This window comes from Tursiops truncatus, chromosome 19 (assembly GCF_011762595.2).
Source record: "Tursiops truncatus isolate mTurTru1 chromosome 19, mTurTru1.mat.Y, whole genome shotgun sequence".
NCBI lineage: Eukaryota > Metazoa > Chordata > Mammalia > Artiodactyla > Delphinidae > Tursiops > Tursiops truncatus.
Genome location: NC_047052.1, coordinates 48,202,184 through 48,306,776, shown reverse-complemented (window position 1 = coordinate 48,306,776; position 104,593 = coordinate 48,202,184). Strand labels below are relative to the sequence as shown.

At 46.4% G+C, this 104,593-nt stretch overlaps 2 protein-coding genes across 12 annotated transcripts; one reads left to right on the top strand and one right to left on the bottom strand.

The window, feature by feature from the left end:
• Positions 1 to 10,167: 10,167 nt before the first annotated feature.
• IGSF23 (immunoglobulin superfamily member 23) lies at positions 10,168 to 24,225 on the bottom strand. Its single transcript, XM_019932996.3, is given in 4 exon segments — positions 10,168 to 11,951; positions 13,918 to 14,187; positions 18,062 to 18,403; positions 24,159 to 24,225. Coding segments are annotated over 4 exon segments (1,104 nt in total). The 3' UTR covers positions 10,168 to 11,526.
• On the top strand, positions 14,686 to 101,975 carry ZNF180 (zinc finger protein 180). Of its 11 annotated transcripts, XM_073795941.1 has the most exons (9): positions 14,687 to 17,878; positions 28,793 to 28,935; positions 29,348 to 32,884; positions 67,985 to 68,020; positions 68,522 to 68,642; positions 78,475 to 78,564; positions 91,083 to 91,157; positions 95,829 to 95,955; positions 97,097 to 101,975. In XM_073795941.1, exons 4-9 carry the CDS (start codon positions 68,016 to 68,018, stop codon positions 98,839 to 98,841), a joined length of 2,163 nt encoding a protein of 720 aa, XP_073652042.1. In that variant the 5' UTR covers positions 14,687 to 17,878; positions 28,793 to 28,935; positions 29,348 to 32,884; positions 67,985 to 68,015; the 3' UTR covers positions 98,842 to 101,975. The 11 variants fall into 11 exon arrangements, with proteins under 11 accessions (XP_073652048.1, XP_073652042.1, XP_073652046.1 ...); XM_073795945.1 differs by lacking the exons at positions 28,793 to 28,935; positions 29,348 to 32,884 and adding an exon at positions 67,553 to 67,614 and having other exon boundaries at positions 68,525 to 68,642; XM_073795942.1 differs by lacking the exons at positions 28,793 to 28,935; positions 29,348 to 32,884 and adding an exon at positions 67,553 to 67,614.
• Positions 101,976 to 104,593: the final 2,618 nt, after the last annotated feature.

Below are 104,593 nucleotides of genomic sequence, written 5' to 3'. Positions count from 1 at the left end.
AAATGAAAGAGAAGAAGTTACAACAGACACTGCAGAAACACAAAGCATCCTAAGAGACTACTACAAGCAACTCTATGCCAATAAAATGGACAACCTGGAAGAAATGGACAAATTCTTAGAAAGGTATAACCTTCCAAGACCGAACCAGGAAGAAGCAGAAAATATGAACAGACCAATCACAAATAATGAAATTGAAACTGTGATTAATTTCCGCACCCAAAAGAATCACCTGGAAGCTTGTATAATCAAGCAAATATGAATATATTTCTTTAGTCTTCCCTCCCACATAGAAAAAAAATAAATAGTAGCATTGTTCTGCCTCCTCCAGCTTTTTACCTGCTTTCATGTCTTTCTACACAAGGACATAGCAAGCTGCCTCATTCATTTATTCATTCATTGGTTTATTTGTTCATTCATTCACAGCTGTACAGCGTTCCATTGCATGAACACGCCATAAACTTTGAACCTGTCCTCAGTGGATGGGCCTTTCAGGTGTTTCCAACTCTTTGCATTTGCAAACATCCTGCCCGGAGTAACTGTGTCCACGCCATTTCCCATGCGTGTGACTGTATCAGTTCCATAGGTTCCTAGAAGCTGATTTGCTGGGTCAGAGGGCATGTGCACTTGTGGTTTTGGAGGATGTTGACAAATTGTCATCCCCTACTCTTGCCAGCCAGTGTTTCCTACCCATGGATGCACACGGTAGTGAACTGAAGCTTTTAAAATTTCAGATGTGGGGACTTCCCTGGTGGCGCAGTGGTTAAGAATCTGCCTGCCAATGCAGGGGACGTGGGTTCGATCCCTGGGCTGGGAGGATCCCACGTGCCGCGGAGCAGCTAAGCCCGGGCGACACAGCTACTGAGCCTGCGCTCTAGGGCCTGCGTGCCGCAACTACGGAAGCCCATGCTCTGCAAGAGAAGCCACCGCGGTGAGAAGCCCGTGCACCACAACGAAGAGTAGACCGCGCTCGCCGCAACTAGAGAAAGCCCGCGCTCAGCAACGAAGACCCAATACAGCCAAAAATAAAAAATAAAATTTCAGATGTGAAGTTTTGCCCCAAAGGATTTGATGTAGGAACCTGGAGGCTGGCTGGGAGGGTGGGAAGGGAAAGAGAGGGAGGGAGGGAGGGAGGGAGGGTGGGCAGGAGGCAGAATGGGGCGGGGAGAAAGGCAGCGGTGGGGGGGGGAGGGGGGGACAGAGATGGAGGCTGGGGACAGTGGGGTAGGGGTTGGGGCTCCTGAGTGTGACTCCCTTGGTTCCAATTCCATCTTCACCGACTAATAGCTGGTGATGCTAAGCAACCTATATTGATTCTCTTGCCTCCTTTTTCTCATCTGGAAAATAGGGGATCATAAAAACCTGTGGTGATGGTTAAATAGGTTACTTAGAAATAAGTTCTGTGGCTACAAAGGTTATTTATTTTGCTCTCGACAAATGGTAGCTGTTATTACTGGCGTCCCGGGGCTTGGGAGACCACCCTGTATTACCTCGCCGTGCACCCTGGTTAGGAACGACTGCCATGGGCAGCAGAGAGTCATCGAGTTTTATGCAGGGCGAGGACCTCGTGACAGAAGAATCTCATGTTCCTCACGTGGAAAACAGCGATGACAAGCCCTGTTGTCCTGCCCTCTTTGCGGTGTGGGACAGGGGATGGGGTGGTGGGGTTGGAGAGGGCAGAACTTCCATCTTCTATACTCTGAGGCTAGGCAGGAAAAAGCCGGCAAAGAAACCCCCAAATAAAACCACCTTCCTGTCCTCCCCCAAGAGCTACCAGAGCAGGCACGTCCCCCCTCTCACCTCCCACCAGCCCCCCGAGCCTCACATCCATTTGGGATGTACTGGTGCCTCTCAGTGGTTGTTCCCCTCCATTCTCCCCTTCCAGTTCAGCAGTTCTCTCACTGCCCATGGAAGGAAATGAGAGCTGCCTGCCCCCTCCCAGCCTACTTCTACCCACTGATGACTCATCAGAGCCACACCCTGTGAGGCAGAGTCCAGGTTCTAGAGCCTGGTTTACTAGTTCCTGCATGACCTGGCCCCTGATGGAAGTCTCTTCCTCTCCCCCTTTAAACGTCAGCCAGCCGGAAACCCTTGTAATCCTTCTAAACAAACAATGTTTGCTCACCTTCAGGCCAGAACACTTTCCCTCTGTTCTTCACTAGCTAATGGCTCCCACTTCAGGTCACAGGTGAGCCATCCCCTCTTCCAGGAAGCCTTCCCACACTCCCCAGCCTGGGCAATCCCTCCTCAAGTCTCCCCGAGCCCACTGAGCTCTGCTGTCCCAGGCCTGCCCACTCTGAGTTGTCACTTTAGGGATACATCTGTCACCCACTGGGCTGTACGTTCCACGGAGGCAGAACCCAGGGCTGTGCAACTCACAGCTAGGCAGTGACAGTTCGACTTGCTCATCTGTAAAATGGAGCTAATAATAGCATCTACTTTCCAGAGTTTGGGGAAATAAATGGAAATGATGCATTAAAGCCCTTTAGTACAATGTCTGATAAATATCACCTTCGTATATGGCTGTTCTTGTTGTTAATTATCTTAATGTTTTCTCCAGTACAGCTGACCCCTCCCACAGAATGACCTCTTGGACCCCCAGTCTGGACCAGAAGCCTTCTCAGGGCTCCCATGTCCCAGCCCTGACTACTCCGGGTTGTCACTATCTGGGGATGATTCTGTCTCCCCTCACTGCACTGTGAACCCTGGGAGGGCAGGGGTGTGGCTGTGATGGTCCCCTCTGGGTCCCCAGTACTGCCCAGCACAGGACTCCACACAGACCAGTTGCTGGAGGAAGGCGTGTTGAACGAATGAATGAATGACTTTAGTGATTGTTTGATCTCTGATTGTTATATGTCCTTTATTCCTCTTTCCTGCTCTAGTATATACCATTATGTTTTCTGTAAATACTGGAATTTAGAGAAAACTTACTCATTAGCTTGTGTGTGTGTGTGTGTGTGTGTGTGTGTGTGTGTGTTTATAAGAGAGCGATATGAAGATAGAGATAGAGAGATAGAGTGAGCCTGAGAGAGCTTGAGGAAGAGCCTTTGAGTATGTTTGAAAGAGGAAACTGCTTTTGACTATGCTGTGGGTGGGTGGGAAGGGGTGTGGAGGGCTGAGGACGTGGGCGAGGAATGGGCTGGATTTTGGAGATGAAATCTGTAAACCGTGAAGGCAGAGACCAAGTCTGTCTTGTTCTTGGCAGTGCTGCCGGCATCTAGCATGAGCCTGCCACGTAGAAGTTGCTCAATACATATTTTTTGAATGAATGAACGAGGCATTCATTCAATGTTAAAATAGCCTAGGAATCTTGCTGTACCTCTGAAGCACAGTATACTTTGAGCAGGCCTAAAATTCTTTAGATCCCTAGCAGGGAGTAGAGAGATCGTGACACCTGGCTGATGAGCCGGGGAAGCAAATATGGGGGTGCTGACACCACCCTCTTGTCCAAGTTCTCAGCACACATCAACAATTGATGCAGGTACTCCTTCCTGGGGAGCATACCAGCAATCAGTAATCTATACAGGGGCTGCCCTGGTGGCGCAGTGGTTGAGAGTCCGCCTGCCGATGCAGGGGACGCGGGTTCGTGCCCCGGTCCGGGAAGATCCCACATGCCGCGGAGCGGCTGGACCCGTGAGCCATGGCCGCTGAGCCTGCGCATCCGGAGCCTGTGCTCCGCAATGGGAGAGGCCACAACAGTGAGGCCCGCGTACCGCAAAAAAAAAAAAAAAAAAAAAAAAAAAAATCTATACAGGCACTTTTTCCTGGGGAGAATGGGTAGTTTCCCAGAATTCTTAATACCGATCATTGAGGACCCACTGCCAGTCTATCAAAAATGGTAGTTGAGAGGAAATGTTTTTGTTACCACTGGCAAAATGGATGTGAAAAGTAAGAGTTGGGGAGAGAAATTACGGCCAGAGGTTACAGCTAGAAATCCCTTGTGCATCTGGCTTTGTTTATTCACCTTGCCTTAGATCCTGGAGGCCTTGGCTCGCCCCATGAGGACAGAAGAGAGCTAGGTTAGTGCTTTACTCGACGCCGCAGAACTTTTGGGGCTCAAAAAGTATTTAACTTTCTTTCTTCTATTCATTCATTTATTCATTTAGCAAGTGTTTAGTGAGTGCCCATCATGGACTGGCGTTATTGTAGGTTCAGAGGATAAGACGTTGAGCAAAGGGAGATACAGTTCCTGCCCTTTGGGACTCAATCTTGATTGGGGAGACATACTGTCAAAATATCACCCAAATACTTATAAATTGGCAATTTTTTTTTTTTTTTTTGGCCGCACCACATGGCATGCGGGATCTTAGTTCCCTGACCAGGGATCAAACCTGCACCCCCTGCAGTGGAAGGGCAGAGTCTTAATCACTGGGCCACCAGGGAAGTCCCTACATTGGCAACTTTTGATGACTATTGAGGAGAAGTTTCCTGGGTGTGTGCAGCTAGGGTGGGGGGTGAAATCCAGGCAGGTGGTGACTGAGTTGGGATTTTTAAATGACTAGGAATTAACTGGGTAACGAGAGGAGAGTAAAGTATTCCAGGCAGAGGAAACAGCATGTGCAAATGACCTGGGGCAGGAGAGAACTGCATTAAGTACCAAAGAGTGAGGGAGACTGGCTAGCTGTTCCCTAAACTCATTTCCTCTTATTTCTAGGAACTCAGAAGCTCAGAAGCTCTCGTATTACTGTGGTCACATGACGCAGAGCAGGGCCAAGACACAGGCTAGAAGGAGCGTGGGTCCTTGAATGACTGCATGGGGAGGAGTCTCCCCAGTGACCTGCACTGGCCTACGACATGAGTGAGTAATACACTTTTACTGGGTCAAACCACTGACATTTTGGAGCTATTTTTTACAGCAGTTAGCCAACCCTGACTAAAGTCAGTGCAGCTGGAGAGGGGGAGCATGGAGCAAGGCGAGACTGGAGATGTGAGCAGGTAATAAACCAGGCAGGGCCTCGTGGGGTCACATGGCCAAGTTCTTACTGCTGGAATGTGAGCAGACGTGATGTGAGAAACTTCTGGGTCACGCCTTCAGAGGAAGGCAGTGAGATTGTCTCCATCATTGCCACTCCCTGCTGGCTGGAATGGGGACTTGGTGGTGCACCATCTTAACTGTGTAACGCTCTAAGGATGGCAAGACCACAGGGTAAAGAAGCCTGGCTCCCTAGATGACCTCACCAAGCACAACCTCTGTACCATTCCTGGACTGCTTCCGCTGGGACTGTTACATAAGAGAGAAACCAACTTCTGTCTTGTTTAGGCCTCTGTGATTTTGGGTCCCTACCAAGCTTATATTCCATTAAGATGGGGGAATACCTGGGAGAGGGCCAGGTGGAGAGGATGCGCTTTGAGTTTGGGACACATCTTGGAGATCATCTTGTCTCATCAGCATCCTCTCCTCCCTGAGTCTCCCCTAATCTGAAGACAGTTCAGCTTTCTCTCCGCCCTCTCCTTCTACCCCACGTCAGGACTATTCTTCCTTCTCTGCTTCTGCCTGTGGTCAGTGAGCACATCATGGCAGATCTGGCTGCCTGGGAGGGAGAGAATGCCTGCGCAGAGAAGGAAAGTTCCAGTTTTTCTTTTATCTGGATACAAAACATGTGATGTCTACACAGTCACAGAATAATGAGAACAGCTGTGGGATTCTCAGTTCTTTCATGTTTCCGATAGCTGCATCCCTACCCCCCTGCCCCCACTGTGGGACGTTGGCATATTATTTTCCTCGTTACTCACGCTTTCACTGTGGCCCAATTCATTCAAGACTGTATGTGGTCACAGGCTCCCTCCTGGCCATTCAACCTTTGTTTTTCCAAGTGGCATTTAAATTTTTGACTTTATGGCTTAAATTTCAGCGTTAGATATATCCATTAGGAGTCAACTGGGTTGTAAGGAACAATGGCGCTAAAACAAGAGTGGCTTCAGCAAATAGACGTTTGTTTCTTCTTTCATGTAATAGGAATTCCAGAGGTATTTAAGACAGGGCTGGCTGGATGGCTTCACAGAATCTCCAGGCATCCATTTTTCAGTGGCGTGTTGGTAAATCAGCTCTCTGAAAAAAAAAATCCAATTTGTAGTATTTTCCAATTTCCTCGGTGTAAACACCACCACCACAATTGATTTCAGGCTACCAATGTGTCATCATTGACTGTGGAGTTAGGAAGAGGTGTACACAGTGAGCTCTCGTGAGCTGGCACAAGCTGGGTTCAGCTCACCCCTCACTTGCCACCTGTCCTCCTCCACATGAGACGGTCGCCTCATGATCCAATATGTCTGCTGGGTTCCAGCCATCACATTCCCATTCCTGCCAATAGGAAAGGATGCTCCCTCACCTTAAGGACATGTTCTGCACGTCACACATAATACTTCTCACAGTTTACTGCCAATGTAGTTTTTCTTTCCCCTTGGACATCGTGTGCCCAGTTAAAATTGAGGATTCCGTTATTATGGAGGGAGGAGAGTGTGGGTCTCTGAGGGTAATCTTTACCATAGTTGCCAACGAGATTGGGCTATTCTGCTGCAGCCAGATGATCATTTACCCTCCATGTCGGGTTAGGGAAGGGGCTTCAGGATGCCCGACCCTGTTTTTCTGACACACAGAGAGAATGAGAGGTGTGTGAGTCAGGTTATTCCTGTTAAACTCCAGTGTGGGGGAGTGTTTGGGACTCAAATCGATGCTTTCATTTCTGAGCCTTTGAGTTTTCCTAGTGGTGTGGTTTTAGCCTCATTCATTCATTCATTCATTCAACAAACACTCACTGAGCACATACTGTGTAACAGATACAGGTCTGGCTACCACGGAGCTGACAGTCTAATAGATGAGATAAATGTTAAATAATCACACCAATAAATATTTAATGACACAACGTGCTAAGTACTAGAAAGCAGAACAGTGCTATGGGCAAATTCAACCAGGGGACTGAATTTATAACAGGGGTGGTCAGGAGATCTCTTTGAGAAAATGTGCACAGTTTATTTTTAGTGGGGGAGGGACATCATAATGATTCTCAGCTATTCCAAAGGGCAAGGGGAATTGCTGCAGCCTTGACCAGAGGGCAGCTGGACTCTAGCTGGTGGCCAAGTGGTGGCTACAGTGTCATCTCTGAGACCCAGATAGACTAGAAGCCGCAGGAACCAGCTCCCTTCGTCACCCCCCAGGCAGGAAATGACTAACCTCTCCTTTACAGTGGAGGGAAATGGGAGGAGGGAGGTGGTAGGGCAGGATGCCTCAGGTGGGAAAGGAGCTGGTTCCATATAAGGGGCTTCTGAGCAAATCTGGACCCTTGGATAGACCAGGGCAAGGACCCCAGAACTACCACAGAGTCAGTAATGTACACATATAGATGCTGGGGGATTTGTTATTTTTTTTTAACAATTAGGAGTTTGAGTTGCACTGTCTGGTATAATAGCCACTAGCCACAGGTGGGTATATAAATTAAAATTAAAATTGATTAAAAGTAAAGAAAATAAAAATTCAGTTCCTCAGTTACACTATCTCCATTTCTAGGGCTCAATAGCCACTTTTGTTGAATAATATTGTAGTGGACATTGCAGATAGAGACACTTCCATCACCATAGAGAGTTCTCTTGGACAGCGCTGGTCTAAGGCACAGGCTTTGGAATTGGGCAGACTTGAGTTGGCATCACATGTGGCTGTGTGACCTTGGGCAAGTCACTTGCCCTCTCTGTGCCTCATTTTTATCTTATGTACATGAGCACAAAGACACCTCCCTGACATAGGACGTGAGGGGGCCCATGAGAGAATGGGAATGGGGCTCCAGCTCTAGGGAGGGAGCAACGGGGCAGTGGAATGACTGGAAACAGGGATTTCAGAGCCAGGGAGCCTGGCTTGGAGACCAGCCCCACCATGGTATGACCCTGGGGCAAGTCACTTAGTCTCTCTGAGACTCACCTTCTTTGTCTGTAAAGTGGGGGTAGTTCTCCTTTCCTCAGTGGGTGCAGTGAGGATGATACAACATATGAATCACATAAGGAACCTAGTGTAGTGGCTGGCACGTGGACAGCCCTCAACAGACAAGATTTGAACTCAGGTCTGCTACTATTATTGCTAATCGTAATGATATTGTAGGTGCCTTTATGTTGACATGGTAGTGTGTCGCAGAGCACTGAATGTTCCTCAAATGTTATACATATCTGCACATGAGTTTCATTCATACTCGTTTCAAGCAGGTGAGTCTCAGAGTGGGTAAGTGACTTCCGTAGGGTCAGTGAGTACCCTCTGCCTGCCACCTGTCAGGATTCTCCAGTGAAAGAAAGTGTTTGATCTCATTTACAAATGTACCATGGATTTCTGGGGGTTGAGACCACTTTCCCCCACTTCTCTGCATTTGGAAGGTTTTTTCTCTTTGAAAAGGAGCAAAAATAAGCTTCATGTGTAGAAGAATATTTTGGGGTGTCTGCCCAGCTTACAAGGCAAAACCTCCCCACTTTTTACTGAGCACTGAGCCCTCACAAATGGGGATGATCCCCTGGACCTCTGATTGTACAAAACACCTCTGCTCCCCACTGCAGCCACAGTGCTGGGACCAAGGTTGACAACTGTCCCAAAGTAAGGAAATCAGATACCTTTTCCAGAGGTGTCAGAGATAAGGCAAAGGGATGCTGGCTAAGTTGGGCAGTTTCTTTGAACAGGGGTGTTGTGGATTTGCAAGCTATGGGATGGTGCCTTTCTCCACATGGATGGAGAAACATCGACGGCCCATCTACGGAGCGAGACAGAGAACTGTGAATTCCATGTTCCTGGAGAAGAGGATTACAAGGGCTGAGGGGTGGGAGGCTGGGAGAGGCAGCAAGCAACTATCCTGGTTCCAGTAGCTTTCCTGCTTTCTGACCATGGTGTCCTGCCATTTTTGGTAGATTGCAAGAACGGCCACAGATTCTTCCCCTCCCATCAAAAAGTGAGGTCATTTCCCCACCTATTGAATCTGAGCTGGTCGTGTGACTTGCTTTGGGCAATAGAATGTGACAGAAGTGATAATTTGCCGGTTCTTAACCTTGGCCCTAAGAGGCATTGCATCTTCTGCCCTCACTCTTGGAATCCTGCCTCTGTCATTAGCATGCTTGTGTCTGCTTGCTAGAGAATGAGAGATGACATGGAAGAGTCAGTTACATGGCTAGTTACCACAGCTGAGGCTGTCCCAGTCCGGACAGCCCCTAGGTAACCTGCCAACCAACCGTAGATGCATAAGTGAGCCCAGCAGAGACCAGAAGAGCTGCCCAGCTGTGCCCAGCCCACGTTGATAACCCATAGAATTGTAGCTAAATAAATCGCTGTTGTTTCAAGCCACTACGTTTTGGCAGGTAGTTTGTTACACAGCAAGTGCTGACTGATACACCCTTGGATTCCTGGAACTCTTCCTGGACCCGTATATTAAATCTTCCCTGTGTTTTTTTCTTGAGCTATTTCAGTGAGTTTCTTTTGGTTGCAGCACAAGAGTTTTAAGAAGCCTCGACTGATTGTTTATGTGCTCCAAGGGATTTGGTGAGATGGGGAGATGGAGTGTTGGCAGCTGGCAAGAGGAGACAAAAGCAGTCCCTGGGGCTCTCAACAAGATGAGAACATCCCACAGAAAAATGACCAGAAAACCTGGAGGGAGGAGGTCTCAAATGGAGCTCCCAGGGCCTTCATCTTGTCCCCAGCCCCAGGATTCTCCCCTCCCCACACTCCTTCTTGGTATCACCTGTTGGACTGATAGGTGCCCACACTTCAGATGCTCATTTGTACTCCTTTGTTTTTTCTTTGCCACCCCACATATCCTGTCTTCTAATAGCAAAGAGTAGGGGTTTTTTTTGTTTTATTTTTGGCCATGCCATGCAGCTTGTGTGATCTTAGTTCCCCAACCAGGGATCCAACCTGGGCCCTCAGCAGTGAGAGCACAGAGTACTAACCACTGGACCGCTAGTGAGTTCCTGGTAATGCTTGTATTATTAAAAATGGTAGTATAACTTCTGCCCTCTCCTGTAGCTGTGTTTACGAGATTTCATGTTTTTGTGATTTATCTAAATTTGTTCCATTACTATGTAGTATTTCACTGTGGAACCTATTGTATGAAAATACAATGAATTTGACTGGAAAACAATTTGGGAGCAGTGATAAAAGCTGAAGATATACATATTCTATAACTGTGAAGTTCCACTACTAATTATATACTGAACAGAAATATACACAGGTGTTCCACAAAATTTATCTTTTGAAACTGGACATTGTAAAATAGCTGTTAGTATTTTTGAGTACCACATAAAAATTCATGATTAAGATCTGCTTGGAATAGCTCCTTTTGTCTAGATTCATTTATTTGTTTTTTAAATTTTTATTCAATTTATTTAAACTGAAAAAAAAAACCCAAAGCGGTTCAGCCATTTCTTCTTTGTCAGCCACACCTACAGCGAAGAGAGAGAGATAAATATTAATAATAACAAAAACAATAATAATAATACATGTGGCTGACATTCATTGAAGGCTCCCCACGTGCCAGGCATTGTTTAGAGTTCTTTACTCCCACCATCTTATGTAATCCACACACCTATCCTTTGAGGCAGGTATTATGTTACCGTTATCCTTGTTTTACTGATGGGCCACAGAGCAGTTAAACGAGTCACCCAAAGTCGTCCCACAGGCGAGCACATGGCAGAGCTGGGATGAACCGAAGGGACCTGGCTTCAGGGTCCATGGCCTTCACTGTAAACCGCGGGGATCTCTCTTGGCCCTTGATGGGTATCGTAGACGTGTGTGTAGGGTGCCTCCCAGCCCAGACCCCTCTTTTCTGAAGATTGCCCCTCTCCACTGGGGCAAGCCATGCTTGTCCTCATGACCTCATCTCCAAGGTCACAGCTGATTGGACAAGGCTGGTTCCTTCTGGATGATGTCAGCATTGGTCTGCCATAATAGGTATTGGCCAAGATGGCGGGGAGGACAGGAAGCGACCCCTCCTGCCGCTCATGGAGGGAGGGATTGCAGGGGGTCTGGGTGAGGATTTTTCACACCAGCCCGATTTCTCGCCTTTCCCCTCTAAGCACATGACTTTGGAGTCAGACCTGGGTTTGATTCAGGGTCAGCTCTTTGTCAGCGGCATGTCTTTTGGGAAAGCTGATGGATTTCTCTGAGGTTTAGTTCTACTCATGTGGGAAATGAGGACAAGAACAGCACCCATCCTGAGAGCCGTGACTTGAGGGCTCCTGGCACTTACTGAGGGCCCAGGAAATGAGAGCCACAGGGACGAAGACGATGTGGGTGCTTCAGCAGCAGCCTGGCCCTCCCCGACCCCTAGAAGGTTCCACACGGCACTCATGGACAGGAGACCTGGCCCCAGTCCCTCCCAGCGGGTCCACAGGGCCTTTCCAAACCATTTCAGCATTCAGATTTCTCTTCCTTAGTATGTCAGCTGCGAAGACTTGTATCGTTAATGACGGAACAGAGGCAGCGTCGGTTAGGGGCTAGAACTGAGTGAGGCAGTATTCTGGGTTCGAATCCTTCTTCAACTGTGCGGTCTGGGGCACAGTTCTCTCTCAGCCTTAGTTTCCTCTTCGACAAAAACGAAGGGATGAAGAAGCTCTGCCTTTGCCCTCATTGTGGCAAAGACACACCTCCAGAACCCTCTCCTGTCTCTTTGCTCGCCTGGGGCCACTTTGGGAACTGACGAGTTGGATGGGCATGTCAGGGGTCAATGTCATCCTCTCCGAATGAGCTTTAAGCTTCTTGGGATGGGGCAGTTGGCTTGGCTTCAGTCTTGCTGCGGAATGAGCTCTGCACCTTGTGGGGGCTGACTGGATGGGAAGGAGGGAAGGCAGGTACCTTAGCTTCCAGATTATGGTGAAGACCGCGCTTCCGACCAGTACCACAGGTGCGGCCGCAGTGAGGGCAAAGGCAGAGCTTCCTGACAGGGAGAGGGTAGGGTTCGGCTTGATGGGCACAGGGTCTGTGGGATCCACGACGGCTTCTGGGAACCAAGAAGGGGAGAGACTGGAGGAGACACCCTCCCTGCATACCCCCCACTCCCACCATTCCACCTCCTCCCCGTCCTCCGGGTCTCCACCCCAGCTTCATCCCCGCTCTCCTGTCCCAGTCCCTCCCCGACCCATCTTCCCACCACACAGAAGCCAGAGGGGTCTTTTTAAAGTTCACACTTGACCCTATTCCTCCCCTGCTCAGAACCTTGCCGTGGCTCCCCAGGACTTCGCCTTGGCCTTCAAGGCCCTGCCACCTGGCCAGTCTCATCTCTCTCCACCCCCTACCTTTATAACCAAGCCCTGTTGGAGTCTACTCAATTTTCTAAGCTCACTCCCCTCTCTCTCCTACTTCCAGGCCTTTGTCTATGCCCCTGGAATGCCATTTATGCCATTTTCTCTCCCTTGGCCTGGACAATTCCTATGTATCCTAGTATCAGCTCAGATGCCCCCTCTTCCAGGAAGCCCGCCCTGATCCCCTTGCTGGGTCAGGCACCTCCTTGGGTCTCACAGCCCTCTGAGCTCCCCCACCCCAGCCCTGCCCACTCTGGTCATTACTGTTTGTGGACAGGTCTGTCCCTTACTAGACTGGGAGTCCTGTGAGGGCAGGGCCAGGACTGTCTCTGTCACCAGATGCCCTCAGCACTGCCCGGCATGGGCCAGTCACAACAGATGCTCAATATACATTTCCTGAACAGCTGATGAGTGAGCAAACGGGGTCTTGGAAGTATTGTCATTCTCAATGAATGTGTCAGGGTCAACAGGTGCTCCAAGATTTACATTTTTTACCCTTTTTTTCTCCCAGGAAATCACCTCAGAACCAAATCCTGAAGCTCCCACTGAACCCTGGCTGGGGAGAGAGACAGGTCTCAGGAACGTAGCCAAGCCAGGCTTTCCATTATCCCTGCCCTTTCCACGCTCCGGACCTTTGCTCATGTGATCCCCGCGGCCTACATGCCTCCCTGCTTCTCCACTGGCAGCTTCTCTGTATCTTTCCAGCTCACTCCACGAACAGAAATACTAAAAATAATATGCACGGTAACTGCTGCTATTCTTAGAGCACCTGCTAACTGGTGTTCTGCTAGCCCCACACATACACCATTTCAGTTCCTTATAGCAATCTGGCGGAGGTCTACACGATCACTCTGATTATACACAGGAGGAAACTGAGGCTCAGAGAAGGGACGTCACTTGTCGTAAGTCACCCAGCCAGGAAGGCACAGGGACAGGAATTGAACCCCGTTTTGACGGGCTCCCAAACCCGTTTTCTAATCCCAGTTAACTGACTGTTCTTGTTACTGCCTCCTGAGCCTCCGTAACAGGCACAAAATTAATAATAATATGGATAATACTAATCATGACAATGATACTAGTTCATGTTTATTGATCACTCACTAGTGTTGCATAGTGCTAGGCACTCTTATTTTAAGCTGTTCACCGGCTTATCTCATCGAATGCTCACAGCCACACTTTGGGGTGGGCACTATTATTTTCCCAATTTTATAGATGAGGAAACTGAGGCACAGAGAAGTCAAGGCACTGGTCCAAAATCACACAGCCAGGAAGTGGTGGAGCCAAAATTCAAATTCCAAAGCCCAGGCTTGGAACCACTCATTATATCATCACCTTAATTTTTTCTCCGGCATGTGCTGAGACTCAGAGGCGAAGAGGCTTCCCAGATTGACACAGCCAGCAGGTGGTTGGAGCCGGGACCCAGGCAGCTGGCTCCAGATCCTGCCCTGAGCTTTCATGAGAGTTCATGTCTTTGGCCTGCAGCCTCTCATCTGTAAAATGGGCTAGTAATCCCCAACTCTGCCAGGAGGATGAAAGAATGAGATACCATCTTGGCTATAAAGGGTATCAGAGGGGGCTGAGCATAGAATGTGGCTCAGTGGAATCAGGAAAGCTGGCCACTGACCAGCAAGGGTACAGGGTCCGGGGTGAGGGTGGGGTACTCACGTGGCAGCATGATAGTCACAGGCTGGGAGACATACATTCCCTGGCTATCCTCGGCCAAGCGTACGTAGGTGCCCAGATCCTCCAAGGACAACCTCTGGATAATCAGCCTCTCCCCGATCCCACGAGGATGCCCACTGAAGGTCCGTCATAGCACAGGTTCAGGTTCGATGGAAGCCACCCACTGCAGGATCACTGAGTAGTTGAGTTCACTCCGGAGGATACCTTGTGTATTCCCCGGGAATGTCAGCGGCAGCACCCCATCAGAGTAGGCTGTGCAAACAGGGAGCAAGATCACATGGGTGGAGACCACTCAGAGAGGCTGAGCACTTCTTCTGTTCACCACAGAGGCATTCATTCATTCATTCATCCACTCATTCATTCACCAGCGGATGTGTTTGGAGTGCCTGGTCTGTGCCCAGACGCTGGATGCAGCAGAGCTGTTGATACCCTCACCCTCAGCCCTTTCAACTGCCAACACTGTATCTGTTGCTTCAGGGCTTTTGCTAGCTGCCAGAGCCTGCTCTGACCATGGAGGCCACAGGCCAGAGTGCTGGAGGGTGGGCACACCGGGGGGCAGCCTTCCACAGCGACTGACGCGGGCTGGTATATAAATACCCCAGCTCCCCTGCCCTCAGCTGGGCCAGGATAAAAGCCAAGGAGCTAGGAGGAGCTGTTGGGTTCTGGACCATTTTGCAGGCAGAGCCCATAGGACTTGCCGATGGATTGGATGCGGGTGGGAGAGAGTGAGGGGTCAAGGGGACCTCCAAGGCTTGGGGCCTCAGCCACTGGCTGCTGGGAGGGCTCCTTACAGAGAACATATATAATCCTCACCATAGTTCTCTTTTCGTGTTTTTTTTTTTCTTTTTTTCTCAGGTGAAGGACTCTGAGGTCTGGGGGTGCTTAGGGCCAGGCCTCATGGTCAGAGAGAGAGGCATAGCTGGGATTTGAATCTGATGTCGTGATGAGTGCTGGGAACCACCACACGGAGATGATTTCCAACTTCCGTGCAACATGAAAAGGGAAAAAAACTTCAGTCCAACCAGAGAGCTCACAGAAGGCTTCCTGGAGGAGGTGGTGCCTGAGCTAAGCCTTGCAGGAGGACAAAGAGCCCACCAGGTGTGGAAACAAGAATCAATATGTAACAGCCACCTAGACTGGGCTCTTACTACGAGCCAAGCACCATTCTAAACACGTGTTGACGATAGCTTGTTATCTTACTGGCTTGTTATATTGCGAATGAGACCCATGCTTGGGTGAAGTCATTTAGTAGGGTGTAACCAGCATTTAAAACATGAAATGAAATATAATAGAAAATATCAGAATGCATTACTCATAGCAATAATTGTTATGACACTTGTCTTTCAGTGACTGGTGGTGTGTGGATATACGGACATACTGGGTCATGATATGAAATGCAATTCTTACTGTGGGTCATGATTTTAAAAGCTCAGAAGCCACTGGATTTACTCATTTAATCCTCACAACAACGCTATGAGGTAGGTCTTATTGTTATCCCCCTTTTAATGGGAAAACGAAAGCTCAAAGAGGTCAAGTCCCCTGAAAAACTCATGGCGAACATTTGCTTACTCTGTGCCAGGCACTGTTCTAGGCGTTTGGCGTGAACAACTCATTTGTTGTTCACAGCACTCCTACGAGGGAGGGTCTACAGTGACTCCATTTACAGAGGAGGACGCTGAAACACACAAATGGGAAGTCACTTTGCAAAGGCACGTGGCTAGTAAGCGAAGAAGCAGGGATTTGAATGCAGGCGGTTCCGGTTTCAGAGCCTGCACGAGCACCAGGCAGAGAACGGCACAGGCACAGGTGTGGAGGTGGGCTTTTAGAAGACCTGGCCTTCAAACCACAGATATGTAGACTGATGGACCTCAGCAGCCCTTACATGTCCTGGTGGAGGTAAAAAAAAAACCCTGTGCAGAAGCGCGGTTCCTAGCCGCCTCTCTCCACCTTTGCTTGTACCTGAGAGGTGTCGCAGGGCTAGAGAGGCAGCGTGGAAGGAGATGAGCTCCTGGATCACAGAGAGGGGTGCGAATCCTAGCTTGGCCCTTTGCTTCGACGTGACCACAGGCTGTGGATGTCACCTCTCCAAGCCTCAGTCTCCCCACTTGTGCAAGGGGGGTGGCGCTTAGAGCATCTTGTTTCTCGTGCTGTTGTGGAATCCCCCAGCGTTTGGTCCATAGGGAGGGCTCAGTAAATTGGAGCCACTCACTCATGCTTCCCGTGCTTACGCCGGCTGGTCTCTCTGCACGAGCACTTTCCCCAACTCTTCCCCTGGCACGCTCCCACCCGGGCTTCAGGTCCCAGCTCAGATATCCCCGCCTTTGGCATCTCCCTCCATCTTTTCTGCCCTTCTTCCTTTAGTCACAGAATCCTACATTTTATCTAGGTATATGGTTGCCCAGGATAAAGCCTACGTTTTCAGCTTCTCTTATAGCTAAGTATGACCATGTGACTGGTTCCCAGCCAATGGGATGTGAGCAACCTCTGTGTTGGGCCATAAGAGGAAGGCATCCTCCCTCCCCTTCTCCTCTGCTGTTACGTTGGCTGGAATGCAAACGTGATGGGAGCTCTCTTGGGTCCCCCAGACAGGATAGAACCTAGTGAGGACAGAACAATTAGAAGGAGCCTGGGTCCCGCCACCCTGAAGCCACCGCATCATCCCTACACTGTTCATGCCAGACAACTACGTGAGAGAGATAAATTTCTATCTTATTCAAGACACTGTTGTTTTGGGTCTTTCTTAGCACACCAGAATCTGAACCCTAACTATTATAGGACTGAACTGTGCTCCTACCCTCCCCGCCCCCACCACTCCAAATTCATATGAAGTGCTAACGCCCAGTACCTCAGAATGGGACTGTATTTGGTGATAGGGCCTTTAATGGGGCGGTGCGGGTGGGCCCTAATACAATCTGACTGATGTCCTTATAAGAAGAGAGACTAGGACACACAGGGAGACACCAGGGGTGCACACAAAGAAGGAAGGTCACGTGAGGACACAGTGAGAAGGCAGCCATCTGCAAGCCAAGGAGAGAGGCCTCAGAAGAAACCACCCCTGCCCACACCTTGATCTTGGACTTCCAGCCTCCAGAACTGTGAGAAATAGATTTCTGTTATTTAAGCCTCCCAGCATGTGGTATTTTGGAGCGGCAGCCCTAGTAGATTAATACGTCTCTAAACTACCTTCTAAGGACAATGGCTCTGGTTAACCTCGGGGCTTGTTTTTTCTGGTTCAGGTGTGAAAGTGCAAGTCCAGAGCTGAATAGCTCATAAGAACAGAGGTGAGGGCTTCCCTGGTGGCACAGTGGTTGAGAGTCCGCCTGCCGATGCAGGGGACGCGGGTTCGTGCCCCGGTCCGGGAGGATCCCACATGCCGCGGAGCGGCTGGGCCCGTGAGCCATGGCCGCTGAGCCTGCGCGTCCGGAGCCTGTGCTCCGCAACGGGAGAGGCCCGCGTCCTGCAAAAAAACCCCGAAAAAGCAAACAAAAAAACCAGAGGTGAGTTCTGAAGGCTACCACCAGAGACCCTTGGCCTTCCCCAAGTGATAATGAACAAATATTTAATGAATATCTGTTGGAAAGTGTGATAGATGACAAAGAAATAGCCAGGAAACTTTGCAACTTTTCTCACCAAGAGGCGGAGCCTATTTCCCTCCCGTTGGAGCAAAGCTGGTCATGTGACTCGCTTTGGCCAATAAAAACGTGGCAGAAGCGATGGCATGCGCGTTCTGAGCCGGGGCCTCGGGAGGCCTTGAAGCTTCTCCTCTTGTTTCTCATACTTTGCTGAGTGAACAAGCCTAGGCTCTCCTGCTGGAGGATGAGAAGCCTCGTGGCCCAATTACCCCCACTGCCCCAGCTGCCAGCCAGGCCACTGCCAGACATGGGAAGGAGGCCATCCTGGACCAGTGCCTACGCAATCCCTTCCCCCAACTGGCTGCAGAAACGTAAGTGAGCCCGACTAAAATTAGCTGAGACCAAAAGAACTGTTCAGCAGAATCCTGAGCTGAAAATACAGTTGCTATTTTAAGTTCTGGGGTGGTTTGTTAGGGAGGATTGGTGACAGAATGGGTCCCGATGGGCACTGCTGACTGAGAACTGGGTGCCTCCCGCCATGGGGCCCCGCTCACCATGGACCTGTATCTGCGCCATCACACTCCTGCGTCCCCTGCTGCTTTCCAGCACCACGGTGTAGCTGCCTGCATCTTGAGTTGTCACATTTCTGACGACCAGGCTGCCTTGGGTATCCAGCGTCTCCCGGCCACTGTGGCCGGGCCCTGGGAGGCCCTCAGGGGAGAAGATCATGGCTTCTGGCTGGGCCTCATGCCCTCGGAACCAAGAAGTGGACAGAACCCCATCGAGGCTTCTGGGGACTGGCAGGTGGGCATCGGCTCCTTCAGTCAAGGGGTCCAGAGACCCAGAAGAGGGCAGCTCCGAGGAGGCAGAGCAGGTGAAGAATGCCAGCAGGCTGCCTTGGAGGGGGTGGGAGGGAGAAGAGAGAGCAGGAAGCCATGGGATCAAAGGCAGGATGGTGTCCCAGCAAGTAACCCTTCCTGTGCTGGTGAGAATGAGGGCCATCAGAGTTGATGACGACAACGGTGATAATAATAATAAAGAAGTAAAAAGGAACATTCCTTAAGAACCTCCTGCAAGCCAGACACTGTCTAAAATGCTGAACATATATTATCTTACTTATTCCTGCATCGGCCCCACAAGGCACTTATTATGCTGGATGTCACGCAGATTCGCCCTCCATCTTGCTCTGCTCTGCTCCGCAAAAGGCTGACTTCCCTGAGCTGCATCTCTGGGGATCTCTCGCCTTTTGTTTCTGGTTGGCTTCTGCCAATGGGAGCATTGGTGGAAGACAGGAGGGCTGAAGGGAGTGACCTTGAGGTAACTGGTCCCACAGCTCCCTCCCTGCTGCGTCAGCACTGGTTCAGTAGGTCCCTCTATTAGAGATCCTATTGGGTGACCCTGTCCATACACCACTCTTTTGGGGTTTGGGGGCTGCTGTTCCTTTTACAGCTTCTAGCCCAGGGGAGGTAATAGCTTCCTGCTGTTGCTAGCCCCTGGGTGCTGCAAAATCCCATGTCAGTTTACCTATACCCTGCCTAGTCCCCCTATTAAACTCTCCTCATTACTCCTTTTGAGTGGACCATCTGTGTCTTGCCTCACCTCTGACTGATACAGCTATTATACCCCTATCAGAGATGAGGAAATGGAGGTTCAGAGAATTTAAGATGTTCTTTCAGAATTTCATAAGTGATAAACATTTGAGTTGTGATCCATGCCCAGGCAGCTGAAATTCGTAGCCACTAAACGATACTGTCCAGTGTATCCCCCATCCCTGTTTCTCTCATTTCCCCTAATTTTCCATATTGCATAGAGCATGGAGGCAAACCCTTGGAGTCTGGCTCCAGACCCTATGCACTTGCCCACCCCATTCTTCTGCCTCTCACTAGAATGATGACTATTGCAGTAAGAACATGAACTCCAGTCATAAAAGGCTGAAAATTTTGACATAATAATAAAAAGAAACTTTTGCAAAGTTAACAAAAAAAACAACCCACAAAGTCAAAAGGACAATGACATACTACGAAAAATAATCTGCAACTGATACCACAGATGAAGAGCCCATTTCACTACCATATATAGAGCTCCTAGGTATCGATAAGAAAAGTATTGGGCTTCCCTGGTGGCGCAGTGGTTGAGAGTCCGCCTGCCGATGCAGGGGACGTGGGTTCGTGCCCCGGTCCGGGAAGATGCTAGATGCCGCGGAGCAGCTGGGCCCGTGAGCCATGGCCACTGAGCCTGCGCGTCCGGAGCCTGTGCTCCGCAACGGGAGAGGCCACACCAGTGAGAGGCCCGCGTACTGCAAAAAAAAAAAAAATATAGTGGTTATCTGTATGTGGGAGGTGGGGGCGAGGGAAGGTACATGGGGAACTGGGTGGGTGGGGAAGGACAGAGACTTCACTCAAGGCCTTCTTATATATCATTGCGACTTGAACCATGGGAATGTATAACCCATTCAAAAATTAAGTAAAATCTGAATAAATGAAATAAGAGAGTATAAACTAGGCTCTTAATTGTTTTGCACACACAAATGCACACACCCCAGATGGCGGGCTCCAGAACTGGATTGCCGGCACGCACGTCCCAGAACTGACTAGCTCTGGTGACTTTGGGAAAGTTAGTTAACCTCTCTGAGCCTCAGTTTCCTTATCTATAAAATGAGAATAATAATGTCTCTAATGATTTTCAGTGGGGACGATCCCCCCCACCCCAGTCCACCCCCCTGCCAGGGGACACTGACAATGTCTGGAAATCTTTTTGGTTGTCACGACTTGGGAGGGTGTGCTGTTGGCATCTGGTGGGTAGAGGCCACGGATACTGCTAAACATCCTGCAGTGCACAGGACGGGCCCGCACAACAAGGCATCATCGGGTCCAAAATGTCAGTAGTGCCGATGTTCAGAAGCCCCGATCTAGTGCTTGGAAAGTGCTTAGACTAGTGCACTAACAAAGTGACTGCCAGATCAATGCTGGACATTCATTATAATTTTCATCATTATTGTCATTCTTGCCTCCACACTTGCAAGTACCATAAATGTGCCTTTTAAGATAAAAAACACATGATAAGTTGTTACATTTTAAGGATCAGAAATACCCACTTACAGAACAAATGTGAAACCTCAGGTCTCTTCTGGCATCATCAGGTACAAACGTGATGTGCCCAGGGAGGGTGTGTGTGTGTGTGTATGTGTGTGTGTGTGTGTGTGTGGTCCCTCTCAACAACTCAGAAGTTGGCACTGTTTTCCAGGCAGGGAAACTGAGGCACAGCAAGCAGGAGTCTCAGAGCCAAGGTCATCAGTGTAGAGTTAGGAGTCATCTCACCACAGGGTCTTCTGGCAGGCTCACTGCCCACCTCCCACCTCCACTGATTTTTCTCTCTGAGTCGGCAGCTGGTGTGACCTTTCTACTCCCCCTGCTCATAAACCTTCCATGGCTCCCCAGTGCCCTCAGGACATAGTGCAGACTCCTTCACCTGTCACTCTTGCTACATCTCTGCGCTCCGTTTTCCACTCTTCCCTCATCCTCTGCATCAGTCCGACTGAACGCCGTGCAGTTGCTCTAGCCTCCAGGCCCCTGCCTGTGCTGTTCTCCCTACCTAGAATGCTGTTCCGCACCAACTCTTTATCAAGCTGTGATTCAAGTTTTGGCTCAGGCATCCCGCCTTCTGAAATCTTCCCTGACCCTCAGGTGCGCTTGGTAATAGATACTATTATACAGTGTTTGGGCAGGGACCTTAATTGACTTGATGGGGCAATGGAAGCTCTTGTCAAAGTGACAGGAATAAAGTGTTATACCCAAGAAGCTGCTCAAGGTTTTGCTTTTCTATCTTGATAGAAAAATTTGTTGTCTTACGGTTTTATGAAACAAAGAGCACAGGGATGCAATTTGCATAGCTGACGTCATATCTTTCCGAGGTCCTATTTCGATTTTGACGGCTTTGAAAGGTCCTCCCCTGACCACCACCTTCCTAGCTTCAGACCTGAGCCCTTTCCTCTGCGTCTCCCTCCCCCAACCCATTCCTGCCCCACCCATTCTGGGTCATCACTGTCTGGGGACGGGTCTGTCTTCTCTCTGGACTGTGAGCCCCAGGAGGGCAGGGCTGCTGTGTCCCCAGCTGTGTCCCCAGCACAGGCTGGGCCCTGAGTAGGCATTAGGGGTGTTTGTTGAATACATGATGGAAGGGGAAGATCCCAGGTCACGCAGTCCGTGTTCTGTTATCAAGTTCTGACCCTGACACCGCTGCAGGTGCCTGGTGATTCAGGGAGTGTCCTCAAGGCATCTTAAGAAGAAAACCCCACATCTTAGCAATCCTTACTCCAGCTGATGTAAAATCATGGTTTCATTCATAGACTCCGAGGCCGCTGGACCTGGGTTCATAACCCTGACTCGGCTGCTCTTTCTTCAGGGTCCTGAGCCTCAGTTTTCCCACTCATCAAGGAGGGTGGTTGACGGTAACCAACTGAGTGCCTGAGATTCAATGAGATTATGAATTTTCAGGGCTCAGGACAGTCTAACTTAGGTATTTAATACATATAATACCTAAATATCATATATACCTTATATATAAGATTTATATACTATAATAATATATATATAATACCTATAAAAATATATAAATATACTATAATAATACCATATATATACCTATAAATACTATACTATAAACTATATATACAATATATACCATAATAATACCTTATATATAATACCTATAATATATATATATATGGAATTTCAGAGCTGGAACCATAGAGATGGTTCCAGAACTCTTACTTGCCAGGAGCGTGGCTATTTTATTTCATCTCTAATCTTCCATCAAATGAGAAAAAGTCTCTATTCAATTTTTCCCCGTTTGAGCCCAGGACACTCCCTGAATCACTATAAATATATATATAAGTATATATATATATATATATAAGTATAAATATACTTATATATATAAGTATACTTATATATTTAAGTATACTTATATATATATACTTATATATATTATACTTATATATATATATATATAATATATAAGTATATATATATATATATAATATATATATATATATATATTATACTTATATATATAAGTATAAATATAAATATAAGTATAAATACACCACAATGTCACACTTGACCCTCCCGTTGTCTCAAAATCTCCCCAGAGGTTCCAGAGGCTGAGAATAAACTAACAGATGCTAAGAGCTCCCCGTTCCCAACTCAGGTCTAGCTAACAGGGGTTACCCGTCACCAGTTCTGCCTGCACCAGCTGCTCTGCCGCCGCCAGGCCTTGGGAAGGGAGGCCGAGAGCTCATGGAGAGGAGGGGATGGCACGGAGTGAGGCTTCCTGGGGGAGAGCTGAGGATGAACTGGGGGTGCCCCCTGGGGCTGGGGGCTTTCCTCCACCTCCTGCCGAGTCAGGGAGGCCCCAAGGAAACCTCTTGGAGAGCTGGAGATGTGTGCTCTGGAGTCTGTGGGAACTTAGACCTCAAAGTCTCCAGGTGAGGGATGGAGGGGGAGTGGGCTGGGTGGAAATGGCCCACGCCTCCAGCGTTTGGTGGGATAACAAAGATGTTCACGAGTTTTCCTTGAGCCAGTGTGGATGCCTCTGAAGGGAGCCGGCTGGAGGCTGTCCTGGCAAAGAGCCCCATGGGAGACGACCTGCTGGGTGGATTCCCCACCCAGAAAGATCTAACCATCATGCCTGAGCCACACAGAAGGCCATGTCCCCACCTTACAACTACAGCAGCCAAGTTGAAACTTTCCTGCCCCTTCCTTGCTTTCCTCTCCCCTGCGCATGGCCTGTGGGGGCGGGGTGGGCACAGGCCTCAGCTCTGTGTGGGGAGAAAGGACCCACAGAGAGAAATAGGAACGAGGCCCACCGCTTGCCACCATGTCTCCGCTGCAGTCTGACCCACGCCAGAGCTGGAGAGGAGGTGAAGCCTTAAACTGTGGGTGGGGTTTTGAAATGACACAGAACTGGACTTTTTAAGACCTGGAAAAACAGGCAATTCATTTATTCTCTGAGAGGCAGATGTGTGTGGTCTCTGGAAAGTGTGGTCTTGGTGGCCAGACCATCTGGGTTCGAGTCCTCCTTCTGTTACTTTCAGTCTGTGTGGCCTGGGGAGGACCCATAACCTCTCTGTGTCTAAGTTTCACTCTATGAAATGGGGATCAGATAGCTCTTGCCTCCTGGGGTTAAGAATTAAATGTTACTATAAGAAAGCCACTTAGAACAGGCTGACATGTAGAAGTACTCAGTCACAATGACCTCTTTATATTATGATGGTTATTTTATTATTGTTGTTCTTATTATTTTAAAATTATTATTAGATGTGAACAGCTAGGGTGAGGCACGGTGCTCTGGTGGAAAGGGACTGGGATGGGGTCCTGAATTCTGATTTTGCCTTTGTCAGTCACGTGCTCTTGAGCGAATGACCCCACCCCTATTTGAGCCTCACTTTCCTCCTTTGTAGAAGGGATCAATTGCACGGCCTCTTGGGGATTTCAAGAGCTCCTGTGCGTCGGGCACCCGTGCTGCATGGGCTTTAAACTGACCAGAGTCAGAGCTCAGAGTGGGGGCGTCTCTGATTTGAATAAAGGCTCTCCCCGGGGATATCCCCTCTTTGTCTCCAACCCGTGGGTGCAGCCCCTGTCTCTCACGCACCTGTTAGAAGCATCCTTCTCCAGGCGGGGCTGTGGCCGGAGCCGGCGGCGCCCAGAGGACACCTCATACCGTTTTCCGTCCTGCGGTGGCTCAGGGGAAGTCGCCCTGTCGGGAGTGGGGTCCCCTAGAGCGCACAGTCAAGTACGCAGCCTTGGCCCCGCCCCCGCACTGGCCCCGCCCATTCCCGGCCCAACCTCCGCCTCCCCAGGTCTCGGGCTCCAGCTGTGGGCTGGGAAGTCACCGCCAGGTGTGCACTCTTCTCTAGCACTGGGTTGGTGGCAGTGTGGGTGGGGAGCAGGCTGGGGCGGGGTCCCTGGAGAAGGGGCTCCTCTCTCTGCCTCCTCCTCCCAGCCCCTCCAGGCCGGGAGAATGGTGAAGATGGAGAGTGGGGCAGAAGTGTCCTGCCCCTGTAACCCCACATCAGAGGCAACGACCGGCCAAAGGTCATCAGGTAGGCGGTGTCTGGGCCTCATGCTGGCCTCCTGGCTTTGCTCCAGACTTGGTGACTATTGGCTCCGAGCCTCTGTAAAATGGGGGTGTTAATAACAGTGCCTACCCCAGGGGCAGAGGGGCCCACGGACATCAGGGGCCCAGCAGAGTGTCTGGAATATCGTAGATGCCCAATGAATGGCCGTAGCTATTACGATAATGCTAATTATTATTAATATTGGTATCTAGGATGTCCTGGAGTCATGATCAGAAGCCCCTTCTCAGAGCCTCGCTCATACTGTATCCTGAATTTTGGATTCTGGAAGGATAAGACACAAAAGCTTCTTTCTCTCATCCTTTTTACCGTCCAGGCCCATTCTTTCCTTCTTAAGTTAATAATAATATTGTCCAAATACTAGCTAATATTTACTGAACACCTGTTGTGCACAGGCCCTAGCTATTGCGTCTTAACAGCTGTTGTCTGAATCCTCATTGTAACCTTGAGGGGTTGGTATGAGCATCCTCATTTTCCAGCAGTGCACAGAGGCTAAGTAATTCACCTAATGTCACAGAGCTATTCACAATGACTTTTGTCAGTTCTTGGAGCGGGTCACCTCAGGGCCTTAGCATTGCTACTCCCTCTTGGAGACTTTCACAGATCATCTCATGGCTGACTGCATCTCATTATTCCCGTCTCAAATCAAATATCAACTCTCCACAAAGGCCTTCCCTAATACCTACTGCAAATCAGGCCCCTAGCTTCTTGCTAGCAAGACACACTGCTTTCTTTTCTTTTCAATATTTACTGCTATCTGAAATGACTTATTTCTTTGTCCGCTTGTTTATTATTTGTCTCTTATCCCCCACATCCACCTCCCTAGCTAGAATGTCAGATCCGGGAGGGTAGGGATTTTGTTTGGCTCATGACGGTTTTCTCAGGGTCTAGAACGGTACCGGGCACATCATGAGTGCCCAATTAATTTCCTTTAGCAAATGCATGAAAAAATGAGGGAGTGAGTGAGTACAATGAGAGTGTTGGAATTTGAATTCAGATCTGACTCAGAAGTTCATGCTTTTCTCTCCTAGACATGTCCAGGTTCTACCTCACCCTGGGGCAAAGTCTCCCCCGTGAGTCTCTAAAAGTAGTCATTATCAAGTGACGTGGTTATGTCTGTATTAATATTAGCCATACTGCCTCTTCTATGATTTTTCTGAAGGCCTCTGCTGGACCAACTAGCCAGGCCAGGGGACCACTGATGGGTAATAAACAAGTATTTGCAACATGATTAATAACCATTTTTGGATGAGGACCCTGTGGTTTCTGCTCCACCAGTACTCACTCTCTTTTATCCGGGTAACAGCACCTGAAGCTTGTTTTTTTTTTTTTTTGCGGTACGCGGGCCTCTCACTGTTGCGGCCTCTCCCGTTGCGGAGCAACAGGCTCTGGACGCGCAGGCTCAGCGGCCATGGCTCACGGGCCCAGCCGCTCCGCGGCACGTGGGATCTTCCCGGACCGGGACACGAACCCGTGTCCCCTGCATCGGCAGGCGGACTCTCAACCACTGCGCCACCAGGGAAGCCCTCAACTCAGTTTTTAAACAGTAACATTCACAAAATTTTATACTTATATGCCAATTACATTAATGCAGATGAAAATAAAAACATAATGATGAAAATAAAACGTGTCCACATAACTGTGTAAATTTTTCGTGTGTCACAAAAAGAACACGAGCCCGTTTGTTGCATAACCATGTGAAGATACTTAACACTACTGAACTGTACCTTAAAAATGGTTAAGATGAAAAAAAAAAAAAAAGGTTAAGATGGTAAATTTTGTATCATGAGGGTTTTTTTAAATCACAATTAAATTTTTTTAAATTGTTTTTTAAAAAACAGAAGAAGGCCAGGAACAGTCATGTACGTAGCTTGCCTTTACAGTCTAAAATAAACCCTTGCTTATATTCCAAGAAATAGCTAAATTATGTAGAAATCAAACAAACCATCATCAAGTCCATAGTTAACTTGGGGAAGGGATTGACTGCTTAAGTAGGAAGAAAGAATGCAAATGGCAGATGGAATATCTAATAAGTCACTTCTCTTTCATTAGGGTCAAATAGTTTAGTCTAGGGCTTCCCTGGTGGCGCAGTGGTTGAGAGTCCGCCTGCCGATGCAGGGGACACGGGTTCGTGCCCCGGTCCGGGAAGATCCCTCATGCCGCGGAGCGGCTGGGCCCGTGAGCCATGGCCGCTGAGCCTGCGCGTCCGGAGCCTGTGCTCCGCAACGGGAGAGGCCACAAGTGAGAGGCCCGCGTACCACAAAAAAAAAAAAAAAAAAAAAGCTTAGTCTACCGTCACTAGTGATGTCATGTGAGTACTATGTAGCTCCTAATATGATGTGATAAGAAGGGTACTTCACCTCTATGGTATTTCTTGCCCCGCCTCCGCCCCAACAAACCCATAACTCCAGTCTGAGAAAAACTCAGACAAACCCAAATTGAGGGACATGCTACAAAATATCTGACCAGTATTCCTCAAAACTATGACAGCCGTGAAAAACAAGGTAAGACTAAGAAACTGTCACAAAGGAGATTCAGGAGTCATGAAAATGACATGTGATATGGTATCTTGAGTGCATCCTGAAACAGTAGAAGGATGTTAGTGGAAATATTGGTGAAATTAGAATAAAGTCGAGAGTTTAATTTAAAAAATACACGAGTCCCACTTGGAGGAAATAATCATGGCATGACAATTGCTAACATTTACAGAGAACTCAACTCTGAGTGGGGCACTGCTCTAAACACTTTACAAATATTAGTTCATTCATCCTTTCAACAGCCCTCTGAGGGGTGTGCTACCATTTTCCTATTACAAAGGAGGAAACAGAGGCACAGAGAGGGTAAGTGTCTTACCCAAGGCTACACAGCTGGTGGATGGCTGGGTAGATCCAGCTGCCAGATTCTGGAGTCTGTGATCTTAAACATTATACACAACAATCTTTTAAAGTCATCTGCGGGGACTTCCCTGATGGTCCAGTGGCTAAGAATCTGCCTTCCAATGCAGGGGACTAGGGTTCAATCCCTGGTCGGGGAACTAAGATCCCACATGCCATGGGGCAACTAAACCTGTGTACCACAACTAGAGAGCCCTGTGTGTCGCAAGGAAAGATCCTGTGTGCCGCAAATAAGACCCGATGCAGCCAAAAATAAATAATAAACAAAGAAATAAATATTAAAAGAAATAAAGTCATTTGGGAAACTAACACATTGTAAATCAACTATACTCCAATAAAATTTAAAAAAATAAAGTCACTTGGGCCTTCTAACAGCCTTATTATTGTTTTCATCTTTTCATCTGAGAAAACAGAGACACATGGATGAGGTTGAATAAATTGTTCAAGGTCACACAGACGTAAGTCACATTCACCCCAAGCCAGCCTCGCTTCCTTCCTCCCATCCTCAGGACAATGAGGCACAAGGTCAGATCCTGTTTGCTTGGCTCCTTGAGTCCTTGTAGCACCGTTTATTTCTCCTGCTCCGTGTGTGTGTGAGTATGTGTGTGTGTGATGGTGTGTTGGAGGGGAGCAGTAAAGCATCATTTTATTAATAACATGACAAATAGCCAATGCTGGGCAGTTCTGGACAGAATTGTAAAAAAAGCAGCTTGAGACCCAAAAGAACTCCCTGTCCCACCAGGGGCTAAGTTTGAGTGGGGAAAGCCTTATCCCGCATGTTTCGCATTTCCATGGAAGGATGTCCTGTCATCTGTCAGAGGCATCCACAGCCCCTTCCAGGGGTTTTGGAAATATCTGCTTACATTTTGGTCATCACACGCCTGAGGGTGAAACAGTACTGACATTTATTGGGGTAAAGATCCTGCAGTAATAGGTGGGACTGTCCCATACCACACAGACTTGTCTCACCTGAAAAGCCAACAGCACACCAGTTAGAAAGGTGGAGTTAGAGTAAGGCTCCCGGCTTTTGTCCCCACCTTCCTGTTATTATGAGACTGATGAGTCTGGGAGAGGAAACTAAGCTTGCGTGGCTCTGTTTTTGGTCCTGTTTTGTGTCCCTCTCTGTTTCTGGATCTGTATATTTTGGTCTGTTGCCTCCTGCCAGGTGATAAAGAGCCTATCGGAGGTAAGTTTATAAGGAAGAGAAACTAGTGGTGCCCCCACAGCTGACCTATGAGCCTCCTCTTTCATTTCAGTTAAAGAAATTTTAGCTGGACCCTTAATTGCTTGGAATAAGGACTACATTTCCCAGCTTCCCTTGCAGCAAGTGTGGCCATGTGACCAGATTCTGGCCGATGAGATGTGAGCAGAGGTGCAGTTTTTAGGTCATGCCCTTAAAGTAAGAGGGCCTCCCTTTCTCGTTTTCCCTTTCTTCTGGCTAGAGTGGGGACATAGTGCGTTGGCATCCTGGGCCAAGGGGACAAGTGCAACAAGATGGAGGAGCCCAGGCTCCTTGGCACCTTCACAGAGCAGAGCTGCCCACCAGCTTGGGCTGTTGCAGGAGAGAGAAATACATCTCTGTGTAATTTAAGCTATCGTTATTTTGAATCTGTCACACGCAGCTAAATTTTAAGCTGTTCAGTTTGGGGGGCAGCAGAAAGGAGGAGGAGGTGATGGCAAACCCATTGGGTCACAGGACTCGGCCATGTTCCCTGCTATTGCTTATCGTTCAGGTAATAAATCCATCATGTTATCCTCTCTCTTGCTTACTCCTGCATCTCTTTCTCTCTCTCAATTGTTTCTGCCTGCAGGCGAGGACAGGGGGTGATATTCACTGAGATCTTAAATCTCCACCTGGTTGCTGGTAGAAAAATACGTGCGAAGAAACCAGACGTCATCTGGACCTTCTTCTGCAAAGCAGGCCCTACCTACGCAGGGGAAAGGCCAGAAGTGGATTTCCCCGTGGATGTAGGAAGCTGAAGAGAAAATGTCCCAGGGGTTTTGGGTTGTGGATCCGTTTGCTCACCGTGGGAGCCTTCCCCCTTCTGACGTGCCTTCCAGTACCACAGCTAAAACTACACTTCCTCACTCCCCTTGAAGCCATATTTCTGTCAATCTGACATACTTGCATGAGATTTGGAAAGTGAAAGTGAAATGGCGGTTCTGCTTATGATGCTTCCGCCATGAATTTTGGCAAGCACAGTCACGGACGGGCTGCTCTTTTTTTTCTGAGGTACCACAAGTGACTGGCTTTGTGCGTTTTGAGAGGCTCTCATCTCTGTGAATCCAGCAAATGTGATGTGGTTCTGGAGCTGACAATTCCAGTACAGGCCTACTCGTTTTATTGCACTTCATAGATATTACGTTTTTCACAAATTGAAGGTTGACAGCCCTGTGTTGAGCAAGTCTATTGGTGTCATTTTCCAACAGCATTTGCACACTTCGTGTCTCTTGTGTCACATTTTGGTAATTCTCACAATATCTCAAACTTTCTCGTTATTATATTTGTTATGGAGATCTGTGATCGGTGATCTTTGATGTTGCTACTACAACTGGCTGAAGGCTCAGATGATGGTTAGCACTTTTTAGCAATAATGTATTTTTAAATTAAGGTTTTTTCCTTTTTTTTAGACATAATGCTATTGCACACTTAATAGACTCCAGTATAGTGTAAACATAACTTCTGTATGCACTGGGAAACCAAGAAATTCCTGTGACTTGCTTTAGTGTGATATTCCCTTTATTACAATGGTCTGGAACTGAACGTGTAATATCTGCATGCCTGTAGTAACAGCTTTTTGATTCCCCACCTTTCTGTGATGGTGGAGGCAGCAGCTCCCGCGGTGGGTCAGTTCTGCAGTTTCAGTTCTGCGGTTGTGGGGTCTGATAGAGTCAGCTTCCTTTACCTTTTCCATCAGAGGGCACCCAGCTGTCTTTCTCTGGCATGGGTCTGTCCCTTTCAGCCAATTTAAATTAATCCAATCTTAAGTCAAATAATATGCACAAGAACGTCACAGCACCAGATCTATCCTCCCAATATATATAAAACACAAGTGAAATAGCATCTCCTAAGTGAAAGCAATTTTTCTTACCTTGCTGTTTTCAGTCACAGCCATATAGCAATAGGAGGTAAAACATTAATTTAAATGACACAACACTATTTGTTTAAATAAAAGGACCTGGCAGAGTTATGGGTGTTCTTTTTAGCTCCATGAGGGTGGAGAAAGAGAGAAGTGACAATGAAAACTGGTCTTTGCACTTTTCAGGAAAAGGGAGTATCAATGTAGATATTATTACCAGGGGCAACAGATTATTATTAAGACAACCAGTCCAGATTTGGGAGGTATTAGCAACTAAATTGTATCACCCCAAACTCATACGTTGGAGTCCTAAACCCCCAAGTAACTGTATTGGAGACAGTTCTTTAAAGAGGTAATTAAGCTTAATGAGGTTATAAGGGTGGAGCCCTAATCCAATAGGCCCAGTGATCTCATAAGAAGAGGAAAAGACACCAGGGATGCGAGTGCACACAGGGAAAAGGTCATCTGAGGACACAGCAAGATGTCACCCATCTGCAAGCCAAAAAGAGAGGCCTCAGGAGAAGCCAACTCTGCTAACACCTTGACTTTGGACTACCAGAACAATGAGTTCTCTTAGTTTAAGCCACCTAGCCTGTAGTAGTTTATTAAGGCAGCCCTAGCAAACTAATACAGCAGGTTAATGAGGGCTTTCAAAGGATGCAGCAAACATCAATTTTTGAAGTCTGGGTTTCTTATAAGACTCCTTTATTCGAAATACATTTACAAGGAGAATTTCATGAGGCAAAAAGTCTCTGCTTTCCATAAGCTGCAGAAGAGGGAATATTTTCTCCTTCTTGTTGCTGAGATTTTTGTTACCAGTTAGAACAGCCTAGAGTTTCAAGGCAGTCTTGCAATCCTCCCCCCCCCCCGCCCCCCGCCTTTTTTTTAGTGTTAAGAGAAGAAACAGCTTCAATATGGTCAAAACTTACAATGTAAAAGGAAATGGGAATAATATGATCATTAACAAATAGAACACGAGGCTTGCAACGTTTTGCATCCATCAAAATGAAGAAACGAAGTAGGAGAGAAAAGTAAAAATTTTAGTTTGAGCCGTTCCAGGATGGCTGTGAACCCAGGCCAGTCTTTTGGACTCAATAACCTGTCACTTTGAGCTGTAACCCATTTGGATGTTAATGGTGACATTCCGCTATCCCAAATCTTGGGGAAAAAAGCACAATCGCCTCACTTCTCAGAGAGTTGCATTTGAAAAATCTCTTGTCTTCTTGCAAACTTAAGAAGTCCACAATGGTGACAATTCCAGTCTTCAAGTCTTACTTGGGTCGCGGGTGGGGCCCTTCCCCTTAATGTTCATCTCACATTTTAAAACCTTTTAATAGACATTCCTTCTTGCCGCTCCTCACCCCATCTCATGGTTAATTGAGCCAGGACTATGCCCAGGTGAGAAAATCAGCCTCCAAATTATCAGTTTAGATGCTTTTGGTTGCAAAAAATGGATAACCCAACTCAAAATGATATGAAAATCTGACATGTATTATCCTATGTAGCAGGAATTCCAACGAGGGCAGTTCTAGGTTGGTTAACACAGTGGCTCGGTGATAACACCAAAGACCCAGGCTCTGCATCTCCCTTCCCCGCCCTCAGCAGGTCGAACTCTGAGGCAGAATCCCTTCACAGTCCAAGATGGATACCACATGGGCCAACAACAGCTTCCAAAGGCAGAATAAAAGATCACCTGTTGCTGGTTCTCTTTAAGATACAATAAAATCTTTCCCACCGGCCCCCAGGAGACATCCTCTCATTTGGTATTGGCCAGAACCAGGTCACATGTCTGTTGCTGGGAGTAGGAGCATCATGATTGGCTCAGCTTTTGACCAATCAGGACTTGTCTTTTCCGGCGAGCTCCTGTCCTTAATTCACCGCCGAGGGCAGGGAGGAAGGTGGTCGTTTTTCAGCTCTGGGGTTCTTCCAGCAAGGAACACAGGGAGGAATGGTTGCTGCGGGGAGGTACCCCACCAACCTCCACCAGTCTCCCACACTTGCTACATTTGAGAAGAGCATCCTCCTCTCCAAGCCCAGTTTACAGCCCTCCCTTCCCCCAGTTCCAGCCTCAGGCTCTTCTCTCTGCGTTTCCTCACACTTAAAAGCAGCGCTCTAGAGAGGTCCACCTGGCGGGGACCTGAGGCTTCCAGCCAACAGCCATGGGAATGAGCCATCTAGAAAGCGGATCTTCTAACCTTTAGTTCACTGCAGCTTCGGCCCTCATCTTGACCGAAACCTCACGAGAGACTCTGAGCCAGAACTACCCAGGTAAGCCGCTCCCAAATTCCTGACGCACAGAAACTGTGCGCTTAATAACTGTTGTTGTTGTTTTTAAGCCATGAATTTTTGGAGTAATTTGTTACACAGCAATAGATACACTCCTTCACAGGGACACCAGGTGGGTTCATAGGATTCAACGAAGCAGTATCTAAGTACATGTGCTTGGCCTCAGTTTAAACGCTACCTATTACTATTTTTATTTTTACTGCAGTTTATCAAACTTCCCCCAATGGTTTAAAACCAATCTCTTTTACGTGTAACGTTAAGCTGACCTGAGCCTTGTACCAGTCCTTGGGGAATGGGTATCATTACAGTCTGAAGCAGCACTGAACAATGGAAATGTAATGCAAGCCACAGATGTATTTTGAAGATTTCTAGGCGTTTCATTAAAAAAAGCAGAAAGACAGGATAATTATTTTCACCTGTTTGCCACTACCTACATAAAATTGGTTTCAGGTTGTCGTCATTCTGGTGGATTTGAATTTATCAGTAATTGTAACTGAAACTAGATGTAGTTAATATAAGCTTTAAGAACCATGGAAAATTATAACTTGAAACTTGGCTATTATGAATTATCAGCTAAAGAAAAACTAGATGAGAATATGGTATTCTTATACATTTAGAGAGTTGCTCATTTAGTGTTTCTTACAAAAAATGGGTTGTCATGACACATTAATAAAAGTGAATGGTGGGGCTTCCCTGGTGGCGCAGTGGTTGAGAGTCCGCCTGCCGATGCAGGGGACACGGGTTCGTGCCCCGGTCCGGGAAGATTCCACGTGCCGCGGAGCGGCTGGGCCCGTGAGCCATGGCCGCTGAGCCTGCGCGTCCGGAGCCTGTGCTCCGCAACGGGAGAGGCCACAACAGTGAGAGGCCCGCGTACCGCAAAAAAAAAAAAAAAAAAGTGAATGGGCACCATACGCATAGAGATTTCTATCATGTGAATCAATGCTAGAAAACAGTAACAACAACAAAGTTGGATGCTTCTTCCTTAAATTATTTTCTATTGTCCAGAGGAAAACAGTGGCATTCTTAGCATGGTATTTGAAGTCCTTCATATTCTGACCTCTACCAACATTTGCATTCTGACTCCCTCCCATTCCCTCCATATACTCTGTGCCAGAGCATCTGGAGGCGTATATTCCATATATGGCTCCATCTAAAATAACCCAATTATTTGAGAGTTGGTAAAATCCAACTCTTTTTTTAAAAAAATTATTTTCTTGAAGTATAGCTGATTTACAATGTTGTGTTCATTTCTGCTCTACAGCAAAGTGATTCAGTTATACGTATATACATTCTTTTTCATATTCTTTTCCATTAGGGTTGATCACAGGATATTGAATATAGTTTCCTGTGCTATACAGTAGGACCTTGTTGTTTATCCATTCTATACGTAATAGTTTGCATCTGCTAATCCCAAACTCCTGATACTTGGCTCCCCCAGCCCCCTGCCCCTTGGCAACCACAAGTCTGTTCTCTGTGTCTGTGAGTCTGTTTCTGTTTTGTAGATCAGTTCATTTGTGTGGTATTTTAGATTCTACATATAAGTGATGTCATATGGTATTTCTCTTTCTGCCTTACTTCACTTAGTGTGATCATCTCTAGGTCCACATGTGTTACTGCAATATCCAACTCTTCTTCAGGGGCCACGTCAGCTTCCTCCACGGTCTCTCTGGTAACCGTTCACCACTCTCTGTGCTCCCAAAGCACTGGACTCATACCTCCTTCATAGTGCCCATCACGTTTAGTTGAGGGAACTCTGCAGCTACACTCTGTGCTGTCTGAGTGCAAGGATGCTGCTGTGTTCTGTGTATCCCCAAGCAATGGCCCGTAGGCAGCACTGAACACATGTTTAATTGATTGGTACAGCACTGCGCACTCTATGTCAGCGCTGAACACGCGTTTAATTGATTGGTACAGCACTGCACGCTCTATGGCAGGGAGGTACTCTTCACTCCTGTGTGTTATAAGAATCGTCAGCAGAGCTCTGTGAACATACAGGTACCAGGGCTCCATACCGGAGCCACTAAGTCAGTATCTCACAGGGGTGGGTCTGGGTTTGTGCATCTGGGGCAGAAGCTCCACACAGATTCTAACGTGTGAACAATGGAGTTTGTAAAGAGATAGATCAATATAGACTAGAACTGCCAGGGAAAATTTGTGGAGGATGGGGCATGCACCAAACTTTGAAGTTTTGGGGAAAGATATACCAGGTCAATTAAAAATAAAAGACAAAAGTACAGACATGAAAGTCAAGATGACAGTAAGGAGACCAGATTTTTTTTTATTTTATTTTTTTTGCGGTACGCGGGCCTCTCACTGTTGTGGCCTCTCCCGTTGCGGAGCACAGGCTCCGGACGCGCAGGTTCAGCGGCCATGGCTCACGGGCCCAGCCGCTGGGTGGCATGTGGGATCTTCCCGGACCGGGGCACGAACCCGTGTCCCCTGCATCGGCAGGCAGACTCTCAACCACTGTGCCACCAGGGAGGCCCAGGAGACCAGATTTTTGAATAGATGGTTTGTGTGAGAGTGATACCTGCTAATTGTGGATGAGCGTGGTAGGGACAGATCGTGGGGGACTTTGAAAATCTGTGCAGACTCCAGCAGTCAACAGAGGCTGACATCTTAGAGGCGGCGCATTGTTGAATCTTGTCATGGAAGCACGTTTTCAGAAAGAGGGTAACTTGTTTATGAAAAAGGATGAGGAAGCCCTCATCCATAAAAAAATATTTCTCTGAAACCTTTCTTGAGAAATTTATGAATTAAAGAATCATAAAATTTTAGAACTAAAAGTACGCATTTATCCCTTGCCTTTGAGTAGAATTCCACAGAAAACAAATTCCTCTTTGATAAAAAGAAATGGTTCCATGGTTAAATGAATTTAGGTGTTAAAAAAAAAAGCAAAAAGAAGCAGGTAGAATTAATTTTAATAGTATATTTTATTTAACCCAGTATATCCAGAATGTTGTCATTTCAGCATGTATTCAATAGAATAAATTACTAATGAGATGCTTTACATTCTTTTCTTCATACAAAGTCTTGCAAATCCAGTGTGTATTTTACACTTATAGCGCATCTCAAAGCAGACCACTAGCCACATGTGGACTGCTGGTAGTGGACAGCTCTGGGTTCTGAAGTATGCACCATAAAGCAGGATCAGAGAGGTTTGGAGTCTAGCTCAAGGACACACAGCAGGGCCCAGCTCAACTTTCTTCTCAGCCCCTGGTTTTCCCTGGGAGTGGGGCCCAACCCACAGCAGATTCTAAGCCAATTGCTCTCAAGTTCTAGAGAACTCTAGAGCATTGGAGAATCACCTGGGGAGCTTGTTAACATTGTTAAAATGAGGATCCCATCCCCACCCCAGATGTACAGCGTCAGAACCTCCAGGGGTGGAAGCCAGGGATCTGCATTAATCAACTCCCTGTGTTTCCGATGCACATCTGCAGGGCACACCTGGAGGACCACTGCTCCCAGACACTTTGAAATCATTTGGGGAGCTTATCAGAATTCCAGTGCCCAGGCGGCACCCCAGGTCAACCTAATCTCTAAAGGTGGACCAGAATATCGATTTACTTTAAAAAATCTACTTTATTGAGGTATAATTTACATCCACTAAGATGCACCTGTTTAGGGTTTCCCTGGTGGCGCAGTGGTTGAGAGTCCGCCTGCTCATGCAGGGGACACGGGTTCATGCCCCGGTCTGGGAGGATCCCACATGCCGCGGAGCGGCTGGGCCCCTGAACCATGGCAGCTGAGCCTGCGCGTCCGGAGCCTGTGCTCCGCGACGGGAGAGGCCACAGCAGTGAGAGGCCCGTGTACCGCAAAAAAAAAAAAAAAAAAGATGCACCTATTTAAAGTGTAACTTTGTGGGGGCAGGGATAAATTAGAAGTTTGAGATTAACATATACACATTACTATATATAAAATAGATAACCAACAAGGACTTGCTATATAGCACAGGGACCTCTACTCAATATCTTGTAATAATCTATAAGGGAAAAGAATCTGAAAAATAATATATATATATATATATACATATACATATATGTATATATATATATATCTGAATCACTTTGCTGTACACCTGAAACTAACACAACATTGTAAATCAGGTATACCTCAATTTTTAAAAAAGTGTATGGTTTCTCTGGTGGCTCAGTGGTTGGGAATCCACCTGCCAATGCAGGGGACAGGGGTTTGAGCCCTGGCCCGGGAAGATCCCACGTGCCGCGGAGCAACTAAGCCCGTGCGCCACAACTACTGAGCCTGAGCTCTAGAGCCCGCAAGCCACAACTACTGAAGCCTGCGCGCCTAGAACCTGTGCTCTGCAACAAGAGAGGCCACGAAAATGAAAAAGAAGCCTGCGCACCACAATGAAGAGTAGCCCCCGTTCACCACAACTAGAGAAAGCCCACGCTCAGCAACGAAGACCCACCCAACACAGCCAAAAATAAATAAATAAATAAATTTATTTTTAAAAATAAATAAACAATCCGCCTGCCAATGCAGGAGACACGGGTTTGAGCCCTGGTCCGGGAAGATCCCACATGCCACAGAGCAGCTAAGCCCGTGCACCACAACTTCTGAGCCCACGCTCTAGAGCCCGCAAGCCACAACTACTGAGCCCATGTGCCACAACTACTGAAGCCCGTGCGCCTAGAGCCCGTGCTCTGCAAGAAGAGAAGCCACTGCAATGAGAAGCCCGCGCACCGCAACGAAGAGTAGCCCCTGCTCGCCCCAACTAGAGAAAAGCCCATGTGCACCAATGAAGACCCAATGCAGCCAAAATTAAGTAATTTTTTTTTCAAAATTAAGTAATTTTTTAAGTGTAAATTTTGGTATATTTAACCCATGTAACCACCACTACAGTCAAGATACAGAACATTTTCGTGACCCCAAAGATTCCTTTGTGCCCCTTTTGCAGTTAATCCCTCTACCTCAGGCAACCACTGATTGGCCTTTTTTTTTTTTTCCAGAAAAAAAGGTTACATTTGTCTTAGCATTTCTTATCAGTGGAATCGAATACATTCTGAGCAGTCATTTCACTCAGCATAATGTTTTTGAAATTCAACTATGTGGTTGCCTGTCCCAGTATTTCATTCCTTTTTATTGCTGGGTACAGTTGACCCTTGAATAACATGGGTTTGAACTGCCTGGGTCCACTTATATGCAGATTTTTTTCAATAAATATACGAGAATATATGTGTAGAACATCCTGTGCAAGACTTGTTTTGACTTGTTTACATAGGCATAAGGTGAATATATTTATATATTTAATATACAAATATATATTATAAAATTAATGTGTTTTTGTACTGTTTTTATGACTTTCGAAGAATTACGTTACAGTATGCCCTCCTCCCTCCGTCCCTCCCTCCCCCTCATAATTGGGAAACTGTGTGTCAGGTAAGTGATTTTTAAAAAAATGTGTCAATGTTTCCAGTACTGTATTATGAATATGACTGTAATATTTGTATGCCGTTAAAATTTATTGACTTGGCTACCAGGAAGCAACAGTATCAATTAGGCTAGGCTACCATAAAGCAATCCTATTGCTGCTGCTTCCTTATCAATGCATGATTTGTTATGCCTGTAAGTAAACACGAATGCCTTTTTTCACATTATCTTTTCGTTTTTGATGTTGTGTCAGTAAAACGTCTAACATCTACAGTGTTTTGTATACTGTATCGATATAGGTACTGACAGATGGTTCATCTTGTAAACAGTGGTATCGATAAATATAGTACAGTATTGTAAATGTATTTTCTCTACCTTATGATTTTCTTAATATTTTCTTTTCTCTAGCTTAGTTTATTGTAAGAATGCAGTATATTAATATAGTACATATAACATATAGAATATGTGTTTATCAACTGTCTGTGTTATCAGTAAGGCTTCTGGTCAGTGGTAGGCTATTAGTAGTTAAGTTTTTGGGGAGCCGAAACTTATACGTGGATTTTCGACTGCACAGGGGGTCCGTGCCCCTAATCCCCACATTGTTCAAGGGGCAACCATATTCCATTGTGTGGATGTACCACAGCTCTCTTATACACTCATCAGTATTTGAAAGTCTCCTCCAGTGTTTCTGATGGGTGAACAAGGTTGAGAAGTCTTGCTCTGAGCTTGGGGCTTTTAATCTATAAACCCACAATCCTATAAATTTATGGTCTCCTAAATATGATGCTGACGTCTTCAACCGCTGAGTGTGAGAAAGACAGGGATGGGTGATGGGATGAAGCCTGTGCTTCCAAAAGGTAACTCTCCCAGCCATGTACCTGCCTTGTGGTTTGGGGATACCCGTGAGAAGGCTACACCCATGTCTTTGCCCCTGCTGTTCCCTGTGTCTGAAACACCCTTCCCATTTTCTCCAAGTATCCAAAGGATGCCTAGTGGTTTCTGCTCTCAGCCCACAATTCCTCCTTCCCAGAGAGCTGGTCAGAACCCTAACAAATATGGCCAAGGGACTAGTTAGTTCTGATAGTTCAGGATGTGCTGTCTGGGTCAGGGCACCCTCTGCTCTTCTCCCGGAGGCTCTGAGACCCCTCCAGCTGGTCTGCCTATCCCCCCAGCTCCAGCCCATCATCCACTTGCTACCATGTTCTTCCTGTTGCTTGGCTATGACCCTGTCATTTGGGCTATAACAGGAACTGTTACTTTCCACTCCATCCGCTCCGCCTTACCATGCTGTTCTCTGGAAGCTGATACGGGGGGGGGGGGGGGCGGGGAATTTACCCCCTCAATCTAGTTCTACCCCCTCTTCCCACCCCATGAGGTTGTGGACCAGGGTGCCACTGCCTTGCATAATTCCGTTGGATGTACTCCTTGTGAATGGTGCCTCCTGGTGGTAGAGGTGTGTATTTTGAATGACAGCGGTAGGATGGGTGTTTGTCCAGTGGTGGGGGGGCTGGGTCTTCTATCTCTGGGGGTTGCAGGAGACCAAGGCCCCACCCCATTTACAGCTCTTGAGAGTCACAGGTAAGCACTCGCTGTGGTTGCCTCATGGGAAGACTGGATTATCGATTAGTGTCAGCTCCCATCTTGTCAGGAAGGGACCTTGCCCTGGGTGGAGCAGGGATGGTTTCCTCTTTTGATAAGAAAGGACGGAGCTGGCTTCTAACAGGAGATCAACAGCCCCTTGGCCTTGTGCCTGCTTCCCGGGCCACCACCTGCCCCCGGTGAGCTACATCCACTGGCCCACTGTTGATAGTTTCTTTTTGGTGGAATCAGTTCTCCGAAGGCCTGTCAGGAAATTCCTCAGTTTAGAAGGCCTTGGACTGAAGATGCAGGATGCCTTCCATCTCTGTGGAAGGATAAGATTTTGGAAGAGATTCCCCTGATATCCACGACCCTTTCTTCCTTAGTAATACAAGCCTTGATTTTTAAATGGATACATTAGAACAGCAAAAATTACACTATGTTCCCCTACGTTTTGGCCAGTAGATACAAGTATAGAAGTGTTGTGTGGGACTTCTAGGGATTGGCCTTAAAGAGAATGTTTCTAAGCCTTTTTTCCTTTGTATTACTGACTGGAATGTGGATGTCATGGCTGGAGCTCCAGCAGCCATCTTGGATCACAAGTTATATACTGAAGATGACAGAGCAATAATATGAAAGGAGCCTGGGTGCTCATGATTATGAAGCTGCCACATTAGCCCTGCATGCCCTACCTCCAGACTCTGTGTATGTAAAAGTTAATTAAACTTCCAACTTGTTTATGTCGTATGATTTTAGGTTTTTCTGTTACCTGCAGCTGAACCTAGTCTTGACAAAATACTCTCATGGAGGAGAAATTCAGGGTACATCCTGTCAAGGCAGGTGTATCTCTTGAAATTCTTTTGGGTCCACATGGCAGGAACCCAACTGGAAGTAGTTTAAGGAAAAAGGGGAAATTTGTTGTAAGGGAACTCCAAGGTAGGACACCCAGAAACAGGCTCAAACTCCTGCAGGGATTTTTTTTCTCTCTCTTTCATGTCTGCCTCTCTCCGTACCGTGGATTCATTCTTCTCTCTTCTTACAGCCTGGCTTTCTCCATGGAGGCAAGAACATAGCTGCTCATAGCCGTAAGCTCTCTTGCATTTTTGGCTGCCCACAGGGAGACAAATTCTCTCAAGCTCCCCCGGTTGTGAATCCCAAGTGGGCACAGATGCAGCCCCTCATTTCAGCAGGGCCAGTGGTGTGCTGGAGGGGTGCTGACTTGAAGGCTCAGACCACTGGGAGGGTCTGAGCTTCCCCACATCGCAGCCTCCCAAGCCACGCCCACTTCCACCTCCAGTATCTGTCTTCCCACCCCCCCACCCCTGTTCCTTTTTACTGATGTCCTTTGTCCTGATTGTGCCAACTGGAACAATCACGAAGCCACTGAAATCTGGGGTTGCTAGACAGATTGAACAATGGGAGGAAATGTTGGTGACATAATATGGACTGGAATAAAAGCATGTTAAAATTGCTTACTCCTGAAACTCCTGAGCTCAGCTTCTCAGTAAGATTCAATGATCTGAGTTGAATTAAGGGTAGAGGACGAAGCCTGTGGGTGACATAGCCCAGAGGTTAAGGGCATAGCTTCGGAGCCAGCCTTCCTGGGTACCAGTCCTGCTTTCACCACTAGCCAGCTGTGAGCCATCGGGCAAGCTATTGTTCATTCTACCCACAGCTTCCCTATCTAAAATGGGAATAATAATAGAATCTACCTTGGAGGGTTGTTAGGAATAACAGTCCAAGGCCAGTGCCTGCTGGGCGGTGAGTGGCTCAGTGTGGGAAGCTTCTGGGGCACAGCAATGAAAGTATCAACACTTACGCAGCCTAACACCATACACAAAAATAAACTCAATGGATTAAAGATCTAAATGTAAGGTCGGGTACTATAAGACTCTTAGAAGAAGACATAGAACAGTCTCTGACATAAATCGCAACAAGATCTTTTTGGATCCACCTCCTAGAGTAATGAAAATAAAAACAAAAATAAATGGGATTAATTAAGCTTAAAAGCTTTTGCACAGCAAAGGAAACCATAAACAAAACGAAAAGACAACTCACAGAATGGGAGAAAATATTTGCAAACGAATTGACTGACAAGGGATTAATTTCCAAAATATACAAACAGCTCATGCAGCTCAATATCGAGAAAACAACCCAATCAAAAAATGGGCAGAAGACCTAAACAGACATTTCTCCAAAGAAGGTGGCCAAGAGGCACATGAAAAGCTGCTCAACATCACTAATCATTAGAGAAATGCAAATCAAAACCACAGTGAGGTATCACCTCACACCAGTCAGAATGGGCATCATCAGAAAATCTACAAACAGCAAATACTGGAGAGGATGTGGAGAAAAGGGAACCCTCTTGCACTGTTGGTGGGAATGTAAATTAGTACAACCATTATGGAGAACAGTATGAAGGTTCCTTAAAAAATTAAAAATAGAGCTACCTATGATCCAGCAATCCCACTCCTAGACTGTAAAAGACAAAAACTCTAATTCGAAAAGATACATGCACCCCAATGTCCATTGCAGCACTATTTACAATAGCCAGGACATGGAAGCAACCTAAATGTCCATCAACAAAGGAATGGATAAAGAAGATGTGGTACATATATACAATGGAATACTACTCAGCCATAAAAAATAACGAAATAATGCCATTTGCAGCAACATGGATGACCTAGAGATTGTCATACTGAGTGAAGTAAGTCAGAGAAAGACAAATATCGTAGGACATCGTTTATATGTGGAATCTAAAAAAAGGGTACAAATGAACTTATTTACAAAACAAATAGAGTCACAGATGTAAAAAACGAACTTATGGTTACCAAGGGGGAAGGGGGGAGGGATAAATTGGAAGATTGGCATTGATATATGCACACTACTATATATAAAATAGGTAACTAATAAGAACCTACTGTATAGCACAGGGAACTCTACTCTGTAATGATATATATGGGAAAAGAATCTAAAATAGTGTGGATGTATGAATACGTATAACTGGTTCACTTTGCTGTACAGCAGAAACTAACACAACATTGTAAATCAACTATACTCAACAAAACAAAACAAAACACGTATGCAACATCGCATCTGTCTGCTGGGTTCGTATCCCAGTCTTTCCACTTGCTGGTTGGTGGCTGGGGCTTTGAGTAAAGCCCGTCTCTGTGTCTCCACAGAGTGCATTGTAAGGAGTGAACGAGACAGGATGCGGTGCAGTTGGGACAAGAGTTAATGTTTGCCAGATGTTAATTATCAGGGTTGTTATTGCCTCCACCCCTTCCACTGGCTGCTGGAGCCTGCTCCCACCAGCTTCCTTGAACTGTTAAACATTCAGGAATGCCAGCTCCTTGTTCAGCCATTAGTAGCTTGAAATTGGCCATGGTGGGAATATACACACCATGGAAATTGACAAGCAGGACAAATCAGGGCATTTACTCTTCTTTTCAGAGAACTAGTTTACTAGCACACACCATTGCCCCCTGCTCCACGTTTCCCGAAAATCCTTCTCTTGCCCACCTCCTTGCTGAGACCCAGAACAATGCATTCAGCTGTCTCCTGCAAGTTGCCATGTACAGACCCACTGGCCCCTCAAGCCCCGTGTGGGAACTCGACGTTGTCACCTCCACTCTGCCCTGCCCCCAGCACCTCCGTGGTTACCCTCAGCCCTCCCACACCTTGCAGTCATCCCCGGCTCCTGTATCACACACCCCCATCCAATCGGTCATCAAATCCTGTTAACTCTACCTCCAGAATATCTCCCGAATCTCCCACTGCTTTCCCCGTGCACCGCCCTCTTCCCCAGGCATCCACTGGTCAGCTTTCTGTCACTATAGGTTAGTTTACATTTTCTCATCTTTTAGGTAAATGGAATCACATACCGGGTACTCTGTTTCCACCTGGCTTTTTTAACTCAGCCTAACTATTTTGAGATTTATCCATGTTACTGGGTTATCAACAGCTTATTCCTGTTCATGGCTGCGTAGTAGTCCGTTGTACAGATTTCCCATCATCTGTTTTATCCACTCCCCTGTTGATGGACCCCTGGGTCATTCCAGTTTCAAGAAACGAGGAATACTGTGGTCTGAGCCCTGTCCCCTGTGGTCTGGGTCATCGCAGTCTCCCTGGTCTCCCTGCCGTCTTTCCCCCACGTGTAGCCACAGGGATTCCATTAAAGCAGAAATTGTGTCTTTGCTCTACTCTGTCTCAAGCAGAGTAAAAGCCAGAGTCCTCCCCTCACCCACATATTCACCCCACCGCTCACTGTTAGCTCTCTGCCCTCATCTCCCACTCTCCCTGCCCCGCCGCCCCACTCATTATCCCCCGGCTGCCCCCTCTCCTAGCTGTTTGTTCCTTCACCGTGCCCTGTCACGCTCCAACTCCGGCTGGACCCCTGTCCTCTGCCTGGGCTCCTCCCTCCATCTGGATGCTCCTCCCCCAGATCTGCATGCAGCTCCTCCTCTCACCTCCACTGGGTTCCTGCTCCAGCATCTCCTCCCTGGAGGGCACCCCCTCCCAAGCTCCCAGCACTTCTTATCTCCCTTCTCTGCTTTCTTTTCTCCACAGCAGTGATCACCGACTCACCTACCCTATCATTTACTTATTTGCAGTGTTCATTGGCTGCCTCCCTCCCCGCCATGTCACCTCCCCAAGGGCAGAGACTTTGCCTTGTTCAGGGCTGCAGCCCCAGCACCTAGCACGGTGCCTGGCACACAGTAGCTGCTCAGTTGGTAGCTGTAAGATAGGCCTACTGGCATCCCAGTTCTTCTGAGCGGTGTGAAACCCCACCCAAATCTTCCTTGCCTTCCCCAGAGACAGTCCACTCTCTCTTCTCCTGGTGATGCCGCCTCTCCCATCACCACCCAGCTCCAGCCACCTCTCCTAAAAGCGCTCCCAGGCACCTAGTTGCACCCTCCCCTCTGTGTTCCACATTGTTTTGTTAATACTCTCATTAAAGCATATTTTCACACTGTAAAAAAGCAAATTATAAAGCTGCCTTCCCATTGCTCTCCGGGCCACAAGGGAGGGGAAAACAGTGCTCTGGGAGTCCTTGGTGGGGGGGATTGAAGAAAGGTGGGTCTTCAATCGTTCATTCATTCGTTCATCCATCCATCCATTCATTCACTATTCAGCCATGAAGTGTCAGCTGAATTTCCAGTGGCAGGAGGGGGTCGGGGGTGGAGAATGGGAGGGAGAGGCATCCTGGTGGAGGGAGCTGAGGGGGGAAGTGTCCCCGTCAGAGCGGGTGGAGCCTTATCTGAGGGACAGCGTCAGATGGATCTCCATGAGTTCCATCACTGCCGAAACAGAACTCGCCCTGTTCTTCTGCTTGAAACCCTTCAGTGGCTTCACCTTTGCCGCTGAGTCAGAATCAGGTCCACCTGTCCCCACATGGCTCCTGAGATCCTATACGGTCCTGGCACACGCAGCAGACAGACTGAGCTGCTGGCATTTTCTCAAATGTGCTCTGTTCTTTCCTGCCCCTGGGCCCCGTTCACGACCATCCTTCAGGTCTCCCCTGGATGTGACTTCTACCTCGAAGCTTGGCTTCCGCCCCAGGTGGGTTGGGGCATCCGCTCTGATGCCACGTCCTCTGTTTTCATGCCCGTCCCAGCTCTCACGAGCGTGTTCTGGGTGGCAAGTTTTCTTACCATGGACCCACCAGCCTTTGAGAGTCCTGAGGGTGGGGTTAGATCTTAGCCATCTTCATAGCCTCAGATGTGCCAGTGTGTCAGTGGGGAAGTGGGACCAATGTGGGCCCAAAGAAATGAGTCTGGGTGCTTAGAGGTTCACCTTTGACAAGAACACAACCACACATACTTTCCACTCAACTTTTGTGCCTGTGTAGTGGGTGCTACGCTGCTTTCCCCAGAGCCACTCTTTCAGGGCTGGCACACCATCCCAGCTGCCAGAGATGCCAGCTGCTGAGGCCTCCTGCTCCCTGCCTCCCTAGGAATCACCCCTCCGAAGGGAACTGCCTCGCCCAAGCTCGTGCCCCTCCCAGGTGGTCAGCATCCACAGGTCGTATTAATTTCCTGGGGCTGCCGTAATGAAGTACCGCCAGCTGGGCGGCTTAAGCAACAGACATTTATATGCTCCTAGTTCTGGCGTCTAGAGGTCTGAAGTCATTGTGTTGGCAGGGTCGGTTCCTTCTGAGGGCTGGGAGGGAGGAGCCATTCTAGGCACCTCTCCCAGCGTCTGGTAGCCTCAGGAGTTCCCTGCCCTGTAGATGCCGATCTCCCTGTGTTTTCACTTCATCTTCCCTCTTTGGGTGTCTGTCTCTGTGTCTAAATTTCCCCTTTTATAAGGACACAGTCCTATTGGATGAGGGCCCACCCTAATGACCTCATCTCAGCTTGATGAACGCAAAGACCCTATTTCCAAATAAGGTCACATTCACAGGTCCCGGGAATCTGGATCTTCAACTTCTTTGTGGGAACACAAGTCAACCCACAATAACCTTTTCGTCTCCCTTTGGGCCAGCCCAATCTCAGAGCTCCCTGTGGGGTCTCAGAGTGGACCGAGGCCTCACCTTCCACCTGTCAGTAGATCAGCGTATCTCTCCACCTAGCCCTGCCTCCTCAGAACCTCACAAGGCTGGATCTGAGAATACTATGCAGGCAGACCTCTCGCATGCAACTTCCTGTCCGGGGACCCCGGGGCAAACACAGGGACACAGGAACTCCCCGAGTCAGCTTTGCTCACGGTGAAGGCTGATGATGGATTCTGAAGGGGCCACACACTGTGACCACAGGCCTGTGCCATGTCCTGCTTTTGTAGCAGGACGGTGAAGACCTCGTGCTGGATGGCCAGGGTTCAACTTTCAGTGCTGCCACGTGTTGGCTGTGTGATTGTATAAAATTACTAATACCTTCTTCCTAGGGTTAATGTGAGGGTTGAGTTAATCCAATAAAGTTCTAGGCACACAGTAAGCACTCAATACATGTTCACTTGCACTGTCCAGGTTTAGGTTGAGCTGGTCTACAGACAACACCTCCACACATCCAAAGGAGGCAGGCTTCTGGGTCCCGAACTTCCCCTTCTAAGTCTCTGGTGACTTCTCCGAATGCCCAGCTCACCTTAACTTCAACCCCTCTGCCATGTATTTGCATCTGTCAGAGTGTCGTAAAATTTCACATTACATTTAATGGGCAATGAAAGCTAAATTTAAATTTTGTTTTAGAAAGGAAAGGTGCTTAGGGGAATTGCTTCATAAGTCCACAAAGGCTTACCAAGGTCGATAAACTAGGGGCACAGGTGTGCGAAATAATCCAGTCCTTTGCAAGAGGCTGCAAATTTGAAAAAAGTTTAACTACAGAATTAAATCCAAGTGCCCTTCACATTGTTTCTTTTTCACATTGTTTTTTAATGATAACTTTCCATTTTGAAATAGTTTGACTCAAAAGAATTTGCAGAAATAGGAGCGAGAGTTCCTGGACACGCCCTTCACTTACTGTGGTGTTTTTACTCACAGCACTAATACCAGATGTGTGGTTTGCTTTTCTTATAGCGTCTCTGATTCTCTAACACCAACCCGTGTGTCCTGCAGTTCAGTTTGACACTAGCCGCCCAGAGTCAGTGTCAGACGCCACAGGTTAAGGGCTCAGTCCCACAAGTCGGCCCTCACTTCAGAGGCCAGTAGCGATCATTGGGTCCCCAAGTTACCAGAACTTCTGTCGGACTTGGCTACAGAGTTGGGGGTTTCTACAACCCCCCTCCCTTTCAGGTTCAATCATTCGTCAGAACAGCTTACAAAACTCAGGGAGCCACTTAACTTGCATTTTGTGCTTTATTCTTTTTTTTTTTTTTGGTGACGCCGCATGGCATGCAGGATCTTAGTTCCCCGACCAGGGATTGAACTCGCGCCCCCTGCAGTGGAAGCTCAGAGGCTTAACCTGGACAGCCAGGGAAGTCCCTCTGGCTTATTATAAAGGATGCAACTCAGGAACAGCCAAATAGATGCACAAGGCTAGGTATGGGTGTGTGTGTGTGTGTGTGTGTAGAACTTCCACACCCTCTCCGGGATCACCACCCTCCTAGAACCTTGATGTCTTCCCCAACCCGGAAGCGCTCTGAACCCTGCCGTTAACGGTTTTTATGGAAGTTTCATTACACAGGCATGATTGATTACATCATTGGCCCTTGGTGATTAATTCAGCCTCCAGTCCCTCTCTCCTCCCCAGCGGTCCAGGGTGGTATGAGGCTGAAAGTTCTAATCCTCTAATCGCGCCTTGGCCTTTCTGGTGACCAGCCCCAATCCTGAAGCTATCTAGGGGCTCCCGGTGACCATCCACCTCAGCATACAAAAGACACTCTCACTTTGGAGATTCCAAGGGTTTTAGGAGCTGTGTGTCAGGGACTGGGGTCAAAGACCAAATGTTTAGGGTTTTTTTTGTTTGTTTTGCGGTACGCGGGCCTCTCACTGTTGTGGCCTCTCCCGTTGCGGAGCACAGGCTCCGGACGCGCAGGCTCAGCGGCCATGGCTCACGGGCCCAGCCGCTCCGCGGCATGTGGGATCTTCCCGGACCGGGGCACGAACCTGCGTCCCCTGCATCGGCAGGCGGACTCTCCACCACTGCGCCACCAGGGAAGCCCAAATGTTTAGTTTTTATCGTATCACGCCCAGCCTTCCACCGATGCTCTTATTTTGTATAACAATAGCACCTTGTCAAAAATCAGAAAATGGATGTTGGGACAGTGCTATGAATTCAGTATCACATTGTTTTTTGAAAAAAGCCTTTAAAGTACTTAGGAAAACAAAAACGAAAGAATGAAAAACCCCTTTCAGGAGGGGGCGCATTGTAGGTAAACCACGCGAGATCCTCGCTGGATCTCGAGGAAACCATCTGCTGGGTGCCGGTTTTAGGTAAATTCCCCGGCAGCTGCTAGACCCAAGCGTAAAGCGCCAGATGGATGCAGTGCTCGATAGTGAACTGCTAGATTCCTGGGGCCCAGCCAGTCTGTCTGCCGTGTAGCAGTTTGATACGATTTCAGATCCATTTGTTTATGACAAAAATGAAGTTGTTTTTTTAAGAGTGAAGTTGTTTTCAGGAATGACGTTATGGTTTTGATGTAAAAGTGAAATCGTGTGTCAGGATGTCATCACCTACATCTGTGGTTGCTATGAAGCCCTCAGTAGCTCAGCTGCTCGAGGACCCCGCTGGGGGGCTTGTCGGTGAGGACCATACAGGAGTGTCCAGTCTGGGCAAAGTTACCCTTTGCTGATCTAAATAGCTCTCTGTGGAATCTTAAAAAAAAAAAAAAGAGGGCACAAATGAACTTAATTTACAAAATGGAAGTCGAGTCACGGATGTAGAAAACAAACTTATGGTTACCAGGGGATAAGGGTGGGGGGAGGGATAAATTGGGAGATTGGGATTGACCTATACACACTACTATATATAAAATAGATAACTAATAAGAACCTGCTGTATAGCACAGGAAACTCTACTCAATACTCTGTAATGGCCTATATGGGCAAAGAATCAAGAAAAAGAAAAAAGTGTGGTTATACGTATATGTATAACTGATTCACTTTGCTGTACACCTGAAACTAACCCAACATTGTAAATCAACTATATTCCAATAAAAAGTTTAAAAAAAGAAAGAAAGAAATAGCTCTCTGAAGACCTTGGGGCATTAGCTCCTGCCATGGTAAAGGCAACTCTTTTCCCCACGGGGGCAAAAAGCCATCAGCAGCCTGGAGGAAGATGGTCCTGCCTGCCAGCGCCTCCTTTGTTCCCTAGCAACGTGCTCTAGCAGTGAGGGACTTCCGTTTTCACTGGTGGGTAGCTGGACCTCAGCTCGTGGTTAAGTCGCCTCTCCCGAGAACCACCTTGTATAAAGGTACAGCTTAACTAAATTTGGACTTTATTTCTTTCATCTCCCCTTGCCTGGAACAATAGTGTAGTTCATCTATCATTGATTTGGGGAAGGTTCTTTCTTTATTGGCTTCTTAAGAGACGTTATCCTATATGCTACTGCCTTGTGAAATTATTATAATTCCCACAGTGAGCCTGTGTTAGATAAAATATTGGTAAAGACCATCTCAGGCTCGAAGCACAATTTGCCCCAAACAAAACACCATCCCACCCTCACTCGTTTCTGAGAAAGAAAACAGTTTGTCCCCAAACTGAGACCGAAGCCCACTGTGTGTTCCGTATCTCTGCCCACTAGAGAAATGTAGAGATCACTGCTAGCGGAGCCCCTTTGCCTGACAGACCCCCACCTGACCCTGCTGGAGATGGACTGTTGGTGCCTGGGCGCTAATTGATTGGTTTATTTCTCAGAAGTTGCTTATTATTTCTGATGAATGTCTCCTGCCTAAAGATGTCCTCCCAAATCTAACACTACCACTGCCGAGAATGTGGCGCTTTGACATCCTCGGGAAATAAACAAGACGGTGCCGGGCTGCCCTGCTGGCCACCAGGCTCACGCTATCTGCTGGCTGGCCCCGTTGGCGAGAAATCGACTTTGACACACGCTCAAGGCTCATTTAAGAAATTTATGCCTAACACCTTCCACTTGGATGGATTAGAAGCCTTGGGGTGGGGGAGGGAGGGGATTCTGAGTGCCCCCCTCTGAGTCCCCCCACTACAGTCTAGGAAGTATTAGACCCCAGGCTCTGGAGCCAAATAGGTGTGGTGTGCTGCTGATTCAATCATGACTCAGAGCAAGTGACTGATACTGCTGAGCCTCAGTTTCCTCATCTGTGAAATGGGTGTTGAATAGTACTTGTCTGTGAATCTGTAAAATTGCTTTTGTTAATTAACTTCCAAGGACAAAAGGCGGAGAAGCATCATTCTCTAAAATCAATTGTCAGAGACTTGAGTATTTGAAATCAAATTAATGAGAATGGGACATCCCACGCTTGCCTGGGGGATCTAAATAGCTCTGATCTGCAGACACAGCCTCCATTCCCAACCCAGGTTCAGAGCTTCAGATAAGGGATTTCCAGACTCAGTATTACATATTTAGCCTAATTTAGTAGCTTCCAAGGCAACGGGGCCCTGAGTTCTCTTCACAGCCCGGGTCTTATTAACCCTCTTGCTCACAGGCCTGTTTTTCTCTGTGTCAGTCAACACCCTGTCAGGAATTCCGTGGTGGTCCAGTGGTTAGGACTCTGTGCTTTCACTGCTGAGGGCGTGCGTTCAATCTCTGGTCAGGGAACTAAGATCCCACAAGACTGGGGCGAGGCAAAACAAACAAAAAAAGCCCCGTGTCATTTAAATTTCACCTACACGCTACCCCTTCCCCACATCTCATATAACACTGGGTCTCCTGTTGGGGGAGACAGCCCATGGGGATTCGAACTCCTTTGCTGCAGCATGAATTAAATCTGAGTTGTCAAACTGCAGGAAATGTTCCCAGTGTCTTTATAAGATAAATTTTTTTTAAAGGATTTATTTATTTATTTAATTTTGGCTGCATCGGGTCTTAGTTGCGGTGTGTGGGGTCTTCGTTGTGGTGCATGGGCTTCTCTAGGTGTGGCGCATGGGCTTCTCTAGTTGTGGCGTGCGGGTTTTCTCTAGGTGTGGCGCATGGGCTTCTCTAGTTGTGGCGTGCGGGTTTTCTCTTCTCTAGTTGTGGCACGTGGGCTCTAGCTGAGGCGTGTGAGCTCAGTAGTTGTGGCATGCGGGCTTACTTGCCCTGAGGCATGGGGGGGCTCTTAGTTTCCTGACCAGGGATGGAAGCCTCGTCCTCTGCATTGGAAGGCTGATTTACCACCAGAACAACAGGGAAGTCCCTCAGATAAATTTGATCATGCCTTATATTTTGCTGTGAGGGCTAAAAGAGCTAACGCGGAGAAAGTGCTTAGCAGGTTTCTTGGCTCGTGGATTGTTTTAACTGCATTTAAAAGTTTTCTGTATTATGATGCACCTGAGGCCTTGCTGACCCTGGACGGCCTACAGGGTTGGCTGATTCCTAGACATAGCAAATGACTTGCCTGCCAGCGGGCCTTTCACATGCAAACTAACGAAGCCAGAGCTCACTACCCCAGCTACTTTCTTTTTCTGGGACTTTCCAGTTTTGGGCCACTATCTCCCTATCCTAACTGCCCGAGGGCCAGGCATCAATCGACTAGGGACAGCCCCTTACGCCCCAGAGCCCACTGAAATGATTCAAACTAGCCAATTTTAAACGTGCTTAACCCTGCTCCCCCGCCCCACACCCCCCACCGTTCCTTCCTGTAAAAACCACAATAAAGGCTCTCGCCCACTTACCCCCCTCCCCACCCAGGCCTGAGACCAACCTCACTGTTCTCTCATGGGACCCTTCATGCTTGGATCATCCCCCGCATCTTGGGACCTGTGAGTCATAAACTATCTTTCTAGTGGCAGTCGTCTCCTGACCTCTTGATCTCACCATGTCTGAATAAAAATAACATCTACATTTTAAAATGTCCCACCTGTGCTCACAAACCCATCGGTCAGCCCAGACTCCATTTGGGTGAGCTCCGATTTTCCCTCCGGGCCAAGATCTGCTTGTTCACATCTGCTCCCCGATGCCCCGCATTGACAAAGCCAGCATCCGTGCAGAAGTGCGTCCTCTGGTCGCTTGCAGAGGGAAGCTGGGGGAGCAGCTAGATTCCTGTGGGAGGAAGAGGAAGGCCAGGAACTCTTGCTGGGCCTTGCAGAGCTGCCTGAGTCCAGAGTCTCCCAGGCGCCCCCTGGAGCCAGCTGTAGGTACCTGCTTCCGCCCTTTCCCGGAGGAGGTTCGTACCCGGGGTGAACTTCAGGGCTGGGAAATCTCTTCAAACTGAGTGGCGAACTGTTGTGCCTGTCTGCATTTTCAGCTCGGAGAGAGGCCTGGAGAGCTTTCTGCTGATTTTCCTAGGAATCTTTAACCCTCCCCAGAAGATGAACCATCTCCTTTCACACCTGCCCCAATGATGTGGTGTGCCTTTGGGGAGGAGGGTGGAGGTGGTGAGTCGGAGTGAGGCACAAGGGCAGCCTCTGTCCCTGGCAGGCTCTAGCTCGTGCTTACGTGGGTGTCAGCTTTGTGAGAATTTGAGCTGTCTCTTTAGGTCCTGCATATTTGTCCTCTAAATGCACGAGAAAAAGTTTGGAGTGTGTTAAAACGGATGTGGCAGAATGTTAACGGTTTGTGAAATCTATGTAAAGAGATATAGATGTTCGTTGTACTGCTCTCACCTGTGAGTAGGCTTGACATTTTTCCTCATTAAAAGTTGGCTGGAATCACAAAGAAACAAACACATACTACACTAAAACTCAAACCAAAAAGCTTTCCCAAGGAAACAGGCAGGAGTCAGACCACCTTCTATACCCTTGTGTGTGTGTGTCTGTCTTGTTTCAGGGTTCATTCACAAAATTGCCAGCCTTCCCTTTCAGGAGATCATTACATCTGCCCCCTTCCCCAATCGTCACCACCTGCAATCCCCCAAAAGTCTTCCCAGCCCTGCCCGGGCTTGGAGCTTCGATATTTTCTAAGCCGGAAAACACCAATCTTAGACTCGGATCTCAGTCGGAGCCTCAGCTCTGCCACTTTCTAGGTGTATTCATTGTCAATTGCTGTGTAAACAAATTATCCCTGAATGTAGTGGCTTAAATAAGAAGGAATTGTCTCACTGCTTGTAGGAGTGGCATGGCTGATTGCACCTGCCTGAGGGGTCCCAAGCTAGGACCACTCCACGGAGCCCTTCCTGCATTCCTGACCCATAGAAGTTGGGAGAGAGAATAACGTGGTTGTTTCAAGCTGCCTGACGTTGGGGTACTTTGTTTTGCAGCAATAGTAACTGGGGCACTAACCCAGGACACCTTAAAACAGGAAGGAGCGTATCCTAGGACACAGCCAGGTCTCAGAAGAGAAAGGAAGCAGAAGTGGACAGCCTCACAGCCTCAACCAAGCCCCACACTACCTCACCTCTATGTGTCTCTGTCCATCTTTCTTCTCCTCTCCTGCAGCTCTGCTTCCCCTGCCTCTCAGTGCCCAGCATGGAGAAAGGAGGCTGCCTCCCGCTCCCGTTTTCACGTCCTTTAAGAGGCTGAGCCAGAATCTCTTGGTCTTGGTCCCAGATTCCCTGGGAAAGAGACTCTTGTCAGCCAGCGAAAATCTGGTGTCCAGACTGGGATTCTGAAGTTGCACGAGATGTGCTCGCCCCTGCCCCAAGGGACGCTGGTATCTGGCCGCCCCACTCCCCTACCGCCAGGCTGGGCATCTGGTCCAAGGCTGGAGGTAGGGGCACCGGGTGAGTTCAGGGTCCCCAGAAGCAGCTCCGGTGACCAGGATTCAAGGATGTGTGGTTCGGTTGGTTGCACGATCCCAGGAAGCACCCGTAACGGTGGGGAAGTGGGAGGAGAAGGAGGCAACCCTGGGGGTATTGATGAGCAGGTCACTGCTGGGGACCTCTGCAAATCACTGTACAACATCCCCTCAGAGTTCCCCTCCTCAGGGGCAGGGCAGTTGTTATGGACCGAGTCTTGTCCCCTGCCCCTGAAATTCATAGGTTGAAGTCCTTAACCCCCATGTGACTGTATTTGGAGATGGGGCCTCTTTAAAGAGGCCCTTTGTAATGAATAACTAACTAATGGGGAGGTACTTTGAGACTATGTAAATATCATGTTCCTTATCATACATATACTTTGTGAATGAATTAATTTATATAAATCAGTATTGATATGTCAGTATGGACATGTGGCTTCCTATTCATTGCATTATAATGTTATTGTGTATCGTGGGTTGAGTTGTGTCCCCCTCAAAATTCAAAATCTATTGAAGTCCTAACTCCCTAGGGCTTCAGAATGTGACCTTATTTGGAAATAGGGTCATCGCAGATGTAATTATTTAAGATGAGGTCATACTGAAGTAGGGTGGGTCCCTACTCCAAAATGATTCGTGTCCTTATGAAAAGGGGAGATTGAGTCACAGATTCATGGGGAGACTGCCATGTGAAAATGAAAGTGGAGATCGGGGTGAGGCTTCTGCAAGCCAAGGAAAGCGAAGTTTGCTTGCAGACCACCAGAAGCTGAGAGAGACGCAGGGGGACCGACAGCGCTCCCTCACAGACCTCAGAAGGAACCAACCCTGCCGACACCTTGATCTTGGACTCCAGGACTGTGAGACAATCAATTTCTGTTGTTTGAGCCACTCTGTGGTGCTTGGTTACCTCAGCCATAGAAAACAAACATGTCATCATTATTTATTTTGATGCCCCAATTATCCCTTTTTTGGCCATCGGATGTCAGGTGGCTTCTGTATCCTGTCAACATGGCCCCATCCTTCCTTGTGCATGTCTTTACTTTCTGGCACAACAAGATGTGCCTGGCTCACCTTGAACTTTTGCTGCCCTGTCCTCAGAATGAGCCCTATCTTCAAAGAGCCCTGCTTCCTGTTAGTGGTTAATGGTACTTAGAAGCCAAAATCTGCGTGCTCGGTACCATTTAGTGCACACACACATTTATGTCTGCCTGTATCTCTGACTACCTGGGGAAAACCTCAGGTACACACTGATGCCTTCAATTCCAACCCACTGCCACAGTGCCATGCTAGCTTTCTCGCTTCCTGTTTTTGGGCCTCCCCACTCTGACACTGAGATACCCAGCTCCTGTTATCATGAATTCATTTGCTTACTTGATGGACCCTCTTAGTGTTATGTGTAACCTTCTCCCATGCCTGCTCCCTGCCCCCATGTGTAGACGTCCGCTTCACCCTGGACAGGCTCTGACTCCCTGCTCTGGTCCAGAGAGCTCCCCCTCAACCCCTGCCTACTGGATGCCCCACCTAATGGTTTTTGTCCTAGAGTCTTCAGGGAGGGGCAGGGAATCACCATGGTGGAACCACCACGTCTCCCAAGTGGAGGTATCAGGATTCCAGGGGCACAAGCCGACCTCATATCTGTGTTTTTCCTTCCCCGTCCACGTAGATCGCTATGTGGGCCAATTCTCCCATGCCCTTTGGAAACAACTGCATCAGACAGGATGCATATGTTTCAGATCCTCTTCAGTTATAAGAGATCCTGAAGCCACTTTTTGTCCCAAGAGCTGTCTCGGTTCAGTAATAAAAATATGCAGCACCATTTCATCATGAAAACTCAGAATGTTACAGAGATTCTTGCTTCCTCCAGTGAAGGCGGCTTCAGGCTGGGAAGCTGAGGGCAGAACAAAGAGGGTGGGAAATTCTCCTCTATTTTCTCTGCTTGGGATTCTGACCCCCTCCTTCCTCACCCTCTCCCTCTTTTGGGCTGAGCCGTGGAGGCTCCTAGAAAGCTCTCCATGGGTGGGCCCAGGTGGGGCAGACACTGGCACTGCTGTTCTCCCCTCAGCGGTGGCTTTTGTGGGTTGGAGCTGAACCCCGGCATCCAGCACCGGAATCCGTGTGACTTCCTCTGCACGATAATCACAATGATGAGCAGTGTGCCAGGTACCCTTCCGAGCACTTTTCAAGTGTGTCTCAGGCTGGGTTCTCTGGCAAGCAGTCACCGAGACCGAGTTAGTGGTACAAGAGGTTTGCTGGAAAGGCACACCTGCGACAGGAGAGGAGAGGGGAACACGGACCATGTGCCGACCTGACAGTACCAGCCACCCAGGGAGGAGCTCTGGAGCCATGACGGCCCCTTGGAGAGGTCCTGCACTGGGCAGAAATGTCTAGGCTCCAGTGGCCCCACCAACTTCAGTCACTGAGGGGGCCATTCCCCAAATAGCATAAATGCAGTTCAGAGCTGAGGTAGAGCCTCCACACGAAGACTTGGGCATATGTGTCCAGAGCACTACCTGTATGTTCATGCATTATTCATAACAGCCCCAACTGGAAATAATCCAAATGTCCATCACCAGAAGAACAGGGAAACAAATTGCGGACCATCGATACAGTGGAAGACCACTTGGCAATAAAACAGAATGAGCTCTATTTTTAAAAAAATTTATTTTATTGAAGTATAGTTGATTTACAGTGTTGTGTTAATTTCTGCTATAGAGCAAAGTGATTCAGTTATATATATATATACATTCTTTTTCATATTCTTTTCCATTATGGTTTATTATAGGATATTGAATATAGTTCCCTGTGCTATACAGTAGGACCTTGTTTATCCATTCTGTATATAATAGTTTGCATCCGCTAACCCCAAACTCCGAATTCTTCCCTCCCGCCCCCGCCCCCCACCCTTGGCAACCACAAGTCTGTTCTCTATGTCTGTGAGTCTGTTTCTGTTTCATAAATAAGTTCATTTGTGTCATATTTTACATTCCACATATAAGTGATATCATATGACATTTATCTCTGTCTGGCTTACTTCACTTAGTATGATAATCCCTAGATCCAGCCCTGTTGCTGCAAATGGCATTATTTCATTCTTTTTTATGGCTGAGTAGTACTCCATTATATATATGTACCACATCTTCTTTATCCATTCATCTGTCAATGGACATTTAGTTTGCTTCCACATCTTGGCTATTGTGAATAGTGCTGCTATGAACATATTGGTGCGTGTATCTTTTCGAATTATAGTTTTGTCTGGTTATATGCCCAGGAGTGGGATTGCTGTATTATATGGCAACTGTAATTTTAGTGTTTTGAGGAACTTCCGTACTGTTTTCCATAGTGGCTGCACCAATTTACATAAAACGGAATGAGCTCTTGATCCACACAACTTGGATGCGTCTCAGATGCGTGATGCTGAGCAAAAGAGGTTGGAAACGAAAGACCACATGACATCTGATTCCATTTCCACGAACTGTCTAGAGAAGAGGCCTCAGAATGTCCAAGACTGGCACCAGCAGGCTTCAGGGAGAAGTGGTGTCTGGGACTTAAAACCAGGGAGTCATGCGCCCCCTGGTGGCTGACTTTCAGAGACAAAGTCGGGGTCTGCTGCAGCCATTTTCTTCCCTTGGTGGAGAGAGCTTGTCAGTGAGAGGATTTTTTTTTTTTAATTCTTTATTTTTTGTTGGCTGTGTTGGGTCTTTGTTGCTGCGCGTAGGCTTTCTCTAGTTGTGGCGAGCGGGGGCTACTCATCGTTGTGGTGCATGGGCTTCTCGTTGCGGTGGCTTCTCTTGTTGCGGAGCATGGGCTGTAGGCGCACAGGCTTCAGTAGTTGTGGCTCGCAGGCTCAGTAGTTGTGACTTGTGGGCTCTAGAGTGCAGGTTCAGTAGTTGTGGCTCACGGGCTTAGTTGCTCCGCAGCATGTGGGATCTTCCCGGACCAAGGCTCAAACCCATGTCCCCTGCATTGGCAGGCGGACTCTCAACCACTGCGCCACCAGGGAAGTCCCCAAGAGGATAATTAATATTAAGAATAATAATGCACATTATACGTAACATATATAATTATATGTTATAATCACACATAATATATACACATATATGATAACAGACCCAAAGCCACGCTGTTGGCCAGGCAGTATTTCCACAGGAAGGAAAGTTAATATTTTCCCTCTTGTGTGTGAGAACAAGATGAGGATACTGAGGGTCAGAGGGGTCACGCAACTGGAGATCACACAGCTTGTGGGGCATGAAGTGGGATTTGAACCTGGTCCGTCTGAGTTCAGGGAAATGGAGAGAAGCTGCTCTGAGGGTGTGGGGGGCCCTGGATGCTCAGGTGCATGAGACCCGGCCCCATCCTGTCTTTGATTTGGAGGCAGCCTTTGACCTTTTGATAAAAAAACCTCTTCACACTTGAATGATTTCACGTTGGGATTTCCTGCCCTTTAAGGCCAGCAGTGTGTTGGCAGTACGTGGGCCTTCTCAGGGGCCCCAAACCCTGATTTGCTTTGAGTGCACTTCTTGGGGGTGGTTTGCTGCATTGAATATGCTGTCCATCTAGTGGGGCAGTTTCCTGCTGAGCCTCTTGGGAGTGGTTTGCCTCCCTCTTGTGTGGCCTCCTTTGTCCACTGCCCATTGATACCTAGTTCATGTCTCATGCCAAGGGGATGAGGTGGGGGTGACCCACGACACAAAACCTCAAGCAGGAGGCTCAGGCAGCCTCGGCAGGCACTAAGAGCTAGAGGGCTGTGCCTTTAGCGCTTCTCTTCCACAGCCTCAGGAGTGTCGCTCAACCAAACTTGGGTCTGCTCACTGACTTGCCGTAAAGCCGATCTCCTGACGCTGGGTTGTGGTGAAGGAGAGTGCAGTGTTTATTGCAGGGCATCAAGCAAGGAGGATGGGCAGCTAATGCTCAAAAGACCCAAACTCTCCAGTGGCTTTCAGGGAAAGGTTGTAAAGACAGGGTGAGGGAGAGTGTTGCGGGGTGCGGGACCAGCTTGTGGACATTCTTCTGCCTGGTTGGTGGTGAGGTGATTGGGAGTCAGCGTCATCAACCTTCTGGTTCCAACTAGTTTGGAATCTCTGTGCTTGCGGTCCGCATACAGTTAGCTTCTTCAAGGATATGGCTCAGGATATTATCTATAGTCCTTGAGGAGGAACTAACGGTCCTTGACTTTGTTTAATGGCTAGACCATTGTTGTTTTGTCTTGTTTGACTGTTTTCCTTTGTTTCTGCATTTTTCTCACTTCTCTGACTTGAAAGTTGGGGAAGGCCTAGGAGGCTAAAGCTTTTCTATAAACAAGAGGCAGGTGGAGGACTTGTGGGGGGGTGTCTGTCCCAGGAAGGCCCCATGGGGTCCTGCTTGGTGAAAACCCCCCTTTCTTTGATACTCCTCAATCTTGATGGGGAGCAGTTTCAGGACAAGAAAGGGAATAAAGTTGTGGATAGACAGGTTAATTATAAACTGGACAGAGGGACTCGGTTTTAGGGGGACTCGGTTTCAGGATCATTCACACAGCTTGCATGAATTCTTATCCAGTTTAGCTGGGTATAATATTTAAAATGATGGGGGTTTAACATGTGTTTATCACTTAATTAAATGTAAAATTTAAGATGCAAGATATATCGAATATATCTCCATACAGCTTTCAATAGTGTAAATTGAACACTCAAATAACACAGGCTAAAAAAATAAATAAATAACACAGGCTAATGTTATGAATTTAAAAAGCAAGGGAAGGCTTAGCTCATAAGGAAAATGACATTGCAAATGTGAGGTATTCTTTTAAAATTCTTTTAAAATACTATTTTTAAAGAGGATTTAAAGTTGATTTATAGGTATCTTTGATGGGAAGCCTTCTCTAACGATTCAGCTAATTCTTAGAGTGAAATGTGATCTAATCACCCACAATCTTATACACCTGGATATGCTGTAATGTTTTACTGAGACTCATGGAATCATATTTTTACATAATTTTAAATATGCTGCCATCCTTTGAATAAAAATGCGAACTACAAACTTTGATATAGGAAATTTTGAAGATCATAGTGTATCTAACAAGGTATAGTTTGAATATAATTTCAAGTTTTTCCTTTACATACTTATCATAAAAACTATCTCAAAATGTGGTATATTATTAAAAATACAACATTAAAAAAAACAGCAACAGTTGCAGCAGATGCTCTCAGAGCCTTGCCCGTATCCCTCATATGTCTCGTGGCACTCTAGTGGACTTCCAGTGTGCATCTTGGTACCTGCGAGCTATTTTCTGGAACCACAGAAGGCCACTCTGCCAGCTTGGGCCAGACTGGGAGTGCCAGGAAATTAACACCCTGGGAGAGCAGCCCTCAGGTGACAACTGAGGGAAACTGGAGCAAAAACAGCGCCCTCGCCCCTCAGGTGTGCACTCTGTCCCACTTCCCAGACTCTCCCTGGTGGCTTGATCTCTGGTTACCTGAAGTGGCAGCTGGCTTAGTGGCCACCCTTTATTATTTAATTTCCCTTCCCTGTATCACCTCCCACCACTGTTCACTGCACTTCCCAGACTAACTAGGAAGTTTCAGGGTCATGTTCTGGGAGATTCTAAACTAAGACAATAGCTAATACTTTTGAGCCCTTTTTGGTGCCAGGTCTGGTTCCAATCACTTACGATTTCATTTAATCTTCACCACAACCTCAGAGGTGGGTACTGTTGTTACCCCCATTTTAAGGATGAGGAAACTGAGGCACAGGGAGGAGACATCTATCCAACTGTGGTCAGCTGAGTAATGGTCCCCTAAAGATGTCCACGTCTTAGTCTCTTGAACCTGTGAATATGTCACTTCGCATGGCAAAAGGGACTTTGCAGATGTAATTAGGCTAACGATCTTGAGACGGAGAGATCATCCTGGCTTATGTAGATGGACCCAGTGTAATCACGAATCCTCATAAGAGGGAAGCAGAGGAGCTGAGTCGGAGAAGGAGGCATGACGGTGGAAGCAGAGGTCGGAGTGATGTGGGGAAGGAGCCGTGAGCTAATCCAAGGAGTGCAGATGGCCTCTGCAATAGGGGAAAGGGAAGGAAATGGATTCCGCCCTAGCACGCAGAGGAAGGCAGCACCGCCAAGCCATCGTAAATGTCTGACTTCCTGAACGGTGAAATAATACATCGATGTTTCCTTAAGCCGCTGTGCTCGTGGAGTTTGTTATAGCGGCCACAGGAAGCTAATATACCGAGAGAACTAGATGGAAGCTCCGTGGCCTTTTATGACCTCACCAGGAGAGTCATGCAGCATCACTTCTGTCTTACACTATTGGTTGAAAGAGTCCCAAGTTGGCCCAGATTCCAGGGGAGGGGTTGTGGTCCCCACCTCTTCGTGGAAGAATGAGCAGCCATTTTAATATCTTAACAACCTCATGATAAACGTATATCGGGACTTCCCCGGTGGCGCAGTGGTTAAGAATCCGCCTGCCAATGCAGGGGACGCTGGTTCGAGCCCTGGTCTGGGAAGATCCCACATGCCGTGGAGCAACTAAGCCCGTGTGCCCCAACTACTGAGCCTGCGCTCTAGAGCCTGCGGGCCACAACTACTGAAGCCTGCACGCCTAGAGCCCATGATCCACAACAAAGTGAAGCCACCGCAGTGAGAAACCCGCGCACTGCAATGAAGAGCAGCCCACTACTCGCCGCAGCTAGAGAAAGACCTGACGCAGCCAAAAAAAAGAAAAAAAGAAAAAGTATATAGTAACCTCTATTTATCAGATGAGGAAATGGAGGCTCAGAGAGGTCTAGTAACTTGCCCAAGATCACTCAGCTGGAAAGCAGTGAGTCAGAATTCGAACCCAGAGCCCATACTTGGAAGCATTTCCAATTTGCTTCCTAAATCAATATGTTCAGAGCCCTTTGCTTCCAGAAGCCAGGCTGTTGACACCTCTCACTTCCTTTTTTTAAAATTTATTTTATTGAAGTGTAGTCGATTTACAATGTTGTATTGATTTCTGCTGTAGAGCAAAGTGATTCAGTTATACACACACACACATATATATATTCTTTTTCATGTTCTTTTCCATTATGGTTTGTCACAGGGTATTGAATAGAGTTCCCTGTGCTGTACAGTAGGACCTTGTTGTTTATCCATTCTATACACAATAGTTTGCATCTGATAACCCCGAACTCCCAGTCCATTCCTCTCCTCTCTCGCTTCCTTTATTCCTTCCCTCCTAAGTGGATCTGGCCAGGTGCTGATCACACACGATTCTGATGTCAGTTCAGACAGACGAACCTCAATTCCACGTGTATTTCAGGAAAACCAACACTTAAGAGAGCTAACGGCATATAATAAAGAGGAGATGAACCACTATTCCAGACAGCAGAATAACTGGAGCAGACAGAACAAGAAGTGAAAATAAACTTGATATCCTCTGGTAGATGAAAGAGTATTGGAAGTGAGAAGCCAGAGGAGCACATTATAAAGACGACACAACCAGAGGCATTCGTTGTGAAAAGTATAACAGCTGAAATGAAAAGCTCAATACGTAGGCATCATAGAATGCAGGCAGCTAAAGATGAATAAGTGAGCTGAGATGTCAGGTCAGAGAACCTTCCATGAGGACTTCTGTGGTCTGGAAGCAGCAGTGAAGAGAAAAAGGGCCACCCACCTGCCTCTAATCTCGTTGGCAGAGGGCTGTGGGAGAGAAGAAAATAACCACCCCTAGAGAAGGCTACGGGGAAGAGATGTTCCCTGGGGGAGAGCAGGTTTCCCTTGCAGCAAAGAGAAGGCAGAAGAGGTTGCCTTCTGTGATCTGGTTGGTACAGAACCTGACTTTCTGGGAGCTCAGTGGAAAGGTTTCAGGAGTTGTGGTGAGAGGTGGGAAAGTCGGGGATGGAAAGTAAAACTTGCTGAGTCATAAGGGGATTAAAGTGTAGAAGATGAAGGGCGATCTAGGCTTCTGGAACCCCTTGTGGTGACTAGCAGAAATCGGGATGAAGGTCAGAGTTAGTTCCGGTGGATGCAAAGTTGTGGATCGAGGTGACTGCCAAGGCTGTGGGTGCTGGAGACAGGCAGGGGCGAGAGTCTGTAGCTTAAGGCCTGGCAGTTGGGTTCTCTCTTTTTTGTAATGCAAGTGCCTGATTTAAGCTTTGATTGCTGAGGCATCCACTTCAAAGTCGGCTATCTGGACTAAAAACGCTACCAGCCACGTAACTATTGGGTTGGCCAGAATGTTTTGGCCAACCCAATAGATAAAGTGCCCAGACTACTTCCACACCCCACCACTCCCACCCCACCTCCTGCCCCAGGCTCCTTTGTTTTAGAGATCTTGGTTGGTTTCCATAACTGACCATTCGGTCCACTTGTTTTTTCTCTTCCCATGCTTTAAGTTCCCACTCTTGTACTCTAAATTCACCAATAAAGAGTGAACCCATGAAACCTTAGGCCTCCACCCTTGACCCCAATGAAAGCAGAACCCCAGGCCTGTGCTGGTTCCCTCTCTCTCTCTCTCTTTCTCTACCCATGACCTCACTGTGTGACCCCACGTGTGCTGTGTAATTTCCAGGACCTGTGATAAAACTTTTCCCCCAAAGTTTCCTGAAGGATATTGATGAAGGGTGTCTTGCAATCATAATAAAACGCACAAGGGCCAGTCCGGCCACAGCGTTGTTTGTCGACAGGCAAGACCAGCGCATAACAAAGTCTGAGGTGTTTAGGACACACCTGCCTGGCCATCCCCGAGTCCTCCAGTTTGCTGGGGTCACCTTGCCCTCTAAGTTTTAACTGTAACTACAGTACATTCACCAGTTGACTCAGTTTCTGGGCATTTATTCCACAGATACTCTTGCACAGGTATGAGCTTGGGAACCACTCAAATGTCCCTACACAGGGGCCTGACTATATAAGTTATGATATAGTCTTACAGTGGAACACTATGCAGCATTAAAAAGTTAGAGAAACCATGCACAATGTAAAAAAAAAATGGTGTAGAGTAAGGGGAAAAGAGTAAGCTCCAGGACTGTGCTTATTAAATGTGGACCCTCGGGGCTTCCCTGGTGGCGCAGTGGTTGAGAGTCCGCCTGCCGATGCAGGGGACGCGGGTTCGTGCCCCGGTCCGGGAAGATCCCACATGCCGCGGAGCGGCTGGGCCCGTGAGCCATGGCCGCTGGGCCTGTGCGTCCGGAGCCTGTGCTCCGCAACGGGAGAGGCCACAACAATGAGAGGCCCGTGTACTGCAAAAAAAAAAAAAAAAAAAATGTAGACCCTCGACGTGGCTTCTGAGCCCTCTTGTCTCAGTCGAGTGTAATCGTATGTCTCCCAATGGTTCCCTCCCTTGTTCCTACCCTGAGCCCACAAGATGGGGGTCTGGGCACCCTCCTGCCTTTCCTACTCACTTTTGGGGTGATCAAAACCATCCCTCCACCAGGCTCCTCTCCCCCAAACTGGACCCCACTATTATTTTGTGACAAAGCCAACCCGGTTCTGGGGCCCCCTATGATCTTCAACTGGAAGCCCACATTGGAGCCAGTTCCTCCAACCTTTCCAGTTGTCAAGAAGCTGCTCAAAACGCAGAATAAATCCAGCCCTGCTTGGACTCACTAGAGTGGACCCTGTTGTCTGCAACTGAGAACTCTGCCTGCTGCGGTAATAAAGGGGTTCGGCACTCAAGAGCACAGCCCCGGGGAACCCTCAGCACGGGCATCCACAGCTTGTGTCCCAGGGCTGGAACCGGTCTGCTACCTGTGCCTCTGCTCCCCACGTGAAGAATTAATTGTCCTGCTTCTAAATATTTTTTTTCTTTTGGCTGCACCTCGTGGCTTGTGGGATCTCAGTTCCCCAACCAGGGGGTGAACCTGGGCCACGGCAGTGAAAGTGCAAAATCCTAACCACTAGACCACCAGGGAACCCCCTTGTCCTGCTTCTTTATGTCACTAGCTCTCAATTCAAAGTCCCAGGAGGGCAGGTCAGGTTGCCTGACTCCTGGTCATGTGTCTGTTTCCTAACTCAAGGGAGGCTGGGAAAACAAACATCTGAACTTTGAGGCTTCAGTTGGGAAGGATGCGTTCAGCCTATTCCCAAGACCCACATGGTCGGCATTTTTCCAAACACAGGAAGGGGTACCAGACAGCTAAAAATTCCAACAGATATACACCATATCTCTTATTAGTTTGGTGTAGATCTTTCTAGAGCTCTCAAAAAATGCTTACATAATCCCGTGGTTGTTTTTTTTGTTGTTATTTGTAGTTTTCTTTCCAATTAATAGTATGTTTTGGGGGATCGTTCCATATCAGCAGACTTACCTCATTATTTGTAATGACTTTCTAATATCTCATAGTAGAAATTTACTAGCATTTATTTAATCACTCTGTTGTCAGTCAACATTCAGCTTGTTTCTAATCCTTTGCAATTAAGAACAAAGCCTCAGTGAACCATCTGATACCTATACCTTTGTCCACATGTGTGACTCTTTCTGTAGGATAGACTCTCAGAAGTGGAATTTCTGGATGAAAAGGGTACACGTATTATACATTTTAATAAATACTGACATCCCAAAGATTTTATCAATTTAGTTTCTCTAACAGTGTTTGGAAGGGTCTCTTTTCCCAGTCCTGGATATAATTAATAGTTCACATTTTATTGCCCATCTTTGTGGGAACATTCATTCCTCAATTTTTCTTTTTTTTTTGCGGTACGCGGGCCTCTCACTGCTGTGGCCTCTGCCGTTGCGGAGCACAGGCTCCGGTCGCGCAGGCTCAGCGGCCATGGCTCACGGGCCCAGCCGCTCCACGGCATGTGGGATCTTCCCGGACCGGGGCACGAACCCACGTCCCCTGCATAAGCAGGCAGATTCTCAACCACTGCGCCACCAGGGAAGCCCTGAAGGCCATATTAATCCATCATCCTAGTTAGTAACATCGTCACACCAACATTGACTGATCACTGTAGGTCTAAATACTTCACCTACATTGAACATACTAAACATTGCATATACTGAACGTGAATACATATACGTTTAACCTTTTCAGCAACCATATAGAATAGGCTTCATATTATCTCTCTTTACAGAAGAGCCAATGGACACACGGAGTGGTTAAGTAGCATGGCATGGCCAAGGTCACACAGCTGAGATGTGAACTTAGGCTGTTTGACTCCAGAAATGATTCTATTACTACCACAAACTTCAGCTTCCCGATGGCTTGAAAACAAATGCTCATCAAATTATCAAGTGGAGATAAAGCCACAAACTTGGGAATGGGGCTGGGGACAGGGATGAGGGTGTGTCACACCCAGGTCCTGATTCTCTCTCCTTGCCCAGGTCCCGGGTCAACCCTCTCTGAAGGGGCCATCGCTGGCGTTAGCATTGGGATCTAGGCTGTCATTGCTCTGGCCACAGGGCTGGGCTGTTTCCTCTACATCAGAAATGCCAAAGGGTAAACCTGGGCATGGGATGGGGGTGTGGCCCACAGGGGACCTGACTGGCAGAAGTGTTGCTGACCTTGGTGCTGAGCGGAATCCGTGGCACGTGGGGAATTGAGAGGGTTTGGCACATTGCCCAAAATGTACATGGGATATAGGCAGAGCCTGTGCAGATGGGCAAGGACTAGAGGCACAGAAGAACGAGGGTCTTGGGTTTTCAGGCCCTCAAGGAGAACAACAGAGGGACCCATCTATGAGGTCACGACACCCACCTCTGAAGAGGGTCACCTTGCAGAGCCCGGTCGCAGTAAATGACTCCATAGCTGATGCCCAGGGCAGCAGTGAGGTCTGGAGAAGAGGCTGGTGCAGAGAGCCCAGGCCTCTGCCCCCAGCTTACCCCCAAGTCACTCTGCCATCATGGGCAAGCCCTGTACTCTTAGAGTCTCCGGGTCCCCATCTGGAAAATGGATGAGATTGGTTCCAACAGCCAACGGCAACGTGCTGCCACCCTTTTCTTCCCCACTCTCAGAAAACTTCGTGAATTGAGTGCTATAAACTGAGAGAATCAATCACAACACTCCTCCCTGCTATACTCCAAACCAGTCTCAAAGTCCATGTCAACACAGTGCCTCTGTCACCCTCTACTAATGGATGGGAATTGACCAAAGGCAACATGAAACATCTTTATCATGTCTGGCCTACGATTCTGGTATGCTGGGCTCATGAAGTGGACGTCCCCTGGAGACTCTCCAATTCAGCTCAGTTTTACAGAGAAGAAAACCAAGACCAGGGAGGATATACGATAAACCCAGGCTAAAGAGGACCCTGGTACAACTGGGGCTAAGTCTTAGACTTCTGTCCTCATCTGTGTCATCAAACAGGCTTATCTAACCCAGAACTTGATTTCCAGGACATTCCTGGGTTAAGATCACTGGGGATGTGAGGGGGAGTCCTGGGGAGAAAGAAGGAAGGTTTCTGCCACATCCTTCCTGGGGATAGAAGTGACCTGGGCAAATTGCCCCTTCCCTCCTATCTCTTCCTAACTCCAGCCCTGGGCTGGCATTCACTTTCTCTAGACTGGTGCATGCCTATGTATGCCAATGTACCTGACACTCAAGGCCAGATCCAAGTCAAAAAGGTGGGTAATGCCCCAGAGGGACCCTTTCTGTTCCCCCAACTGTCGGGCCCTTTCCCAGCCCAGTAGGGCTGTTACAGTCCTACGTCTTGGGGTTGGGTGGGGTTCAGGCATATGCCCTTGAGGATGCCCAGTGGCAGCTTGGGTTCTCTGCATCTCCTCCTCTGCTTTCTCTGGGGATCTCAAGACCTTCCATGGCTTTTTCGTCTCTTCTTGTCTTCTTTCTCTTCAACATGACAATGCCTAACCTGGACCCGCTCTGGGAATCAGAAGGGATGTAACTGCCTCTGAGGCCTAAGCTATTTCCAAGAACTTCCAGGGGTGGCCTTTATCCCAAGCCCCACGACCTCATCACTACTTTCTTTTCCCCCAGATGCTGCCACTAGACCCTCCAGAGCAGTTCTATGAGGTAGGTTTGCCCAGCTTGATTTTATTAAAGAAGCCGCAAGGGAATACAGTCTGAGAATGTTATGTTTGACAAGTCTGAGAAGTCATCTTGTCTAGCTCCTTCACTGAACATTGCAGGGCCAGGAATGAGGCAAAAGTGGCTCAAAGCCTCACAGGGAGCTGGGTCAGATTCTAGGACTCTGGCTCCTATACTGTGCTGCTTCCACTTCCAGTGCTTGGAATTGGATTGCAAATGAAGTGGCACTGACCTAACAAGTGATGGGGTGCAAAGGAAGTTTTGGAGTAGAGATTGCAGAGGTAGCCAGGTGAGAAGGAAGAGTTCTGGGCCAGGGGTAGGGTCCTGGGTCCTAAACCTATTTCTGCTTCTGATCCTTTGTAAGAACCGGGTCAAATCTCTTTGTCTCTGGATCTCTGAAGGGTGAAAGTTGGAACTTTCCAGTTGCTGTGATTCTAAGGCAAACGGTACGTGTGGTCCCTAACTGATCTCTTTGTTCACTTCAAGAAGGAATCACCTTCCACAATCCATGGGGACTATTCTCGCGGCTCCAGGAAGCCATCGCCCAAGCTTGCGTTGCATCCCTTGGTCCCAACTCTACCAAAAGAAAACAGAGTCAAAATATGAGGTACTTTTATGCCACACTGAGTCTTTGGACAGTTGGAGAGCTGCCACTAATCTGCTTTTTCCTTCTTGCTAAAGAATCTGTAGGATAAACTATCAAGAGATTTCCTTTCAAAAATCTTTTCAATCCCATTCCACCCATTTCCATCCTATCACTTTCTGGTTCATTTCTTTCCATTCCCTTCCAATCCACTCCATTTTACTCCATCCCACATTTCCATTATATTTATTTTCACTCCATCCATTTCCTTTCTATCCATTTAACTTCATTTCCTTCTCAATTCCAGCTATTTCCTCTCCATTCCAGTTAGTTTTATTTTTCCATTCCATTCCACTCCACTCCCCCCCACTCCATGTCTTTCCATAAAATTCCTCTTATTTCCTTTTCACTTCTTTTATTCCTCTTATTTCTTCCCATTCCATTCCTTGTCATCACTTCCCACCCACCCCACTCAATGCCATTCCTTTGCATTCCATCCCACTCCACTCTGCTTTGTCTCATTGTGTTCTGTTCATCTCTTTCTTCTTTCATTCCTTTCCATTCTTTCCCACTCCTCCCTATTACATTTTATCCATTTCTATTTTTTCCTTTTAATCCCACCCCATTCATTTCTTCCACATTCCATTACTGTCTATTTTATTCCTATCACTTTCCATTTCCATACCATCACTCTATTTCATTTCCATTCTTTTCCTTCCCATCCCATTTCATTCCTGTTCTTTCCAGCCACATATTTAATCCACTCCATTCATTCTATTTCCTACTATTCCACTCCTTTCTAGTCAGTATCCTACTTATTTCCATTTTGCAGTTCCATTTGATTGGCTTTTGTTTCATCCCACCACGTTCCATTTCTTCTCATTCTGTATATTTCTTTTCCATTCACTTCATTTTCTTTCCATTTCCTTCTTTCTCATCTCTTCATTTCCCCTTCCTCATCCCTTCCCTTTCCATTCAATTCTGTTTCATTGTTTTCTATTTCCTTTCATTGCACTCTCTTCCCTTCAATTTCTACTTTTTAGAAAAAATTATCTTACTGAAGTATAGTTGATTTACAATGTTGTGCTAGTTTCTGGTGTACAGCAAAGTGCTTCAGTTATACATATATATAATAGTTTGCATCTGCTAATCCCAAGCTCCCAATCCACCCCCACCCTTCTATTTCTTGTTCATTCCTCTTTAATCCATCTCACTCTGTTGTATCACATTCCATTCTGCTCCATTACCTGTCAGATGAACCATTCTCAAAAGATGTGAATGTCTATATATCTTAGGGTTTTTTTAAATAAGAAAGACAAACCCCTTGAAAGTAGTTCGGATTAATTAAAGTGTGGATTAATTGAGAGAACAGTGGGGAATCTCAGATAACTCAGTGTCAGAAATTGCTTGTGGGCCTCATGGGGACTGGAATCAGGAAGTTTCTCTCTCTTATGGTTGCTCATTTTTGCGGATCAATGAATTTGTTCCATCGTCTTTGGTCCAGATTTAATTCCTATGCAAGCTTCCTGGTCACTACTCCTGTATAACTTCAGATTATATATGACAACATCCTCTACTACTGCTTAAAGTTTTCTAGGTTCACAGTTTTCAGAGGAGAAGCACACTTACTCCAGCCGTTGGACGGATTGTGCTGACAGTTGTCAGCTCTCCGATTAGCTGTGAACTGGTACAAACATAGCCTTCTAGGTCCCTCTCTTCATCAGGGTCTGGGGAAAGGAGTCGCATTTGTTTCCTTTTATCAGTAGAACAAAAGCTCTTCCTGGACATCTCACCCAGTGCACTTCCTCTTGTATCTCCTTGGGTCAGAATGCTGTCACATGGTATTTCTTCTTGCAAGGAAGGCTGAGAAAATGAGATGTTATCCTTCCCAGTCTCTTCAATAGAAGCAGGCAAGGGAGGAGATATGGGGAAGAGTGTCAGGTCAGCCCCCTCAGTGTCTGCTAGATTCTGAAGGGATGAGAAGGGGCAAACAATGCAAAGCGTCTGGAGTAGAACATTCTGAGTCGAGGGGCATCAGGTGAAAAGGACCTGAAGTGAATGTCTTTGTTATCTGTTGCTGTATAACAGATTACCACAGACTTAGTGGCTTAAAATAACACACATTTATTATATCACAGCTTCCGGGGTCAGGAGTCTAGGCACTGCTTAGATGGGTCTTCTGCAAGGCTGAAATAAAGGTGTTGGCCAAGTCTCAGGTCTCATCTGAGGCTTGACTGGGGAAGGATCCACATCCAAGCTCATATGGTTATTGGAAGCATTCAGTTCCTTGCAGGCTGTCATAAAGAGGGCCTCAGTTTCTTACTGGCTGTCAGCTGGAGGTTGTGCTTTGCCAAGTAGCCCTCTCTGTAGGCAGCTCACAACATCGCATCTTGCTTCTTCAAAGCCATGACACATGTCATGCTCTTACAGAACAGAATCACATACATGTAAGCATGTACATCCTGTCACCTTTGCCGTATTCCAATGGGTAGATGCAAGTCACAGGTCTTGCGTTCAAGGGGAAGATTACGTAAGGGCATGAATACCAGAAGGTGAGTATAATGGGGGTCACCTTAGAGTCTGTCCTCCACAGTGGGGGAGCATGCGCCATTCCAGGAATGGAGAGGTGGCAGCACGACTGACATACAATGAGAAAGGAGGAAGACCGTCAGAATTTTCAAGGATGAGGGAGGAGAATGCCAGAAAGTTTGGGTTCCTACAGCAAGTAGCCCAGGAAAGCCCACCTAGAAATGGAACTTACCTTTTCTCTTTGTGTAATAGGTGCTTGTGAATCCAGAACACGACGTGTACTGCCAAATCAACCCCTTCATCTAACAGAAGCAGAGATCTTTTCCCCAGAAATCCTAGAGAAGCCATGCTTAATCACACATTCAACGACATTTATTGCGTACATATTATATTCCAGCCATTCTCTTTGTAAACCTGGTGACATTCTATTTCAATGTGTTTTTCGGGCTCTGGACCCTAGATCCCACCAAATCTTAAGCTTTTGACTCATGTTTCTTTAAAAGCAATAGAAACAAGGCAAAAGCAGCCTAGAATTAGAGGGCCAAGTTCTGATACCCAGAAGCAGGGGATGCCATAGTATTCGCTGCATCCCAAACATGGGCAAAGACTACTGATGGACACAGCAACCAAGGGAGAAGTGTGAGTCTGAGTCAGCCGGAGTAGAGCATGGGATGTATGCATGGGTCAGACGAGCAGTGTCTTTTCAAATCGTGGTAGAGGATAAGGAACAAGGAGCTATTAAGAGATGACAAGAAAAAACATAGAGTGAAGCATGGGAATGAGGCACCTGGGGAGGCGTAGACGTGAGATGCTTAGAATCCTGAGGGACTCAAGGATGGAGCTGTGAGAATGAGATTTGCTAGAGGTAAAGAGGAGTCAAGGATGACCCCCAGGTTTCTGGCCAGAGCAACTGGATGGCTGGCAGACCACTTTCTGAAGGAACAATGGGGGAGGAGCAAATTTGGGATAGAGAGGGGAAATCAAGAATTTGACTTGACATGTCAAGGATCGGTTGGAGAGTCAAGCAGGTAAACGTTCATAAAAGTCTAGATAGAGCAGGGCTTGTCACTGGGATTTGAAGTTATGGGGCTAGATGAGATCTTGTGTCGGGGGTCCCCGGGACCACCCTCAGGCTCAATGATTTGCTAAAGGATTCAGAGGACCTAGAAGTTGTCATACTCGTTGTTATGGCTTATTACAGCAAAAGGACAGAGAGTAAAATCAGCAAAGGGAAAAGGTGTAGATGAAGTGGAGTCTGGAGGAAACCATGCATAAGCTTCCAAGGGTCCTTTCTCTGTGGAGTCACGTGGGGATTCCCGCGATATGTGACAACATGTGTGAAGTGTTGCCAACCAGGAAGGCTCACCCTGAATGTAAATGTCCACGGTTTTTACAGGGGGTCAGTCACTGAAGCTCCCGACCCCCAGAAGGAAAGCAGGTGTGTTCACTATAGATGACATTGTATAACTATCTGGACAAACCGGTACAGGCACGCAAATACACTTCTACCTGATAGAACATTATAAAAGCTCAGTTCCCGGAAGCTGACCAAGAACTAGTCCTTTGAAACAGGCCTTTTGGGGGGAATGTGCAGGGTTTGAGCAACTCAGGCCTGCTGAGTTAACCCTTGCCCCTACAGATCCCAAAGAGACTAGATAACACAGAAGAGTAGGGGCTGACGACCAGTAAGCACTGGTCCCTCCAACATTTATAGTTTGAGGTAGAGGATTGAGCAAAGGAAAAGGACTGTCCTTTTTTTTTTTTCCTGCCGAAGACTTCTTCCCAGCTTTCCTCCCGAATATCCTAAGGACAGGTCACAGTCTCCCTCTCCCTTATCTTTATCTTTAAAGCAAATGAACTTACAACCTCCTTGCTCTTCAATAGATGTTGAGTCCTCACCCAACTCCTTGCCAGTAGAACCTCAGTATGAAACTTGGGTCTCAGCCAATTGCCAAACAACTGAGAGAGAAATCTCTGTGTTAGTTGGGCATCTTTGTAGAAGGAGTTCCTGTTCCACGGTAGTGGCTGTTCCAAAGTCCCTATAATATTCAGGTTAGGTCAGGGATTTGGGTGCTCCTGGCAGTAAACATTACCATTTGTTCATTTTGAAAGAAAAAAAAAAGACCAAACAAAAGACAAAGTCAGTTTTAAGTTATAAATTACTAATGCTTTAATGTCTGAATATCTTGAAGTAAACACACACACACAAACAAGTGAACAGAAAAGAAGGAAGATGAGCTAACACTCAAAGCACCCCATCGTGATTTTGTCCTATTTGTATTGAATCTGTAGATCATTCTGCAAAATTTGACACCTTTACAACACAACCATTGTAATGTGGCATCTGTACATCTTTTATCTCTCTCAGTAGGGTTCTGAAGGTTTCTTCTAATGTCTCTATACACCTTACTAAATTTATTTGTAAGACTTTTTTTTTGCTTCTATTATGAATAAATGTGACCCTTTCTCTGTCTTGTTTGCAAACTTAGCATTGCTTGTGTAGAGGAAAGATATTGATGTGTAGGCAAGGGGCAAAATAATGTAAAAGTTAAGAGCATGGACTCCAGAGTCAGACTTCCTGAACTCAAATACCAGCTCTGCCCTTACAATACAATCAAAGGTAATGTACTTAATATTATTGGGCTTCAGTTTCATCTTCTGTAAAAGGGAATATCTGGTTTAAAATACTGTTAAGGAAGAGATGAAAGTATTATCTGTAGATGACTGTCTCACTAAAGAAGCCAGGAGAATCAAATGGAATACTGTAAGAATTCGTAACATTTCAGTAGGTTAACCAGATACAAAATAAATATTGTTTTTAAAAAATCAACCACAATAACCAATTATAAGAAACTTTGGGGTAGAGATTACATTTCAAACAGCAATAATTTTTTGTTGTTAAAAGTCAGATTCACGTGAGGAAAACTACAGGAGTTCTTTGACAGCGTTAAATGAAAAAGCTTAAAAATACCCTGTTTTCATATAGCAGGGCTCCAGTTTTTAGCCTCCTCCCTGATGGGGTGGAAAGAACCATCACAATTTCCTCACAGGGTGATTGTGCTGGTTAACGCGATGATAAGATGTTAAAGTGTTTAACGGGGGGCCAGGAACCTTTATTCAAAACAAAATATTTGTTGAGCAGCTATTATGTGCCAGATATCTTAGGTGCTGGGGATACAGCAGTGATCAAAATAGATATAAATCCTTTCCCTTATGGAGCGCACGGTCTCGTGGTGAAGGCAGATAGACAACAGACCAAAAACAAAACAAAACCAACAACAACAAAACACCTAAAATATATTCTACGTTAGTGAAAAGTCCTTTAGGGAAAAAGTAACGGTGCGGGGAGGAGGGAGTACGTGGGGAGTGCAGAGTGGGTTTGCAAGTTTACAGTGGTTGGTGGGGGAAATGCCTCAAGAGGTGACATTCGCCTAACGACCAGACGGTGGGGGAATCCTCAGAGGAAGAGCTTGCCAGGCAGCATGGCTAAGGTCCTGAAGTGGGAGCCTGCTGGAGTTGTTGGAGAAAGTGTAAAGGCCAGCGTGACTGGAACTGAGCCAGGAAAACGCTCAGGAGATGAAGAGAAAAGAGGAGGGGTGGGGAACAGATCCTTAAGTCCTTACAGGTAGGGGGAAAAAAACCCTCAATTTAAAAAAAAAAAAAAGGATTCTTACTATTTTACTATTATTGACTACAAAAACATTTCAGACTCTTGAAGGGCTTGACAGGAGCTCCCTGGACTGTATAACGGGTTTGTAGCAACTATCTTTGCCCACAAGGACCAAAGGAGATGGTGGGCGCAAAGCGCTTGACAAAGGCAGCAGGCGCCCAGGAGGGTCCCCGCCGTTTCCCTCCGGATCCCGTTTTCACTGTCACTCCTGGACGTCAAGCCGAGCCCGGGGCCGGCCTTTCCCAAGCCAGCCACTCCCCACGCATCGGTGTCTTGGCCTCGGCCTCCGATCTGGCTTCTCGTCTCGGCGCCCCGCAAAAACTCGGACACGCACACTCTCAGAGCCCAGCCGGACCCCAACCCTAACTCTCTCTTCCTGTGTTGCCGCGTCCGGGTGTCCACCTTCCCTGAGGAGCTGGAACCCCGCCCGCGCCGCCGAGCCTTCTGGGAATTGTAGTCCAGGCTCGCCGAGCCCAAACGTACTTCCGGGTTCGGCCAGAAGCGCAGCCATTGTCCCGCGCGCGGACGTTTTTTGTCACCGCGCACCTCGGCCCTTCGGAGGTTAAGCCCAGTGGCCCTGCGGATGCCGACTAGGGGAGGGGACAGAAGTAGCTTAACCCGAGTCTGTCGTGTGCAGAATCGGGGCAGAGAGTTGCTTAACCGAGCTCGTCTTGCCGTAGAGCCGTGCTGGGCACTGAGGCTGGGACAGGCCCTGCCTGGTCCTCGACCCGGTGGACGCCCAGGTTGGTGAGGGGCGGGGCAACGCCGGTGTCCCGTGCGCGCATGCGCAGGGTCTAGGCGGGCCGCTGGGATGGCGAGTGTGGGTGGGCGATCTGGGACCTGCGTGGGCGGTGCTTCAGCTTCGGGTCACAGAAGTTGGTGGTGATACTAGGGCAGCTGCAGATCACGGGACTGTGCTCTGCGCACGTGTGCGGGTACCTGGTCGGGTGTTGCTCTTAGGATGCTCTGGGGAAGCCCAGGTTGGTGGAAGACAGGCTATATGCACGGGTGTGGGGGAAGATCCTGAGAACCCCTCCTCTCCCTCATCCAAGGCTGGAGGAGCTGAGAACGACTGGGTGATGATGTGCCCAGTTGCAGATTCTGGTTCTCGGAGGAGAGGGGCTCTGTCATTATTCCTATACTCTTGAGCAGGTGTTTGAGCAGGAAACACGAGATGGGAGGTGAGATTCTGGGTAGTTGACTCTAGGACCCTGGAGCAGACACCACTCTTTTTGCAGACCTGGGGGCGTCCTGGGTAGTGGACAGACTAAGTCGGAGTTGCAGTTTCTTGTTTTAGGAGAGGCAGCGCTACTTCAGCGGCCCCCCCTGCCCCCCCGCCCCCCGCCGTGAGACTGGCTGATGGACTGCAGACTCCTAGGTTGACGGAGAGACCAGAGCCTAGAGGCAGGTTCTAAGCAGAGGGCTTCCTACACATGTTGGAGATGTCTGAATGGAAAGCAGGAACTTGGACCAGTGATCCTGGGACCCACGTTGGATAGTGCAGAGTCCTAGGACATTCAAGTTTGCTGAAGACACTGGGTGGCAGGTACAGATTCGGAGCCCAGGAATGACAGGCTGCAGCCGCTGCCATCAGATTGACAGCTGTTTGGGAAGGAAGTGGGATGCTGCCAGCATGATTATGAAGCAGGTGTCCCCAGGACCTGTGCTCGGGCTGCCTAGCTTGCAGGCGTGAGAATGCTCCAGGTGGTAGAGGAACAGAGTCTGGGCTGCAGATTTGGACCTGGAAGGGGTGGTATGCTAGGCGGCACCCAGGGGTTGACATTTGGGTTGGAGGAAGCAAAAGGACCCGGCTCCCATGGGAGCTGCTCTGTCGTGAGTTTGAGAACCCCCAGGCTGGTGAGTGCCCATGTCCTAGGCCTGATTCTGGAGTTCTCTGCTCCAGTTACTGTTTGGGTGTTCTGAAGCAATGGCGGTAAGCAGGCAGTGAGGCTGGGGACCTGAGAACCCTCACAGGGGCTGGTGGGTACTTGAGGTAGCCCAGGGAGGTTGAGGAACAGATTGGGAAATGCAGCTTCTCGTCTCAGGAGTGGGAACTTGCACAGGGCCCCGGGCTGGCCGAGGGCCCAGGTCCTGGATGCAGATTCTGGGTGTGAGACTGCACTGCGTGCGTGGGTATGCCAACAGGAGGAGGGAACCTCGATGGGTGGCCCCTGTGCGGTGGCTGCTGGAGTAGAGGCCTGAGGGCCCCAGTTTGGAGCTTTGGGTTCTGAACTTGGGAGGGCCAAGGCTGCGCTCTGCACATGCACTGGTATTTGGGCAGAATGGGCGCATGGGCAGTCCTAGGACCCTGGTGCTGCCTGAGGATGTCCAGGTGGGTGGAGGGAGTAGCTGCAGATTCTGGGCTGCAGAGGGGTAGGGCTGTGCCAGGTGCCTTCTGTGCACATGAGCAGGTACTTGGGTGAGAAAGGAGGAGCTGGAGGTGGGTATTAGAGGGCGCTGGGGTCTTTGTGCCCCTGGCACCCCACTCACAGCCTGATGATGCCCAGGTTGGTGGAGAGACAGGATCTCCCTGAGCTGCAGGTGCCCAGGAAGATGTTTGGGAGGAATCTGGGCAGGTGCGACTCAAGTAGGGGCCTGGGGAGGTTGGTGGGGGAAGCAGTTTGGGTGCGGGTTCAGGGTACAGCTGCATTGTGAACTCACCCTATACTGTTTGAGTGAGAATCCAGTGGGGCTGAGGGGTGGGTAAGAGGGAGAGATGGGGCAGGGATGGCGTGCGGAGGTGGGGGATTTGCTCTTCTAGTCTCCGACCCAGAAACATCGAGTTGGTACAAAGACAACTGAGGTCCACACTCTGGGCCTAGGAGGGGCTGGCAGGTGCTGGTGTTTGTCGGGCAGCCCCCGGTCCCATGCCGGCTTTGTTTCTGACTCAGGCCTGAGGACACCCAAGTTGGTGGAGGAGCCAGGTCAGAATTACAAATTCGGGGCCCAGGAAGATTTGGGGTAGGGGAGAATCTGGACTGGCGTTCTTCTGGTAGGAGCCCGCCCACCCTAGAATGGTTGAGGGGCCAGGTCCCGGGTGCAGCTGAGCTCTGTGCTTACACTTGGCTGTTTGAGCAGGAAGTGAGAGGCAATCCACCCGACAGGTGCTGGAGGGTCAGGCTTGTCAGTGGATCCTGGGAGGGGCGGGGCTACGTCACGAACTTCATGCAATTAGTCACGCACGGAGGTTGAGCCGTCAAGCCCAGAGCCCTGCTGTTTGCCTGAGGAGGAGGTGCTGATCTGGGGCTGCAGATTCAGGTTGAGGGTAGTGGGTGCACACCAGGGGGTCCTTGATGTGCTGGGTGTTTGTAGGGGTCCCAGGGTCCAGTGGGATAGAGAGGGACTGATCGTGCTGCAGGTTTTGGTGATGGACGGAAGGCCGCACTTGGGCATGTGGTGGGCTTCCAGGTCGGTGGTCCAGAGGCCCCAGACAGTGGAGGAGCTGCAGGCTAGAGCTGCAGAGCCTTGGCCTGGGAGAGGAACTGAGGGACTCTAGGTGCGAGCACAGCTGTTCAGGCAGGAATCTATCTGGGCAGGAGCCTCTAGAAGCACAGTTGCCATGGGTACTGCATCCCGGAAGCAGAGACTAATCCAGGGAGGGGGGAGCCACAGTGGACCTGCACGAAGATGCTGTACTCAGGGCTTCTCCCCTTGCAGCTCGGGACCTCAGGCCCCTGCCCGTGCCTGGAGGAGAGCATGGAAGAGCGGGATGAGAAGCCCCCGGGACCCCTGAAGGCCAGCGCGCAGGTGAGTGGAGCTTCCCTTCCCTTGGGAGACCCAGAGCTTGTCCCCACCCATGCCCCACAGCCTGATCCCCTGGGTTTGGGACACTGTCCAGCTCTCTTTGCAGTGTTTCGGGGGCTTCTGGTCCCTCCCGATCAGCAGGCTTCTGACACACACTATACATTTTATGGGGCTCCCTGCATTTCCTCACCCTCTTAACCCAAATAACTCTTTCTGGAAGGAATTTGGTATCCTGTATCCAAAGCCCTTAGCCAGCGACTCACAGCTTTGCTTGAGAATAAGCAATTGGAAAGAATGTTTGTGAACGTGCAATGCAAGAGGAGAGTTGAATGAGTTCTAGTAAAAGACCATGAAATGGAATTCACTGTAGCCATTGATAGGATAAAAAGATATTTATGATCTACGTTAAGTAAATAGCATTTTGAAATGATTAAAAAAAGGATGTAGTTTGCGTGTGCATAGAAAATACATTATATCAGTTAACAAAGATTATCTGTAGTTATGTTCCCAGTGACTTTATGTTTTTAGTTACTTATCTATACTTTTGTACTTCTGTACAACACATTTTAAGGTTAGGAAATTAATGATTTAAAGCATTTTCTTTGAGAACATTTCATTTCTTGAAGATGTTAAATTAGAATTTCACCTTTCCCTTCCTGGACAGTTCAATCCTGAAGCTATTAGGTGGGGCAGAGCCAGGTAGGCGTCTGCAGTTGAGGGAGGGCTGCCTGCTGTGGGGCGGCACAGCCTCATCAGGGTGATGAGGGCATCCATGTGTGAGGGTGTCAGTGACCCAGTGGAGTGAGGTAAGTGTCCACACGGAGGAGGAGGATCTGGTTTGGGGTGACAGGGTCAGCGCAGGTGAGAAGAGCATCCAGAGAGGGGATGCCCCGGTGTGGGCAGCCCAAGTGCAGTGAGGGTGTCCACGCAAGGGGTGGTCCAGCTTAGGGTGTCCGAGCCAGAGCCGGGTGAGGCGGGCACCCGTGTTGGAGGTGGGGTGCATCCTGGTGTGGCGTATCACAGGCTGAGCAGGTTGAGGGCATCTGCATGTGAGAGTGACTCGACGTGGAGTATCAGCTCAGACGAGGGCATCCACACGGAGTCCAAGGCCAAGTGACTCGAGAGTGAGTCCCTGAGAAGAGGCCACCTGGCCTGCAGAGCCAGAGCCCAGGCAGGGTGACGAGGGCCCCTTGGCAGAGGCCGGCCGCACGTGGGGCAGCAGAGCCTAGGTGGGCCGAGGAGAACTGTGTAGGAGAGGCGGTGGCGGTGGAAATGGGAGATTAGTTACTTACAGGGGGGGTCAGTCAGATAAACAGATCAAATAAGGGTCATGGTGAAACCGCTAGGTGGCGTTTCGCGGGGGCTTCTTGGAGCTCCAGTTCTTTATGTCTCAGCGCAGAAAGAATTCAGCAAGAGGCAAATAAGAGATGAGGAGTGATTTATTAGAACAGGACGCTTGTGAGGCTTACAGGTGGGCAGGCAAGAGGGTGCCGTGCCCCCCAAATTTAGTGGGCTACAGTTTTATAATCAGAGGAATAGTGGGGAGGGGGAAAAGACCACCTTCTTCCTCATTCTTGAGTAGATCTCACGCTTCCATCATCAGTTCTTCCTCCGTGTCGGGCAGGGGAGTTTTCTTGTCCCTACACGGTCAAGCCGGGTCTGTCACGGCGCAGTGGAAATGAGCAAAAAGGCGGTACATGTGCCGAAAATAGTAAATCATCTCAGGTTTTAGTATAATGCCACCTTTTCCTCATATTTTTGTTTTTAGTGCACACAGAGGAGCATGTCCTAGGAATCATTAACTTACTGAGCTCACTGGGCAGGATGTGGGTCTATGCCACCATTGTTTTATTGTTTGGGGGCATGTCTCATGCTTCTGTTGCAAAGCGAGCCCGCTTGGTTTTGTGGCTAAGCAAACCTGTTTTCTTGAGTGATCATTAACTTACAGGGGTCTCCCATACTTCTTTCTTTAGTTACAATCCCCTAGTGGCATTAACTATTTAATTATCTACTTTGTCCCTTTACTCTGTCCTTATCAGTCAGTGGGAGGCAGGGTTCTCGCCATCAGCTGTGGAAAGAGAGGACTTTGGAATGAACTTGGTGGTGATCAGTGGAATTGGAGGTATTGGGGTGGCTCCTGGTATATGTAGATGTAGAAATATGTACAGATGTTGTGTGCCTCTGTGTGTGTGTGTGTGTGTGTGTGTGTGTGTGTGTGTGTGTACACACAGATATACACATATGTATTCCCTGTCTCTGTCCACTGTGAGGGCCTGAGAGCAGTGACATTCTGATACCAGTGTGCACCCCTAGTGCCCAGATCTCAACTTCTAAATATGCCACAGGTTTTATGAGTTTACTGTTAATGGGTATTTAGTGTTCGGTTTGTTGCTGTTATAGGCAGCACTGCTATAAATGTTTTTGATTATGTAAATGATTCCTTGTACACGTACACAAGAGTTTCAGAGAGAGAAGTTAGGCAAATATAAATTTACATAAGTTTGCATTCACATCTTTATCAAAAGTACAGGTAAAATGAGTTTTGCTGTGACCATTGGTATTGTACTTTAAGCCAGTAACTTCAGGTGTTTTCTGGGAATCCTAATGGTCCTTTCACCATCTCCTTCTTTGTTATACAACTGAATTAGCAATCCACTCATGATGATTTTTACTTTCCTCAAATATTTATTGATGGACTAACCAATGTAAGGCCCTGTGTGAGGTGCTGGGGAGAAAGATAGGCTCTCACAGACAGAAAGGCTACATAGATAGAAAAAGCAAAAACATCTTCCTTCTTGTATTAGTTATCTCCGGTTGCATCTCTCAAACTTAGCAGCTTAAAGCAACGAACATTTTTTATCTCACACAGTACCTGAGGGTCAGGAATCTGGGAGCAGCGTATCGGGGTGTTTCTGGCACTCGGGGTCCCTGGTGCAGCTGTAGTAAGTTGCTGGCTGGGGCTGCTGCCTTTGGAAGGCTTGCGTGGGTAGGGGATCCACTTGCAAGCTCACTCATGTGGCTGTTGGCAAGAGGCCTCAGTCCCACACCACGTAGACCTCTCCCCGGGGCTGCTCACAACACAGCAGCTGGTTTCTCCCAGAGCAAATGATCTGAGAGAGACGAGAGAGAGAGAGAGAGAGAGAGAGAGAGAGAGAGAGAGAGAGAGAGAGAGAGAGGGGAAGGGGGGAGGGGAGCGGGAGCTTGCACACAGCCAAGATGGAAGCCACCGTGTCTTTTATCATTTGATCTCAGAATGACACACCATCGCTTCCTCTGTAGTCTGTTGGTCGCACGGACCTACCCTGGTACCAGGTGGGCAAGGACTACATAAGGCTGTGAATACCAGGAGGCGCGGCGGTCACCGGGGGCCACCTTGGAGGCTGGCTTCCACACTTCTCAACTCTGAACGGCCTCTAGTTCATTTTAATCGCTATCAGAAGACGCACGGGTGCTTTGGGCCTGGAGACGGTAAGGAGAGCCCTGGCAGGGAGAGACAACCAGGGAGCCCAAGTCTTGGCTCTGAATGAGGGACACTCAAGGAGAGACTGTATTGGGACATCACCTGAGAGGTTTCAGTGACTTACATACCTGGAGGTAACTCGGCCTTGAGGCGACTCTGAACCCTGCCTGCCTTCAGGGTCCGGCCAAGGTGGTGGCGGAGCCTCGCTTGTTCCCTGTCAGTTTCAGCATCAGAGCCGGGCAGGTTGTTGATGAGTCGGTGACCCCGTGCTGGAGGGTCTGTTCTGTCCATCTGAGGAAAGTTGAGAATTTTCATAGGTAATGGTGTGGGATGGGAGAGAGAACTTGCTTGTGCATGAGAACGAGCGAGACCCTCCGGTCAGGAGGGTCTCTGAGAAAATCAGGCAGGGGAACCTTCAGCTTTTGGTATGAATAGGGGTTGCTTTTACTCCCTCTCAAATGAGTAATTAAGAAACTCTGTGCCCTCCAAATGGACCCTGTACATCACTTCCCTTGAGCCGAAATGTGAACTCTGCCCTACATCTCCTGTGGGCCATAAGACAAATTAACACACCAAGGAGGGAGATTCTCCTAGTGCCATGCCTATTAGAGTTAATATCCTGAACCTCCTCACAGATGTAGGAGTTTCCCAAAGTTTCCCAAGCTTTCACAAAGCTTGGAGAATTGAGTTCAGTAATCATTCTGTGATTTGACTGGAAGCTTTTTTTCCCCCAAGAACCACCCCCCGCCCCCTGAGTTAGGTATGTTTGGTCAACTCTGTTTACAGGAGAGTCAGTAGCAAATAGTCCTAGGACTGATTTGAGCAAGGGTTCACTGTGAAGGGGACAGGCCACTCCATGAGGGCTGTGCTTGTCTCTCTTCCTCGGCCCTGGATCACACATGTTTCCACTCATGTCGCAGAGAGAACGGTTGTTATCTCTTGCCTGTAACTCTTCTCCACGTGGAAGTCAACAGGCTAATTCCTATTCCAATTCTGTAAAGTACACAAAGAAAAAGGAAACCGTTTCTTCATTACATGGAGGGGTGATTGTTGAACAAAAGGGAGACTTTTTAAAATGCTCCAGAAGGACATTATACTAAGTGAAATAAGCCAGACACAGAAAGGCAAATACTGCATGATCTCACTTATGTGTGGAACCTAAAAGAGTCCAACTCGTAGAAGCAGAGAGTACAGTGGTGGTTGCCAGGCAGTGGGGGAAATGGGAAGATGTTGGTTAGATGTTGCAAAGGGTCAGTTACGTGGGATGAGTAAGTCCTGGGGAATCTAATGTACAGCATGGTGACTAAAGTTAACAATATTGTATTGTGTCCTCGAAATTTGCTGAGAGTTGATCTTAAGTGTTCTGACCATATGAAAAAACTCGTAACTATGTACAATTTTTATTTGTCAGGTATACCTCAGTAAAGTTGTAGAATAAAATAAATTGTAAATAGTGAAAAAGAATAAAAATAAAAATGCTCCAGAGCACACAGAAGTGGGAGTAAAGGCTTTTCATTCCAGTTATATATCCAAAACCGTGCGCTTATCTCTAGCCTTGTCACATTCAGACCACTCACGTTGTGCTCCTGGTCAGTACTGAGGAGAATACAAAGGTGAAAAATATACAGTTCTTTACAGTTTAGGATTCATGACCCAGGTATAGAGACATGGAATTAATTCGAGGAGAATGATTTTACTGGTACAGTTAGGGTCCAATAAAAACAGCTAAGAAACTAAGGGAAGAAGAGACAAGACTTTGTGCTATCTGGGAACGCTTCATGGAAGAGGTGGCATTTGCTCTGGAGCTTGAATGATCAGATTTTGAGCGATGGGGCCATGGAAAGGGGAGGAGTTCACATCAGGCAATCAGTGTTTGGACCATCTCTGGTGAACTCCATGGACTTCAATGAGTTTACGAAACTTTATTACCATTTATTTCTGTGTGGGTAAAATTGACATGTCACTCCCTTCTTCAAAAGAGTTTAGATAATTGTGTGAGATAGTCTGTGTTGAAGTACTCTGTGTGTTGTTAAACACACTAGCAAATGATAGGTATTATCTGAAGGAAACCGCAGGAGCTAAGACGTAAATACAGGAGACATTCCTAAAATGGTTGGTAATCCGAAGTGGATAGAAGGAGTGGGTGGGTGTAGGGGTGTGTGTGTGTGTGTGTGTGTGTGTGTATGTGTGTACATACTTTTGAGACAACACGGTTGTTTTGTTTTGTTTCTTTGGCCGCACTGTGCAGCATGCAGGATTCTAGTTCCCTGACCAGGGATCGAACCCAGGCCTCCTGCATTGGGAGCGTTGGAGTCTTAACCACTGGACTGCCAGCGAAGTCCCGACAACATGGTTTTGGAGCATTTAGTTTGAGAGAGTAAGTTGGGGGTAGGTTCTGGAGGCTGATGCTTTTTCTGAGCAGAAAGGGCGCCCAACAGAGGTTTCTTCTAACCAGAGGAGGGACTTGAACTCAGCAAGGACTTGGTGCCTTTGGGGACCAAAGGACAGTGTGAAGGCTCAGGTAGCACATTCCGTGTGGTTGTTTTACTGTCAACACTCGTTTATGAAGTGGCTACCATGTGTCAGTACAGTCGGTCCTCCATATCCTAGGGTTCTGCAGATTCAACCAACCCAGGATCAAAAAAGTTTTTTTTTAATTCCAAAAAGTTCCAAGAAACAAAACTTGCATTTGTTGCTTGCCTGGCAACTCTCTCCATCACGTTTGCATGCATTTACATAGCACTGACATTGAATGGGGTATCATAAGTAACCTAGAGATGGCTTAAAGTAGACGGGAGGACGTATGTTGGTTATATGCAAGTACTGCGCCATTTTTATATAAGGGACTTGAACATCAGTGGATTTTGGTATCAGTGGGGGTCCTGGAACCCCCCCCCCCCCCAGGACACTGAGTGATGACTGTGCTGATTGAAGCACAATGAAACCATGGTAAATAGGAGAGAGGAGAGCTCAGCTCTTATGGAACCCACTCTAGTGGAAGTTGGATTTTTTTAAAAAGGCATAAATATATGTGTGATGCAAAGAAATGAAAGCAAAGTGGCGGAATTGACTTATGGGCTGGTGGCAGGGAAGGACATTTGGTGCAGAGAAGACCGTGAGCAGAAGTGATCTCCCTTTGTTTTCCTTGTGAAAACTTTTAAATCAAAAGATGTTGGCAACAGTTTTGATTAAAGAGAAGGTGCATCCGTATTCCCCAAGTAAAATGGTTTTAGCAGGTGTGGCAGATGGGGAGCATTTCGGGGTTTTGTCTCTACTAGCACCTCCTGAGTTAGAAACATGAAGTCTTTCCGTTCTTGGCTTTGTTTCTTAACTGGTCTTAAATGTTAAAAACAAACAAAAACCACGTGAAAGATTATGTAATAATTTAAAACACAGTCCAGTGTTTCTAGCTTTTCCTTTCTTGAGAAACTTCTCATTTCCCAGGTAGTTTTAGATTATAAGATGAGTTAACTTCTGGCCCTTAAGTTGTTAGAATTCAACGTCTGCCACTTTTGTAGCAAGAAAAGACAGCTTTGGTGTTGTCACACATTAAGAATGCGATTTCTCTTAGTAGCCGAGTTTCCATGATATTTGAGTCCGTTAGCAGTTTGGGGTCAAAACTTGTGGCTCCTTGGGGCTATCTGTAGTTTTGTTGTTGTTATTTTAGCCTTGTGAGTTAGACTTGTATGTTTTTGTTCCTTGGCCTTTGGAGCTATTTTGTAATGCCCAGGCAGCCATGTTAAGGCAGTTTAACCATCCTGGCATTTGTACTCAACAGTAATGCAGGTAATTAGCAGTTAAGCTTTCACATTCGGCCACCTTTACATTGCAACGACTCCAGTTCATTAAATACTCAGTGTTACCCTTAGTACCTGCCCAGGAATTATAGAGAGGTGTTTTTAGGCTTGGAGAAATCCTTTTCTGACTTTAAGCTACCTACTTTTCATGACCCTTCCCAATGCAATGGTGAAATTTTATCTAGGTTGATAAGGGAGGGAAATTGGCACACCTGTGAAAAGTACAGTAGTTTATCTCCTTTTAGTTTATGATTGAGACTGAATGATAACTGAGTTATAATCAAGAATCAACAGTAAAATCATCCCTCGATATCCGAGAGCGATTGGTTCCAGGAGTCTCCATGTATACCAACATCCTCAGATGTGGTTACACATTCATGGATTCAACCAACCAAGGGTTGGATAGTACTGTTCGTACTTATTGAAAGAAATTCACATATAAGTGGACCCGGGCAGTTCAAACCCATGTTGTTCACGGGTCAACTGTACTTATTTCTCAGTGTTTGAAGATTTAAGAAGGAACAAAGTACACAGGCATACGCTGGAGATACTGCGGGTCCGGTTCCAGACCACCGCAGTAAAGTGAATATCGAAATAAAGCGAGTCATGTGAATTTTTTGGTTTCTCAGTGCGTGTAAAAGTTATGTTCACGCTATACTGTTGTCTCTTAAGTGTGCCAGAGCATTATGTCTAAAAAATGTACATACCTTAATTTAAAAATACCTATTGCTAAAAAAAATGCTAACCATCATCTGAGCCTTCAACAAGTCATATCTTGTTGCTGCTGGAGGGTCCTGCCTCACTGCTGGTGGCTGCTGACTGATCAAGGTGGTGGGCGCTGAAGGTTTGGGGAGCTGTGGCAATTTCTTAAAATAAGACAATGATGAAGTTTGCCTCATCCATTGACTCTTTCTTTCTCGAACAGTATTTCCGTGGCATGGAGTGCTGTTTAGTAGCATTTACCCACAGTAGAACTTCCTTCAAAATTGGAGTCAATTCTCTCAAACCCCGCTGCTGCTTTATCAACTATGTTTATGTCATATTCTAAATCCTTTGTTGTCATTTCAGCAATATTCTCAGCATCTTCACTGGGAATAGATTCCAACTCAGGAAACCACTTCCTCTCCTCATCCATAAGAAACAACTCCTCATTCATTGAAGTTTTTCCATGAGATTGCAGCAATGCAGTCACATCTTCCGGCTCCACTTCTAATTCTAGTTCTCTTGCTGTTTGCACTTCATCTGTGGTTACTTCTTCCACTGAAATCTTGAACCCCTCAAAGTCATCCATGAGGGTTAGAATCAGCTTCATCCAAACTCCTGTTAATTAACAGGAACTCCTGTTAACATTAACTCCTGTTAATGTTGGTATTTTGGCCTCTTCCCATGAATCACGAATGTTCTTAATGGCATCTGGAATGGTGAATCCTTCCCAGGATGTTTTCAATTGACTTTCTCCAGATCCACCAGAGGAATCACTATCTATGGCAGCCATAACCTTATGAAATGCATTTCTCAAATAATAAGACTTGACAGTTGAAATGATTCCTTGCTTCATGGGCTGCAGAATGGATGTTGTGCTAGCAGGCATCAAAACATTAATCTCATCGTACATCTCCATCAGAGCTCTCAGGTGAGCAGTAATTTTTTTTTTTTTTTTTTTTTTGCGGTACGCGGGCCTCTCACTGCCGTGGCCTCGCCCGTTGCGGAGCACAGGCTCCGGACGCGCAGGCTCAGCGGCCGTGGCTCACGGGCCCAGCCGCTCCGCGGCATGTGGGAGCTTCCCAGACCGGGGCACGAACCCATGTGCCCTGCATCGGCAGGCGGACTCTCAACCACTGCGCCACCAGGGAAGCCCAGCAGTAACATTTTGAAAAGAATCTTTTCTTCTGAGTAATAGGTCTCAACAGCGGGCTTAAACTATTTGGTAAACTATGTTGTAAACAGATGTGCTGTCATCCAAGCTTTGTTCTTCCATTTATAGAGCACAAGTAGAGTAGATTTAACATAATTCTTAAGGGCCCTACGATTTTCAGAATGGTACATGAGCATTGGCTTTAACTTAGTCACCAGCTGCCTTAGCCCATAACCAGAGAGTCAGTCTGTCCTTTGAAGCTCTGAAGCCAGGCATTGACTTTTCCTCTCGAGCTATGAAAGTCCTAGATGGCATCTTCTTCCAACCTAAGGCTGTTTTGTGTACATTGAAAATCTGTTGTTTAGTGTAGCCTCCTTCATGAATTTCTTAGCTAGATCTTCTGGGTAACTTGCTGCAGCTTCTCCATCAGCACTTGCTGCTTCACTTTGCACCTTTATGTTACGGAGGCGGCTTCTTTCCTTAAACCTCAGGAACCAACCTCTGCTGGCTTCAGACTTCTCTTCTGCAGCTTCCTCGCCTCTCTCAGCCGTCACAGAATTCAAGAGAATTAGGGCCTTGCTCTGGAGGAGGCTTTGGCTTAAGGGAACGTTGTGGTTGGTTTGATCTTCTGTCCAGTTCACTCACACTTTCTCCATATCAGCAATAAAACTGTTTCCCTTTCTTGTCATTCGCGTGTTCACTGGAGTAGCACTTTTCATTTCCTTCAAGAACTTTTCCTTTGCATTCACACCTTGGCTGACTGGCGCAAGAGGCCTAGCTTTCAGCCCGTCTCAGCTTTCGACCTGCCTTCCTCACTAAGCTTAATCCTTTCTGGCTTTTGATTTAAAGTGAGAGATGTATGTATGACTCTTCACTTGACCACTTAGAGGCCATTGTAGGGTTATTAACTGGCCTAATTAAATATTGTTGTGTCTCAGGGAATAAGGAGTCCTGAGGAGTGGGAGAGAGACGGAGGAAGGGCTGGTCAGTGGAGAAGTCAGAATATACACAACATTTATGGGTTAAATTTGCCCTCTTATTTGGACACAGTTTGTGACACCTCAAAACAATTACAATAGTAACATCAAAGATCACTGATCACAGATCACCATGACAAGTATAATAATAATGCAGAAGTTTGAAATATTTTGAGAATTAGCAAACTGTGACACATAGACATGAAGTGGGCAAATGCTATTGGGAACATGGCACCAATAGACTTGGTATCTGTGAAGCGCAGTAAAGTGCAATGAAATGAGGTATGCCGGGGGAATTCCCTGGCAGTCCAGTGGTTAGGACTGTACCTTCACTGCTGAGGGCGTGGGTTCAATCCCTGGTTGGGGAACTAAGATCCTGCAAGCTGTGGCGAGGCCAAAAAAAAAAAAAAAAGTATGCCTGTCCTTGAACAGAATGTCATTTGACAGGATGAGTCATTGTACTCAGTAGTAAAAACTTCAGGAAGAAAAAAAAAAAAAAAAAAACTTTGGGAAGCCACAAAGAAATTATCTTGTTTCAGAGTGATTTTTTCAAGAGGGAAACATTTGTTGCTGTTTGGTAAATATTGAATTAAGGAAAAGAAATGTCATTAAAAAATGGATACCATGTTGAAACACAGACTGTGAACCTGCACCTCAATTCTGCTTTTCCAAAATATAACTGCTTTTAATGCTTTTGAGACTGTCCTTCTGGACTTTTCTGGGCATGTTTGTATTTTATAAAAATTTATTTATGGTCTATATACGGTTCTTAATTTTTTCACTCCACAATATATTATAGACATCTTTCTGTCCTTTATATGCATCAATCCATGCAAATCTATCTTTTCTTCTCTTGGCTGCTAAATAATATTCAGTTATCTGGATGAAGCATAATTTATTTAACCAGGCACTTACTGATGGACACTTAATCTCTCCTCCCATTTTTGCTATGATAATGTAACTCTTTAATGAGATTTCTTGTACATACATCTAAGTGTTCTTTCTTTCCTTCTTTCTCTCTTTCTTTTCTTTCTCTCTTTCCTTCCTTCCTTCCCTCCTTCCTTCCTTCCTTCCTTCCTTCCTTCCTTCCTTCCTTCCTTCCACATGTTTTGCAGGATCTTAGTTCCCCGACCCGGGATTGAACCTGTGCCAGGGCAGTGAAAGTGCTGGGTCCTAACCACTGGACTGCCAGGGAAGTCCCTAAGTGTGCTTTCTGTTATTTCCTAAGGAAATACTATCAAGAAGACTTACTGGATATTACATTTTTAAAATATTGCCATTAAAAAAACAAAAATAAAAGCAAAGAGTATATGTAAAAATGGATGAAATCTGGATAAAGTCGGTACCTGAGTTAAAAATGTTGAACTGATATCAGTTTCCTGGTTTTGACAATGTACTGTGGTTACGTGTGATAGTATCATTGGGAGAAACTGGGTGAAGGGTACACAGGAACTCTCCCTGTTCTGTTTTTGTAAATTCTTGTGAGTCTTAAACTATTTCAAAATAAAATGTTATTTTAAGAAATATATTGCCAATCCAGGGAGCTTGTATCAACTTAAACTTCCACTAGGAGTATATGAAGCTCTTGACCCATGGGCCACCAGGGCAGGAGTCATTAGCAACAGGCCAAAGAAGCAGTCCATGTGGTTGGGATATTGGTTACATAAAGGAGATTGAGCAGATAAGTAAATATAAATAGGATAATGGGACGCAGAGAAGGAAGGTACAAATATAGAAAGTGGGAAGACTAGAATTGTTGAATTGTAATTGGAATTATTGCTGTGAATTTTATGGTCTCTAAGGTATAGAGGTGTCATAGAAATAGAGATGTGATTTTATCTGATTGAAAGAGATGAGCATCTTTTTGTATATTCACTGGCCATTTTATTTCTTCATAGTTGAGTTGCCTGTGCATTTTCCTTTGTCTATTTTTCTTTCTTTCTGATTCGGAGGAAATCTTAACAACATAGATTCTTATTGGTGGTGCCTTTATCGGTGGCACTTTTTGCCAAATATTTTATGAAGTTAATTTGTTGATCTTTGTCTTTATCATTCTTTGGTCTTGCTGTATTACGTGTTATTTCCGTACAATTCCGTGATCCAGGAATTCAGGCAGGGATTTAAGCTGGACAGTTCTTTTCTTCTGCATCGTGTCTGGGGTCACTCAGCTCCGTTCAGCTGGTAGCTGGGCTGGTCTGGAAGATGCACAAAGACATCATGCTGTTTCTGATGCCTCTTGCTCCTCCAGATGTCCCCTCTCTCTCTCCACATGCTCAGCTTGAGCTTACCAGTGGGAAGGAGCAGAAGTTTGGTAGGTGGGATGTGTTAAAACAGATGGCCTGTCAAATCCTAGCCAACTCACAGTGGGAGTTTTGAGCCATGGCTTAGCTCCCTGATTATTTTCCTTTTTCTCATCTGCTTTGCCTTCTCAGGACTGTCTCCTTCCTCAGGAGATTATCGTCAAGGTCGAGAGAGACGATGCCGGGTCACTGGCCGTTGCATCCCAGGTGAGTTGGACAGGGCCTCTGTCTTCACCTCGAGAAATGTGCATGGCTGGTGGGTGGCAGAAGCCACATTGAAGTGAGCTGGGAAGTGAGTAGAAAATGGGGAAATAGAGATAAGAGTGGGCAACTTTTTACAAAAAGTTGGTTATCTATAAAAGATTGAAGAGAGTGATAACTGCAAGGAAATCTGAGGTTGAGGGTTGTTGTCTTTTTTCCCCTAAAGGTTTGAAAGGATTTGGCTCGGTTTAAATGGTTGCAGGAAAGAGTAAGTGAAGGAAAAGAAGTTAACGGTCAGGAGAGAGAGAAGATAAAACTATAAAGCAGAACTCACAGATACAGAGAACAAACTAGTGGTTACCAGTGTAGGGGGGTGCAGTAGAGGGGTGGAGGAGTGAGAGGTACAAAGTATTGGGAGTAAGATAGGCTCAAGGATGTATTCTACAATGCGGGGAATAGAGCCAATATGTTGTAATAACTGTAAATGGAAAGTAACGTTTCAAAATTGTATAAAAATTAAAAATAATAATTTAAAAAAGAAGACAAAAGCGATAAAGCAGAGTCCTTGATTAGTGCCAGGGGAATTAATTCAGAGCATATGTGAATGCATTAACTCTATTAGAGGAAGAAGGGCTCATATAAGAAAAATGAGGTTGAGGGAATTATCTGAAGGCTTGTGTTTTTCTCTGTGAACAGTCAGGTGAAATTATCTTTTGAGCATGTGGGTGGGACTTGGAATGGAGAGATGTTTGACTAGAGTAGAGAAGACTTAAAATAGTAATTTGGATTATGAGAGACAGGCTGCTCCAGGAGGTATAATAGGGTTGCTGGTCAGTCCGAAAAGCTCATTCTGAGATAGTGACTGTTTTTAAAATTTATTTATTTATCTGTTTATTGGCCGTGCCACACAGCTTGTGGGATCTTAGTTCCCCAACCAGGGATTGAACCCGGGGCCTCGGCAGTGAGAGCGCAGAGGGATTCCCGATAGTGACTGTTAATAATACTCTATTCAGTTGCTTTTGTGGATTTTCTTTCCCTGTGGCATTCCGTAACCTACTTTCCATGGAGAGCAGATTTGACATTCAGATTTGTTTAGTTTTTGTAGCCAGGTATATTCAGTGGAAGCCCCATAGGTCAGGGTAATATTTGAAAGAGAATTTTTGAATATATCAAATAGAAAGATTGAGGTGAGTGATCCACAGGCTCTCACCTGAATAATGAAGATGGGAAAGATAAAAGAGGATGCTAAACAGAAAGGAAAAGACTACAGACTGGAGGATAGTGATAGTAGATATTTTAGTAAAGGCCCCAAACCAGCAGAGAATGAGAGGAGTAAAGGGAGTGATTAAGCATGTAAAGTGGAGAATTCTGATGTCGTAATGAAAGAGTGAGCGCTTCTGGGTGTGTGACTTGAGAGGTGGAGTACTTTATGGTGATTTCAAGATCTGGGGTCTCACACTAAGAATGAGGGGCTGGGAGTTGGGCTGGCCATATGAGTTGATGACTGAGAACATAGTCTGTGATGTTAGGGAAACTTGAGGTTGCATCCCAGTCACTAACCTTAGGCCTACGTGTTAATTTCTCCGACCTTCTAGCTCTTCATCTGAAAAATGTTGCTGCTAATGGTATTTTCTCACAAGGGGCCTTGTGAGAATTAAGTGAGTGATAATTTATGCAACATGCTTAGCACACTGCCTGATACCACATAGTAAGTGCTTCATGAAAGTCAGTTATTTTTATATTATTACCAGAGAACTCTACATGTGGATGCTATAGACTGCGCAAGACGAGACAGTACACGTTCTTGAATTAGCGGATAAATCCTGGGTATTATAAATCTTCAGTGGTTGGGGGCATGGGTGGTGTTCAAGAAGTTGGTACAACACAGCTCCAAGAAGTGAGGTAAATGGCATGAATTTCAGGGTAACTGGGAGCACACACACCCTCCTCCCCCTCTGATGCTGAGACCCCTGGGATGGGAGAGCACGACCACCCTGAGCCTGTGAGGACTTCAGAGGAGGGAGTCCTCAGGGGGGAAGTGTAGGTTTCTATTAACACAGGGATGTAGAGAGAATATTTGGTGAAGATGTAGGATTTCTTTTTTTTTTGCTGTGCTGAGTCTTTGTTGCTGCATGCGGGCTTTCTGTAGTTGCGGTGTGCGGGCTTCTCATTGAGGTGGCTTCTATTGTTGTGGAGCATGGGCTGTAGGTGTGTGGGCTTCAGTAGTTGCAGCACGTGGGCCCTAGAGTGTGCGGGCTTCAGTAGTTGTGGTGCATGGGGTCAGTAGTTGTGGCTCGTGGGCTCTAGAGAGCAGGCTCAGTAGTTGTGGTGCACGGGCTTAGTTGCTCCACAGCATGTGGGATCTTCCGGGACCAGGGCTCGAACCCATGTCCCCTGCATTCGCAGGCGGATTCTTAACCACTGCGCCACCAGGGAAATTCCGGATTTCATTATTATAGAAGAAGAGTTCCCAAGGGCACAGTTGAAGGGTTTGGGAAGAAATTTTGAGGACTTGGGTGTAGGGGACAGATGAGAGGAAGGATAGAATAAGAGGGATAGAAGTTCAGAAACAGCCAGTATCCACGCGCTGAAGGACCTTTTCAAATGGGTATGTGATGGGCCTTGTGAGATTCAGGTGAGAGGAAAGGATTTCCATCAGAATTTGAACCAGGATTATTTTGATATATTACAGAGTCTACTGATATACTGTTGATTCACTTACCGAAATAATTTACCAAATATATAATTAGTCTATACTACACACCAACACTGTACTAAGCTCTGGAGTTACTGCCCTCATGGATTACAGCCTAGTGACAAAGATGACCATTATGCAAATGATAAGAAAGCATCGTGAGTCTTATGATAGAAATTCCTGGAGCTTTGAGAACATATAGCCTGGGGTGCTAATCTAGTCTAGTATTATTTATTTAACATTTGAAGAAGTTTGATATTAAAGGGACCTACATTAAACAGTGAAGGGGAGTGTTTATTAAAAGGAAGCATGTATTGGAGGTTGAAAAACAGTACGTATAGATCCATGTTCAACACGGGGCAGTTTGCAAGTGATATTTCTTTTCTTTTCTTTTTTTTTAAGTATTAGATCGATGTTTTTTATTAAGATCTTAAAAAAAATATGACCTGAAAGAATAACACATATATTTGTAGGTTCTTCTGGCTGAACTTTCTGTTTCTTTAAACTGCTGCTTAAAAATATTTACCTAATTGTTATTACCTATAAACAACATTGTGGTTCTGATTATTTTCTTTGACTCAGTTCATCCTTGTAAGATCTTCAATCCTGAAGAAATGGCACAAAACGAATGATGAGAAATAACAAATGATATTTCTGAATCCCATTTTGGGGTAACTGTGAAAACCTTTGAGATTTTAGTGAAATTTATGGGCCACAACTTAGAAAAAGGTACAGCAGCATTTTGCATGGAGTTTCTTGGGATTCAGGGACTTTGTGTCCTATGCATGAACCACAGCTTAAGAACACCCCATCTATTTAAAAAGCCTTGGTAAGTGGCATTTGACTTCTGTGGTTTTTGCTGCCTTTGGGTAAGGACAGATCATCTCCAGCACTTTTTTGGAACAAAATTCCTGCCCAAAAATCTTAGGAGGAGGTTCTTTCCTGCTTAGAGGAGGCAGTCCAAGAGACCCCTTTTACATGGCAGTAATGACAGGCCCTATGGTGCAGCTCATAGTGTGGACAAAATAGAAATGTTTTCTGAAGACTTAAGAATTCAGGATAAAGGTTTCATTGGCTGTCACTTATTTTTTGAGGCTCCTCAAACCTAATCATCCTGGTAATAATTCCCAGCCTTTGTTTTTTTTAGTAAACTCTGGTAATGGCTTTTCATATATCATTACAATTAATTCACTCAACAGCACAATGAATTGGGTATCATTAATCCTGATAAATAGAAGTGGAATAAACTCACCATTAATAGACAGATGATCAGATTAGATATATTTAAAAAAAAATTCAGACATAGGCTCTTAATAGGTAAGAAAACCCACATCTCTTTTCCATATCCAGTGCTCTAAACCTGTACATACTGCCTTTCATTAAGGCCCACATTTCATTTTCCGTCTCAGGCATCAGTAAAGCCTGTGTGCCAAATCTGGCCCGTCACCTGTTTTTTGAAAATAAAGTTTTATTGTAATACAGCCACATCCATTTGTTCATGTATTTTCTGTGGCTGCTTTCTTGCTATAGCACCAGAGCTGAGTAGTTGTAATAGATAGAGACTGTATGGCTTGCCAAGCCTAAAATATTTGCTCTCTGACCTCTGAGAGAAAAAGTTTGCTGACCCTGTTCTGTTAGTTTCTCGGGAATTTGGAGGGAATTCCTAAGTAGGAATTCTATATTCACCAATGCAAAAATCAGAATAAGCATTTTCTTTAAGGTCAACAAGAGAGAAAACAGTTTACGTCAGTTCTTAGCTGGTGTTCTTCTTTGGGGTTATATAAATAGGTCCAGCATCCAAAACGCAAAGGGGCTCACCTAGAAGGTACCTGTATCCCTTGACTAGAATCCTTTGAACGGTGATCATCTCAGGACAATTTCCAGGCCATCAGGTTTTCTTTCTTCCACCTGTCAAACTTTTCCTCTGTGAACATTGGAAGGAAATGATACCCAACTGAGCAGGAATGTGTGTCCTCTTTTAGGAAGGAGTGAACTTCCATAGAGTGACTGTGGACTTCACTCAGGAGGAAGAAGGCACTTTGAACCCTGCCCGGAGGACCCTGGACAGAGGTGTGATCCTGGAGAACCACAGGCACCTAGTCTCTTGGGGTAAGAGTACAATCCCCTTTAATGAAGTCTATGTATTGAAATGATTTCTCATTTCCATTGATCAAGAGCTAGGGAATTCAGAGGCCAGAATGATTTTGGCCACACATAGATTGCATTTGTGCTTTTTATTCCCCAGTGAAGATTTAGTTTTAATTTGTAGGGTAGCAAAGGTACAGATTCTTGGGTTTGAGCTTATGCAGTCTTCTTGGCTCCTAAAGGCCAAGGACTGGGACCAAATTCTGCAGTGATTTTCTTTTGTCCCCAGCCCAAATACCCAAAGTCCTGTATCTTTCCCTATCGGCTTTTCAAACCAGATGCAGTCTCCTAGTTGGAACAAGGGGATAAGTATAAAAAGAGTTTCTCAACATGCATATCCAGGTGAGAAACAGACATTTGGGAGTCATTACAGGTATAGAAGATTTGTTTGAAAAATCCCCATAGGGCATGCTGCATATTTCTCCATCTCCCACTCCTGGTGGACTTATACATCACCACTTTTTCCAAGTGCGCTTCATATTGCCTGGCCTAATAGCCACCAAGGCTTCTGTTTATGAGCTAATCTTCATCCTCTCTCACTTGGAACTAAAGGAATTCATGGGGCCATATTAGCCCCTAAGGCATTTAGGGAACCTGGGATAACAGTGCCCCCATTATTTTTTCCTGGTTCACGAAGTAGTTTGACCTTGTTTTACTAACACAGACTGTGCTAGCAAGTTTCATGCCTCCAGAAATTTCTAGAAATGTAGACACTAATTTCTATTTCAGTGAACATATATCTAGCACTAAAGAAGGTAGAAAGGACCCTCTTTTTTTGCTAAGGATTGCAAAATTGTTTTGCAATTCTGTAGATTCTGCATAGGGGATCTTATTTTGGAATATGGAGATATTTGACATCTAAAGTCTTTTTATTCAGCAACACTAAGATTGAAATAGTTTCATATTAATGCCTTGTTACACTATTGGACTATGGTAGTTCTCTGCTCACTACTTCATCCCATCCTTTTGCTTTCTCAATTCATGTTATAGGTCCATAGCTGAAAACAAATCCACATATAATTGCATACTTTCTTGTCAGCTTTCATTCCCCTATTCCAGCTCTAACATTTTTTTGGCTAGGGTGTTTTATTTTGCTTCCTTCCAGAGTCGGCAACTGCACTTGGAAGAAGAGAATCAACATCAAAGCAGAGCAGTTTTGGTGATGAACCATCCTACAGAGTGAAGATAGAAAGGTTGACAAGAGATGATCCTTGGTTATCTTCATGTGAAGAAGTTCAGGATTGTAAGGAGCTTTTGGAGAAGCAACAGGAAAAACAAGAGAGACTTTTGAAGGAAGTGACATTCACTCACAGAACAGCTATTAGTCATGAGAGAGCCTGCAAAAGTGATGACCTTGAGGAGAAGCGTGGTCCAAATAACAGTCTTCTTTCACCACAGATGATACCCATAAGAAACCATTTTCATAAACATGCTTCACATGTTAAAAAATTTCATTATAATTCTATGGTAAACACTCATCAGATGATTAATGATAGTGAGAAACTCTGTGAAAATAAAGAATGTGGAAACCTCCCCCAGAGCATTCATTTTTTTCAGTTTACAAAAGCTCAAACAGAAGATAAATCCTATGGATTTAGTGACAGTATTCAACACTTTAGCCATGATAAACCCCTAAATCTACATGAGAAGATACATGCACAAGGAAAATCCTTTGATTTTAAGGAACATGGGCAAGTTTTGAACCACAGCATATCCCATAATGAACAACAGAGAATCCCTGTTGAAGAGAGTCAGTATAAATGTAATAAAACCTCCCAGAGTTCATCCCTTGCTCAAAACATGAGAAATCATTCTGAAGAGAAACCCTTTGAATGTAATCAGTGTGGGAAATCCTTCAGCTGGAGCTCTCATCTTGTTGCACATCAGAGAACTCACACAGGGGAGAAACCTTATGAATGTAACGAGTGTGGGAAATCATTCAGCCGCAGCTCTCACCTTGTTTCCCATCAGAGAACTCATACTGGAGAGAAACCTTACAGATGCAATCAGTGTGGGAAATCCTTTAGCCAGAGCTATGTCCTTGTCGTGCATCAGAGAACTCATACTGGAGAGAAGCCTTATGAATGCAGTCAGTGTGGAAAGTCATTCAGGCAGAGCTACAAACTTATTGCACATCAAAGAACTCATACTGGAGAGAAGCCCTACGAATGTAATCAATGTGGGAAATCATTTATCCAGAGCTATAAGCTTATTGCCCATCAAAGAATTCATACTGGAGAAAAGCCCTATGAATGCAATCAATGTGGAAAGTCCTTTAGTCAAAGTTACAAACTTGTCGCGCATCAGAGGAGTCACACAGGAGAAAAACCCTTTGAATGTAATCAGTGTGGAAAATCCTTCAGCTGGAGTTCTCAACTGGTTGCACACCAAAGAACTCATACTGGAGAGAAACCCTACGAATGTAATGAGTGTGGGAAATCTTTCAACCGCAGTTCTCACCTTGTTATGCATCAGAGAACTCATACTGGAGAAAAACCCTATGAATGTAATCAGTGTGGGAAGTCCTTCAGCCAGAGTTATGTTCTTGTTGTACATCAGAGAACTCATACTGGAGAAAAGCCCTATGAGTGCAGTCAGTGTGGAAAATCCTTCAGGCAGAGTTCATGCCTTACTCAACATCAGAGAACTCATACTGGAGAGAAACCCTATGAATGTAACCAATGTGGAAAAACATTCAGCTTGAGTGCTCGACTTATTGTACATCAAAGAACTCATACTGGAGAGAAACCCTTTACATGTAATCAGTGTGGGAAAGCTTTCATTAATAGTTCTAAACTTATTAGGCATCAGGCAACTCATATTGAAGAGAAACCCTATGAATGTAACTAGTTTGGAAATCTTTCAGCCAGAGTATATCCCTCCCTCCTTCCCTCCTTCTCTCCCTCGCTCCCTCCTTCCCTTCCTCCCTCCCTTCAGCCCCTCATTTCCTCCTTCCCTCCTTCCATTCCTCCAGGATTACATGTATTGGAAAGAACTACTATGAAAACAATGTGTCTGGAAAAAGCTTTCAGTTAGCTCTCTGTTATTGTGTATCTGGAAATTTGTTCTGGGGAAGAAACAGAGAAAAACTATCAAATATTTTACTTAACAGTTCCATGTTAAAAAATCAAACTTGGCCCTTATAACACATTCCCACAAAAGTAATAACTACTGGCGCTTTTCCTTGTAGAAAGCACTTCGACCTGACTTTGAGAGAATTACCATTAAATGGGCAGTATGCTGTGGAGTGATTGCCAGTGAGGTGGACCTCTTTTCCAATAAAGAATAAATGAGAATGCTGATACCAGTGGGCTTGTTGTTGAGAAGGTTGGAAAATTGCTGTAGTTATTAGAACTTAGGCTGGAAAACGGCATTTCAGTGTATCATTTTCCAACATGATTTCCCTAGCAGCTACTTAGTAATCAGTTTCATACAGCACTTTCTCTTATATGTGAAGATTTTGTAAAAATTAGGGAAATGGCTATGATATGAACTGAAAAATGCAGGGCAAGAGTATAGAACATTCATTTCTAGAACCATCATGATAAGATATTTGTGTTTGGATCAGGGTCTAAAGGGATTCTAGGTGTATCTGTTTTAATTTTAGGCTTATGCCTGTTTTTTTTTGTGTATGCTTTTTTATAATACTAACAAATGATATGAGTAATAGTCAAAAAAGTACAAACATTTCCATCTCTTTGACCATTTAGGAAAGACCTGACAGTCAGATAGCAAAGATCCCTCAGGGTTCTGAGAGTTCCATTTGGATTAGCATGAACAGGTTACTCCTTAGGACTTAGATTCCCAGGAATGTTCCTCATTGAGAATAAAATATTTCCCTGTGAATGTGGAACTGGAAATTTAAGCCAGAGGGACTGAGAATGCATGGGCAGTAAGGAGGGCATATGGGCTTTTTTTAACCCATATATCAAAAGCAGTATAAAGGAGCTTTATTTTTATGGTGTTTTTTTTTTTTTTTTCTTCTCTCCCCTCATGTAGTATTGTCTTTTTTTCCTCTGGGATATGTTCCCTAATGTGAGAATCCTCTGAATGGGAAGGTACTGCCCTGGCTAAGTGCTTGCCATCTAAATTAAGCACACAAGAATGCTTTTAGTGAGGTAATATTTGTAGCTTCTCATTGGTTTTTTAGATTTGGTTCACAAGTCTTTCTGGCCTTTGCCCCTTATCATGAATTCTAATTCTGTGGATTGTCATGGACCTGAAACCTCTGATCCCAGAGAGTTATTGAAAAATAGGCTGAGAGTTGAACTGAGAGACCAGAGCATAGAGGTAAATTCCCTGGAGAAAGAAGAAAAAAAAAAAAAAACTAAAGTGATATCTAATAGGGGTTACCCTTAGTAAATTCTGTCCCCAGGATATAACCCTAAGTGGATTCATCTTTATGAGGGTTAAGCCAGAGAGTGCAGCACACCTCACAGTGACTGAAGTTCTGGGGGAACAGTTGTTGACGGCTGGAAAACTGACTGCCCACCCCAGGAGAATCTTCAGTCCATGAATGCACAGATAGAGGAAGAGAAGGGGTTCTCTGTGCACTGCCTTTGGGGGAGGACATAAAATTGTGAAAATGCTAATTTGGTAGTGGGACATGGTTAGGCTTCTTTTCCCCAAAATTATAGATAAAACCAATACCAGTGCTAGGTACAAGTGGATGATTTTCACTGGGCATGTTGAATCTTACTTTGAAGACAGGAGACAGGAGACAGGATTGTACAAATGAGATTAAAACCAACTGGGCTAAGAAGGAAGCCTGTGAAGATTTCAAGTTTTGGAAGGGGTTTATCTCAAACTAATCTTTTTAGTGTTAAAAATATTTCATTGAAAATGAAATTGATAAAACTGCAAAGAATTTTGAAGTGAGTATGTGTGTTTATTGGCCAGGTTGAATATGAGTCATCTGTGTGCACTAAGTCATAAGTATTACATCAGTTCCTAGGTGGTGAATTATGGTTGCCAAGTGTTTTGAAGTAGGGTAGATCCACTAAATAAACAAAAATGTTAATTTCATTATTTGCTCAGTAATTTCCCTCTGTAGGAAAGGTATTCTTTTAAAAAATGGTCGACCAATAATGAAGAGAAGTTAAAGTGACAGTGTGCTAAAAATACATAATTAAACCTCTGAACCTAAAATTTAGGTTTAAAAGGGGGAATCAGTAACTTGATTTTAATGACATATGTATGACACATATATAACCACATATGTCCCCTGCATAAAAATTTTTGTGTAAAATTCACGAAGTAAAATTGTACTTTGCCATAGCAAAATGTATAGAGATTTGACAGGCCAAATTTCTTTCACCATATTCCAGTAAAATTAGAAATAAGTGAAAGGTGACCAAAGTGTTTTAAAATACATGGATGTTAAAGAATACTCTCTCTCCTAGAACTAATTTTTTAAAACGTTTTTATAGTTTTATCGAGATATAATTGACATAAGTTTAACATGTACAGCATAATGACTTGACTTACAAATATTGTGAAGTGGGGACTTCCCTGGCCGTCCAGTGGTTAGGACTCCACACTGTCACTGCCGGGGCCGTGGGTTCAATCCCTGGTCAGGGATTAATATCCCACAAGCACAGCCAAATATATATATATATATATATATATATATATATATATATATATATATATATATATAGTGAAATGATTACCACAATGAGTTAACATCCATCATCTCATATAGATACTAAAAGAAGAAAAAGAAAAAAAGTGGGTTTTTTTTCCTGTGGAGAGAAATCTTAGGATTTGCTCTCTTAGCAGCTTTAAAATGTACCATTCAGCAGCGTTAACTGTAGTCATCATGTTTCCTCCCATACTCCTGCTTAGTCTTCAGTACTTTTGTACTTTGTTCACCTTATTTTGTGGTTTGATGTTTCAGCTTACTCCTAGGCCTGACAAAGATAAACGTGCTTTTAATGTTTTTGTTTGTTTTTATTGTTTTTATAAATTAATTTATTTATCTATTTTTGGCTGTGTTGGGTTTTCGTTGCTGCACGTGGACTTTCTCTAATTGTGGTGAGCCGGAGCTACTCTTTTTTTTTTGCGGTACGCGGGCCTCTCACTGTTGTGGCCTCTCCCGTTGAGGAGCACAGGCTCTGGACGCGCAGGCTCAGCGGCCATGGCTCACAGGCCCAGCCGCTCTGCGGCATGTGGGATCTTCCCGGACCGGGGCACGAACCCGTGTCCCCTGCATCGGCAGGCGGTCTCTCAACCACTGCGCCACCAGGGAAGCTCCTGGAGCTACTGTTTGTTGCAGTGTGCGGGCTTCTCATTGCGGTGCCTTCTCTTGTGGAGCGTGGGCTCTAGGCGCGTCGGCTTCAGTAGTTGTGGCATGTGGGTTCCAGTAGCTGTGGCTCACAGGCTCTAGAGCGCAGGCTCAGTAGTGTGGCACAGGGGCTTAGTTGCTTTGCGGCATGTGGGATCTTCCCAGACCAGGGCTTGAACCTGTGTCTCCTGCATTGGCAGGTGGATTCTCCACCGCTGCACCACCTGGGAAGCCCCTGTTTTTGTGTTTTTTTTGTCCAAAGAGATTTCAGCTTGGAGTGGGGAGGGAATCCAGACTTTTTGATGCTGTTTTCAGATATGCCTTTTATATTTCTAAATTTCTTTTGGATTTTGTACTTAATCAGTACCCTTTATTTCGTATGTCTCATTTAACGTACTTGAGAAGACCAATTAATCTTACCTACCCTTTAGAACTTTATCTTGAAAAATCAGTATTCTTCCTGTTTGCTGAAAGAGGTTGCACATGGACTCAGTTTCCCTTTAGAAGACTTGATGAGTCACATCAGTAAATTGCATATTGCTCTTTACAAATTATAGCAGCCTGGGTTCTTAATTGGAAAGCACATGAGCCAGTTCTAACCAGCTGATTCAGAAGATACTAGGTGGCTTCAAGAACTGGCAAGAAAGACAATGTTCAGGGCTTCACAGAAACAACTGCTGAATCATGCTGCAGAGCCATGAGAGTTCCTTAGTGTTCCCAAAGCTCCTTGAGATATAGTAAAGAACTAACTATATCTTCTGATTCGAAGTCTGGGCAAGTGCCTGGTTCTGGTGGATCATAGGCTGTGCCTGCACCTGAGTTGTGTGGAAGGTTAAGATGCCAGGGCCACCAGTGCCTAGTGTTTCCTGGAGAGTCCATAGTTGTAGATGGGCTCTACCTTCCACTCATACTAATTCTTTGGGCAGTTTGTCATTCATAGAATTGTTACTCATTTGCTAAGCAACAGCAAAGGAAAAAACAAAAGATTTCCAGTATAGCAGGCCCTTGCCTAGCCCATATGTCAACATTTTCTTCACTCTCTCCATTTTCAGTTACTCTAATATGTATATGCACCCTCCTACTTAACCTATCATACCTCTCTTATAACCAAAAACATGTGTAGTCTCTTCCTCACCCAGGGCTTCACATCTTTGCTTCCACTTCCAAGTCTGGGATCTCTGAGTGGTGTCCATTCCATTTCTAGTGAAAAACTCCTCGTGTAAAAAGATGGTTCAGATGCTGGGCATTTAAAAAGGATGGGGGGATTATAAACCAGGTCAAATTACCAAGGAAATATTCAGTAACTTTGGTTGTGAGTAGATATGCAAAAGCTTTCTAAAGCTGCTTTTGTAAAACCACAAACAAGTTGGTGACATGGGTAGTTTTTACTGCTTAGGATAATTTAATCCTCATTTGGATTTGTTTGGGGGTCTAACTAAATCAATGTCTGTTTTATTATGCTTTGCAGTAAAAATAGTATTGTTAAATTTTAAAATATCACTTTTGGCATTTGCCAAGTGGATCTTCATGTTGGAACAGTAAAGTTGGACCTTCTATCTTATGGCCAATGTGGTACTGATTTGTAATCCACTGAGGATGGCATTTCAGTGGAAATAGGTTGATAAATAGGATTGATAAACCTTTCCGTAGTAGTTTTAGCACCTTTCTGGACTCTTTAACATTTTCTGTGTTCTACTGAGGTCATGACAGTCTTCATGATCACCTCCTCTCTTCTTCAGGGAGGACTCCTGGCATTTAACTGTTGGATCAAGTTCTTGAAACACATATTCCTTTGGAATATTGTTCCTCTTTTCTGCCCAGGCTCTACTAGTTACTCTCTGACAGTGTTTGCTTAGATCTGGACTGTTGATACCTATGCCTGTGGTTCACTGCACAACAGATCCAGCAGGTTGGTGATTCTTCTGACCGGAAGTTCTTCTTCTTGTTGTATATTTGGTTTGTCCACATGTTTCTCCACCTTTCCTTGCTTTCTGAAGGGACTAGGACCACACTACCCCTGCCAGATATTTTGTAGCATGCTGGAACTTTCTATGGGTGTAAGTTCCTGATTTTTCTGTACTCTTGAAAAAACTTCATGGACATGCCATTAACTTTAATTGATAATTTATTTTTAAGAAGTAATACGTAGCTGTGATCATAAGTGGAATGTGCTGAAATTTTAGTAGTGGGGATTAGGTTATAAAAGAACCAAACCTGTGGAAAAACCAGAAGAGGGTTTTCTGATGAAATCTCAAAACTGTTTATCTGTAGTCTCTGGTATTACTATTCTCTACTAATTATATGGGATTCCATCAC

Excerpts from the sequence above, each read along its gene's own strand:
- ZNF180 (XM_073795943.1), top strand. Across the intron at positions 78,565-91,082 it reads CCCTGAAGGCCAGCGCGCAG|GACTGTCTCCTTCCTCAGGA; the intron begins GTGAGTGGAGCT and ends TTGCCTTCTCAG. Across the intron at positions 95,956-97,096 it reads CAGGCACCTAGTCTCTTGGG|AGTCGGCAACTGCACTTGGA; the intron begins GTAAGAGTACAA and ends GCTTCCTTCCAG.